Genomic DNA, 144,179 nt, shown 5'->3' on the forward strand with positions numbered 1-144,179 from the left:
ATGACAAAGTGGTGTTCCCTCGGGATCTGTTCCGCGATCTCAACTTTTCATATTTATGAATGACTTGGGTAAAGGAATAGAGAGTTGTATATCTAAGTTTGCAGGTGAGTAAGGAGGGGAAATAAGTCGTGCAGGTTGGAACAGGAAGTTGCAAAGGGACATAGCTAGATTAAGATGGCAAATGGAGTTCAGTGTAGGCAGGTGTGAGGTCATTTACTTTGGACCCAGGAAAGATAAATCAGTATTTTTTTAAATGGTGAGAAACTAAGAACTGTAGAGCAGAAATGTAGGAGTCCAAGAACTCAAATCATTAAAAGCCAGGAGACAGGTACAAAAGGCAATCAAAAAGAATAATGGAAGGTTGGCCTTTATCACAAAGGGGATGAAGTTATGCTACAGTTGTGTAGAGCCTTGGTTAGACCCGAGCTGGGGCACTGTATCTCAGGAAGGATATATTGACCTTGGAGGGGGTGCAGTGCAAATTCACTAGAATAATACCGGGACTTAGAGGGTTATAATATGAGGACAGATTGCATAAACTTGCGTAAGGTTGAGGAGGTAATCTGATCCAGGTGTTTAAAATGTTAAAAGGATTTGGTAGGGTAGATGTGAAGAAATTATTTCTTTTATTGGGGGAATCAAGAACAAGGGGACATCATACAATTAGAGCTAGGCCATTCAGGAGTGAAATCAGGAAGCATTTTCTTATAAAGGGTAATGGGAATCTGGAACTCCTTTCCCAGCCCCCTCCACCTCCCAAAGGTCGTGGATGCTATGACAATTGGAACTTTCAAGACTGAAATTGATAGTTTTTAAGTAAGGGTATCGAGGGATATGGAGCCAAGGCGTGTAAATGGAGTTGAGGTGCAGATGAGCCATGAGCGAATTGAATGGCGGAGCAGGCTTGAGGGGCTGAATGGCGTACTCCTGTTCCTAACACTAAATTTCTATTTGCAGGTGATTAGAACATAAACACGGAAAGAAAGTTAGGATATTACCGATCAAAGAGCCAACCACTAGACAAAGCTTCAGTTTGTGCAAGGTCTAAATCATGACCGGAGCTGGGAAATTCATAAACTCATCAGTGATAGTATTAATTTCATGATTGTCCGAACTAGAAGCTTGATACCAACCAGGACAAGACATTCCACTTGATTGGTACCCCAACCGCTCGCTTAAATATCCACTCCCTCCACCGCCGGCGCACCGTGGCTACAGGATCCATTGCGGCAACTTGTCAAGGCTTCTTTGGCAGCACCTCCCAAACCTGTGATCTCCACCACCCAAAAGGGCAAGGACAGCAGGCGCATGGGAACACCACCACCTCCAAGTCACGCATTATCCTGACTTGGATATATATTGCCCTTTCCTCATCGCTGGGTCCAAATCCTGGAACTCCCAACCTAACAGCTCTGTCGGAGCACCTTCACCACACGGGACTGCAGCAGTTCAAGGCTTACCGCCACCTTCTCAAGGGTGACTAGGGATGGGCAATGAATGCTGGTTTGACCAATGATGCATCCTGAAGAACGGATTTTTAAAAAATCGAGCCCCTATCTACCCTCTCAGGTGGATGTAAAAGATCCCATGGCACTTTTTGAAGGGCGCATGATTTCCTGATGTCATGGTCAATATTTGACCTTCAACCATCACCTGCAAAAGAAACCTTACTTGATCATTTGTCTCATTGATGTTTATGGGACCTTGCTGTGCACACAATGATATTTCCCAATATTACAACAGTAACAACCTTGAAAAGTTCGTCACTAGCTGTAAAGCGTTTTGGGACGTCTTTAATTAATTAATTCCTTTTTTTCTTCTTTCATTCGATCTTTCACAATTACTTTCCATTTCTGTATTGGTCGAATTTGACGGTCATCAGGGTGACAGACGTTAGAATGAGAACGTTTTTAATGCCTGCCAGCGAATGTGTTGGATCAGAAGACTCAGAGGTTAGACATTGGCCCAGTAATTTGGGTCGGTGGCTTGCCGCGCGTGCAAGCCCCTGATATGCACTTACCCGACGCGCTGACATTTCACCTCCAGGGACGCCTGGAATTCGTGTTTGAAAAAGAAGAATCCCGGGCAGCGTCTGACGTCACGCCGCCCAGGAGTGCAGCCAGCGCGAAGCCTGGAGCGCGCTGTGCAAGTGAGACACGCCCCTTGAGGTCTCAGTTTAATAGGACACGCCCCCAATGTTTCTCACAAGCTGCTAAGCATTTTTACATGCAAAGCAGCATTTTAAATAGGTTTTTGGTATTTTTATGAAGCTTTTGGTAACTTTTATAAACTTTTAAAAACGTTTACATTATTTTGAAGAATCTGAAGTCGTTTTAAACAGAATTAAAGCTATTTAAAGACTTTTAAAAGCCCTAAAATAATTTTTTTTATTCCATTTATTTATTTACCAATGTCGTCGTCATACGTGTCTTCACACTGTTCCCTTTGGGGAACTGTATGAAGTGGTGGAAGGATTTATGGCCGTGATTAACACTCATTCCGTGACCGTAACCATCTTTGAACCAGCCATTAGGGTGGTTAGTCCTATGGCGAGAGGGTTTTACGGGCTCCCACAAGCTATACAAGGAGGGGGGGCCACCCACACCCACGGACGCAAATATCCCACTGGATGTCAACCCAGAATTTAGAGCTGGAGCTCCGACTCCACTTGCCGGGACTGTCTGGAGCGGGGTTCGAAACCCTACCCCGTCTGGCCCAATCCGATTAGCAATGTGAAATGGCTGGAATGAGCACAATTCACGGCATTAAAAGAACTCACAATTGAACTGATGATGACCTCAGCAATCTCCTCAACGAGGTGGAGGCGCAGCGCCTGCTCATCATTGGTAATGAGAAGTCAAAGGCGCCGCAAAAAGGACAGATGATAGCTTGGTCTTTCAAGTGGCAGCATAGGGCTCCAGTCACGGGGAGGGAAAAGGCGCAGGAAACGTATGGGTGTCACCTTTTGCGCGGAGTGGGCCTTTTACGTAGCGGTAAGCATCCCCGCCGCTGGGCCAGAAGGAGTAGGGTTTGAAACCCCGCTCCAGACAGTCCCGGCAAGTGGAGTCGGAGCTCCAACTATAAATTCTGGGTGGACATCCAGCGGGATACTTGCGTCCGCGGGTGTGGGTGGCCCCCCCCCTCAGATGGGTTGTGGGAGCCCGTAAAACCCTCACGCCATAGGACTAACCACCCTAATGGCTGGTATGAAGATGGTTATCGTCACGGAAGGAGTGTTAACGTGGCCAGAAATCCTTCCACCACTTCATACAGTTCCCGAAAGGGAACAGTGTGAGGATACATACGACGATGACCTGTTGCGCAATGCACCTCCTTGGACCCTCAGTCGCAGATGCGAGGGGGCAAATCGTGCAATTGTTAAATTTTTCATTTTATTGACATGTAAAATGTTGGCCCAGTAATTCCCTTCCAAACGCGCGAGAACGGTCAGGGTACTTACGCGTCTGTCCGGAGGAAATGCCGGTTTTCAGCATGCACAGCGCATGCGGGGAAAACCGGCATTTCCTGTCCTCTGAACAAAGGGGTTCAGAGGCAGAACGCATGCGACTGTACAGGCAGCGCGTGCGCAGTAAAATTTGCCGCTTTCATTCATGCTTTCAGTGAGGTCAAGTCAATACAACTTACACATGAAAAAAGCATGAGTACAGTTGCTCCAGAGGCTGCGGTTGTTTGGGAAAGGGATTAAAGTTATTTTAAGAAATGCTGAGGTAAGTTTTAAAGTTTATTTTTGTTTTTTAAAACGGGTTTTCAGTACTGTAGGTAGAAGGATCAATTGTGGCTATGTGAATTGAATTTGCTGTGTTTATTAAATGTGAAAATGACTCCAACATTTTTAAGAAAGAAACTTTTCATCAGTAATATATTTTAAGTAATTATGTATGTATGTCTGTATATATTCCTTTGCGTGTATGAATATATTCCTTTACTTATGTGTATGAATGTATGTATTATGATTTTCAGAGAAAGTAACTTATTGGAAAATCATAATTAAAAACATACATTCATACACATAAGTAAAGGAATATAAAACATACATACATATACGTAAAGGAATATATGCGGACATACATACATACATAATTACTTATTACTGATGAAAAGTTTCTTTCTTAAAAGTGTTGGAAATGTTACATTACTCATTTTAGAACACTCATTCTCACATTCAATTCACACAGCCACAATTGCTCCTTCTACCTACCGTACTGAAAACCCGTTTAAAAAAAAAATTTAAACTTTAAAACTAACCTCAGCATTTCTTAAAATAACTTTGCTCCCTTTCCCAAACAAAAATATTGCCTTTCAGAAGCTCCACGATAAAATATATCTTCCTCCGCAGCCTTGGACCAACTTTACACATGCTTTTTGCAAGTGTAACTTGTAAGGACTTCCTCACTGAATCCATGAATGAAATCGACGAAGTTCACTGCGCACGCGCTGTGCCTCTGAACCCCTTCGTTCAGAGGACCGGAAATGCCGGCGTTCTCCGCATGCACGGTGTTTCCTGAACGCCGGCATTTCATCCGGCCAGATGCGTGAGTACCCAGACCGTACTCACGCATTTGGACCCGAATTACTGGGCCATTATAAATGGATGCTAAAGATTAAGGGTTTGCTTAGTTTCTGTGTTATGAGTGCTTTTGGAGCTATCGTTGAATTTTCGGGTTGTGCTTGGGATGAGAGAGGTTCTGATGAGATCCCGGTGGCTGTGGGTTGGTGTGAGCCACACATTAATCAATGGCCCAGCACTATATTGTTTTCTGACAGTATATATTTCCAGTCTCCTGGCTTTATTTTACATTTTAATCAGTCGCAGTTTTTCCTTCCGCGACACATCGCGGAAGACGTTCGCGTGGCCGCTGCCCGCGCCCGTGGAGCAAGCGGCTGCCCGCAAACCCGTGAAGAGAGGAGAGGCGCCTCTCCCGAGGCCTTCCTCAGGATCCTGTGGGCAGTGTAGGCGGGAGAGGGGAGGCCTCTCTCCCGGGGTCCAGCCCAGGCTCGACCCGCTGCCTCTCTCTGGGCCGTGTAGACCGGAGAGGGGAGGCCTTTCTCCCGGGTCGAGCCTCTCTCTGGGCCGTGTAGGCCGGAGAGGGGAGGCCTCTCTCCCGGGGCCCAGGCCCGCCTCAGGGCCCTGTGGGCAGTATAGGAGGGGGAGTGGCCTCCCTGTGGGCAGTGTCCCCACAGGCCAGCTGGAGATGGTCTTTAACACCGACCTCATTGATCAATCTTTTGGTCATCTGGGGGATGGGAGTGGCCTCACCCTCCCAAACCCCGGCCCTCCCGATGGTGTCCGGGAGGGGGCAGGGGGGATCGACTTGGGATCCGAAAGAAAGTGGTAAACGTGAAGTTGCCGGCCTCTGATGTTATCCATGCCTTTGTTACCCTGAGACTTAACTGTTCCAACACACCCCTGGCCGGCCTCTCATCTCCCACCCTCCATAAACTTGAGCTCATCCAAAACTCAGCTGCCTGTGTCCTAACTCCCATTTGCCCATCACCCCTGTGCTCGCTGATCTACATTGGGTCCCGGTTAAGCAGCGCCTCAATATCAAAATTCTCATCCTTGTTTTCAAATCCCTCCATGGCCTTGCCCCTTCTTTTCTCTGTAATCTCCATCAGCCCCACAACCCCCTGAGATCTCTGCGCTCCTCCAATTTCCTTTGCCCCACTATTGGTGGCCGTGCCTTCAGCTGCCGAGGCCCAAAGCTCTGGAATTCCCTCCATAAACCTCTCTACCTCCCTTTCCTCCTTTAACATGCTCTTTAACACCTACCTCTTTGACCAATCTTTTGGTCATCTGTCCTAGTGTTTCCTTCTTTAATTTGCTGCCAATTTTTGTCTGATTATGCTTGCATCTTGGGATGTTTTACTATGTTAAAGGTGCTATATAAATGCAAATTGTTGTTGTCAAAATAGAGTCAGCTGTATTAATGGGAGCAGGTATCAAACCATGCAGCATGCCCCCAAGTTATGGCTGTGCATTGTTGTTGATACTACCATGTCATGAAAATCCAACAAATTAGCATTAATTCTGGTCTGGTGATTTCCAGCACAGCTTATTCCTCGCACACTAACAACTTTTATTCCAAGTTTATATTCGACCAATCGATGATTTGAGAAAGTAACTGTGCCCAGAAACACTGCTGTTAAATGAAGGAAGGTCGCTCTGTTATACACTATATTGTAGGAACGGTAGTTCCTATCTGAATAATTGCAGTTCGACTCAGTAAACCAAAACAACAAAGTTTAATAACAACGAAGTTAACTAGTAAACTACAGGAGAAGATGTATACAGGTCTGTTCAGGCTGCGAGGCACTCGAAGACTGCTGGAAGGTTCGGGAAACCGACGTCATGACGTCATCGCGTTCTTCGCGCCACTGGCGGTCACGTGATCGGCATCATGACGTCATCACGCAGAGTATAGGAAGGTATATACAGTATAGTTAACAAACAGTTTAAAGGTGCAGTACGTGGCTGCACTACAATGCAGTTAAAGAGATTATTCTCAAATGTTCTGAGTCTCTTAGTGGCTCCGCCACAGGCGCCCCCCCAGAATGCTCTTTAACAGACAGTGTCAAACGAACAGGAGGCTTGATAAGCCTGGTCGAGCGACGGCGAAACTCAGGCAGTGGGAATGGAGCGTTGAAGGACGAGTCGGTTCTTGGCTGCGTCTGGAGATTATTCTCAAATGTCTGAGTTTCTTAGTGGCTCCGCCACAATGTAATTATAAAGCGTTTTAGCTTCTCACTGGAGTGTTGCTGCAACATGGAAAACAACAGCAAAAGATATATTTTTGGGAGGGCTTTTTTCCCATGCGTATTTTCTTTTCTCCCTCCCTGCTGTTGATACCTTGATGGCCATTATTGATGCATAAACCTTGACTGTGAATATTTCTTGTTATTTAACTTCCGGGGGGTGAGGAAGCACAGTGACGTCCAGTCGAGTCCTCACCTTACATAGAAACATAGAAGATAGGAGCAGGAGTAGGCCATTTGGCCCCTCAAGCCTGCTCCGCCATTCAATGAGATCATGGCTGATCATCCAAATTCAGTACCCTGTCCCTGCCTTCTCCCCATACCCCTTGATCCCTTTAGCCTTAAGAAATATATCCAACTCCTTCTTGAATATATTTAATGAACTGGCCTCCACTGCCCTCTGTGGCAGATAATTCCACAGGTTCACCACTCTCTGTGTGAAGAAATTCCTCCTCATTTCAGTCCTAAATGGCTTACCCCTTATCCTTAGACTGTGACCCTTGGTTCTGGACTCCCCGGCCATCGGAAACATCCTTCCTGCATCTAGTCTGTCCAGGCCTGACAGAATTTTATAGGTTTCGATGAGATCCCCTCTCAATCTTCTAAACTCCAGTGAGTATAAGCCCAATCGACACAATCTCTCCTCATACATCATTCCTGCCATCCCAGGTATCAGCCTGGTGAATCTTCGCTGCACTCCCTCCATGGGAAGAACATCCTTCCTCAGATAAGGCGACCAAAACTGCACACAATACTCAAGGTGCGGTCTCACCAAGGCCCTGTACAACTGCAGCAAGACATCCTTGTTCCTGTACTCGAACCCTTTTGCTACGAAGGCCAACATACCATTTGCCTTCTTAACCGCCTGCTGCACCTGCATGCTTACCTTCAGCGACTGGTGCACAAGAACACCCAGGTCTCTTTGCACTTCCCCTTCTCCCAATCTATTGCCATTCAAATAATTGTCTGCCTTCCTGTTTTTGCCACCAAAGTGGATAACCTCACATTTATCCACATTATAGTGCATTTGCCATGATTCTGCCCAATCACCCAACCTGTCCAAATCGTACTGGAGTTTCACGACATCCTCCTCACAGCATACCCTCCCACCCAGCTTTGTGTCGTCTGCAAATTTGGAGATACTACATCCAATTCCCTCGTCCAGATCATTAATATATATTGTGAACAGCTGGGGTTCTAGGACCGATCCTTGCGGTACCCCACTCGTCACTGCCTGCCACTCGGAAAATGACCCGTTTATTCCAACTCTTTGCTTTCTATCCGCCAACCAGTTCTCAATCCAAGTCAATACCTTGCCCCCAACCCCATGTGCCTTAATTTTGCACGCTAATCTCTTATGCGGGACCTTATCGAAAGCTTTCTGAAAGTCCAAATATACCACATCCACTGGTTCTCCCTTATCTATTTTACCAGTTACATTCTCAAAAAATTCCAGTAGGTTAGTCAAGCACGATTTACCTTTTGTAAATCCATGTTGACTTTGTCCGATCCCGTCACTGCTTTCCAAGTGCTCTGCTATTACATCTTTTATAATGGACTCTAGCATTTTCCCCACTACCGATGTCAGGCTTACCGGTCTATAATTCCCCGCTTTTTCTCTACCACCTTTTTTGAATAGTGGGGTAACATTAGCTACCCTCCAATCCATGGGTACTGTTCCAGAATCTATCGAGTTCTGGAAGATGACCAGCAATGCATTTACTATTTCTAGGGCCACTTCCTTAAGTACCCTAGGATGTAGATTATCAGGCCCTGGGGATTTATCGGCCTTCAGTCCCATCAATTTTCCTAACACCATTTCCCTACAAGTACTGATTTCTTTCAGTTCCACCCTTTCATCAGACCCTATGTTCCCCGGCATCTCTGGGAGGTTATTTGTGTCCTCCTTTGTGAAGACAGAACCAAAATATGTATTTAGTTGGTCTGCCATTTCTTTGTTCCCCATTATAAATTCCCCTGATTCTGACTGCAAGGGACCTACGCTTGACTTCACCAATCTTTTTCTCTTCACATATCTATAAAAGCTTCTACAGTCAGTTTTTATGTTCCCTGCAAGCTTACTCTCATATTCTATTTTCCCCTTCTTAATTAATCTCTTTGTCCTCCTTTGTTGAATCCTAAACTGCTCCCAATCCTCAGGATTATTGCTTTTTCTGGCCAATTTATATGTACTCTCCTTGGATCTTATGCTATCCGTAATTTCCCTTGTTAGCCACGGTTGAGTCACCTTTTTTGTTTTATTTTTATGCCAAACTGCGATGAACAAATTCTGTAGTTCATCCATTCGGTCTTTGAATGTTTGCCATTGCCTATCCACCGTCAACCCTTTGAGTGACATTCCCCAATCAATCCTACCCAACTCGCTCCTCAGACCATCGTAGTTTCCTTTATTTAAATTCAGGACCCTAGTCTCTGAGTCAACTACTTCATTCTCCATCTTAATGAAGAATTCGATCATGTTATGATTGCTCCGACCCAAGGGGCCTCGTACAACAAGATTGCTTATTAATCCTTTCTCGTTACATAATACCCAGTCTAAGATGGCCAGATCTCTGGTTGGTTCCTCGACATATTGGTCCAGGAAACCATCCCGTAAACTCTCCAGGAATTCTTCCTCCACAGTATTGTTACTAATTTGGTTAGCCCAATCTATATGTAGATTAAAGTCACCCATGATGACTGCTGTGCCCTTATTGCACGCTTCTTTAATTTCCCTTTTAATGCCATCCCCAATCTCCGCCTTACTGTTTGGAGGTCTATATACCACTCCCACTAATGTTTTCTGCCCCTTGGTATTTCTGAATTCTACGCATACAGATTCCACATCATCAGAGCTAATATCCTTCCTTACAATTGTGTTAATCCCTTCTTTAACCAGTAATGCTACCCCACCTCCCTTTCCTTTTTGCCTATCTTTCCTGAATATCGAATACCCCTGGATGTTGAGTTCCCAGCCTTGGCCATCCTTGAGCCACGTTTCCGTAATCCCAACCAAATCATATTTGTTTACCTCTAGTTGCGCAGCCAATTCATCCACCTTATTACGAATGCTCCTCACATTAAGACACAAAGCCTTCACCTAGCTTGTCCGTTATTACTCTCCAGTGACGTCAACGGAGAGTAAAATCGGGTGGGGTGTAAAACCAGTGCTGAACCCAATCTCATCAGTTTCCCAATGGATGGGTTAGGTTAAAGTTACCCCCCCTTATGTCTAGACATGCACGTTTCTTGTAAGAATCTCTGGATAGTGATCAGAAGTGGGAACTCTGAACTGTTTAACCTTCGCTAAATCAACAGTACCCCATCACTGAAATCAGCCAACTCAGCTCAGACCAAGAGTGGAAACTGGGATTTCCCTGGTCTCTGTGTCTTAGCTGTTTACTGAATATTCTCGCTTGGCCATTAGCGAGCCTGGGGGATAGATTCTGATTAAATTGTTGAGTAACTGAATTAATTCGGCAATGTCAGATCAGGAAAACTTCCTCCTGCTCTATGAAGCTGATGCTTTCCTTTCATGGCTCTCCTTCTCCCTCTCCCTCTGTAGATGTCACTATGTCAGCTGCTTATCTAAGTTGTCTGTTGCGGATTGTGCCACAGCTGATCAGTCACCGGGTCCTTTGTTTTCGCACCTCCCAAAGGTGCTGCAGAGACGTGACCTTTGATCAAAGCCTCGGTCCAACCACTGCAACAAAACAAGAAAATGCGAGGAAAAGTTCTGAAAAAAGGCGAAAATCTGGCAAAACAGCAAAGTTTCCCAGCACTAGCATAACTTGGGAAGAAAGGTAAGACTCTTTATGTACTTTTCATTTAAAAACGTAATATTTTCTTCTCCCCTTAGATCTTTCCTCATCCCTCCTCATTGTTGGATCATTGCCCTCTGCCCTCTCCAGTGTTGCTTTGTGGCACGCCACTCACAGGATTGACTAGCCCCCCTTCCTGATGGGAACGTAGAAAGCACCTCTCCTCTTCTTTGCACCTCCTCAAGATGACCCGGGATTGGAAATTCACTTTTGGAGCGTCACCAACATCTGTTGTACTTGTCTGAGTTTGCGCTGCTGATGGGGAGCCCCACCGACCGGCCGTGTTTATCGGGAAATTGGGGTGGTGCTGCCCTTGTGTGCTTAACGGGGTGAATAAAGACTGCTTTAGGAACAATGAAACACTTCCCCAATTTAAACCCAAGAGAAGGCACTGGGTGTTCTATCTGCACAAAAGAAACAAAGCCATAGTCTAGCCTTCATAATCTGCAGTAGAACCCATATTGTATTCAACCTTAAATCCATTCACTCCAATTGTGTAGAATTCCAATGGGCCAAACCCCTTCCCATTCATTACAATTACACAAAATCCCAGTGGATCAAGCCTCTTTCCATTTATTCTTAATTACAGGTAGACTACCCTTTATCCGGACTTCCGAAAACCGAAACCCTCTAAAAACCGAAGGTTTTTTCAGTCAGCGTAAGTCGTGCGCACGACATGACCAGAGTGGCGCACGACTTACAGGCCGAGCCGGATAAGGGATAGTGTAGCATTTTTCCGCACATCTGAAAACCGAAATCGCTCAGCGTAAGTGTACCAGCCTTTATCCGCACATCCGAAACCAGAAAACCTCTGAAAGCCGAAAGTGGAGCAAAGCATGACTTCTGAAAACCGAAATGCGCACAACCACGACCCCTGCCGACCCCCCCCCCCGGCCGAACCCGACCCCTGACCCCCACCGACCCCCCCGCCGTACCCCACCCCCGCCGACCCCCACCTCATTTCGGATAAGAGATAGTGTACCAGCCTTTATCCGCACATCCGAAACCAGAAAACCTCTGAAAGCCGAAAGTGGCGCAAAGCATGACCCGACGCTGCCGATGCTTGACCCACGCAGGTGTTATGCTGCTCTGTGTGATATTTGCTGCTCTCTTAGATATTTGCTGCTATTTGCTGCTCTCTTAGATATTTGCAGCTCTCTTAGATATTTGCAGCTCTCTTAGATATTTGCTGCTCTCTTAGATATTTGCTGGCTTTTAACAATTTGTGAAAATGCTAAAAAGAGCTGCAGATACCCCAATGGGTAACAGTGAGAAGCAGAGAAGGAAGCATCGCTCATTATCGATATCGCAGAAAGTGGAGTTATTGCAGAAGCTTGATCGTGGTGTGTCTGTGCGACATCTTACTGAAGAATATGGTGTGGGAAGTACCACCGTATATGACTTAAAGAAACAGAAAGACAAGTTGTTGAAATTTTACACTGACATTGATGACCATAAACTAATGAAAATGAGGAAAACATTGCATAGGGCAAAAAATGAAGATCTTGACCGTGTGCTGATTGAGTGGATTCGACAACGCAGAGGTGAACGTGTGCCACTGACTGGTTTGATGGTCATGAAGCAAGCTAGAATATACCATGAAGAACTGAACATTGAAGCTGAGTGTGAATATTCAGAAGGTTGGCTGCATAAATTTAAGAAGCGTCATGGTATAAAATATCTGAAAATCTGTGGTGAAAAAGCTTCTGCTGATCATGAAGCAGCTGAAAATTACATAGATGAGTTTGCAAAAATAATATCGGATGAAAACCTCGGTCCTGAACAAATTTACAATGCTGATGAAACAGCTCTGTTCTGGCGCTACGTTCCTAGAAAAACATTAGCAACGGCTGATGAGAGTGCACCAGCAGGTTTTAAGGATGCTAAGGACAGGTTGACTGTTCTTGGGTGTGCCAATGCTGCAGGCACACACAAGTTAAAGTTGGTAGTGATTGGAAAAAGCCAACATCCGAGATGTTTGAAAGGTGTATGCAATTTACCTGTGCATTATTATGCGAGCAGGAAAGCATGGGTAACCAGAGGAATATTTTCTCACTGGTTCAATAACCACTTCGTACCAGCGACACGAGCTCATTGCAGGCAAGTTGGACTGGAAGAAAACTGCAAAATTTTATTGTTCCTGGACAACTGCTCCGCACATCCCCCTCCTGAACTTCTTGTGAAAAGTTATGTTTTCGGCATTAACTTTCCCCCTAATGTGACATCTTTAATACAGCCTTGTGACCAAGGAATTTTACGCTCCATGAAGAGCAAGTATAAAGACGTTTTTTTGAACTCTATGCTTGATGCAATCAACAGAGGCGAAGGAATCCAAAGCTTCCTGAAAGAATTCAATGTTAAGGATGCCATTTATGCAGTTGCTAATGCTTGGAACGATGTTGACAAACCAACATTAACAAATGCTTGGCACAGACTTTGGCCTTCAACGATGTTTCATGAAGATGGACCTGCAGATGATGAGTTTGAAGGATTTCCTGTCAGTCAGGAGAAGATGATGATATCAAACCTCCTCACTTACGCCAAAGGTTTATCATCCGAAAGTGTAAATACTTTAGAGGAAGCTGACATCGAAGAAGTGCTGAACATTGACAATGATGCACCTGTTGTGAATTCATTGAGTGATGGGGAAATTGCTGAAATGGTGTTAAATAAAGACAAGCATGAGGACAGTAGTGATGATGATGATGACATTGTGAACACAGGTGAAAAAATCCCCATAGACGATATGGTGACAATGTGTGATCAGTTAATTGCTGGCCTTGAAAAACGTGCATTTATCAGTGAGCAAGAAATTATGCAAGTTTACTCAATTAAAGAGAGACTGCTTAGACAGAAACCAATGTTAATGAGACAGATGACACTGGAAGAAGTCTTTAAAAAGGCCGTCTGTTGTAGTCATGCTTCATCACTTGAGAATCCTGTTCCTGGCCCATCTTCAGATGTCCAACTCCAACCTGATGACAATGATGCCAACACTGATGTATCCTCTTCTCCAAGATCCTCAAGCCAGATGTAATGCTGCTTCATCACTTGAGAATCCTGTTCCTGGCCCATCTTCAGATGTCCAACTCCAACCTGATGACAATGATGACAACACTGATGTACCATCTTCTCCAAGATCCTCAAGCCAGATGTAATGTACCTTTATTGCATGTTTATGTACAGGTATTTAGCTTAGTTTGTACCTGTACATGTTTGAAGTTTTACTGAATGTTTTCCTTACAAATAAACTGTACTACAGTATTTATCCCTGTAACTACAGTATTTATAGTCGTTATTTATCCCACCCTTTCGGATAAGGGATAGTGTATCCTTTATCCGCACTCCCGAAAACCGAATTACCTCTGAAAACCGAAGTGTTTTCGCGCACCTTCCGAAATTTTCCTAAAACCGAAACACGGCTGGTCCCGAGGTTTTCGGATAAAGGATAGTCTACCTGTACTCAGAATTCTAGTGGACTGGATTTCACATCTACCCAATTCTCCTTATCATATAGAAGTCCTTACCCAAGTGTAACATTGCCTATAAACTCCTGTTATTGGTCATTCATTTGTAATCCTCAGTCATAAATGCAAATATCACGAGATAGATTTATTTCAGAAAATAATATTTTTGGATACAGTTTGAGTAATTTGAGAAATGACGTGGTGAGTGTAGCAGGCTTGGGAGGGTCAGGTGACTTTGGACCTGTGGTTCCCAAAGCTCTCCACCACAGGGGTTTTCTTCGCCTCCTGTCTGGGTCTGTTGTAGACTCATTGATAGAGATTGATGCCATGATTAGTCAACACTCCATTATCGTTGCATCAAGATGGTAGAAGGTGAACTAAATGAATCTTGGTCTAGTTATGTTTAGCAATTACTATGTTCCTATATAGTGGAATCTCTGAGAAATGAAATGGTATCTGTGTGAAAGTGGTTTTATTGAGCAATAAATTCCATAAACGCCATTAGGCAGCAGTGAGTGGTTCACAATGCTGGCACAGGATTGTGTTATTGAGGCAGTTACTGAAATATAATCTTCAGTTGGGTATAGTTCCTCTCTAAACACAATTGTGCCTTCATTTGGGCGCTGCTGGAGGCTATTCTAAAGGTAGATAGTTTCCCAGTGTGACAGGTTCTTGCGCTGTATTTCGTGCAGATCGTTCAGGATTTCTGGCCCAGAAGACATTGGGGGTAATTATAATCAAACTTGCCAGGTGGGAAACCCACTGGATCGGGTGGAACGCCAGTTTTACACACCACCCAATATTATTTTCCAGTCACTTCAACGAAGAGCAAAATCGGACGAGGTGTGAAGCCAGCGTCGCACCCGATCCCGTCAGTTTCCTGATGGGCATGTTAGGTTAAGATTGACTCCATTCTGTAAAATTTTCTTCCTGCACTACCTTTTATTCTTTCCGTCCCAGGCTGGCTGATGCTGTGACCCCACTCTGGAGAATGAGCTATGAGGAACAGTTGCAGGTTGGTGAAGGGGCTGAAATGTCCACATTATCACATTTGTAAGAATGGTAAGGAGACCAAGGTTCAAACAGCAGGCTGGAAATTGCCCAAATCCCACTCCAGAGAGACTGTGGGTTGGAGAATTTGAGCTCCAGTAAGCCCTGTCTCTGACCCGCGCTGCTTGCGAGCACACCCATTCATTGGGACTGTGGGATTGGTGAAATTACCCGTAAGCCATTTCATGGTACGTTGCAGGAATGGGTTGAAAATCACAGCCCGTTTTCTCTGGGCTGTAACGTTTAATACTGTTTTATAGCATTGAATTGTTTCAAAGCATACCGCTATCCCGCGTGTACATGGTCACTGCAGAATCTCATCAACATCTGGCTGAGACCTTCCCTGATATTGCCAATAATTAAATTAGTGTTTGCACTCGTGAAGGACTTTAGCTCGCTGTAGGCCAGCCCATAACTGTATGAAAGACTGAATAGGCTGGGGCTCTTTTTTGCTCTAGAAAAGAGAAGGTGACCTGATAGAGGTCTTTAAAATTATGAAGGGTTTTGATAGGGTGGACGTAAAGATGATGTTTCCACTTGTGAGGAGACCAAAACTAGGGGTCATAACTATAATCACTAATAAATCCAATAGGGAATTCAGGAGAAACTGCTTTACTCAGAGTGGTGAGAATGTGAAATTTGTGGTTGTGGTGAAAAACATAGATGCATTTAAGGGGAAGCTAGATAAATGCATGAGGGAGAAAGGAATAGAAGGATGTAGTAATAGGGTAAGATGAAGTATGGTGGAAGGAGGCTTGTGAGCATAAACACCGGCACAGACCGAATGGCCTGTTTCTGTGCTGTAAATACTATGTTGTTCTGTGTAAGAATGGTAAGTCCACTGGCTGGATCTTGTCTCGCCCCTGCTGCTGCCAGTGCCTTTGGTAGGAAGCCACTTCTCCAGGAGACTTTGACTACCTCTGATGGCAAGACCACCCCCGGCACATTAATGTTTACTGGCTGTCTGGTAAAGGTCCTCACTGAGACAGATATGGTTGGTTTGATAACGTACTGAAATTGGTCCTGCGTTTACCTTGTTCAGGGGGCTGGCTACTGGCTTCGATTATACAGCACTCGTGGGAAGTAAAAACTCCCAATTCAACGCCCGGCCATGTGATTTGGCAGTAAAAGAGAAAAGAAAGACTTGCATTAAGACAGCGTCTTTCATGATCTCAGGATGTCCCATTGCGCTTCACAGCCAATGAAGTATTTTTGAAGTGTGGCCACTGTTGTAGGAGACCCGGCAGCCAATTTACGCACAGCAAGCTCCCACAAACAGTAATGTGATAAAGACAAGATCATCTGTTTTAGTGATGATTGAGGGGTAAATATTGGCCAGGACACCGGGGATAACTCCCCAGCTCTTCTTCGAAATAGTGCCATGGGATCTTTTACATCTATCTGAGAGGGCAGACTGGGCCTCGGTTTAACATCTCATTCAAAAGACGGCACCTCCGACAATGCAGCACTCACTCAGCACTGCACTGGAGTCAGCCTGGCTGCGTATTTCATTGAAGTTCTTTGGGACGTCCTGACGATGTGAAATGTGCTATATCAACACAGGTATTTGCTTTCTCCTTCCTTCTAGGTTAAATATGAAGCTCAGAAGAGGACCCTTCAGCTGTTCACTGCCAGCCTCGCCGATTGCTCTGGGGCCAATGGCCTCTGCTGCCCGCTACATCCAACTCTCCCCTCGGTCAGTATCCAACAGCGTAGACTGAACTGCTCACCCCACAGAGCTGTAGAGCAGGGAGGGGTTTTTCTTTTAAAAAAAAGAATCCACGTGATATATTTGAAATGATTTTATTTTCTCTACCTTTTGTCCGAGCTCCTGGGGCCCACGGACTATTCCCCAGCAGAGTCGTTGCTTTTGTGCAGAGAGAACAAGTGTAGTTCTGGGTGACTTGTTAATTTTCACTGCCCCTTGTGGAGGAGTAGTTAGCCTCTTCTTAGCCCCTCTCCCTGTGCCACAGCTGGATGAGGAATTGTGGGATTGAACTCTGCTCCCAAAGCGCTTTACAGATAATGAAGAACGTTTTGAAGTGAAGTCACTGTAATGTAGGGAAACATGGCCGCCAGCAAACTCCAAACAAACAGCAGTTGGTTGAGGGATAAATATTGGCCAGGACTCCAGGAGAATTACCCTGCTCTTCTTCAAATCGTGGATTGGATCTTTTACATCCACCTGAACAGGTTTAACATCTCATCCAAGAGATAGATAGCGTCCTCTGGAGCCGAGAATGAGAATCCCGAAGGGTAAGGGATATCTCGTGACAGCTTGAGAGGAATTTGGAAAGGGAGGGGGTAAATCCAGCTGTTGTGGTCCATGTCGGAACAAACGACATAGGTAGGAACAGGGAGGAAGTCCTGCTGAAAAAGTTTCAGGAGTTAGGAGCTAAATTAAAAAGCAGGACCTTGAGGGTAATAATCTCTGGATTATTGCCCGAGCCATGTGCAAATTGGCATAGAAGCAGACAGATCAGGAGAATTAGCACGTGGCTAAAGGGCTGGTGTAAGAAAGAGGGGTTCCTTTTCCTGGGACACTGGCACCAGTTCTGGGACAGGAAGGAGCTGTACCGATGGGACGGGCTCCACCTGAACCGGGGATGGGTCCCGTGTCCTAGTGGAAAGGGTAAATAGGAAGGTGGCAAAGGCTTTAAACTAGTAAGACGGGGGAGGGATCTACAAGAAATGAAGCCAGCCTAAATATAAACAAAACAGGAAAGGAGATCTTAGGAAAGAGTAAAGTAAGGGAGGACATTGATGGCCAGGGACTAAATAGAGTAATAGAAGAGGAGAGTAAAAAGATGGTTAAAAATAAAGTGAGAGGAACTGCTATTAAAAATGAGTTAAACTGTCTGTACAGCAATGCACACAGTGTCCGTAATAAAACAGGGGAGTTGGAGGCAATCATGTGTTGCGAGGAACCAGACATAGTAGGGATTACTGAGACATGGCTACGGAAAAATCAGGACTGGGAATTAAACATTGCAGGGTACAACATATTTAGAAAAGATAGAGAGGGGAAAAAGGGGAAGTGGAGTAGCTGTACTTATTAGGGATAACATAATGGCAGTAGAAAAAAGTGACGCAGCTATCAGCAAGACAGAAATAGAATCCATGTGGATAGAGGTAAAAGATAATAAAGGATCAATCACACTAATAGGGGTAGTCTACAGTGGAAGGGAGGTAGAGGAAGAAATATGCAAACAAATTAGGGAAATGAGTAAAAAACATAGAATAATAATCATGGGGATTTCAACTACCCCGATATTAATTGAACAGAAGTGGTAGGTGTTAAGTATGTGTATTGTATTGAACAATTAACACAAAGACTTAAACGTATAACTCAAACAGGTCTTTACTGGTTGGAGGTAGGGACTATACGTAGGTCTTTACTTCATGCCCACAGGCGGGAACTGAGGGGAGATCAGTACCCACAGTACTATTTATACCCCTATGGCCAGGAGTGGTACTGCGTATCACTACGCCCTACAAGTAGTGCAGTCCTGTCCATAGGTTCAAAGTAGCACACATATTACATACACAACATTCCTCCCTTCCTAGCTTTACAGTCATCTCCCCATTTAACATAACGTAATAACATATATACATATATAACTTCAGGTTTACATAACAGAATAACATAGATACATAGATAACTTCATGTCAAAACAGATCACAGATTCAGTCTCTGCGGAAAACAGTTCACAGATTCAATCTCTGTGGTGTAGTCGGTTCACGTTGCTGGAGTGACTCATTCAATAGTCCTTCCATGGATTTAACAGTTTGAACTTCCGAACTGAATTGGCTCCGTTCGGAGGGACCACGTGTGTGATCTGGTAGAGGTAATAATGGTTCAGATGGGTCATCTTCTGTTTCGACTTTTCCTTTTCTGCTTCTTGGAGACTCTCTGGGCTCCACTGTCAGCTGCCAGCTGCATGCGCAGTTCCTCCTTCTCTTCCTCCTTTTTCCGTAGTAGAGCCACCTTCTCCCGATGTTCCGTAGACTTTCGGTGCTCCTCCATGATTTCTGTATGGTGGGAGTCGAAGTTACAAGTTGGGCAGGACAGGACATAGTAATATTCGGTGTCGTCCTGATCTAGGCCAGAGAGAGGGTCTTCTATTTCCTCCATACCCAGCTGGGCGTTAGCCAGCTTTTGTTCCAAGTCCAGACATCTTTCCTGAAGAGACTTCTTCATGCGTACCTCTTCATCCAGCTTTTTCTGGGCTTTCAGCAAGTCGTTTACTAATGACCTCATTTGAGATTTTACTACTTCAACTTCTTTTGGAGATTGATTGATCGGACTATTCAATCCCTCTACCGGAGCAGCTGTTTCAGCGGTCTGTTGTTCTACGTTGACGTGAGTCAGCGTACTTTTGGCATCCAAGGGCTGCTCTGTTGCAGTCATCTCAGTCTGTGTTGCCACCTCAGCTCTTCCAATAACCTTTGAGAGCTCCGAACCCCTTTCGTTTGAATATTGAAGTTCGTGTTCAAGTTTTTCCCATTTCAGAGTCCTGTCCTTCAGCATATGCAGGAGTTGGCTGACCGTTAACTCCTCTGACATCAGACGTTTTGTGTGCTCCTGCTCCATTTTCTCCATCAGCTGCTTCTGTTGTCTTTCCAGATTCTCCAACTCTATATCAAAGAACTCTTTCGTTGCATTCAACTCTTGCTCAAAACGGCGAAGCATTTGTTCTAATTGCTGTTGTAGTTTGAAATGGAGTTGAGTTCGAGCCCGGTGTCCCTCAGAAATGGGCACATCAGTAGACTTGCCAGACTCAGAATCCACAGTTAAACTATGTTGTTGTTGCTCAGTGGAATTCTGTGCTGAAACTTTGTCTTTTGCACCTGAGTTGGGCTTACCATCATCCGTTCCAGAGTCTGGGCCGACTATCTTCACCGAGTTCTCACTCGTTATTGTTTGTAGGAAATGCCAGTCCATATTCATTTTCCTAATCCACTCCCGTCCTAGTAGTGGAGAACCTCCTTCAGATATCACATATAAGTCCATTATTTGACTGTCTTCGCCCTTGTGGACCACTGCAACCTTTATTGTCCCGATGGGGTACACTCTCTCCCCCGTGTAGGTTGTCAATATAATCTCCGTATCCTGTAGGGGAATATGTTGGAATAACCTTCTGTAATCTTTCTTATTCATGACCGACAATGCCGATCCAGTGTCCAATTCCATTTTTACTTGGACTCCTTCTATCTGAAGAGTAACCCAAATTGTCTGGAGGTCTGCACCCTTACCAACGTTGAGTACCCTTAAGCTAGCCAGTTCAATACTGCTTAAGCCAGCCAGTTCATTACTGCTAGCGTCTGAATCGGACTCCTGTTCGGCCACCTTGTGTACTTTTGCGTATTTTCCTTGCGGTGACTTCTTGTTGCTGGTCTTCTTCCCTGACCTGCATACTCTAGCTATATGTCCAAGCCTACCACAAGTTCTACATTCTTGGTTTTTAAACCAACACTGGTTCTGATCATGCGTTGTCTTTCCACAACGATAACATTTGCCAGAACTCACACCCAATTTGTGTGCACTGAGCTCCGGTGACCGTAGCTGCATTACTGCCGTGCCTCTCGCTGCGGCTTCGTGTGCTGCTGCCATAGTGACCGCCTTCTCAAGCGTCAGCTCATTCTCCTCGAGCAGTCGCTTTTGTGTATCCTGTTTAAATAAACCACACACAAATTTGTCTCGTAGTGCATCTGTCGGTCCCGTTCCAAACTGGCAATATTTCGCTAATTTACGCAATTCCAGCAAATATTCAGCATTGCTTTCATGCTGTAGCTGCCTTCTGTCGTAAAATTTAAATCGTTCCGCTAGCATCAGCGGCGTGGGGTTTAGATGATCTTTCAGGACAGTAACAATCTCATCGAACGTCTTATCCGCCGGTTCATCTGGTGATAACAGGTGTTTCAATTGCCCGTATGTCTTCGCACCCATTAAATTTAATAATGTTAGAGCTTTATCTTGGTCACGAATTTTATTGGCCTTACAATAATTTTTTACTCTTTCAACATATATGGCCCAATCTTCGAGGTCACTATCAAAGGTGCTAATATTCCCGTGTTTAGGCATTGTAGATTTGCAATTTCTCAGATTTTATTTTGTTTACTTGTTATCAAAGATGGCGGCTTCCCGCTCTTGCCGTCGTCCTCCGCCCACAAAATGGCGGTTTTCCCGCGCTTGGCGGTCTTCACCCGTCCCCCGACGCCGTCTCCCTTCAGCCCCCGAGTGCGGCCCTTATCTTCGCCGCGATCGATAGCCCGCGCTGTGCACCGCGGCTCACGCACCTTGAGCTTCTGCAGCCGCCGCGCCTTTCAGTCCGAGTGCGGCCCTTATCTTTGGTCCCGATCGCTGGCCCGCGCTGCGCCTCGCACTTGAAGCGGCTCCCGGCCTCTGGCTCACCCGCTCGCGCGGCTCTTGCTCGCTCCCTCCCGGGCTCTGGCTTACCAGCTCGCGCGTTTCATCGCGGCTCTTATCAGGGATTGCGATCGCCCTTATCTTCTCCAACTTCCCCAGCCCTGTCTTTGCAGCCAACGCTGCACGGCTTACCCCACCACCTAGGTTGAACAAGGAAACTGCAGAAAGACTTCTGTCAGTCGCTGGAAGCTGTCAGGATGGCTGCTGCACTCCAGTGCTCAGTCGCTGATGGAGGCTTCAGAGTCCTAAAGCCTGTCACTTCTAGTGGGGTGGTGATGTTTGAAACCTCTCTTCAACTGCCGCAGGGTAAGAACCTGACTCGTCGCCAGTGTTAAGTATGTGTATTGTATTGAACAATTAACACAAAGACTTAAACGTATAACTCAAACAGGTCTTTACTGGTTGGAGGTAGGGACTATACGTAGGTCTTTACTTCATGCCCACAGGCGGGAACTGAGGGGAGATCAGTACCCACAGTACTATTTATACCCCTATGGCCAGGAGTGGTACTGCGTATCACTACGCCCTACAAGTAGTGCAGTCCTGTCCATAGGTTCAAAGTAGCACACATATTACATACACAACAGTAGGTAAAGGGGATAAGGGAATGGAGTTCCTACAATTTGTACAGGACTCTTTTCTAACCCAATATGCGAAAAGCCCAACAAGGGAGGATTTGCTATTGGATCTAGTAATGGGGAATGAACCAGAGCAGATAAGAGAAGTAAAAGTAGGGGAACATCTAGATAATAGTGACCATAATATAATACGCTTTAAGATAATAATTGAGAAGGAGATAAGTATGACGAAGACCACGGTAATAGATTGGAGAAAAGCTGAGAATAGAATTTGGGAAAATAAAATGGACAACAATATTGGCAAACAATGATGTAGAACAGCAATGGGAAACATTTAAAATGGTGTTCAACAGAGTCCAGGAAAAATATATTCCGCTAAAAAACAAGAACAAGCTAAACACTAATAAGACACCATGGATGAATAAAGCCACAAGGGAAAAATTGAGGGTAAAGAAAGAGGCATACATTTGAGTACATGGACAGCAGGGGAGTGCATGATAAGGGAGAATACGAAGAGATTAGGAGAGAAGTAAAAACAACAATTAGCAAGGTGAAGAAGAACTATGAAATTAAATCATCAAGGCACATAAAACAAAATATTAAAATATTTTACAGGCACATAAATAAAAAAAATTAAAATATTTTACAGGCACATAAATAAAAAAAGGAAGATTAGGATGGGACAGGGCCACTAAGGGACGGACAGGATAATATCACAGGCAGCGATAGAGAGATGGAAGAAATATTAAATAATTACTTTGCTTCAGTATTTACCAGGGAGATAGAACAGGTGGACATGACATCGGATGATGAGATTAGTAATGAGATAACTGCATTTAAAATAAAAAGAGGAGATATATTAAATAACTAATCAAACTCAAAAGAGGATAGACAGATTTTTGAGCAACAGTGGAGGCAAGGGTTATGGGAAGTGGATAGGAAAGTGGAGTTGAGGCCAAAATCAGATCAGCCATGATCTCACTAAATGGCGGAGCAGGCTCGAGGGGCCAAATAGCCTGCTCCTGCTCCTATTTCTTATGTTCTTAGGATAAAACCCCTGGTCCGGATGGATTATGTCCGTGCATTTGAAAAGAATCTAGGGAAGAGATAGCAGAGGCATTACAACACATATTTAATAATTTGTTAGAAAAATGTGTAGTGCCAGAGGACTGGCGGATAGCTAACGTAATACCTATATTTAAGAAGGGAGATGGAATATGTCCAGGGAACTATAGACCAGTCATCTTAACATTGGTGGTAGGAAAAATAATGGAATCCCTACTAAAGGAGAAAATAGAAGAATATCTAGAAACCAAAAATATAATAATGAATAGTCAACATGGATTTCAAAAGGGAAAGTCCTGCTTGACCAACCTCATTGAATTTTTTGAAGAGGTAACAGAGAGTAGACAAGGGTAATGCAGTAGATGTTATTTATCTAGATTTTCAAAAGGCCCTCAATTCTGTGGGCTTCTACCTTAGATAACAGTCTTTTATGTGGGACTTTATCAAATGCCTTCTGGAAGTCCATATAAATAACATCCATAGACATTCCCCTGTCCGCTACTTTAGTCACCTCTTCAAAACATTCAATCAGGTTTGTCGGGCATGAACTACCTTTCACAAATCCATGCTGGCTCTCTCTGATCAACTGAAAATTTTCACGGTGTTCAGTCACCCTATCCTTAATTATAGACTCTAGCAATTTCCTGACAACAGGTGTTAGGCTAACTGGTCTATAACTCCCTGGTTTCCCTCTCTTGCCATTCTTAAATAGCAGAGTGACATGCACAATTTTCCAATCTAAAGGGACGGTTCCGGAATCTAGAGAACTTTGGAAGATCATAGTTAGGGCATCTGCAATGTGCTCACCTACTTCCTTTAAAACCTTGGGATGGAAACCATCTGGCCCTGGGGAATTGTCACTCTTTAGTGCCATTATTTTCTTCATTACTGTTATTTTACTTACGTTAATTTTATTGAGTTCCTGTCCCTGATTCAGTATTAGTTTCTTTGGGATTTCCGGCATACTATCCTCTTCTACTGTAAATACTGACGCAAAGTAATTATTCAACATGTCCGCCATTTCCCCATTGTCATTGACAATATCACCGCTTTCAGTTTTTAAGGGGCCAACATTGCTCCTGACCACCCTCTTTTTCCTAATGTAACTGTAAAAATTCTTCGTATTGATTTTGATATCCCTTGCAAGTTTCTTTTCATACTCCCTTTTTGTAGCTCTTACTATCTGTTTTGTGACCCTTTGCTGTTCTTTGTATCTTTGGATCTGTGCTATTTTTTGCATTTTTGTATGCCCTTTCCTTTAGTTTTATAGTTCCTTACCTCTTTAGTTGTCCATGACTTTTTTTTTGACAAGTAGAGCTCTTGCCCCTCGGGTATAAACTGGTTCTGTATCACATTAAATTATTTTTTAAACATCTCCCACTGATCTTCTGTCATTTTACCCATTAACAGATTTGCCCAGTTTACTATGGACAGTCTCTAGCTCATCCTGTTGAAGTTCACCTTACCTAAATCTAGAATCTTAGTAACTGTTTCGCGTTTCTCCCTTTCAAATGCTATGTTGAACTCGATCCTGTTATGATCACTATTGGATAAATGTTCATGCACAGTTAGGCTGTTAACTAAATCTGGCTCATTATTCATTACTAAATCTAATATGGCATGCTCCCTTGTTGCCTCTAGGAGATATTGTTGTAGAAAACTATCCCGGACACACTCAAGAAATTCACTACCTTTCTGACAGGTGCTAGTCTGCTTTTCCTAACCTATATGAAAGTTAAAATCTCCCATTAAAACCACTCTGCCTTTGTTACACGCATGTCTAATCTCTGCATTTATACAATCTAGCACTTCAGAGCTGTTACCAGGGGGCCTATACACAACTCCCACTGCAATCTTAGATCCTTTCCTATTTCTTAATTCAACCCATAAGGTCTCCATTGGCTGCTTACCTCTCTTTAAATCCTCTCTTATCATTGAAGTGATTTCATTCTTAATCACTAAGGCTACTCCTCCCTCTCTGCCATTGTCCCTATCTTTCCTGTAGACCTTATTGTGGTAAACCACTTTTACCGTTTACTATCGTTACACTATAGTTATCACTGTTAGATCGTTTCCCTATAGTTATCACTGTTCACATTGTTGTGTCACTGTACGAGGTCGCCTCTTGTCACGCTGCTATACCTGGGCTGACCACTGCCGACTCCGCCCATGGCTCCACCTACCTGCCCGGGTATAAAGGTGGTCGACTGGCTGGTATTCCTCCTTCTTGGATCCGATCACCCACGAGGGTGGGCTCTGTTATTTAGTCAATAAAAACCTATAGTTACTTTCTTAACTCGTCGCTTTTCATTGGACGAATTGATAGGTATATCAATTTTATTGACTAAATTTTAAAATGTCGTCACTTGAGCAGCCAAACAACCAGTCAACGGAGCAGCCAAACGACCAGCCAGACGCCCAGCTACAACAGCCACAGCAGCCGGCTTGGCTGCGAGCCCTCAAACCACCGTACCTGGATCTAAACCCACAAGCAACAAACGCAGCCCTCGACTTCAAACACTGGCTGTGCTGCTTCGAATCCTACCTGGAAGAATCCGGCGTCCCTCAGAGATCCAAACTAAGAGTTCTGACCGCCCAAGCGAGCCCTAAAGTATACGCACTCATCCAGGACATTACTACTTACGAGGCCGCTATCAACCTACTGAAACAGCAGTACCGGAGCCCGGTAAATTCCATGTATGCCAGACACCGCCTAAGATCCCGCCCGCAACAGCCAGGAGAGTCTGTAGCTGAATTTTTACAGGCGCCACGAACACTCGGCAGGGACTGTGACTTTAAAGCAGTATCGGCTGCAGAAAACACTGAAGATAACATCCGCGATGCCTTCGTGAAAGGCCTTCGGTCCGACTACTCACGGCAGAGACTGCTGGAATCAAAGGACCTCGACCTGAACATAGCTGCAGCCTTGGCCTACTCCCTAGAAGTGACCCAGCGGGACCTCGAGGTGTATTCCAGGTACAGTTCGCGACTCTGGGACTCGGGCCCGACCCCGACCGCAATACCCCTCGTAGCGCCGCCCCCGGGACCTACCTCAGCGTCGGCGTCCCGGACCCGATCGGGACCGCCACCCCCGGTACCGGCTGCGACTTCGGACCCCCGCGACCGGGCCGCCGGCTGCTTCTTCTGTGGGCAGGCGAAACACCCGAGGTCGCGCTGCCCAGCCAAAAACGCGACGTGCTCCAGCTGCCTGAAGAAAGGCCACTTCGCGAAGGCCTACAGAGGGAGAGCAGCAGAGGCCAGCAGTGCCTCATGCGAACTGTGGGGGCGGCCATCTTTTATCAAGGCCACAGATGAGCAATGGGGCGGCCATCTTTGATCCAGGCAACCGACGCCAGCAGTGCCTCATGTGGGTTGTGGGGGCAGCCATCTTCTCCACCATTTTGCCCCACCTCGTGGGCGCCTCCATTTTACCCACCACGCTCGACCGCCACCTTACCTCCAGACCTGACGACCGCTTCACCTACAGACTACAGCGACCCGCTCAGCCACACACTAGCCTCCGTCACACTGGACCAAGCTCGCCCGCATCAGCTGTCCAAGTCAATGATGGACATCAAAGTAGACGGCCACGCCACGACCTGCCTGTTCGACAGCGGAAGCACGGAGAGCTTCATACATCCAGACACGGTGAGCCACTACTCCCTCACTGTCCAGCCAACGCGCAACCGGATCTCGATGGCATCGAGGTCCCACGCCACAGACATCAGCGGCTACTGTGTTGTGACCCTGTCGGTTAAGGGCACGGAGTATAAAAACTTTAAACTCCTCGTCCTGCCCCAGCTATGCGCTGCCGTCCTACTAGGGCTGGATTTTCAATCCCACCTCCAAAGCGTCACTCTAGCATACGGTGGACCCCTCCCCCTGCTCACAGTCGACAACCAGCAGCCTTTAAATCGCCCACCGCGTAACACCTGCGGCCTATCCACCCTCAAGGTCCCGCCACCTTCCCTGTTCGCTAACCTCACCCCCGACTGCAAACCCGTCGCTACCAAGAGCAGGCGGTACAGCACCGGGGACAGAGCTTTCATTAGCTCTGAGGTGCAGCGTCTCCTGAAGGAGGGCATCATCGAGGGGAGCAGCAGCCCCTGGCGTGCCCAGGTTGTAGTCGTTAAGACCGGCAATAAAAACCGCCTGGTCATCGACTACAGCCAAACCATAAACCGGTACACCCAGCTGGACGCATACCCCCTTCCCCGCATATCTGATATGGTCAATCAGATTGCTCAATACCGGGTATTCTCTACCATCGACCTTAAGTCGGCCTACCACCAACTCCCTATCCGCCCCGAGGACCGCCAGTATACTGCCTTCGAGGCGAATGGCCGCCTCTACCACTTCCTTAGGGTCCCCTTCGGCGTCACCAACGGGGTTTCGGTCTTCCAAAGGGAGATGGACCGGATGGTTGACCAGAACGGGCTGCAAGCCACGTTCCCCTATCTAGATAACGTCACCATCTGCGGCCGCGACCGGCAAGACCATGACGCTAATCTGGAAAGATTCCTCCGTACGGCCCAACGGCTGAACCTCACCTACAATAAGGAGAAATGTGTGTTTAACACCTCGCGCCTTGCCATCCTCGGCTGCGTAGTAGAGAACGGAATCATCGGCCCCGATCCCGAAAGAATGCATCCCCTCATGGAGCTACCCCTTCCCCACTGTCCAAAGGCGCTGAAGAGAACCCTGGGGCTCTTCGCCTACTATGCCCAATGGGTGCCGAATTATGCGGACAAAGCCAGACCCCTCATGAAGTCCACCTCCTTCCCCCTTACGGAAGAAGCGCGCGCGGCCTTCTCCCTCATCAGGGGAGACATTGCTAAGGCCACTATGCACGCAGTGGATGAGTCCATCCCCTTCCAAGTGGAGAGCGATGCATCCGACTTCGCCCTAGCCGCTACCCTCAACCAGGAGGGGAGACCGGTGGCCTTCTTCTCAAGGACCCTACAGGGCCCTGAGATCCGACACTCTTCGGTCGAGAAGGAGGCCCAGGCGATTGTGGAGGCAGTACGCCGCTGGAGGCATTACCTCGCAGGCAAGCGATTTACCCTCCTCACCGACCAGCGTTCGGTCGCTTTTATGTTTAATAACAAGCTGAGGGGTAAAATCAAGAACGACAAGATCTTGAGGTGGAGAATCGAGCTATCCACCTACGATTATGATATCTTGTACCGGCCTGGTAAGCTGAACGAACCCCCTGACGCTCTATCGCGAATTACATGCGCCAACGCGCAAATTGATAGACTTCAGACCCTCCACAACGACCTCTGCCACCCCGGGGTCACCAGACTTTACCACTTCATTAAGGCCCGCAACCTGACCTACTCCATCGAGGAGGTCAGGACCATGACCAGGAACTGCCAGACCTGTGCCGAGTGCAAACCGCACTTCTTTAGGCCGGACAGAGCAAGCCTGATCAAGGCCACCCGCCCCTTCGAGCGCTTGAGCATCGATTTTAAGGGGCCCCTCCCGTCCTCTGACCGTAATGTGTACTTCCTCAACATTGTTGATGAGTACTCCCGTTTCCCCTTTGCCTTCCCCTGCCCAGACATGACCAGCACCACGGTCGTTAAATGCCTGAACGACCTCTTTGCCTTGTTCGGGTTCCCAAACTATATACATAGTGACCGGGGCGCCTCCTTCATGAGCGAGGAACTCCGTCAGTTCCTACTAGCGAGAGGCATCGCCACTAGCAGGACCACCAGCTACAACCCCCGAGGGAACGGCCAGGTGGAAAGAGAGAACGCGACGGTATGGAAGGCCGTCCTCTTAGCCTTAAAGTCTAAGGGCCTCCCAACCTCTCGCTGGCAGGAGGTCCTCCCGGCGGCACTGCATTCCACCCAGTCACTACTTTGCACTGCCATTAACGCCACCCCCCATGAACGAATGTTTGTTTTCCCCAGGAAGTCGACTACGGGAACCACGCTACCAACCTGGCTGACCTCTCCGGGGCCTGTCTTGCTGCGAAAGCACGTGAGGGCCCATAAAACGGACCCCCTGGTCGAGAGGGTGAACCTCCTGCACGCCAACCCCCAGTACGCCTACGTGGCATACCCAGACGGGCGGGAGGACACAGTCTCCTTACGAGACCTCGCACCCTCGGGCACTCCGGAGACACCACCGCTACCCCCCCCCACCACCCCCCAATTCCAGCCCAGGTAGACGGTACGCCGGAACCCCAAGAGCCTTCGCCTACCTCGCAGACGCCAGCATTAACACCGGAGAACGCAACACCGCCGCTGCGACGATCAGACAGACTTACGAGGCCTCCGGACAGACTGACATACCAGAACTGGTAGTACACTTCACCCCGCCGGACTCAAATCTAAACAAGGGGTGAATGTGGTAAACCACTTTTACCGTTTACTATCGTTACACTATAGTTATCACTGTTAGATCGTTTCCCTATAGTTATCACTGTTCACATTGTTGTATCACTGTACGAGGTCGCCTCTTGTCACGCTGCTATACCTGGGCTGACCACTGCCGACTCCGCCCATGGCTCCACCTACCTGCCCGGGTATAAAGGTGGTCGACTGGCTGGTATTCCTCCTTCTTGGATCCGATCACCCACGAGGGTGGGCTCTGTTATTTAGTCAATAAAAACCTATAGTTACTTTCTTAACTCGTCGCTTTTCATTGGACGAATTGATAGGTATATCACTTATAACCTGGTATATTTAGTTCCCAGTCCTGACTGTCTTGCAGCCATGTCTCAGTAATGGCTTCCATGCCATACCCTTCAATTTGAATTCGTGCCTGCAGTTCATTCAATTTATTCCTTATACTCCGTGTGTTTGTATAAAGAATGCTTATTTGGGCCACACACCCTAGCCTGCCCTTCAGCTCTGATGTTTTACTCACATGTTTCTTATTTCTCTCTCCTGGTTTAATCGCTTTACATCTTTTAGTTTTCCCTTTACCTGTAGTGCCTAAAACACAATTTCTGACTGTTCCTCTACTCTTTTCCCTTTCGTTTGTTTTTGAACTACTATTTGTACTGCAATTTCCCCCTGAGCTGCCCCCCCCCCATTTGCTAGTTTAAAGTCCTTGTGACCACCCTATTTATCCTTTCTGCTAGGACCCTGGTCCCAGACTGGTTCAGGTGGAGCCCGTCCCAATGGTACAGTTCCTTCCTGTCCCAATGCTGGTGCCAGTGCCCCATGAAATGGAACCCCTCTTTCCCACACCACTCCTTTAGCCACGTGTTTACTTCCCTAATCAGCTTATCTCTACACCAATTTGCACGTGGCTCAGGTAATAATCCAGAGATTATAACCCTTGAGGTTCTTTAATTTAGCTCCGAGTTCCTGGTACTCCCCAAATAGGACCTCTTGCCTACTCTTCCCATAGATCACATGGACCACAAGGACTGGATCCTCCTCCTCCCTCTCCAATATCCTTTCTAGCCGGTTCGATTAGTGTCTTATCCTGGCACCAGGTAGGCAACATACCATATGGGACTCTCGATCTTGCTTACAAAGGATGCTATCTGTCCCCCTAATGATAGAATCCCCATACAACTACCACATTATGCTTCCTCTCCTCCCCCCCCCCCCCCCCCCCCCCTTAGGACAGCCTTTTGCTCCAAAGTGCCATGGTCTGCATTCTGGCTGTCCTTCCGACAGTCTTTATCCTTATCTTCACAGGTAGTAAGTACATTGTACCTGTTGGATAGGATCAGTTTCTGTGGATCCTCGTTCCCTTTCTTACCTGGGTTCCCCTTACTCTGCACACTATCGGTCACATGAACCCCATTCTGATCCTGCACCTGTCTACGAGGTGTGACTGAAGTCTGGAGCAAACTGTCCTGATACTCCTCTCCCTCCCTTATGTGTTGGAGTGTCTCCAACTTGCACTCCAGCTCAATGACTCTGAGCTGGAGAGATTCGAGATGGAGACATCTCCTGCAGACGTGTTCGCTCGGGACAGTCTCGCTGTCCACAAACTGCAGTCCAGACACACAACCTGCCCTGCCATATCTTAGTTTAACCTTATTTTATTTATTTAATTAGTTAAAGTCTTTATTCAACAACTATTTATAGTTATATTAATTAGTTTAACTAGTTATGTTATAAATTTAATAAAGTGCGTTATTGTTTCCCGCTCCTAGTTTAAATCACTGTCCTAGCTTAGAGGGAAAAAACGTTAATACTCACCAACCAATCACCTACCTGCCCTGTGATGTCACTCCTTGTTTTTTGTTGTTGAAATTGTCGGAGATATACCGCCTCCTCCGATGCTGCCGCTGCTTAGGGGTAAAGGGTAGCTATTCACTGTGGCGGAAGGTGGGTAGTGGTGTTCCACAAGGATCAGTGCTAGGACCACTGTTGTTCACAATTTACATTAACGATTTAGACTTTGGAATCAAAACACAATTTCTAAATTTGCGGGCGACACCAAATTGGGGGGATAGTCAATACTGAGGAGGACTGCAAAAAACTACAGGAGGACATTAATAAACTTGCAGAATGGGCACATAATTGGCAAATGAAGTTCAACACAAATAAATGTGAGGCATTGCATTTTGGTAGGAAGAATAGGGAGGTCACTTATTACTTGGAGGGTGGGAGTCTGAGTGGGGTAGAGGAGCAAAGGGATCTCGGAGTACAAATACAGAAATCGCTAAAAGTAGCAACACAGGTTAACAAGGCCATAAAAAAAGCAAACCAAGCACTAGGGTTTATTTCTAGAGGGATAGAATTGAAAAGTAGGGAAGATATGCTTAACTTGTATCGAACCTTGGTTAGACCACACTTGGAATACTGCGTACAACTCTGGTCGCCATATTATAAAAAGGATATAGAGGCACTGGAGAGGGTGCAGAGAAGATTTACTAGGATGATACCAGAAATGCGAGGGTATACATATCCGGAAAGGATGAACAGGCTGGGTCTCTTCTCTCTTGAGAAGAGAAGGCTGAGGGGTGACCTAATAGAGGTCTTTAACATTATGAAAGGTTTTGCTACAGTAGATACAGAGACAATGTTTCCACTTGTGGGGAAGAGCATAACGAGAGGCCATCAATATAAGATAGTCACCAAGAAATCAAATAGGGAATTCAGAAGAAACCTCTTTACTCAGAGAGTGGTGAGAATGTGGAACTCACTACCACAGGGAGTGGTTGAAGCGAATAGTATAGATGCCATTAAGGGGAGGCGGACAACCATATGAGGGAGAAGGGAATAGAGGGTTACGCTGATAGATTTAGATGAGGAAAGACGGGAGGAGGCTCAAATGGAGCATAAACGCCGTCATGGACTGGTTGGGCCGAATGGCCTGTTTCTGTGCCGTATATCCTATGTAAAACATTGCAGCACTCCCTCAGTACTGCAATGAAGTGTCAGCCTTAATGTGCTCAAGCCTGTGGTGGAGCTTGAGGCCACAACCTTCTGATTCAGCAAGAGTGTTGCATAATTAGCCAAGGTGTAATTGGGAGAGATGTTAACACTGACGGTGCAGGGAATTTTCACCACAACTTGTAGTGGAAACAGGCTGTTCCAGTGCTGGGACCTGGAGGGTAGGATTCCAACCTCACATCGCTGCAAATTTCCTGCAAGAAAAATAAGCACTCTTTCTTTCTGTTGAGACAGAGTACTCTCTAGCAGCAACCTCTGAAAATAGCCACAAAGTCTGACAGATGTATGTTTTACAGATTACAAAAATAATGCTTTGTGCCAGTAAGATGTACTGGTGGACTATTGCAGAGGCCATAAATGCATGAGTGAGCAGTAAATTTAAAATGGATATCAGGAAAGATGCCTTTAGGCAAAGGTGAATACTGGATTTGGAATAATTTAGTTAACAAGGTAATTGAGCAGAAACAGTGGGGTTAATCACAGTACAATTAAATGTCATGACAAGAGAGGTAGGTATTGGAGGGATAATCTTCAATGAATAAGGTGACCTTTTCGGATGTTTTACTGTCCTGTTTTCTGGTAGTTGTGAATGTTTGTGCAGTCCCCGGAGTGCATTTGGTGACTGCTGCAGGTGTAAATCTCCGAGACACCTGAAGCCTGCACACTGAGCCAGTTCTTCTCTTTGCAGCCAGTTACTGTTGGATATCGCAACAAGTCAACTTTCTCCGTGAACAGAGGACCTGACGGCAATCCCAAAACGGTTGGGCATTACATCGGGACCGGCAAAGGTGAGCAGAGACCATGCTGTGTTTGGCGATTTTAACCTCTTTGACTGCGATGTGCTCGAGGTTTCCTTCGCCTGCAGAACCTAGTGTATCGTTACCGTGATGGCTCAGTGTCTAAAGCTACTTCCTGTGGGGGTGCAACAGGGGACCACAGTGCCCATGGCCAAGGCAGAGGACGGACAGGCAAATTCAGCCAAGATTCCTTCAATCAATGACTGCCCAGTGACACCTGGTGGAGTGTGTGTTCATGTGTGAAAACTAGGTTAGTGTGTCAAAAACAGGAACTGTTTTTTTGGTAGTTTTGTAACTTTTTGTTAGTTTCGTTTTGTAGTCGTTTTGTATAGTTTCGAGTGGTTAGGGTTTAAAATGGAAACTGCTCTCTCTCTCTAGCAGATACAAAATGGAGGACAGGTGAGTCAAGCTGTGAGATTGGGAAAACCCACCTTGTTGGTCAGGGACCAGCTAAGGCAAAGCTGCTTTGAAGGCAAATCATAAAATAACAATTTGATGTGAGCAAGATAGATTACAGGACTCAGCGGCTAATTTAAAATAACTTCACTGGCTCGTGAGCCATTGGACTTCATGCTAAAAGAAAGAAAGACTTGTAGGAATTAACGAATTCCTACGAATAACGGAGATCGACACAAGAGAACAATCAAACAGGTCTTTACTCAAAGGAGATGCCACGAGGACTGACTGGGCAGTCCCGTGGTTTGCGATGTGACGTCATCGTGTTTGCCCGCGTTTTCCCGCGCTCTTAAAGGGGCCACGCCCTGTACATGCAAACTCTATATACAAAACACAGTAATGCCTAACACCATGGTACAGGTTTAGGCTGGTGTTAGAACATCGTTAAAGAGAATTATATACAGTTAGCCAGAGTCATTCAGTGGTTCTGCCACAGACTTGCATTTATACAGGGCCTTTCAAGACCTCAGGATGTCCCAAAGCGCTTTGCAGCCAGTTACGTGTTTTTTGAAGTGTAGTCACTTTTGTAATGTAGGAAAGGCAGCAGCCAATTTGCGCACAGCAAGCTCCCACAAACAGCAATGAGATGATGACCGGATAATCTGTTTTGGTGATGCTGACTTATTTATTGGTAAACCCCTGCATCCTGTAGTGTGTCGAGTGAGATCGGTGGGGGTTTAAACAAGTATGTGCCGTGAATTACCATTCAGCAAAAGAATGATCAAGTATGGAACAAAGTGCCAGCGCAAATGGAAACATTAAGGGGTTTCAGACAGATTAGAATCATAGAATCATATGGCACAGAAGGGGCTCATTCGGCCCATCGTGCCTGTGCTGGCTCTTTAGTACAGCTATCCAATTAATCCCACTCCCTGTTCTTTCCCCGTAGCCCTGTAAATATTTTCCCTTCAGGTATTTATCAAATTCTCCTTTGAATTTTACTATTGAATTTGCTTCCACCACCCTTTCAGGCAGTGCATTCCAGATCACAACAACTCGCTGTGTAACAAAATGCTTCCTCATGTTGTCTCTGGTTCTTTTGCCAGTCACCTTAAGTCTGTGTCCTCTGGTTACCGACCCTTCTGCCACTGCAAGCGGTTTCTCTTTATTTACTTTATCAAAGCCATTCATGATTGTGAACACCTCTATCAAATCTCCTCTTAACCTACTCTAAGGAAAACACCAGCTTCTCCAGTCTCTCCACATAACTGAAGTATTTCTTCACTGGTACCTTTCTGGTAAATCTCTCCTGCACCCTCTTTAAGGTCTTGACACCTATCCTAAAGTGTGGTGCTCAGAATTGAACACAATACTCCAGCTGAGGCCTTACCATTGTTTTACAAAGGTTTAGCATAACTTCCATACTCTATTCCTCTATTAATATTAATTCCTCTATTATCGTCGCCCCTCTCCCCATTTCCCTTCAAAATGTACGTTCACTTGTAAATAAGGGCCTTGCCATCCATGACCTTATTGTGGATGATCAAACTGACATCATGGCATTGATGGAGATATGGTTGAGGGGTGATGACACCTTTCCCCTTGAAGATTCCCCACCAGGCTATACTTTCCACCATATTCCACGCCCAAACCACTGCGGTGGTGGTGTAGCCCTTGTATCTAAATTATACCATGATCTGTTTCCCTACTCCTCCTTCGAGTATCTCACCTTGTTCCACCCCTCATGTCTATCTTTTAATTCCTTATTCTGTACTGCCCACCCAAATATCACCCCAATTTTCTCAATGAGATATTTTCCCTGCTTTCCTCTCTCAGCCTCTGCACTGAGCAACTTCTCATCCTTGGTGATTTCAACCTCCACCTCAACTCTTCTTGCTCCCTTTCCTCTGGAGGGGGAGGGTGAACAGCCAGATGTCGTGGTGCATATAGGTATCAACGATATAGGTAAAAAATGGGATGAGGTCCTAAAAGCTGAATATAGGGAGTTAGGAGGTAAATTAAAAAATAGGACCTCAAAGGTAGTAATCTCAGGACTGCTACCAGTGCCACGTGCTAGTCAGAGTAGAAATAGAAGGATATTTCAGATGAATACGTGGCTAGTGGAATGGTGCAAGGGGGAGGGATTCAAATTCCTGGGACATTGGAACTGGTTCTGGGGGAGGTGGGACAGTTTGCACCTGGGCAGGACCGGGACCGATGTCCTAGGGGGAGTGTTTGCTAGTGCTGTTGGGGAGGGTTTAAACTAAAATGGCAGGGGGTTGGGAACCTGTGCAGGGAGACAGAGGAAAGGGAAGCAAGGATAGAAGCAAAAGACAGGAAGGAGAAAAGCAAAAGTGGAAGGCAGAGAAATCAAGTGTGTAAATCAAACAGGGCCACAGTAAATGATAATTCTAAAAGGACTAAGAGTGTTAAAAAAACAAGCCTGAAGGCTTTGTGTCTTAATGCGAGCAGCATTCGTAATAAGGTGGATGAATTAGCTGCGCAAATAGATGTAAACGGATATGATATAACTGGGATTACTGAGACATGGCTCCAGGGTGACCAAGGCTGGGAATTCAACATCCAGGGGCATTCAATATTCAGGAAGGACAGGCAAAAAGGAAAAGGAGGTGAGGTAGCATTGCTGGTTAAAGAGGAGATTAACACAATAGTAAGGAAGGATATTAGCTCTGATGATGTGGAATCTGTATGGGTAGAGCTGAGAAATACCAAGGGGCAGAAAACGTTAGTGGGAGTTGTATACAGACCCGCAAACAGTAATGCTGAGGTTGGGGATGGCATTAAACAGGAAATTAGAGATGCGTGCAATAAGGGCACAGCAGTTATCATGGGTGACTTTAATCTACATATAGATTGGGCTAACCAAATTAGTAACAATACTGTGGAGGAGGTATTCCTAGAGTGTATATGGGATGGTTTCCTGGACCAATATGTCGAGGAACCAACTAGAGATCAGGCCATCTTAGACTGGGTATTATGTAATGAGAAAGGATTGATTAGCAATCTTGTTGTGCGAGGCCTCTTGGGGAGGAGCGATCATAATATGATAGAATTCTTCATTAAGATGGAGAGTGAAGTACAGTAGTTGATTCAGAGACTAGGGTCCTGAATTTAAATAAAGGAAACTACGATGGTATGAGGCGCGAGTTGGCTAGGATGGATTGGGGAACTTTACTTAAAGGGTTGACGGTGGATAGGCAATGGCTAACATTTAAAGATCGCATGGATGAACTGCAGAATTTGTTCATCCCTGTCTGGCATAAAAATAAAACAAAAAAGGTGGCGCAACCGTGGCTAACAAGGGAAATAAGGGATAGCATAAGATCCAAGGAGAGGACATACAAATTGGCCAGAAAAAGCAGCAAACCTGAGGATTGGGAGCAGTTTAGGATTCAGCAAATGAGGACAAAAGGATTAATTAAGAGGGGGTAAATAGAGTATGAGAGTAAGCTTGCAGGGAACATAAAAACTGACTAAAAGCTTCTATAGATATGTGAAGAGAAAAAGATTGGTGAAGTCAAGCATAGGTCCCTTGCAATCAGAATCAGGGGAATTTATAAAGGGGAACAAAGAAATGGCTGACCAATTAAATACATACTTTGGTTCGGTCTTCACAAAGGAGGACACAAATAACCCCCCCAGAGATGTCGGGGAACATAGAGTCTGATGAGAGGGAGGAACTGAATGAAATCAGTATTTGCAGGGAAATGGTGTTCAGGAAATTGATGGGATTGAAGGCAGATAAATCCCCAGGGCCTGATAATCTACATCCTAGGGTACTTAAGGAAGTGGCCCTAGAAATAGTAGATGCATTGCTTGCTGGTCATCTTCCAAAATTCTATAGACTCTGGCACAGTTCCCATGGATTGGAGGGTAGCTAATGTTACCCCACTGTTCAAAAAGGGTGGTAGAGAGAAAATGGGAATTAAGCCTGACATCGGTAGTGGGGAAAATGCTAGAGTCCACTTTAAAAGATGTAATAGCAGAGCACTTGGAAAACAGTGACAGGATCGGACAAAGTCAACATGGATTTACAAAAGGTAAATTGTGCTTGACTAATCTACTGGAATTTTTTGAGGATGTAACTGGTAGAATAGATAAGGGAGAACCAGTGGATGTGGTGTATTTGGACTTCCAGAAGGCTTTCGATAAGGTCCCACATAAGAGATTAGCGTGTAAAGTTAAGGCACATGGGATTGGAGGCAAGGTACTGACTTGGATAAAGAACTGGTTGGCAGACAGGAAGCAAAGAGTTGGAATAAACGGCTCTTTTTCCGAGTGGCAGGCAGTGACTAGTGGGGTACTGCAGGGATCGGTCCTAGGACCCCAGCTATTCACAATATAAATGATCTAGACGAGGGAACTAGATGTAATATCTCCAAGTTTGCAGATGACACAAAGCTGGGTGGGCGTGTGTGCTGTGAAGAGGATGCCGAGAAACTCCAGTATGATTTGGACAGGTTGGGTGATTGGGCAGAAGCATGGCAGATGCCGTATAATGTGGATAAATGCGAGGTTATCCACTTTGGTGGCAAAAACGGGAAGGTAGATTATTATCTGAACGGCAATAGATTGGGAGAAGGGGAAGTGCAACGAGACCTGGGTGTCCTTGTGCACCAGTCGCTGAAGGTAAGCATGCAGGTGCAGCAGGCGGTTAAGAAGGCAAATGGTATGTTGGACTTCGTAGCGAGAGGGTTCGAGTACAGGAACAAGGATGTCTTGCTGCAGTTGTACAGGGCCTTGGTGAGACCACACCAAGTATTGTGTGCAGTTTTGGTCGCCTTATTTGAGGAAGGATGTTCTTGCCATGGAGGGAGTGCAGCGAAGATTCACCAGACTGATACCTGGGATGGCAGGAATGATGTATGAGGAGAGATTGGGTCAATTGGGCTTATACTCGCTGGAGTTTAGAAGAATGAGAGGGGATCTCATTGAAACTTCTAAAATTCTAACAGGACTAGACAGACTAGATGCAGAAAGGATGTTCCCGATGGCCGGGGAGTCCAGAACCAGGGGTCACAGTCTAAAGATAAGGGGTAAGCCATTTAGGACAGGGATGAGGAGGAATTTCTTCAGCCAGAGAGTGGTGAACCTGTGGAATTCTCTACCACAGAAGGCAGTAGAGGCCAATTCATTAAATATATTCAAGAAGGAGTTAGATATATTTTTTAAGGCTAAAGGGATCAAAGGATATGGGGAGAAGGCAGGGACCGGGTACTGAATTTGGATGATCAGCCATGATTTCATTGAATGGCGGAGCAGGCTCAAGGGGCCGAATGGCCTACTCCTCCTATCTTTTATGTTTCTATGTTTCTGGACCTGTCTGCAGCCTTTGACACGGTTGACCACAAAATTCTGCTCCAACGCCTCTCTGCTGTCGTCCAGCTGGACGGGACTGTACTCGTCTGGTTTCTTTCCCATCTTTCAAGCTGTAACCATAGAATCACCTGCAATGGCTTCTCTTCCCAATCCCGCATTGTCACCTCCGGTGTCCCCCAATGATCTATCCTTGGCCTCCTCCTATTTCTCATCTACATGCTGTCCCTCGGTGACATCATCCGGCAACACAACGTGCGTTTTCACATGTACACTGATGATACCCAGCTCTACCTCTCCTCCACCTCTCTCAATTTCTCCAACGTCTCTATACTATCAGACTGCTTGTCCAACATGCAGCACTAGATGAGTAGATATGTCATCCAGTTAAATATCAGGAAGACCGAAGTCATTGTCTTTGGTTCACGTCATAAACTCAGTTCCCTTTCCACTGATTCGATCGCTCTCCCTGGCAACTCTCTCTGGCTGACCAAGTCTGTTCACAACCTTGGTGTCATATTTGATCATGAATTGAGCTTCCAACCTCATATCCATTCTATCACTAAGACCGCCCATTTCCACCTTCGTCATATCACTGGTCTCCGCCCTTACCTCAACTTATCTGCTGCTGAAACCTTCATTCATGCCTTTATCACCTCTAGACTTGACTATTCCAACGCACTCCTGGCAGGCCTCCCTAATTCCAAACTTGAGGTCATCCAAAACTCTGCCGCTTGTGTGCTAACTCGCACCAAGCTCCACTCACCCATCTCCCCTGCGCTTGCTGACCCATATTGGCTCCCAATTAAGCAACGCCTCGATTTTAAAATTCTCATCTTTGTTTTCAAATTCCTCCATGTCCTTGCCCCTCCTTATCTCTGCAATCTCCTCCAGAACTATAATCCCCCTAGACCTCTACGCTCCACCTATTCTGGCCTTTTGAACATCCCCGATTTAAAATCCTCCACCATTGGTGACCGTGCCTTCAGCTGCCTCGGTCCTAAGCTCTGGAATTCCCTCTCCACTTCTCTTTCCTTCTTTAAGATGCTCCTTAAAACCGATCTCTTCGACCAAGCTTTTGGTCATCTCCCCAGCATCTCCTTATATGGCTCGGTGTCATTTGTTTTTGGTAACACTCCTGTGGAAGCGCCATGGGGCATTTTATTACGCTATATAAATATAAGTTGTTGCTGTAATAAAGCCAAGGATCTCGCATCCTTTTTTTAACAGCCTTCTCAGCTTGTCCTGCCACCTTCAAAGATTTGTGTACATACACCCCCAGGTCTCTCTGTTCCTGCACTCCCTTTATAATTGTATCATTTAGTTGCCTTTCCTCATTCTTCCTACCAAAATGTAACATTTCACACTTTTCTGCATTAAATTTCACCTGCCATGTGTCTGCCCATTAGACAAGTCTATCTATGTCCTCTTGAAGTCTGTTACTATCTTCCTCATTGTTTACTGAGATGAGGGGGTTGACTTATGAAGAAAGGTTGAGCAGGTTGGGCCTATACTCATTGGAATTTAGAAGAATGAGGGGTGATCTTATTGAAACATATAAGATACTGAGGGGGCTCGACAAGGTAGATGCACAGAGGATGTTTCCCCTCATGGGGGAATCTAGCAGTCGGGGGCATAGTTTCAGAATAAAGGGTCGCCCTTTTAGAACTGAGATGAGGAGGAATTTTTTCTCAGAGGTTTGTAAATCTATGGAATTCTCTGCCCCAGAGAGCTGTGGAGGCTGGGTCATTAAATACATTTAAGGTGGAAATAGACAGATTTTTGCAAGATAAGGGAGTGAAGGGTTATGGGGAGCAGGCAGGGAAGTGGCTTTGAGCCCAAGATCAGCCATGATCTTATTGAATGGCGGAGCAGGCTCGAGGGGCCAAGTGGTCTATTCCTGCTTCTATTTCTTATGTACTACATTTCCGAGTTTCAAATCATCTGCAAACTCTGAAATTACACCCTGTATACCCAAGTCCAGGTCATTAATATATATCAAACAGAGCAGTGGTCCTAATACCGACCCTTGGGGAATACCACTGTATACTTCCCTCCAGTCTGAAAAATAACTGTTCACCACTACTCTCTGCTTTCTGTTCCTTAGCCAGTTTTGTATCCATGCTGCCACTGTCCCTTTATCCCATGGGCTTCAACTTTGCTGGCAAGTCTATTATGTGGTACTTTGTCAAATGCCTTTTGAAAGTCCATATACACAACATCAACTGCACTACCCTATCAACCCTATCCATTACTTCATCAAAGAACTCGATCAAGTTAGTCAAACACCATTTGCCTTTAACAAAGCTGTGTTGATTTTCATTTATTAGCCCATGTCCCTGATTATTGGCTCTAATAGTTTCCCCACCACCGATGTAAAACTGACTGGCCTGTAGTTGCCACGTTTATCCCTCTCCCCTTTTTTAAACAGAGGTGTAACATTTGAAATCCTCCAGTCCTCTGGCACCACCCCCATATCCAAGGATGATTGGAAGATTGTGGTCAAAGCCGCTGCAATTTCCACTCTTACTTCTCTCAGTAACCTAGGATGCATCCCATCTGCACTGGGTGACTTTTCTGCTTTGAGGACTGCCAACCTTTTAAGTCCATCCTCTTTATTTATTTTTATCCTATCCAATTTTACTACTGCCTCCTCCTTTACTGCAACAATGGCAGCGTCCTCTTCTCTAGTGAAGACTAATGCAAAGTACTTATTTGGCCATGTCCTCTGGCACCACAAAAAGATCTCCATTAAAGGCGCTATATAAATAAAAGTTGTTTCTATTCCTTGCAGGGAGAAATATCGTCTGCACCCACTCAGATCACCTGGTGAACATGCCCGAGAAACATAAGCAAGTAGCCAGAGTAAGTCAAGTTCACGTGACAACGCTTGTTCACTTTTCATTGGAGAATGCACCGTTAGTGAGATGGGATTCTGAACTTGTAGTTGGGCATTAATCCAGAGGAATAGTTGAGCCAGAAAGATCAGGAAGATCCCACAATCGATCACTGCTCTGCAGTGAGTAAGCTGACTGCAGCCAGAGTGGCAGTGCAGTTGGCCTTGGCACCCTAGGCTAAGGAAGGGGGTAAAGTGAAAAGGGTTTCTGCTACCAAGTGACTCATGTTAGAAATTGAATGTGCAGGTGTCAAGCGAGAGGACCTGATGCACCCTGCCGTTGAAAGTCTCGGCGAGGCTTACTGTCGATGCTCACACATGAGTGATCACCATTCGGCCTAGGTACCGGAGGCCCCTGTGCCTGTGGAACTGTAACCCAATAAGGAGGCGACTCATTCGGGAAGAGAGGTTGAAAATTGGGCTAAAGAAATCCTGGTTAGAAAAAGTTTGCTGTTTTAATTCATTTGCACTCTTTTACCCACCCTTCTCCCTACCCCCCCCCCCCCCCCCCCCCTGCCGACCAACAGAGTTACGAGCAGTTCATCCGACATTCTCCACTGGGCCCCTGCATCCTGTTTCATGAAGGAGGACACTGGCGGGAAATCACAGTCCGCACCAATAGGAGCGGAGATACGATGGCCATTGTCTACTTCCATCCTCAGGACCTACAGAAGGTACTGCCAGTGCTCACTCATGTTTGTTTTCCGTTAGAGAGTAAGACCAGTTGAGTTGGTTGAATTTGACCATTTATGCATATTACATATTGCAGACTCCCTCATGTATCATCAGAATGTAATCGCCCAGGTGCAGTTTTGCACCACCAAGCTGCATCCAGCAGACACTGATTGCCTTCTAACACCCTTTGCCTACCAGAGCCAACTTGCTATTCCTTACCTAAGGAGAAACTTAAGAAAATAAAGACAGAGCTTGCATTTATATAGCACCTTTTATGACCTCAGGACGTCCTAAAGTTCTTTGCAGCCAATGAAGTGCTTTTGAAGTGTAGTCACTTGTTTTTGTAGGATACATAGCCAATTTTCGCACAGCATGGTCCCACAAACAGCAATTTGATAATGACCAGATAATCTGTTTTAGTGCTGTTGGTTGCAGGATAAATGCTGGCTAGGACACTGGGGATAACTCCCTTGCTTTTCTTTGAATAGTGCCATGGGATTTTTTACGTCAACCTGAGAAGGCAGACGGGGCCTCGGTTTAACGTCTCATCCTTAGTACTGCACTGAAGTGTCGGCCTAGATCTTGTGGTCAAGTCTCTGGAGTGGGGCTCGAACACCTGACATTCTGACTCCACAGGTGAGAGTGCTACCCACTGAACCACGGCTGACTAGTCTCTATCTCTGCCTCAGGTATTTCCCACAGGACAGTAAAAGCATTTTACAGAACTCTTTTCATAGAATCATAGAAAGTTACAGCATGGAAGGAGGCCATTTCGGCCCATCGTGTCCGTGCCGGCCAACAAAGAGCTATCTAGCCTAATCCCACTTTCCAGCTCTTGGTCCGTAGCCCTGCAGGTTAGAGCATCCCAAGTGCACATCCAAGTGCTTTTTAAATGTGGTTCGGGTTCCTGCCTCTACCACCCTTTCAGGCAGTGAGTTCCAGACCCCCACAACCCTCTGGGTGAAGAAATTTCCCCTCAAATCCCCTCTAAACCTTCCACCAATTACTTTAAATCTGTGCCCTCTGGTTTTTGACCCCTCTGCTAAGGGAAATAAGTCCTTTCTATCCACTTTATCTAGGCCCCTCATAATTTTATACACCTCAATAAGGCCTCCCCTCAGCCTCCTCTGTTCCAAGGAAAACAGACCCAGCCTATCCAGTCTTTCCTCATAGCTAAGATTCTCTACTCCCGGCAACATCCTTGTAAATCTCCTCTGTACCCACTCTAGTGCAATCACATCTTTCCTGTAATGTGGTGACCAGAACTGCACGCAGTACTCTAGCTGAGGCCTAACTAGTGTTTTATACAGTTGAAGCATAACACCCCCTGCTCTTGTATTCTATAATAAAGGCAAGCATTCCGTGTGTCTTAACCACCTTATCTACTTGGCCTGCTACCTTCAAGGATCTGTGGACATGCACTCCAAGGTCCCTTTGTTCCTCTACACTACTCAGTGTCCTACCATTTAATGTGTATTCCCTTTCCTCGTTGGCTCTCCCCAAATGCATTACCTCACACTTCTCCGGATTGAATTCCATTTGCCACTGTTCTGCCCACCTGACCAATTTATTGATATCTTCCTGCAGTCTACAGCTTCCTTCTTCAGTATCAAACACACAGCCGATTTTAGTATCATCTGTAAACTTCTTAATCATACCCCCTATATTCAAGTCAAGATCATTGATATATACCAAAAAAAGCAAGGGACCTAGTACTGAGCCCTGCGGAACCCCACTGGAAACACTTCTTGTGTAATTCATGTTGGAGTTAAGTTACGTTGTTTCTGCTATTTAGCCCTGGAGGTAAGTTTAGCTTTGCTTGAAGTTGGCCTCAGCACGGCAGGTGAACTAACCAGTGAACTAATGGTAAATCAGGAAGGGGCAACTATTTCTCCCAACCCATCCTTGATTTATATAAAACTGTCACAGCAGCATTAAGCCAATGGTAAGACATGTCCCTCGGTCTTTTGCTCACTCTGCTGTCTGCGGTATGTTTGATCCAAACCTTCCCTTTGCCCTGATACCATTATCCTTAAAAGCTGTGCCAAACACTCCTTTATACAAGGTACTCCCAACCAAGATATGAATTCTAAAAGAAGTCTTGATTTCCTTTTTTTTTTGTACATTACAATCTGCCTGACTGATGACTGATGACTAAAAGGAGACGATCTGGTTATTCATTGAGCAGGTTTGGCAGAATTTGATAAAAGACCTGCAATGATGTGATGAGCTTATTACCTTAGTTGTGTCATTGGGGAGTGGGGGGGGGGGGGGTGAATCGAGGAAGAAAAAACATGTCGTTATGTTGAGTGTTCCTGTAGAATTTTATTTATGTTTGATTTTGCAGGAGGAAATTAGCAAACATCAGAAATCGCTGGTGGAGTATTTTACCGTTGGACCAGGAGCTGTGTGTGAGCTAACCTCTCTCTACTTTCAAGAGAGGTACTTGTTCTTCTCTCTTAATGTTGCTGATGTTGACGAGCAGCTTGCTGTTGATGTTTTGACACACGATTAGAGTTCCAACCCATCAGTAAACAGCTTTTCTGGGTTTACCAATCCGTTCAGATGTCTGGCTGCCGGAGTGTCACAAGTGAAATCAACCCAGTTTTGGGTGGATGCAAGTCGATAACTAATAAGCCACCTAGTGATTCAGCACAAATGTAGCTCTGGGATGGCAAGTCTTGCTAGAATGGATCACCAGGACAGCTGGTGTGGGAGGTGAAGATGTTGTCCTGACACAGTTGGGGGCACCCAACCATCTTTAGATTTACAGAGTTGTCCTGAAGTAAAGATTAGTTGCTTTTCTTTTTTTTTTGAGGTTGGCTAAATACCTGTTTAAGAATGAAACTAAAGTTTACAAGGACGAGGGCAGATAGAACTGATCATCTACCATAAGGAACTTGATAATCATGTACTGCTGACATGGTGAATGAGTTACCTGTGGATTACACTTGGCCGAACTGTTAAAACGGGTTGTAAAGTTGGGTTAATATTCTGCAGTTTTGCTCAATTGCTACTGGAGAGTGGGGAGAAAACTTCATTGAATTTTATCTTCTGCGAGGTTCATCGATGGTAGCTGCATCCTCAGGAAACTGAGTGGGCAGAGTCCAGGATGGAAGAAACAACTCGCATTTATCTGCTGTATCACCTTTCACATGTTCAGGACGTCCTAAATCACTTCTCAGTCAATGAAGTACTTTTGAAATGTAGTCACTGTTGTAATGTAACAGCACATTGCAGACAACACACACGGCGATGTGAAGGTTTCAGGAGACTTCATGTTACAGTTGCTGAGCTCAGTAGCAGGGTGGCCAACCCTTGATGTTCCTAACTTCGTGTTACATTATTCTGGCTTTTATCCCTCCGCTAAAAGGTCATTACATCATACCTCTTCTGTGACCTTTACCCTCGGTTTCTATTAGTTACCATTCACTCAGCATTCCAAAGACTTGCTGACTTGTGGTACCAGGGGTGAAAGACCCACAGGACATAACATGAGCTGCCTTGTCTCCTTGCATGTACAGAATAACATATAGTTGTCAAACAGATAGATGTATCTATCAGTAGGTCAGAACTACACAAGGAATCAGAAAACTGTCTTGTATGACGAAAGTTGATACCAGCCTTGCAAGGTAACAGCAGCCAATCTGCACACAACAAGGTCCTGCAAACAACAGTGAGATAATCTGCTTTTAGTGATGTTAGTTAAGGAATAAATGTTGGCCAGGATACCACGGAGAATTTCTCGTTCTTCTTCGAATAATACCATGGGATGTTTAGCATCCATCTGAAATGGCAGACAGGGCCTCAGTTTAATGACTCATCCAACTCCCGATAGGCAAGTTGTCCATGATCTGTGGAAGAAATGGGTTTGGTGGATGCCAAAGCCTTTCCTAATCCTTACCTCCTTGTTCTGTAATGTTATGATACTATTTGTAATGATGTGTGTTTTCACTGATAGTACGATGACCCGCTGTCTCCACAAGGAGTCACCCTATCAGCTCCTCTATGGCGTCCCCTATATCTTGGAGGAAGTATTGGGTCTGAAGTTCCGAATCTCTCCAGATGCCTTCTTCCAGGTGAATTCTGAAGGAGCGGAGATCCTTTACCAAACTATTCGTGACCTGATCAGAGTAGATGGTGACTCTATCGTTCTGGATGTCTGCTGTGGTACAGGTATGTGGGATTATGGTGTGAGTCAAGAATATTGGACAATGATGGAAAAGTACTGCAGATATTTTTCCTGCTTGTTTTCTTCTACTTGTCAAGATGGCCTGCCATCTCTGGTTAGGAAAGCTTGGTGGCTCTTCGTGGACAATAATACTCCTTCTTTGACCTACCAAGGACTGTGATTGATCCGTATGGAGATCTCGATCTATTCCTTTCTCCTCTGACTCTTGGACAACCTGGCCAAAACTAATGAATCTGACACTCCAGGGGCCAACGTGTTGTATAGAAACTTAGAAGAAAGGAGCAGGAGTAGGCCATTCGGCCCCTCGAGCCTGCTCCGACATTCAGTGCGATCATGGTTGATCATCCAAATTCAGTACCCGGTCCCTGCTTTCTCCCCATACCCCTTGATCCCTTTAGCCTTAAGAAATATATCCAACTCCTTCTTGAATATATTTAATGTATTGGCCTCTACTGCCTTCTGTGGTAGAGAATTCCACAGGTTCACCACTCTCTGGGTGAAGAAATTCCTCCTAATCTCTGTCCTAAATGGCTTACCCCTTATCCTTAGACTGTGACCCCTGGTTCTGGACTCCCTGACCATCGGGAACATCCTTCCTGCATCTAGTCTGTCCAGTCCTGTCAGAATTTTATAAGTTTCAATGAGACCCCCTCTCATTCTTCTAAACTCCAGCGAGTACAAGCCCAATCGACCCAATCTCTCCTCATATGTCATTCCTGCCATCCCAGGTATCAGCCTGGTGAATCTTCACTGAACTCCTTCCATGGCAAGAACATCCTTCCTCAGATAAGGCGACCAAAACTGTACACAATACTCGAGATGTGATCTCACCAAGGCCCTGTAAAACTGCAGCAAGACATCCTTGTTCCTGTACTCAAACCCTCTCGCTACGAAGGCCAACATACCATTTGCCTTCTTAACCGCCTGCTGCACCTGCATGCTTACCTTCAGCGACTGGTGCACAAGGACACCCAGGTCTCGTTGCACTTCCCCTTCTCCCAATCTATTGCCATTTAGATAATAATCTGCCTTCCTGTTTTTGCCACCAAAGTGGATAACCTCACATTTATCCACGTTATATTGCATCTGCCATGCTTGTATGAGGCCTACTGGCCAAATCCAGCCTCAGCAATTGTTTCATCGCGAGCTGTTTTCCTCTCATTAGTCCCCTTTCTTTCTCTCCATTCTTTAAGGCAGTGTCTTCCTCCTTGGTGGCAGTTCCACAAGAACACATTGAGGTGTATAAAATTATGAGGGGCCTAGATAGAGTGGATAGGAAGGACCTATTTCCCTTAGCAGAGAGGTCAATAACTAGGGGGCATAGATTTAAAGTAATTGGTAGAAGGATTAGAGGGGAGTTGAGGAGAATTTTTTTCATCCAGTGGGTGGTGGAGGTCTGGAACTCACTGCCTGAAAGAGTGGTACAGACAGAAATGCTCATCACATTTAAAAAGTACTTGGATATGCACTTGAAGTACCGTAGCCTGCAGGGCTACGGACCAAGAGCTGGGAAGTGGGATTCAGCTGAATAGCTCTTTTATGGCTGGCATAGTCATGATGGGCCAAATGGCCCCTTTCTGTGCTATAAACTTCTATGATTCTATGAACAAACAGCCATCTGGTACCTCACCCAAGTGGTGACTCCATAATCAAGCCTGGGCAATGAGCATCAGCAAGATCTTTGGTGGGGCCAAACCTGATCCTGTGTTCTCCCAGGATTCATATCCCATACCCCAGCCCACATCTCACACAGTCCAGTACAGGGCACTGGATAGTGACCAGGACCAAGAATCCTGGATGATATTCCTTCCCTGTAGCCCAGGGACACTGAGACCAATTGTACCACCTCTACCTCTGGCCCAGCAACTCTGCCGAGTCCAAGGATTCAAAAGTGGGAGCTTCCAATCAATACGGTTTAGTTCTACATCTCACGGTGCATTTGGCCACTAAGCCTTGAGATGCACGTTTGAATTATTCAGATTGTAACTGATTCCCAAAACATGTTTGTACAGTATGATAAACTGCCATTCTTTATCACTTTTTATTATTAGTTGAGGTTGTCCATCAAAGGTTATAACTTGTAAAAAAAAAATGTGATCATTGTCATCTAACTTGATCCAAAACACATTTGGCTCAAAATACGGACCCGTAGCGCCTCTTTTTGGGGGTTACAAATGGCCTTAGAAGTCCAAAATGGTGTCTGCAGCACGCACGCACACTTGTGGGGTGAATCGCACCGGTCCCCATATTGGTAGGGTGTTGGCACACGCACAGTGAATGCCCACCAGAAGTATGCAGAGCAGACCGATCATGACGTCAAACAGTGTGCAATGCTGATTTGATGCCAGTGCTGCCATTTTGGAGCTCAACGCTCCACCAGTGCCCTCTCTGAAGCTCACACTTATGAACACATGTTCAGCAGCAGTAAGGACCCCCACCCCCACCTCCAATATTTAAAGGTGTTAAGTCTGTGTGTTATATTGAGAATTACTACACAGACCACAAGAGTAAACTTTAACAGGACTTTACTAGTTGAAGGTCAGGGCGGAACTGCCCAATAAATCATTACACAGCACTTATATACCGGTGTGGTCACCACCGGTATTACAGTATACAGCAGCCAAGATAAAGTAGTGCAACCCTTAAAATAGTTCTCTTAAAGGTGGAACGGTTACATACACTACAATCCTCCCTTTTTAGGTTAACAGTATATATTCCCATTAAACATAACATCATAACATATATACACAACTTAATGTAAAAACAGTTCACAGATTCAGTCTCTCTGGAGGCTTCCTGACTCGGTCCGGATAACGCCTTGGTGGTGTAGTAGTTTTCGGTGGTGTAGTAGGTTCTTTTGGCAAGGTCGATTCGGCTTGAATGCCAGTGTCGGGTTCATCTGATTCCAGTATCACCGGATCGGAGGTAGATACTATGGGTATCGCTGCTTCATCATTAGGCGTATAGAGTTGTGGAGTAGGTTGTTCCTTTTCGGATGACTCTATGATCTGGTCAACATGGCGCCTTATTATGCTTTCACCAATGTCCACGGTATACATCAGCGGTCCTAGTCGTTTGCAAATAGTTCCAGGCTGCCATTTCTCGGTACGGTAGTCCCGGGCCAAAACTGGTTGACCTATCTGGAAGGTTCTAGTTGGCCTTTCATTCATGCCTTGAAATTGCCGGTTCTCTACGTCCCTTCTGACGTTTGGCTTGATCAAATCCAGCCGGCATCTTAGTCTTCTATTGAAAAACATCATGGCGGGAGTTTGGTTCGTAACCGCATGTGTTGCATTCCTGTACGCCAACAAGAAGTTATCTACCTTATGTTGTAGATTTATGTCTTCATTACCCATGGCCTTTATGGCCTTCTTGAAGGTCTGGACAAACCTTTCAGCTAATCCATTGGTGGAGGGATGGTATGGGGCGGACGTGTAGTGCTTAACCCCATTGTTTTTTAAGAACTTCCTGAATTCTTCGGACACAAATTGCGGTCCATTATCAGAACAGATCTGTTCCGGCAGCCCATTCCTGGCAAATATGGTCCTTAATACTGTGATGGTTTTTTCCGTGGTGGTGGAGGACATCTTTATTACCTCCGGCCACTTGGAGTGTGCATCCACCGCGATTAAGAACATTGAGTCCATAAACGGACCAGCAAAGTCGATATGTACCCTTTGCCATGGAGATGAGGGCCACTCCCATGGATGCAGAGGAGCTTGTGGTGGGGCGTTTTGGACCTTCTGGCATCCTACACAGCTCTTGGTCATTTCTTTGATGTCTCCATCGATACCTGGCCACCACACGAACGCTCTGGCTAGGTTCTTCATTTTCACTCCACCCAGATGCCCCTCGTGAAGCTCCTTTAGCACTTTTTGCTGGAGTTTGTGTGGAATCACCACTCTGGATCCACACATCAAAGTTCCTCGGCACACTGACAGCTGTTCTCTTTGCGAAAATGCTGGCAACAGTGGTTCGCCATGTGCTGGCCATCCCTTCACCGTTAAATCGTAGACTCGTGAGAGAGTCAGGTCATTTCTTGTTTCTTTTTCGATCGCCGAATTTGTTACTGGTAGACATTCCACTATGGTTGAGTGGAACATCTCCACTGGGTCCCCTGTAGGCGCCTCTTCTACCGTTGGCAACGGTAGGCGTGATAAACCGTCAGCATTCCCATGCTGTTTTGATCCTTTGTATTCTATGTCATATTGGTGTGCCCCTAGGAAAAGGGACCACCTCTGTAGCCTTTGCGCTGTCATACTGGAAACGCCCTTTTTAGGGTTGAATATGGATACCAACGGCTGGTGGTCTGTCAGCAGTGTAAACTTCTGGCCCTGCAGGTAATGATGAAACTTCTTTACTCCCCACACCAGGCTGAGAGCCTCCCTATCTATCTGAGCATAGTTGCGCTCAGCGGAGGTCAATGATCTGGACGCAAATGCGACTGGCCTTTCCGAGCCATTTGGCAACTTGTGTGAGAGTACTGCTCCAATACCATAAGGGGAAGCGTCACAAGCTAAACGAATAGGTAGCGTTGGGTTGAAGTGAGCCAACACTTCCTCTGAGGTGATCAATGTCTTGCTTTTGCGAAAGGCCTTCTTACAGTCCTCGCTCCACTTCCATGGTACTTCTTTCTGCAAAAGAGCATTCAGCGGGTGCAGCACCGTGGATAAATTTGGCAGAAACTTATGGTAATAGTTAATCAACCCTAGGAACAATCTCAACTGGGATACATTTTCCGGAGCGGGAGCCTTCACAACAGCTTCGATCTTGTCAGGTGACTTGTGCAGCCCCTCCTGGTCAATGACATGACCATAGTACGAGATCCGTTCCTGAAAGAACTCACATTTCTGGCGATTAACTCGAAGGCCATATTCCTTCAACCTGGTGAGCACCAGTTTCAAATTTGCAAGGTGTTCCTCATCGTCATCTCCTGTAATCAGGATATCGTCCAAGTAGCATTGAGTGCTTGGAATTCCCTGTAATACCTGTTCCATGGCCCTCTGCCAAATTGCCGGAGCCGAAGCCACTCCAAAAACCAGCCTATTATATCGATACAAGCCTCTGTGCGTGCTGATTGTGAGATACTGGCGCGACTCTTCCTCAACTTCCATCTGTAAGTACGCTTGCGCCAGGTCTATCTTGGTGAAGCGTTTCCCGCCAGACAATGAAGCAAAGATATCCTCAATCCGTGGAAGCGGATATTGTACCATGTGAAGCACTGGATTAACTGTGATCTTGAAGTCTCCACAGATGCGGACCTTCCCCGGTTCCCCTGGCTTGTTACTCGATGAATGCTTCATGACGGGCACAATGGGCGTGGCCCACTCACTCCAGTCCACCTTAGACAGTACTCCTGAACGTTCCAGCCCTTCCAGCTCAGCTTCCACAGCGGGTCGTATCGCATACGGTACCGTTCTGGCTTTGAAAAATTTTGGGTTTGCATGTTCTGCAATCTTGATTTTTGCCTTAATTCCTTTCAGTGTTCCCAGTCCCTGTTGGAACACCTCTTTAGCCTCATCCAATATTTTGGACAATCGTTCAGGTTTGACATCATTCTTTTCGGAATCTATCGTTATTGCATTTAGGGAGTGCCAGTCCATATTTATTTTCCTGATCCACTCCCGTCCCAGAAGTGGTGGACCTCCCTCAGGTAGTACATATAAGTCCATTCCTTGGTGTTCTTTGCCCTTGTGTGTCACCTTGACTTTTATCTTTCCGATGGGGTATACTTTTTGCCCCGTGTATGTCTGCAATACTATCTCCGTATCCCGTAGGGGAATATGTTTGAATAACTTTTTGTAATCTTGCTTGTTCATGACCGTCAACGCCGAACCGGTGTCCAATTCCATCTTCACTTGGACTCCTGCTATCTGTAGTGTGACCCAGATAGTTTGTCGGTCAGCTTCCTTACTCACGTTGTGAATTCTTAGACTACCCAGTTCCTTGCTGTTGGAGTCTGAATCCGAATTCTGTTCATCCGAACTCTTCTCAGCCACCTTATGTACCTTTCTGCACTTTTCCTGTGGTGACATTTTGTTGCTGGTCTTCTTCCCTGACCGGCATACTATGTGACCAAGCTTGCCACATTTTCTACATTCCTGGTTTTTAAACCAGCATTGGTTCTTATCATGTTTTGTCTTCCCACAACGATAACATTTCGTTGTACCCGAAGCCATTTGATCTACGCTGAGTACCGCTGCCTTCAGCTGCATTTTCGCGGTGCCTCTCGCTGCGGCGTCGTGCGATGCTGCAATAGTGACAGCCTTATCAAGTGTAAGATCATTCTCTTCAAGCAACCGCTTTTGTGTTCCTTCTTTCGACAATCCACACACGAATTTGTCTCTCAGTGCCTCTGTCAGGCTTTCCCCAAACTGACAGTAATTCGCTAGCTTGCGCAGTTCAATTAAATACTCCGCGTTGCTTTCCTCTTTCAGTTGCGTTCTCGCATAAAATTTAAATTGTTCTGCTAACATCAGCGGTGTGGGGTTGAAATGATTCTTCAGGACAGCAACAATATTAGCGAAAGTCTGATCCGCCGGTTTAGCTGGTGATAGAAGATGCTTCAATAGCCCGTATGTCTTCGCACCCATTGAGTTTAGTAAGGTTAGTGCTTTATCTTCATCTGATATTTTATTTGCCTTACAATATATCTCTATGCGTTCTACATACGTGGCCCAATCTTCAACATCGGGATCGAAATCGTTGATGTTACCACGCTTAGGCATCCTTGCGATCTTCTTGAGAAACAAAAGAATTTTTTTTTTTTTTTTTTACCAAATGGCGGTTTCCCGCGCTCGTCTTCTTCCCCCGCCTCCGAAAATGGCGGCTTCCCGCGTTTGCCTTTCTCCCCCGCTGGCTGTAATGGCGATTGCCGATTTGCTGCGTTCGCCCTCCCCCAGCGGTTTCAAATCGTGCCTCCCAGCCCCTCTTGCAGTCCGGTCCGTTCCCCCCCCGGCTGCGGCTGAGTTCTCCGCGGGTTTTTTTTTTGTTTTATTTTCTTCCGCGCCTTACGCTGACCCGGACGCTGCGCCTCGCGGCCTCGGTAGCTGCCCGGCCTTTTTCACCGGTCGCGGTCGAGCTCTCTCTCGACGCTGTTGCGTCTCCCAGCCCGCTTGCAGCCCGGTCTTTCACACCGGCTGCGTTTGCATGCACCGCGGCTTCCGTGCCTTACGCTGCCCCAGTCTCAGCGCCTCTGGCCCCGACTTCTGTCCGGCTCCTTTCCCCAGCCATGGTCGAGTTCTCCGCCCTTATATCCTCCGTTATTTTTTTTATTTTCTCCCCTACTCACAGTCAACGTGGCCGACTTGCTGCTCGTCGCTGATCGGCTTACCACCACCTTGATAGAGGGATGATCACTGCCTGTTGCTGATGGAAGGCTTCGTGTCAGAATTCTTCCTTCTTCCTTAGCTCTGCAGACCCGAGTCTTTTCTCAGCAGAATGATGAGGGCGGATGCCTCCTCTCGATGCCCGTTAAACTGCCTTGGATGTATCTCTGCCGCAGGGTAAGATCGAACTCGTCGCCATTGTTAAGTCTGTGTGTTATATTGAGAATTACTACACAGACCACAAGAGTAAACTTTAACAGGACTTTACTAGTTGAAAGTCAGGGCGGAACTGCCCAATAAATCATTACACAGCACTTATATACCGGTGTGGTCACCACCGGTATTACAGTATACAGCAGCCAAGATAAAGTAGTGCAACCCTTAAAATAGTTCTCTTAAAGGTGGAACGGTTACATACACTACAAAAGGGATCATCAACTACTTACAGGTTAGTTGCTGGTTGATTTCTTCTGGCTGTTGGTACACGTCTACAAGTGTTTGGTGCTTTCTATATTTGTTTAAGGATGCTAAAATTTACAGGGAATGGCATGATGGGTGCTGAAGGACTTTTTCTTGACTTCAAGGCTTCTGCACAAACCACTTGCTCCCAGACATGGGTGCACGAGTAGGCATTCCCCTTGGAATACAGCATGACAGAGGATGAGCAGAGCAGGACAAGCTGCTGGAAGAGGGAGGAGGAGGAGGGGGAGAAGGGCTCTCAGCAGGTGGCCAGATCTACCCAGAGTGTTCAGGGAGCAATTCTACCTGAACCTCAGTGAGGAACAATGTTTGAATCATCTGTGCTTTAGTAAGGATGTGCTCACTGAAATCTGCCTCCTGCTGCAACCTCAGAGCAGGGCAAGGACTGCATTGCCAGTGGCTGTGAAGGTGACCATGGCCATGAACTTTTGTGTGTCGGGCTCCTTCCAGGCTGGAGCTGGGGATATTTGCCACATCTTGCAGTTTACCATCCACTGTTGCGTAAGGAAGGTCACTGAGGCTCTCTGTTCAAAGAGAGCTGACTACATTTCATTCTCTCTTGCCAGGAAGCAGCAAGCGGAGCGAGGACGCAGCTTCGCTAGGACTGCAGGCTTCCCCATGGAGCAGGATACCATTCACTGCACACACATCGCTTTGCGGGCGCTGCATGTCAACTCTGCCATGTACTCGAACCAAACAGGATTCCACTCCCTCAAAGTCCAGCTGATGTGCCACCACAGGCAACAAATCATTCAGGTCAATGCCCGGTATCCTGGCAACAGTCATGATGTCTTCATTCTGCGCCAGTCCGCTGTGCCACCTTCATTTGAGCCAGCACAGCAAACCAGAGGGTGGCTACTGGGTGACGCGGGCTATCTGCTGACGACACAGCTCATGACTCCAGTGCGCAACCCACGCACATGTGTGCAGCATGTATACAATGAAAGCCATGCTGCCACACACATTGTGATAGAGCAGACCATTGGCATGCTGAAACAATGCTTCCGCTGCCTGGAACACTCTGGAGGAGCCCTGCAGTACTCGGCAGAGCGGGTGTCAAGATTCATGGTGGTCTGCTGCATGCTGCACAACCTCGCCATCATGAAGACACAACCTTTACCACCAGCTATACGGCAAGCAGCTGAGGATGAAGAGGAAGGGAGGAGGCAACCTCGACAGCCCCTTTCTGGCCTGGCTGTCCATGAAGAACTCATCCGAGTGCGATACCGGTACAATAACCCCAATTCCCCATTCACCAACATTCCCACACCTGACCTTCCCTCTGTCACTGACCATCACAGTGTCCACTTGGCCACAATGCAAAAATAAAAGCCAACACAAAACAAACATTCCAAACCAAATTTATAAATCAAATCATTCCATATTGCATACAAACATCACCCTTGTGCTTTCCCTTAGTGCCTGTCTTCCGTGTGCCTTTGCCTGTCCTAGTGCTCCTACACAGTGGCTGCAGCATGGCTGGTGGAAGGCTGCTGACTTTCAGTGGAGGAGACCTCAGTTGGAGGACAACCTCGAGCAGCTTGGACTTAGAAGGCCTGGTTATGGACTGCACCATCCTGGCATGGGCTGCAGCAGTCTGGGCTGGCTGGCTGACAGGAAAAAGCAAGGGCACTGGCGGAGTGGCAGTGGTGGGAGGACAAATGCTGTCATCCTGAGAGAGGACAGTAAGTTTGTGCTCCATGGAACGGGCGGTGCCTCAGCAATGCTAGTAATCTGTTGGAGGACAGATTGCTGGACTGCTTTGACACCCTGCAAGCCCCTTTGAACACTGGAATCCACAGCCGTGATGGCAGCAGTTTGAGCTTCCACAGCAGCACTCGGACATTGGGTGTCTGCTGCTTGTGCTGCAATAGAAGCTGAGACATTAGCCATCACACGCTGCATCATGGTTGGGTCCACAAGTGTGCTAATGGAGTTGGCCACCACATCCATGATGAAAAGGATAGACTCCAAGCTCTGCACAAAGTCCCATGCCAAGTTGGTGCCAGACTCCTCCATGCTCCTTGACATTGCACACAGGCTTTCTGGCAGGCCTGCCAATGCACCAAGCATTTCACTGTGCATACCCATCAGCCTTCTTCTGTAGGTCACCCCATTGAAGTGCTAATCTGAGTCCTCTGCAGAACTCTTGTGTGACCTCGCCCTCTGGCAAGCTGGTGCCTGCGCTATCCTTGCCCCCACTCTGGCTGCAGGCCACTCGTGCCCAGTGTCTCACCATGTGCAGATCCCGCCTCTGTGCTGTCCTCTAAATGACATGCAGTGCCAGTTTCTGTGCTGGTGGCTGCGAGTGTTAAATTGAGTGATAGTGAAGATGAAGAGACACCGGCCTAGAAATTCAGTACAGCCACTTTTGGGGCGGTAAAGTCGGGCGGGCGCTAAAGTTAGCGCCCGCCGGAAAGTGGAGGCCACTTCGCCGAAATTCAGTAGCTTTGGCCAAGGAGTTTGGGCGAGCGCTGAAACTGGCGTTGCACTCCTATCTTTAGGCGCTAAGCTGGCGGTGCGGACTGATAACGCCGAGGCCGGGCGCAGCGCAGGTGCGGTCATGTTTTGATTGACAGCAGACACCCTGACGCCGGCCAGCTCTTAAAGGGGGAAGGGTCGACTTTGTCTGCAGCCACGCCCTGGATAGTGGAGCCCTGCAGCTAGGCCTGAACACTGCTGGTGGACCCAAATAGCGCCTGAAGCCATGCAGAAGGCCCGTGAACGAGCGCAGCGCTTCTCAGAGCATGCTTTGAGGGTGCTGCTTAGGGGGTTGGAAAAGAACAGGGAGATCTTGTGCCCGGACAGTGGCAAGAAGGCTCCCAGGAGGCAGTACAGGAGAGCCTGGAGGGAAATCGCCCTGAGGGTGTCAGCCAACAGCGATGTCCCCAGGACTGCTGACCAATGCCGCAAGAAGTTCAACGACCTCAGTCGGTTGGTCAGGGTGAGTACCCTTTCCAGTGTCCTCCTCATCCTTGCATGTGCACCTCACATTATGGGCAAAGGGACCTCAAAGGCCTAATGGCCAGCCCTCCTCCCGCAGCTATGGCACTGGCATGATCATCAATAGCACTCTCTGCACTTAACACACTGGCCAAGCTATTCGACCATGGGAGGCAGTGCACACAACAACAGGGCACCACACTGTACTTAGAGGCCGTCCTTTCTCTTGCAGGCCAAGCTGGCACGGAATTTGAAGAGCCAGACTGTCACCGGGGGAGGCCGTCCCCAGTTCCAGCAGCTCAGTCAGCTGGAGGAGAGCGTGGCTCGACTCGTGCGTGGCCGGGTGACTGGCCCCGTTGCTATTGGAGATGCCGACCCTGTGCTGGGACCCAATGGTAAGGACATGACCATTTGGACCTCTCTGGTTCCCCTTGCACTTCAGATCTACATCCTTTGCCACTGTCCCACCAATGCGCATAATGGCACTACTCATGCCTCCCTCGCTGACGCCCTGTCCTCACTCTAAAGCTACTCTTGTGCCTTCCTGCTTTCAGCTGGTGAGGAGGAGGTCCCTGAAGCTGAGAGTGCCAGTCCCTCGGAAGAGGAGGACGACGAGGACCAAGAGGAAGGCGGCACATCGGGGGAACCCTCATCCGCGCCAGGGGATGGCAATGGAGGGGACACGTCTTGCCTGGAGGAGAGCCAGGGGGAAGTGTTGCAGGGGAGGGCAGTTCCTGGGCCCAGTGGCGTCCAGGCACGCGGGAAGGGTCGGGCAGCACGGCTGCCTTCTCCCCAGAGGGGGGAAGTGTTGCAGGGGAGGGCAGTTGCTGGGCCCAGTGGCATCCAGGCACGCGGGAAGGGTCGGGCAGCACGGCTGCCTTCTCCCCAGAGGGGGGAAGTGTTGCAGGGGAGGGCAGTTGCTGGGCCCAGTGGCGTCCAGGCACGCGGGAAGGGTCGGGCAGCTCGGCGGCCTTCTCCCCAGAGGGAGAGTCCGCCCTCCAGTCCGGAGACGGTCCTCGCCCAGGAGGTGCGCCTCCTTGATGAAATGTCCGCGGCCTCGGAGCGGTGCCACAATGAGTTCATGGGGGTTGTGGGACAGTTGCCTCAGGCCATTGAGTCCCTGGCTCATAGTGTGGCCAATTTCGGGGACTCACAGGCCAGGGTTGTCGAGCAACTCGCGGCAGCACAGGCCAGGGGTGTCGAGCAACACACGGCATCACAGGACGCGAGTCGCGAGTTCATGAGTGGTGCCGTCCAGACACTGGCTGATCTGATGCAGGCACAGACCAGGGCAGTTCGCGCACTCACTTCTGCCACACTCGCTGTGTCACGGAAGCATCGCCAGGGCACCCGCCGCCCTGCTGCAGCACAGCGGTCTGGCCTTCACCAGATTGCTGCGCTTGCTGCAGTGCCAGGCCGGCCGAGTGCCAGTGTCTCTGGCGACCAGCGAGCGCCTGGCATCAGCCAGCTTGCCCCCATTGCTGCAGCTGCAGCTGCCACTGCCACTCCCCCAGCCAAGGTGCGACGAGCTGCTGGAGAGACTGATGCTGGCCAGCCACAGCTGCAGCAGTCAGCAGCCGGCCCCTCCAGGGCCGGACCTCGTCTAGGCCGACCCCCAAGGGCACCTGCCGTCACGCATTGTGCCCCTCAGGAGCCTTCCCCCAGCCTTGCAACACCCACAGGGCCCAGGTTGAGGCGGAGCAACAGGTCGGGCAGGGGCCGGAGAAGCCTGCACAAGGACTCGCCCTCTCGGCACACCAAGTAGAGTGTGCTGCCAACTGTTTTTTTTATATGGGGGTGTTTGTGTTCTGGAGGGGGGGGGCTTATTTTGGTAAGGCCGAAGATGAAGGCAAATGTTTTTTTATATGGGGGTGTTTGTGTTCTGGAGGGGGGGGGCTTATTTTGGTAAGGCCGAGGATGAAGGCCAATTGGAAGGCCAATTTTTGTTATTCCTCCCCAGGTTGTGGGAGTGAGATATGTTTTTGACTGTTTTTTGGGGGTCTTGTCTGTTTTTCTGTTTCATGTGGGAAGGGCCCTGAGTTTGTTAAATAAAGCTTTTTATTTATTCAGCTTGTCCAGGTGTCATGTTTCAAGTGGTTGTTGCGTTAACCGGCTGAGGGCTTGCGGAGCGGCTGCATTCAGGTGCGTTCATTGCCACAAGCCATTCCCTGACAGGGGGCCTAGAAGTGTCGTTCAATAAGCCGCCGGCGGACGGCCCTTGGACCTTGTGGCTCCCTCCTGGGCTGGTACTCCTCCTCCTCCTCCTCCTCCTCCTCATGGTCCTCCTGCTCGTCCTCCTGAGGTGGTGGTCCAACGCGAGGTGGCAGTGCCTGAGTCCTGCGGATAGCCAGGTTGTGCAGCATGCAGCAAACGACGACGAACTGGGAGACTCTATCCGGCGAATACTGTAGAGATCCGCCAGAACGATCCAGGCAGCGGAACCGTTGCTTGAGGACGCCAATCGTTTGCTCTATGACGTTCCTTGTGGCTTGATGGCTTTCGTTGTATGCCTCCTCCGCAGGGGTCCTGGGCGCACGGAGCGGGGTCATGAGCCATGTACACAAAGGGTAGCCCTTGCCCCCAATAAGCCATCCCCTTGGTGGAGGCTGTGCCTGGAACATGTCAGCCACAGTAGTCTGGCGCAGGATAAATGCATCGTGGCTGCTTCCTGGAAAGCGGTCATTGACAGCTAGGATGCGCTGCCTGTGGTCACACACCAGCTGTACATTGAGGGAATGGTAGCCCTTCCGGTTGCGGTAATCCTCGGCATTGTCGATAGGTGCCCGCATAGCCACATGCGTGCAGTCAGTGGCGCCCTGCACCATGGGGAAGTCGGCGATCCTGGCAAATCCGACTGCACGTTGCTCCTGCCTCTCTAGGGTCATGGGGAAGGAGATGAATTGGTGTCTCCTTGCGAAAAGGGCATCGGTGACCTGCCGGATGCAGCGATGCACGGCGAACTGGGAGATGTTCGCTATGTCCCCAGCAGCGGCTTGGAAGGAGCCGCTTGCATAAAAGTTCAGAGCCACCGTGACCTTCACTTCCACCGACAGAGACGTCCTGCACATCAGCTGTGGACGCAGATCTCTGTGAAGCAGCTGGCAGATCTCTGCAACCACCTCCCTTCTGAAGCGCAGCCTCTTAACACAATGCGCGGCAGTCATGGTGAGATAGGACACCTGCTGCCAGTATTCCCTGAGTGGGTAAGGCCTACGTTGCCGACGCCTGATGGCCCCTCTGCGTCTAGGCATGGCTGGCCCTCACACAGCGTCTGCGAGCCCTTCGCACATAATGCTGGAACTGAGGGTTGGAACCCCATGCAGCACCCATAATAAACTTGCAAACAGTGAAATCACAATGAGTCTAATTTCCAAGCTCTGGCCAGAAGCCAAAAATACCTCTCCTATGTTGTCCCAAATCAGTAAGGTCTGTTCCTTGGTCTCTGTCCAGAAATCCAAAGCACTAAAGTCATGGCAGCAAAATGGTTGGCCTTTATAGTTCAGCCTAAGTGCCCTTTAATTAGCGCTCCCCGAGGCCCGCAGGGCCTCTGCTGCATTCCAGTTCACAGTTCTTAACAGCGCCACGCCCACATTGGGCGGGCGCCACTGAATTTCCGGTTTGGGGCGCACAAACAGCGTTGCACGACGAAATGACGTCATAAGCTGCGCGCGCAGCTGAGCGGGCGCAAACACTTTGCGCCGGCGCTAAATGTCAACTGAAGTTGGGCGTAGGCGCAGTTCGGACTGCACCCGGGCGCTAAGTGCCTAGCGCTGGAAATCTACCCCTCTTAAGGCGTTAACGGCTGGCGAACGCTACTGAATTTCTAGGCCACCATCTTCCTGCTCTTCCACCACTGCCTAGCCAGGTTGAAGTTCTTGGATATCTGAAAGGAGAAAGGCACAAGGGTAAGGTTGTGGTGAGAGGGGGTGATCAAGCAAGAGGTTCATGCGCACACCATCTGCAGCTTGTAAATCAGAAAAGTTTGTGAGATGAGTGGGAAGTGGGATGTGAGAAGGAGGATTAGGTATGAGGATACCGTCATCTTCGATGGTTTCAGCCCCGCCGCTGGCCACAGCCTCAGCAATGGCCATTCCAATAATGGCCAGCACCATCTCCTCCATGGGGGTTAGGAGATGCAAGTGCATCTGTCCCCTGCCGTTAACTTCTGCTGCCTCTAGTTGTGCACTACCTTGTCCTGCAAGAGAGAGGGAAGTGTGTCATTGAATGTGGTGCACTCTCTTTAGCTGATGTGGCTGTCATGGTTGAATAGCTGGCAAGCTGTGAGATGTGGGTGTGAGGCTTGCAGCAGTGCTAAATGTGTGAGGTTGAGGTGAAGCTATGAGTGTTAGCTATGAGTCCTGATTGATAGAGATTGTTGGTAGGTGAGTGATGGGGGTGTGATGCATTGAGCAGTGTGTGAGACTAGTGGTGCAGTTGGTAGGATATGGCATTTAAAGGTGCATTCACTGACCATGATCACTCGTGTGAGGTCATTGAACTTCTTACGGCACTACCTGCATCCGTCCTTCGGATGAGACGTTAAACCGAGGCCCAGTCTGCCCTCTCAGGTGGACGTAACAGATCCCATGGCATTATTTCGAAGAAGAGCAGGGGAGTTATCCCCGGTGTCCTGGCCAACATTTATCCCTCAATCAACATCACTAAAACAGATTATCTGGTCATTATCACATTGCTGTTTGTGGGAGCTTGCTGTGTGCCTGTTTCTGCAAATTTGCATTGAGGTACTGTCTTTAACCACATAATGGAACATTCAATACAAAATAGAATCAGAACACCTACTTCACATAGCATAGCTTCTCAATACCCTCATCTACCATCAGAGTTACAGTAGGAAACTGGGAGAACCCCTACAGAATTTCAGGGCCATAGTGAATTACTGCAGGTTTTTAAATAAAAAACAAGGGGGCGATTCCACGACGGTAGGTAATTAAGGTGCTAATGAGCCAGCCTTGATGATTTCTTGTCAACTGTAAACAATGAGCAATTTGGTGGTTCCAGCTCCCTGTGCTTACCTTGGATATCGGGCAAGAGCTTCTGACGAAGGGTCATGGATCCAAAGCATTAATTCCACCTTCCTCCCTCCAGGCATGCTGCCTGACCTACTGAGTGTTTCCAGCATTTTCTGTTTTTATCTCAGATTTCCAACATCGCCAGTATTTTGCTTGCTTATAGTGGGGTGGGCTGTGAAGCTGAACCCCAAGAAAGCACCTAGTAGAAACACCCAAACATTTCATGCCTGCTTTACTTAAAGGCCTTGAGGTTTGGAAGGAGCCGTTTCTTGACACTATTACTCTTTTTTTATTCGCTTATGGGATGTGGGCATTGCTGGCAATTCCAGCATTTACTGCCCATCCCTAACTACCCTTGAGAAGGTGGTGGTGAGCTGCCTTGAACCGGTGCAGTCCGTGTGATGAAGGTACGCCCACAGTGCTGTTAGGGAGGGAGTTCCAGGATTTTGACCCAGCGACCATGAAGGATCGGCGATATACTTCTAAGTCAGGATGGTGTGTGACTTGGAGGGGAACTTGGAGGTGGTGGTGTTCCCATGCATCTGCTGCCCTTGTCCTTCTAGGTGGAAGAGTTCGTGGGTTTGGGAGCTGCTGCTGAAGAAGCCTTGGCAAGTTGCTGCAGTGCATCTTGTAGATGGTACACGCTGCAGCCACGGTGCGCCGGTGGTGGAGGGAGTGAATTTTTAAGGTGGTGGATGGGGTGCCACTCAAAACGGGCTGCTTTTATCCTGGATGGTGTTGAGCTTCTTGAGTGTTGTTGGAGCTGCACTCATCCAGGCAAGTGGAGAGTATTCCACCACACTCCTTACTTGTGCCTTGTAGATGGTGGAATAATGCTAAATGATGGAATAATGCTAAATCAGAGCACTAAGATCTGTTGGTATCAGCAGCTTGAGCTCCGTGGAGATACATAGAAACATAGAAGATAGGAGCAGGAGTAGGCCATTCGGCCCCTCGAGCCTGCTCCGCCACTCAGTGAGATCATGGCTGATCATCCAAATTCAGTACACTGTTCCTGCCTTCTCTCCATATCCCTTGATCCCTTTAGCCTTAAGAAATATATCCAACTCCTTCTTGAATATATTTAATGAATTGGCCTCTACTGCCTTCTGTGGTAGAGAATTCCACAGGTTCACCACTCTCTGGGTGAAGAAATTCCTCCTCATCTCTGTCCTAAATGGCTTACCCCTTATCCTTAGACTGTGACCCCTGGTTCTGGACCCCCTGACCATCGGGAACATCCTTCCTGCATCTAGTCTGTCTAGTCCTGTTAGAATTTTATAAGTTTCAATGAGATCCCCTCTCATTCTTCTAAACTCCAGCGAGTATAAGCCCAATTGACCCAATCTCTCCTCATACGTCATTCCTGCCATCCCAGGTATCAGCCTGGTGAATCTTCGCTGCACTCCTTCCATGGCAAGAACATCCTTCCTCAGATATGGCGACCAAAACTGCACACAATACTCAAGATGTGGTCTCACCAAGGCCCTGTACAACTGCAGCAAGACATCCTTGTTCCTGTACTCAAACCCTCTCGCTATGAAGGCCAACATATCATTTGCCTTCTTAACCACCTGCTGCACCTGCAAGCTTACTTTCAGCGACTGGTGCACAAGGACACCCAGGTCTCGTTGCACTTCCCCTTTTCCCAATCTATTGCCATTCAGATAATAATCTGCCTTCCTGTTTTTGCCACCAAAGTGGATAACCTCGCATTTATCCACGTTATATTGCATCTGCCATGCCTTTGCCCAATCACCCAACCTGTCCAAATCATACTGGAGTTTCTCGGCATTCTCCTCACAGCACACACGCCCACCCAGCTTTGTGTCGTCTACAAACTTGGAGATATTACATCTAGTTCCCTCGTCTAGATCATTAATATATATTGTGAATAGCTGGGGTCCAAGGACCGATCCCTGCGGTACCCCACTAGTTACTGCCTGCCACTCGGAAAAAGAGCCGTTTATTCCAACTCTTTGCTTTCTGTCTGCCAACCAGTTCTCTATCCAAGTCAATACCTTGCCCCCAATCCCATGTGCCTTAACTTTACATGCTAATCTCTTATGCCGGATCTTATCGAAAGCCTTTTGAAAGTCCAAATATACCACATCCACTGGTTCTCTCTTATCTATTTTACCAGTTACATCCTCAAAAAATTCCAGTCGGTTAGTCAAGCACAATTTACCTTTTGTAAATCCATGTTGACTTTGTCCGATCCTGTCACTGTTTTCTAAGGGCTCAGCTATTACATCTTTTATAATGGCCTCTAGCATTTTCCCCATTATTAATGTCAGGCTTACCGGCCTGTAATTCCCCATTTTCTCTCTACCACCTTTTTTGAATAGTGGGGTAACATTAGCTACCCGCCAATCCATGGGTACTGTTCCAGAGTCTATCGTATTTTGGAAGATGACCAACAATGCATCTACTATTTCTAGGGCCACTTCCTTAAGTACCCTAGGATATAGATTATCAGGCCCTGGGGATTGATTCTTCTTATCGTGTCCACGGACAGTCTATACATAGCCCAGCCAGAACTGGACACATTTTTGCGCCTTGTTGTTGGATTCGGCAAGATCTGCAACAGTGCAGGGTTCCTCTAACGATGGGCATTGCAGGAGATGTTGCATAGTCTGTGCCTCAGTTCCACATTCACAAGTTGTCGGGCTGGTTGAATATCCCCATTTGCTTAGTGACACCTTTGAGCAACCTACACCAGTCCTAAGTCTGTTAAGGCACTTCCAGGTTGCCCAGTTGCAATTAGCTCCTGGGGGAAGGCTTTCATCGAGTAAAATTTCCATCGCTGGGGGTTGTTCAAGACTGGCGAGCCAGGGATTGATGGGAACAGACAATTAAAATTCGTATGTGGCCCCAAGGCTGCATCGTGTACACAAAGCCAAGGAAAGAATTGGGGCCCTCCTACATCAGGGTACGAATTGCCATACAGAGCAGCAAAAAATAGAATGTTGCCTCACTTATGACTGGCACGCCCTGTACCCTGATTCCTTTGCGCAAACATCCTTCTGACTCCGTTGGAAGTGGGTGTCTAAGGCAAAGATGCCAAAATGTCTTGTTAACCTGGTGTCGAGCACTGCGCAGGAGGAGAAAATCAGATGCAAAATATTGTAGAACGATGGATCGGGAATTATCGAATGCCTGGTTTTATTTTGCAGGAGCCATTGGTTTGGCAGTGTGCCAAGGAGCAGCCAGAGTGTTGGGAATCGAGCTTATTGATCAGGCTGTGGAGGATGCTCGGTGCAATGCCATGCTGAATGGTACGTTACTGGGAGGGCAGGGTCATGATTTATTTCATCCGATTCACGGATATGATAAAGTAGTGGGTATGTTACTGGACCAGTAATCTAGAGACATGGATCATGAATTGTTGAGTATAGTCAAGGCTGAGAGATAGATTTTTGGGCTCTAAGACAATCAAGGGATATGGAGATCAGGCGGGAAAGTGGAGCTGATGTAGAAGTTCAGCCATGATCTTATTGATTGGCAGAGCAGGCTCGAGGGGCCGTATGGCCTACTCCTGCTCCTAATTCTTATGCGAACAAGGCCCTTGCCATCCATGAGCTTATCGTGGATGATTGCATCGCCATCATGGCCCTGACGGAAACTTGGTTGAGTGGTGATGACACCTTACCCTTAAATGAAGCCTCCCTGCCTGGCTACACCTTCCACCACTTGCCCCGCCCAGACCGCCGTGGTGGCAGTGTGGCTCTCATTACCAAATTGCACCTTTTTCTGTCCCCCTACTCCTCTGGCACTTTCTCCTCCTTTCAGCATCTCACCTTGTTCCACCCCTCTCGCCTCTCATTTAAATTTCTCATTCTCTACCGCCCACCCAAGTACCATAAAAATGTTATCACCAAGATATCTTCACTGTTCTCCTCCCTCAGCCTCTGCACCAAGTGACTTCTCATCCTCGATGATTTCAACCTCCATCTCAATTCATCATGCTCTCTCTCCTCTGAGTTCGCTACCCTCCTATCCTCCCTTAATCTCGCTCTCCATGTGAACTCCCCAACCCATATTCACGGCCACCCCCTTGACATTGCCATCTCTCGTGGTCTCGCTATTCCCACCATGTCAATCGCAGATAAGGCCATCTCTGACCACTTCCTTGTATCGCTCTCCACCTACGTCTCCCTTCCTCCACCCAACCCTATTTCCTTCTGTGTGCGTCCCTGGAAAAATCTCTCTCCCAACTCTCTTATAACTGCACTTACAAAATCCCAACTGTCCAGCCTTTGGCCCTCCATTCACCACGACATTTCTGCAGTTCCCGACCTGCTCAGCCACACTCTCACCACCACCTTTGATGTCCTAGTCCCTATAAAAAACCATTACTCTCTCTCCCTGACTATTCCCCTGGTACGGCTCTCATCTTCACTCCCTCAAGTCCAAGGGATGCAGACTTCAACGGATATGGTGGACAACTGGTTTAGCCATTCACCGCCAGATCTGGCTGGACTGCATAATGCATTATCGGGTCCTACTCTTGTCTGCCAAGACTGCTCACTATTCCAGGATCATTCATGCAAAGATAACCCCCCGGCTTCTATTCTCTACTGCTAACCGACTTCTTAAATCCCTCTCCCCTATCTGCTCCACACTCGCCTCCAACAAAAAGTGCGAGGAGCTCATGGACTTTTTTGTCTCTAAGATTGAGACCGTCCAATCAGCTGCCTCTGCCACTTCCCTTCCTTCCCCTAGCCCACCGGGCCAAACTTCCTCTAAGTTTCCCCCCTGCCCTAGCCCTGAACTCACATCTTTCTCCAGCTTCTCGCCGATCTCCCCTCTTGACCTCTCCATACTCATCTTGTCCATGAGACCCGCTTCCTGCTCCCTCGACCCTATTCCCACTAAACTTCCAACGCCTCTCCACCATCGCCCAGCTGGGTGGGACTGCACTCACCTGGTTCCATTCTTACCTATCTAATCATAGCCAGAAAATCACCTGCAATGACTTCCCTTCCCACTCCTGCATCGTTACCTCTGGGGTCCCCCAGGAATCTATCCTTGACCCCCCTCCTATTTCTCATCTATGTGTTGCCCCTTGGCGACATCATCCGAAAACACCATGTCAGTTTCCACATGCACACTGACGACACCCAGCTCTATCTCACCACCACGTCACTCGACCCCTCCAGAGCAAACATTTTCTCCAGTTACATATTGGGAAGACTGAAGCCATTGTCTTCGGTCCCTACCATAAACTCCGTTCCCTAGCCACCAACTCCATCCCTCTCCCTAGCATCTGTCTGAGGCTGATCCAGACTGTTCACAAACTTGGTGCCATGTTTGACCCTGAAATGAGCTTCCGACCACATCCACAGCATAACTAAGACCACCTATTTCCACCTCCGTAACATAGCCCATCTCCGACCTTGCCCCAGCTCATCAGCTGCTGAAACCCTCATCCATGCATTTGTTACTTCTAGCCTTGACTATTCCAATGCACTCCAGGCTGACCTCCCACATTCTACCCTACATAAACTTGAGGTCATCCAAAACTCACCTGTTTTGTCCTAACTTGTACCAACTTCCGTTCACCCATCACCCCTGTGCTCGCTGACCTCCATTGGCTCCTGGATGAGGAACGCCTCGATTTCAAAATTCTCATCCTTGTTTTCAAATCCCTCCATGGCCTCGCCCCTCCCTATCTCTGTAATCTCCTTCAACCCCACAACCCCCCAAGATATCCACGCTCCTCTAATTCTGCCCTCTTGAGCATCCCTGATTATAATCGCTCAACCATTGGTGGCCGTGCCTTCTGTTGCCTTGGCCCGAAACTCTGGACCTCCCTGCCTAAACCTCTCCATCTCTCTACCTCTCTTTCCTCCTTTAAGACGCTCCTTAAAACCTACCTCTTTGACCAAGCTTTTGGTCATCTGCCCTAATTTCTTATGAGGCTCGGTGTCAAATTTTTGTCTTATTACACTCCTGTGAAGCGCCTTGGGACGTTTTACTATGTTAAAGGCGCTATATAAAGACAAGTTGTTGATTGTTTTTATGTTCATGTAGTTCCTGTTTTCTTTTATTGCAAGAATTTGAATGAGAATGGACTGAAGCGTGGGTTCCTCGGGTTGACAGGTCGCCAGTACTTCACTCAAGGGGCCACCCTTGATGTATGAGTGTTGACAGCGGGTGTTGGCCGTCTGTTCAACCGTGGTGGATGTGGAAGCCTTGGCCAATCCCTGCCATCCCCTTACACCTGCACACACCTGCATTGTGATCACTGGATAACCATCAGGAGCAGGGACTCCAATGGGTTTCTGCCTTACCACCACCACCCCCAGCCTAGGAGCACTGAGTCTACATGCTACCTGGTGAGCCACCATCCTACTGGAAGTTTTCATCAGTCCTGCCCCTTTAAGAGCCCATCATGTCAGTGCATCACAAGCCCTCCTCCTTTGTGTCATCACTCCCTGATTTCCTTCTTTAAGATTTGCTTTGCCATTTGTTTTATTGAACTCCATTTAGTTCCTGATCTCATTCGCGCTCCAGCAGAGAAGCAGGGACTAGGTACTTTGCCTCAGGAAGACAGAAATTTGGAGGGAGAGCTGTCCCTGACCTTGATTTGCAAACTTCATGGCAGTCAGCTGCTGGCAGGAGCTTTGGAGCAGATCTCTGTCCATCCTCGGCTGCAGTCAGCAGATGACTGAAGAGGAAATAGATGGGTTTAATAGTTCCTACAAATACAAAGAGTGAGTGGCCGCTCTGGATCTATACAGTGAACATGAGGTTGAAAGGCACAGCCTACCCATCCTGACGCCATTGGCCAACCTGAAATAAGCATCAACACTGGAGTCAGACGGTAGCCCATGAGTGTTACCCGAGGCTGGAGTGAACGTGCCTCTAAGTGTCCTGTGCTTTCCTCATTCCCTCTTGCAGGCATTGATAACTGTGAGTTCCACAGCGGTAAAGCAGAGGTCGTTTTACCACAGTTGCTGTTGTCACTGGAGGACACCAAGTTCCTCGTCGCTGTTGTGAACCCAGCCCGTGCCGGACTGCGTAAGAGACACAACTTTTTAGTTAAAATATCTGTTTCATTTGTCTTGTGTCTGTCTTATTCGTGAAGCAAGATGAGATTCAGGATTGTTATTTGTACACCCATCCCTGCCCTGTGACAACAGTGTGCTGTTAGATCCGGGCCATATTACAGCAACAGTGTGTCTGAGATCTTGTGCCCTGTGCCATGTACCAGCACTGTGTGGCACAGGACACACTGTGTCCGAGATCATGTACCATGCACCATTGCTGCTTAAAGATAAATTGGATTTGTGCAGAGGTAAGCTTATTTTTCTCTGGGCAGGGAGAGAGGGTCTTTTCATTGTACTATTGCCTGCCAACAAAACAAGAGTCCTTGCATTTTGTCCCAGAGTTCACTGGCGCTGCCCATTCTCTGAGCGACAGTGCTGGCACTGGAAGGGGTAAGAGAGGAATTGAAGCATCATTACAGTGTTTTGTACATGGGTTTGTGTCACTGTGCTTCAGTAGTATGGGCAGGGGACTGACAGCAAGCAACCACATTGAGTGAAGAATTGATTTTTAAAATTAATTCTCAGGATATGGACATCACTGGCAAGGCCAGCATTTATTGCCCATCCCTAGTAGCCTGGTGGTGAGCCGCCATTTTGAACCATTGCAGTCCATGTGGTGAAGATACTCCCACAGTGCTGTTAAGTAGGGAGTTAAAGGATTTTGATGAAACAATGGCGATATATGCCCAAGTCAGGACTGGGGGGTGGAGGGGGGGAACTTGGAGCTGATGGTGTTCCCATGCACCTGCTGCCCTTGTCCTTCTAGGTGGTAGAGGTCGTGAGTTTGGGAGTTGCTGTCGAAGAACCCTTGGCGAGTTGCTGCAGTCCATCCTGTAGATGGTACACACTGCAGCCACGGTATGCCAGTGGTGGAGGGAGGGGATGTTTAAGGTGGTGGATGGGCTGCCGATCAAGCGGGCTGCTTTGCCCTGGCTGTTGTCGAGCTTCTTGGGTGTTATGTGCAGGGTATTTTCAAAAATAACAAAAGCAAGCAGGGCAAAATTTAAACCGTTTCATTGATCCTATCTAGTATCAAAGCAAAGAGGGAGTCACCTTTGAACAAGAGACTCTCATTTGAGGGGTGGGGTCTGAAGAGTGACCAGCTTCACTATTAGCGTGACTGTACGGTTACAGCCAGGCTAAGGTGAGCAGGACAGCACAGTAACTCATTTAACTATTGACGATGGGGTTTTTCTCCTTTTTGTTTTTTCAGATTACAGGGTGGTGCGAGCAATTCGTAACTGTGAGCAGATCCAGAGGCTCGTGTATGTCTCCTGCAAGCCAGAGGGTGAAGCAATGAGAAACTTTGTTGAGTAGGTAGCAATTGCGAATGCTTAGAGAGCCATTTCACTGCTGGTCAGATCCGCAGATTCCCATTTAATTTCATACACTTGGAAGTTGGACAGGGGCCTCACCATCTGGATCAAATGAGCAGAAGGGATATTAGCTCCCCAGTTAGGGAGGAGGAGAATTGGTCAGGTTTACCCCCACTCCTAATTAGCAGTGGCGAAGCTCGGTTTGGCTGCAATCGCGATTTGGCCGACTTGGCAGAAAGGAGACTGAACTGAATAACGCTGGCTTATGTAGTCTGAAGGCCGAGCCAGGAATCGCTGGCTGAATCTAGAGGCCGAAGACAGGTAACCGAGGTTCCTGGGAGAGAAATGGAGGAAGGTCCTTAAGCCGCATTGATCCAGCTAAAAATAATTGGGGGAGAGGGGATGGTTGTGAACCCCCATTGGCTCAGCCACTGCTAATTACTGTCCAGCACTTGGAATGGCCATTTGTTTGGACGTTGAGTGAGAACAGGATGGGGATTACTATGATGATCTTCACCATCAGGTAGCCGGCCAACAATCGCTGCCAAGGCTAATTCAGGTGAGGTATTAGATGCCTGCTGGCCCCAGTCAAACTGTTAAGAGTCCACTGTTAGTGTTCTGTACCCCAGTTAGAGTCCACTGTTGTAGAACTGTACCCCAGTTAGAGTCTGCTGTTAGTGTTCTGTACCCCAGTTAGAGTCCACTGTTGGGGAACTGTACCCCAGTTAGAGAACTGTACCTGAGTTAGAGTCCGTTGTTAGAGAACTGTACCCCAGTTAGAGTCCGTAACTTCAGAAGCGAAGGGGAGAAAATGAGAAAAAAAAAACAACCAATTAAAAAGAACAAGCAGTATCATAATATGATAGAATTCTTCATTAAGATGGAGAGTGAAGTAGTTGACTCAGAGACTAGGGTCCTGAATTTAAATAAAGGAAACTACGATGGTATGAGGCGCGAGTTGGGTAGGAGTGCAAAAGGCCCCAGATACCCAGGTAGGCCTCAGTGCGGCGTGAGAGGCGGCGGGAATCGCGGAGCGCTGGCAGTACAAAAGGCTCCAGAGACCCAGGTAGGCCTCAGTGCGGCGCGAGAGGCGGCGGGAATCGCGGAGCGACGGCAGTACAAAAGGCCCCAGAGACCCAGGTAGGCGTACTAATCTCCGAACTCAGAGGGAAGGAGAAAAGTAAAAAGTAATCGTAGTGTGACGTCACCAGAAAGCAGGTAAGTGATTGGTTGGTGAGTATTTCTCTTTTTTATACTTTAACTCTGTGGGTTATAGTTTCTAAAGTCTCTGTGGTGTAGCGGGGACTGTTTGTAAACCAGGGCCCTTAAATATACCATTTAACTGTAGTGTAATTGATGGGATTGATTTAATTTAATTTAATTGCAATTAATTAAAGAGTAAGTCATGGCAGGACAGCCCAGTGCCGTGATATGCTCCTCCTGCGCTATGTGGGAACTCAGGGACACTTCCTGTGTCCCTGACAACCATGTGTGCAGGAAGTATGTCCAGTTGCAGCTACTGGCAGACCGCATTGCGGTGCTGGAGCAGCGATTGGATACACACTGGACCATTCGCGATGCTGAGGACGTCGTGAGTAGCGCATTTAATCAGTTGGTCACACCGCAGGTAAAGGTGGCACAGGCAGAAAGGGAACGGGTGACCAACAGGCAGAGTAGTAGGCGCAGGCAGGTAGTGCAGGGGTCCCCTGTGGCCATCCCCCTCTCAAACAGATATACCGCTTTGGATACTGATGGGGGGGATGGCTTACCAGGGGAAGGCAGCAGCAGCCAACTTCCTGGCACCAGGGATGGCTCTGCTGCACAGGACGGGAGGAAGAAGAGGGGTAGAGCTATAGTAATAGGGGATTCTATTGTAAGGGGAATAGATAGGCGTTTCTGCGGCTGCAAACGAGACTCCAGGATGGTGTGTTGCCTCCCTGGTGCAAGGGTTAAGGATGTCTCAGAGCGGCTGCAGAACATCTTGGAAGGGGAGGGTGAACAGCCAGTTGTCGTGGTGCATATAGGTACCAACGATGTAGGTAAAAAACGGGATGAGGCCCTAAAAGCTGAATATAGGGAGTTAGGAGGTAAATTAAAAAATAGGACCTCAAAGGTAGTAATCTCAGGATTGCTACCAGTGCCACGTGCTAGTCAGAGTAGAAATAGAAGAATATTTCAGATGAATACGAGGCTAGAGGAATGGTGTCAGGGGGAGGGATTCAAATACCTGGGACATTGGAACCGGTTCTGAGGGAGGTGGGACCAGTTCAAACCGGACGGTTTGCACCTGGGCAGGGCCGGGACCGATGTCCTAGGGGGAGTGTTTGCTAGTGCTCTGGGGGAGGGTTTAAACTAAAATGGCAGGGGGTTGGGAACCTGAGCAGGGGGACAGAGGAAAGGGAAACAAGGATAAAAGCAAAAGATAGGAAGGAGAAAAACAAAAGTGGCAGTCAGAGAAATCAATGGTTTAAATCAAACATGGCCACAGTAAATAATAATTCTAATAGGTCTAAGAGCGTTAAAAAAACAAGCCTGAAGGCTTTGTGTCCTAATGCGAGGAGCATTCGTAAAAAGGTAGATGAATTAGCTGCGCAAATAGAGGTAAATGAATATGATTTGATTGCGATTGTGGAAATATGGCTCCAGGGTGGCGAAGGCTGGGAACTCAACATCCAGGGGTATTCAATATTCAGGAAAGATAGGCAAAAAGGAAAGGGAGGTGGGGTAGCATTACTGGTTAAAGTAGGGATTAACACAATTGTAAGGAAGGATATTAGCTCTGATGATGTGGAATCTGTATGGGTAGAACTGAGAAATACCAAGGGGCAGAAAACGTTAGTGGGAGTGGTATATCGACCTCCAAACAGTAATGCGGAGGTTGGGGATGGCATTAAAAGGGAAATTAGAGAAGCGTGCAAAAAGGGCACAGCAGTCATCATGGGTAACTTTAATCTACATATAGATTGGGCTAACCAAATTAGTAACAATACTGTGGAGGAGGAATTCCTGGAGTGTTTACGGGATGGTTTCCTGGACCAATATGTCGAGGAACCAACCAGAGATCAGGCCATCTTACACTGGGTATTATGTAACGAGAGAGGATTAATTAGCAATCTTGTTGTACGAGGCCCCTTGGGTCGGAGCGATCATAATATGATCGAATTCTTCATTAAGATGGAGAATGAAGTAGGTGACTCAGAGACTAGGGTCCTGAATTTAAATAAAGGAAACTACGATGGTCTGAGGAGCGAATTGGGTAGGATTGATTGGGGAATGTCACTCAAAGGGTTAACGGTGGACAGGCAATGGAAAACATTCAAAGACCGCATGGATGAACTACAGAATTTGTTCATCCCAGTTTGGCATAAAAATAAAACAAAAAAGGTGACTCAACCATGGCTAACGAGGGAAATTAGGGATAGCATAAGATCCAATGAGAGGACATATAAATTGGTTAAAAAAAGCAGTAATCCTGAGGATTGGGAGCAGTTTTGGATTCAACAAAGGAGGACAAAGGGATTAATTAAGAAAGGGAAAATAGAGTATGAGAGTAAGCTTTCAGGGAACATAAAAACTGACTGTAAAAGCTTTTATAGATATGCAAAGAGAAAAAGATTGGTGAAGTCAAGCATAGGTCCCTTGCAGTCAGAATCAGGGGAATTTATAATGGGGAACAAAGAAATGGCAGACCAACTAAATACATATTTTGGTTCTGTCTTCACAAAGGAGGACACAAATAACCCCAGAAATGTTGGGGAACATAGGGTCTGATGAAAGGGAGGAACTAAAAGAAATCTGTATTTGTAGGGAAATGGTGTTAGGGAAATTGATGGGATTGAAGGCCGATAAATCCCCAGGCCTGATAATCTACATCCTAGGGTACTTCAGGAAGTGGCCCTAGAAATAGTAGATGCATTGCTGATCATCTTCCAACATTCGATGGAATCTGGAACAGTACCCATGGATTGGAGGGTAGCTAATGTTACCCCACTATTCAAAAAAGGTGGTAGAGAGAAAACGGGGAATTACAGGCCGGTAAGCCTGACATCGGTAGTGGGGAAAATGCTAGAGTCCATTCTAAAAGATGTAATAGCAGAGCACTTGAAAAACAGTGACAGGATCGGACAAAGTCAACATGGATTTACAAAAGGTAAATCGTGCTTGACTAATCTACTGGAATTTTTTGAATATGTAACAATAAAATAGATAAGGGAGAACCAGTGGATGTGGTGCATTTGGACTTTCAGAAGGCTTTCGATAAGGTCCCACATCAGAGATTAGCGTGTAATATTAAGGCACATGGGATTGGGGGCAAGGTATTGACTTGGATAGAGAACTGGTTGGCAGATAGAAAGCAAAGAGTTGGAATAAACGGGTCTTTTTCCTAGTGGCAGGCAGTGACTAGTGGGGTACCGCAGGGATTGGTCCTTGGACCCCAGCTATTCACAATATATATTAATGATCTAGACAAGGGAACTAGATGTAATATCTCCAAATTTGCAGACGACACAAAGCTGGGTGGGCGTGTGTGCTGTGAGGAGGATGCCGAGAAACTACAGGATGATTTGGACAGGTTGGGTGATTGGGCAGAAGCATGGCAGATGCAATATAACCTGGATAAATGTGAGGTTATCCGCTTTGGTGTCAAAAACAGGAAGGCAGATTATTATCTGAATGGCAATAGATTGGGAGAAGGGGAAGTGCAACGAGACCTGGGTGTCGTTGTGCACCAGTCGCTGAAGGTAAGCATGCAGGTGCAGCAGGCGGTTAAGAAGGCAAATGGTATGTTGGCCTTCATAGCGAGAGTGTTTGAGTACAGGAACAAGGATGTGCTGCTGCAGTTGTACAGGGCCTTGGTGAGATCACATCTTGAGTATTGTGTGCAGTTTTGGTCGCCTTATCTGAGGAAGGATATTCTTTCCATGGAAGGAGTTCAGCGAAGATTCACCAGGCTGATACCTGGGATGGCAGGAATGACATATGAGGAGAGATTGGGTCGATTGGGCTTGTACTCGCTGGAGTTTAGAAGAATGAGAGGGGATCTCATTGAAACTTATAAAATTCTGGCAGGACTGGACAGACTAGATGCAGGGAGGATGTTCCTGATGGTCGGGGAATCCAGAACCAGGGGTCACAGTCTAAGGATAAGGGGTAGGCCTTTTAGGACAGAAATGAGGAGGAATTTCTTCACCCAGAGAGTGGTGAACCTGTGAAATTCTCTACCACAGAAGGCAGTAGAGGCCAATTCATTAAATATATTCAAGAAGGAGTTGGATATATTTCTTAAGGCTAAAGGGATCAAGGGGTATGGGGAGAAAGCAGGGACCGGGTACTGAACTTGGATGATCAGCCATGATCGCATTGAATGGCAGAGCAGGCTAGAGGGGCCGAATGGCCTACTCCTGCTCCTATCTTCTATGTTTCTATGATTGATTGGGGAATGTCACTCAAAGGGTTGATGGTAGATAGGCAATGCCAAGCATTCAAAGACCGCATGGATGAACTGCAGAATTTGTTCATCCCAGTTTGGCATAAAAATTAAAAAAAGGTGACTCGACCGTGGCTAACAAGGGAAATTATGGATAGCATAAGATCCAAGGAGAGGACATATAAATTGGCCAGAAAAAGTAGTAAACCTGAGGATTGGGAGCAGTTTAGGATTCAACAAAGGAGGACAAAGGGATTAATTAAGAAGGGGAAAATAGAGTATGAGAGTAAGCTTTCAGGGAACATAAAAACTGACTGTAAAAGCTTTTATAGATATGCAAAGAGAAAAAGATTGGTGAAGTCAAGCATAGGTCCCTTGCAGTCAGAATCAGGGGAATTTATAATGTGGAACAAAGAAATGGCAGACCAATTAAATACATATTTTGGTTCTGTCGTCAGAAAGGAGGACACAAATAACCTCCCAGAGATGTCGGGAAACATAGGTTCTGATGAAAGGGAGGAACTGAAAGAAATCAGTATTTGTAGGGAAAGGGTGTTAGGGAAATTGACAGGATTGAAGGCCAAAAAGTCCCCAGGGCCTGATAACCTACATCCTAGGGTACTTAAGGAAGTGGCCCTAGAAATAGTAGATGCATTGCTGATCATCTTCCAACATTCGATGGAATCTGGAACAGCACCCATGGATTGGAGTGTAGCTAATGTTACCCCACTACTCAAAAAAGGTGGTAGAGAGAAAACGGGGAATTACAGACCGGTAAGCCTGACATCGGTAGTGGGAAAAATGCTAGAGTCCATTATAAAAGATGTAATAGCAGAGCACTAGGAAAACAGTGACAGGATCGGACAAAGTCAACATGGTAAATCGTGCTTGACTAATCTACTGGAATTTTTTGAGGATGTAACTGGTAAAATAGATAAGGGAGAACCAGTGGATGTGGTGTATTTGGACTTTCAAAAGGCTTTCGATAAGGTCCGGCATAAGAGATTAGCGTGTAAAGTTAAGGCACATGGGATTGGGGGCAAGGTATTGACTTGGATAGAGAACTGGTTGGCAGACAGAAAGCAAAGAGTTGGAATAAACGGGTCTTTTTCCGAGTGGCAGGCAGTGACTAGTGGGGCACCGCAGGGATCGGTTCTTGGACCCCAGCTATTCACAATATATATTAATGATATAGACAAGGGAACTAGATGTAATATCTCCAAGTTTGCAGATGACACAAAGCTGGGTGGGCGTGTGTGCTGTGAGGAGGATGCCGAGAAACTACAGGATGATTTGGACAGGTTGGGTGATTGGGCAGAAGCATGGCAGATGCAATATAACATGGATAAATGTGAGGTTATCCACTTTGGTGGCAAAAACAGGAAGGCAGATTATTATCTGAATGGCAATAGATTGGGAGAAGGGGAAGTGCAACGAGACCTGGGTGTCCTTGTGCACCAGTCGCTGAAGGTAAGCATGCAGGTGCAGCAGGCGGTTAAGAAGGCAAATGGTATGTTGGCCTTTGTAGCGAGAGGGTTTGAGTACAGGAACAAGGATGTGTTGCTGCAGTTGTACAGGGCCTTGGTGAGACCACATCTTGAGTATTGTGTGCAGTTTTGGTCGCTTTATCTGAGGAAGGATGTTCTTTCCATGGAGGGAGTTCAACGAAGATTCACCAGGCTGATACCTGGGATGGCAGGAATGATGTATGAGGAGAGATTGGTTCGATTGGGCTTATACTCGCTGGAGTTTAGAGGAATGAGAGGGGATCTCATTGAAACTTATAAAATTCTGACAGGACTGGACAGACTAGATGCAGGGAGGATGTTCCTGATGGTCGGGGAGTCCAGAACCAGGGGTCACAGTCTAAGGATAAGGGGTATGCCATTTAGGACAAAAATGAGGAGGAATTTCTTCACCCAGAGAGTGGTGAACCTGTGGAATTCTCTACCACAGAAGGCAGTTGAGGCCAATTCATTAAATATATTCAAGAAGGAGTTGGATATATTTGTTCAGGCTAAAGGGATTAAGGGATATGGGGAGAAAGCAGGGACAGGGTACTGAATTTGGATGATCAACCATGATCGCATTGAATGACGGAGCAGGCTCAAGGGGCCGAATGGCCTACTCCTGCTCCTATCTTCTATGTTTCTATGTTTACCCTGAGTTAATGATATTAGAATAGTTGAACTGACTAAATCAGCTTCGTCACATTATGCATGAGTAAATAATATTCCCGAACCCATAACCTAGCTTTGCTGATTTTGATTTTCTCAGCCACGGCAGTTACAAGAGCCTCATTGCCCTTGGTTTAAGGAGGGGGCAAATCAGATCGACCGTGCTGGCAGTTCTTAAAGTGGATAAGTCACCCAGTCTGGATGGGAGGCATCCTAGGTTGAGGGAAGTAAGGGTAGAAATTGCGCAGGTCCTGGCCACAATCTTAGAATCCTCTTTAGATACAGGGATGGTGCCAAAGGACTGGAGGATTGCAAATGTTATACCTTTGTTCAAAGAAGGGGAGAAGGATAAACCTGGTAATTACAGGCCAGTCAGTTTAACATTGGTGGTGGGAAAGCTTTTCGAAACAATAATCCTGGAGAAAATTAACAGCCACTTGGACAAGCATGGACTAATAAAGGAGAGCCAGCACGGATTTGTTGAGGACAAATCACGTTTGACTAACTTGATTGCATTTTTTTGATGAGGTAGCAGAGAGGGTGGATGAGGGCAGTGCAGCTGATGTTATGTATATGGACTTTCAAAAGGCATTTGATAAAGTACCACATAATAGGCTTGTCAGCAAAATTGAAGCCCATGGGATAAAAGGGGCAGTTGCAGCATGGATACAAAATTGGCTAAGGGATAGAAAACAGAGAGTTGTGGTGAATGGCTGTTTTCCTGACTGGAGGGAGGTATACAGTGGAGTTCCCCAAGGTTCAGTACAAGGACCACTGCTGTTTTTGGTATACAGTAATGACCTGAACTTGGGGGTACAGGGCACAATTTTGAAATTTGCAGATGACACGAAACTTGGAAGTGTAGTAAACAGTGAGGAGGATAGTGACAGACTTCAAGAGGATATAGACAGGCTGGTGGAATGGGCAGACACATGGCAGATGGAATTCAACGCAGAAAAGTGTGAGCTGATACATTTTGTTAGGAAGAATGAAGAGAGACAATATTTGCTAAATGGTACAATTTTCAAGGGGATGCAAGAAGAAAGAGGCCTGGGGTGTTTGTGCACAAATCTTTGATGGTGGCAGGACAGGTTAACAAAGTAGTTAATAAAGCATAGGAATCCTGGGCTTTATAAATGGAGGCAGAGACTACAAAAGCCAGGAAATTTTGCTAAACCTGTATAAAACACTCTTTCGACCCCAGCTGGAGGATTTAGAGGGTACAGAAGAGATTTACTGGAATGGTCCAGGGATGAGGGATTACAGTTATGTGGATAGACTAGAGCAGCTGGGGTTGTTCTCCTTAGAGCAGAGAAGGCTGAGGAGATTTGATAGAGGTGATTAAAATCATGATGGGTTTAGATAGAGTTAATAAAGAGAAACTGTTTCCAAGGGCTGAAGGGTCGATAATGAGAGGGCACAGATTTAAGGTGATTGGCAAAAGAACCAGAGATGACATGAGGGAAAACTTTTTTGCGCAACGAGTGGTTAGGATTTGGAATGCATTGACTGATAGGGTGGTGGATACAGATTCAATAGTAGCCTTTAAAAAGAAATTGGATAAGTATTTGAAGGAGATAAAATTGCAGGGATATGGGGAAAGAGCAGGGAATGGGACGAATTGGATTGCTTTTCGAAAGAGCTGGCGCAGACTTGATGGCCCGAATGGACTCTTTCTGTGCTGTACTAGTCTATGATGCTATGACGAGGAGTCCATGGCTTCAGGGGAAGAAGAGGAGGTGAGATAAATTATTAAATTTGCCAGTGGGAAACAAATGTGTTCATTATTTGAAATTATAAACTGCCCTTAAACAAAGCTGGTCCATCTGAGTAATTCAATAATTCATGCCAACAGAAGTGGTCAAATGCAAAACAGTCCAAAGATACAATAGTCAAGATTTCTAACACTATTAAACCTGTGGCCTGTTCCAGCCGATAGAACACAGTCCTCTTGAAGGGATAATTACTAGTCCTAGCCCCTTTAGGGCTATCCCAGATCAGGCGTATTCCCCAGACGTTCACTTTCAACTAAAGTTAGAGGTAGCCGAATCCTAAAGACGCTTAATTGGGTCTAAAGGTCCAGACTATCTCTCCCTAAAGGAAAGGAACAACCTGAAGATGTTACCATCCTCCAGATAGCACTTTTAATAAGTTTAACTAGACTCTAACGTTCCGGATATTATGAGGGTCTGGAAAACTCCCCCAGAATTCTGCAACTCCTCACCAAGGAGCATACAGAGATTGAGTTCACGAGTTTGATACAGAAGTACTATGTGAGACAATTCTAAAAATACATAGATTTATTAAAGAACCAATATGTAATTACAGTTGGTGTTTCAATCGCAACATTAACAGTTCCAAATACAGAAATCTTACAATTCTATTATCAGAGATCCTTATTCTCAAATCTTAACTTCGCTAGTTTTACAGTTCTCAGTTTATTCCAGGATATCCACCAAAATCAAATACACTACCTTGATCCCCGAGATACAAAGAGTTGAAGACTTACAGAGCTTGCCTCTGAAGCCGAGAATCGCTTTGGCCCTTCAAGCGAGTCTATCTTCCCATTTGAAAGTTCAATTTTTATACCCTTTTGCATTGGTATTTCCTTTGAAGGTTTCTGCTGATGTAGGCTAATTATTTCTGGTCATTTTTCTGCTGATCCCTGCTATTCTTACAGTCAGTTCAGCTGGTAGCAAGCAGACTCGTGTCTCTCCTTTAGGTGTTCGAATGTAACAGCAGGTTCATTTATTTGATGTCATTCTTACCAAAGTCTTCTATGCAATTCTTAAGTCACCTCAGCTGGTTGCAACACAGAATCGTATCTCCTAGGTGTTCCAAGTTCAACACAAAAACAATGTGATGGCTGGTGCCTCCCCCACTTGATGCCATTCCCACGAAGGCATATGTTTCATAATTTTCTGTGTTTGTTTATGTTGTGTCCGTGTATAATAAGACACAGACTGCAGGAGAACGGTACAACAGGTGTTTACTCAATGTGGCTCACTCTGGAACTGATCTGTACAGATTACTACTCAGTGCTATATACAGGTGTGGTCACTGCCGGTACTGCAGTATACATGAGCTGTAAAAGATAGTTCCCCCCTTAAAGGTATATACACATTAAAATTCCTCCCCTTTTAGATTAACAGTACCATAACACTCATTTAACAATTAAATATCAAACTAATTACAATTAACACTTTTAACATGCAACATTAGCTGAAAATAGTCTATTTATATATTCAGTCTTTGGGGAGGCTTCCTGATCCTTTCTGGATAGCGCCTTTCCCGAGTGTCTTGCTCTTGGTGCGGAGGCGATTCTGGCCCCTTGTCGTCGGTTGGTTAATCAGCTTCCAATGCTACTGTTTCTGGGGTAGATGCGACCTGTACGTCGGGTTCCTCACCAGGTACGTATGGGCGATGCATGGGGTTGACTTGTTCCTGTGACTCTAGGATCTGGTCAGCATGGCGTCTCACGATGCTCTCCCCAACGTCCACTGTGTACATTAGTGGGCCCTGCCGTGTGCATATCGTTCCTGGCTGCCATTTTTCTGTTCGGTAGTCGCGGGCCAAGACTGGTTGCCCTACATTGAAGCTCCTTGTTGGCTTCTCATGGATGTGCTGGAATTGCTTACTCTCAACATCTCTTCGTACGTTTGGTCTGAGCAAATCCAGGCGAGATCTTAACCTTCGGTTAAAGAACATCATGGCTGGGGCCTGGTTGGTGACTGCATGTGTCGCATTCCAGTAGGCGAACAGGAAATTGTCCACCTTGTGCTGCAGCGGAATGTTGTCATTGTACATAGCTTTTATTGCCTTCTTAAAGGTTTGTACGAACCTCTCAGCCAATCCATTTGTGGCTGGATGATACGGGGCGGATGTGTAATGCCTTACCCCATTCTTTTTCAAGAACCTCCGGAACTCTTCGGACACAAACTGTGGTCCGTTGTCGGAGCAAATCTGTTCTGGCAAGCCATTCCTGGCAAAAATGGTCCGTAGGACTGCAATAGTTTTCTGCATGGTGGTGGAGGACATTTTGATGACCTCAGGCCATTTCGAGTGCGCATCCACGGCTATTAAAAACATTGAGTCCATGAATGGATCAGCAAAATCAATATGCACCCGTTGCCATGGAGATGAGGGCCACTCCCATGGGTGTAGAGGGGCCTGTGGTGGTGCATTTTGGACTTTCTGGCATCCTGAGCAGCTCTTGGTCAGGTCCTCGATTTGTTTATCGATTCCCGGCCACCACACATAAGCCCTGGCTAGGCTTTTCATTTTTACCCCTCCCAGATGACCCTCATGAAGCTCATTGAGCACTCTATCCCTTAACTTGGGTGGAATTACCACTCGGGATCCACACATCAAGGTCCCCCGACACACTGACAGCTGTTCTGTCCTTGTCGAGAATGCTGGCAACAGTGAGTCGCCATGTGCTGGCTATCCCTTCACCGTCAAATCATATACCCGAGACAGTGTCGGGTCATTTCGGGTTTCCTTTTCGATACAAGCGTTAGTTACCGGTAGGTATTCAACTATAGTTGAATGGAATATTTCGACAGGATCCACTGCTGGTGCTTCCTCCGCAGTAGGCAGTGGCAGGCGTGATAGCCCATCAGCATTTCCATGCTGTTTCGTGCCCTTATATTCAATCTCATAGTGGTGCGCCCCTAGAAAAAGTGACCATCTTTGTAGTCGTTGCGCAGTCATCACCGGAACGCCCTTCTTCGGATTAAAAATGGAGACAAGAGGCTGGTGATCAGTCAGCAAGGTGAATTTCTGCCCGTGCAGATAGTGATTGAACTTTTTCACTCCCCACACTAGGCTGAGGGCCCCCCTGTCAATCTGGGCATAGTTACGCTCGGCTGAGGTTAGTGATAGTGACGCAAAGGCTATTGGCCTCTCTGAGCCGTCCGAGAATTTGTGATAGAGCACCGCTCCAATGCCATATGGTGACGCATCACATGCCAACCAAATTGGTAATGCTGGGTTGTAATGGGCCAATACCTCTTTCGATGTGATTAGTTTTTTGCTCTTCTGGAAAGCTCGTCTACATTCATCACTCCACTTCCATGGCACCCCAGTTTGCAGTAGGGTGTTCAGTGGGTGTAGTATTGTAGACAAATTTGGCAAGAACTTATGGTAGTAGTTTACCAGCCCGAGGAACGACCTCAGTTGTGACACATTTTCCGGTGCTGGAGCCTTGACTACTGCCTCAATCTTCTCTGGGGACTTATGTAACCCCTCTTTATCGATAACGTGGTCACAATACAAGATCTGTTTTCTAAAAAACTCGCATTTGGGGCGGTTAGCTCGGAGCCCATATTCCTGCAATCTAGTGAGCACCTGCTCCAGGTTGGCAAGGTGATCACTGTCATTTTTGCCCGTGACCAGGATGTCGTCCAAATAACACTGGGTCCCTGGGATCCCTTGCAGGACTTGTTCCATTGCCCTCTGCCAAATAGCCAGAGCTGATGCTACCCCGAATACCAGCCGGTTGTATTGGTAGAGACCTTTATGGGTGTTGATTGTGAGATTTTTTTTTGATGCTTCTTCTACCTCCATTTGCAGATACGCCTGGACCAGATCAATCTTAGTGAAGCGTTTCCCTCCAGATAGCGAGGCGAAAATATCTTCAATCCGCAGAAGTGGATATTGTACGGTGTGAAGGACTGGGTTCACTGTCACCTTAAAGTCCCCACAGATGCGAACCTTCCTTGGTTCCCCAGGCGTGCTGCTCAACGACTTTTTCATCACAGGGACGATGGGTGTAGCCCACTCGCTCCAGTCTACCTTGGACAGTACACCTGAATGCTCCAGACTCTCCAGCTCTGCTTCAACGGCTGTGCGGATCGCATAAGGTACCAGTCTGGCCTTAAAAAATTTTGGGCTTGCGTTTTCTTCAATTTTAATCGTCGCTGTCATGCCTTTTAGTGTTCCGAGTCCTTGCTGGAACACTACTTTCGCGTCAGTTAGGATCTTTGACAGTCACCCAGGTGTGACGTCGTCATCCTTTTTGTCAGCCACAGTCAGTGCCTGTATGGAATGCCAATCCAGTTGTATTTTCCGGATCCATTCACGTCCCAGTAATGGTGGTCCTCCACCTTGCAATACATACAGGTCTAGTTTTGGTGTTTCCTTAACATTATATATAATGGTCACCCTTATTTTTCCTTTGGGGTAGACTTTTTGCCCCGTGTACGTCTTCAAAATAATTTTTGTGTCTCTCAAGGGTATGTGTGAGAATAGCCGCTCGTAGTCCCGTCGGTTTATGACTGCTAGAGCTGATCCTGTGTCCAATTCCATCTTTACCTGGACTCCTGCTATCTTGAGAGTAACCCAAATGGTTCGGTGATCCTCCGTTGTGATCACATTATGTAGTTTCAGACAACTCAGTTCCCTGCTTTCGGAGTCGTTATCACTCTTTTGTTCGTCTGAACTATTCTCCGTTATCTTATGTACCTTCTTGTACTTTGCTTTGGTCAGTTTCTTATTGCTGGTTTTCTTTCCCGACCTGCAGACTCGTGCTATGTGTCCTACTTTTCCACACTGTCTGCACACTTTGTCTTTGAACCAGCAATCATTCTGGTCGTGTGTTGTTCTGCCGCAGCGATAGCACTTCTCTGTTCCATATGACATTTCGTTTGTGCCATATTCTTGCGGTCTCTGTTGTATCTCTGCAGCGCCCCATGCTGCTGCTTCATATGATACCGCAATGCTGAAAGCCTTTTCCAGCGTAAGGTCCTTTTCAGATAAAAGCCGTTTCTGGGTTCCTTCACTTTGAAGCCCACACACAAACTTGTCCCTTAAGGTATCTGCCAGTCCCGCTCCAAACTGGCAGTGTTTCGATAGTTTGCGCAGTTCTGTTAAATAATCAGCATTGCTTTCATCTTTATGCTGGTTCCGTTTGTGAAACTGGAATCTTTCTGCTATCAGCAGCGGTGTGGGGTTTAAATGTCCCTGTAGTATCATTACTATGTCTTCAAAACTCTTTTCCATTGGCTTCGTTGGGGTTACTAGATTTCGTAATAAACCATACGTCTATGCACCCATTAAATTTAACAATACCGACGCTTTCTTGTCATCTGACACCTCATATGCCTCGCAGTACACCTCTATTCGTTCGACATATGTAGTCCAATCTTCGACTTCATTGTCAAATGCGGTGATACTGCCACTCTTCGGCATTTTGGGTGTGGTTTAAAATGGCATCTCCCAATGGCTTAAAATGGCATCTCGCGCGCTTTCCTTCCTCCCCCGCTGCTGCCAACGCCGCTCCCGGCGGTTCTCGTGGCAATGGCGGTGCCCTGTAAGTTTCGCGCGCTTCTCCTGCGCTGCTGCCAACGCCGCTCTCGGCGGTCCTCGTGGCAATGGCGGCGCCTCGCTGGTTTCTGTGCGTCTCTCTCTCCCTCTCTTCAACGCTGCTCGGCCCCTGAACACCAGCTGCGCCCTGTGCGCTCTGCCCTTTCTCCCCCGTCGACGCTGCTCGGCCCTTTGCTGTGCCACTCGGTCGGGCTCTAGCCCGCCGCTGTCCGGGAAGGGTCTGCGCACTACCTGTTGCCAGCCCGTTTTGCTGGACCACCTCGACTGGAAAGCCAAGCCTGGCTCTCGACAGCCTCCCCCGCAATTCTCGAGTCTCTGCTGGATGACTGGGTGGTTGCCCGTGGTCGACGCCCGAGTCTCTGGCCTTGACCTCCAATCCACTGATCTCCAGGAACGAATCGCCGAGAGGTGATGCAGAGTTGCAGGTAGGTTCGAACTTGCCTTGTCGCCAATGTTGTGTCTGTGTATAATAAGACACAGACTGCAGGAGAAACGGTACAACAGGTGTTTACTCAACGTGGCTCACAGTGGAACTGATCTGTACAGATTACTACTCAGTGCTATATACAGGTGTGGTCACTGCCGGTACTGCAGTATACATGAGCTGTAAAAGATAGTTCCCCTTAAAGGTATATACATTACAGTTTACAAAGTGTACTTTAAAACATCTTAACAGGGTATACCATTGTGTTTTTTCCAAGGCTTCAGATTATCACGAACCTCCAACCTCCTGTTTCAACAAGGCTATTGATTCAGTGTCAACAATTTATCTTATCTCAATAGCCTGTATGCTGTTCACAGCTTCTCCATTGTTAGGTTTTTAGATTTCCAGACCTAGTATGTCATGTTTTAATAAAGTCTGAATTCTTTTATAGAATGATGTATTATTCTGAATAGGTATGTTGCTTATTCCTTCACATTCTAATAAGCTATATCAGTAATTCACCGAGTTCCCTCTTCTTTCAGACTGTGCTGCCCACCTGACCAGCAGAAGAAGCTGTTTGGCGATCCCTTCGCTCCCACGTTAGCTGTACCTGTGGACATGTTTCCGCACACCTCTCACTGCGAGCTTGTGCTGCTTTTTGAGAGATAACTCGAAGACCACCTCTTGAGTGCGGTGACTGTCTGCAGTGACTGCACACTTAGAAGTACCAGCCACAGTGCAGCATTGTCGCTGAAGTTACAGCTGCTGATCACACGTCACTGCACATCAAGTTTGCAAAATGGAGCGTGTTTTGGAATGGACCCCTGGGCTCACTGATCATGATAGTTCCTCCATATTGGGTGTGGACTAATAATATTATCAGGGACATTGCATTTCATATCTTAAATGAATGGTAAGTTATTTTGCCAATTTTCTCACCGCCTTTCTTTTGAAGATGTTGATTTAATACATGGGTGCTGGATGTCCAAGCACCCATTGATTGCCTGATATGTAAATACATTATTTGCAATTCAAATTTATTAAATTTAATTCAGTTATATAAAATGAGGAGAAGTAAACCAAGCAAAATGTTTCTTGAAAAATCTTTTGCCTGCCATTTCTATCTTCCCTCAGCCTGGCGAGACTTGGCTAAAAGTAAATTCATTTAATAAAAAATCTCATATTTTACAGTAACAGGATTAAACCTACCTGTGAGGCACAATATTTCCCAGGCTTCGTATGTGGAATCACATAATTATCAAATAATATCAAGTAATTATTTTAATGCAGTCCCTCGCCAGAACTTCCAACTGTGGATAAGACAAATCTAATGTTGTGCTGTCCGCCCAGTTTAAATTGGCACATCAGAGATCATGGGACATGACCTACTGAAGCAGCCCTCTTGAAGATAGGTGAATGGATGCTAGTAAAAAATATTGGACAATTTTATTATTTTTTGCCTCAAGCATGAATCGTTTTTGCTGGCAAGTTTTCTCTTTTTTTTGCAACCAATATTTTCCTTCAAAACATTTGGTTGCCATGGGTACAACGTTGTAGCAGTTATGTTACAGGATTAATCCAGAGAACGCAAATTCAAATCCCACCATGCCAGTTTGAGAATCTGAATTCATTTTTTTTTATATCTGGAAATAGAAATCTGGTCTCAGTAAAAGTGACCATGAAGCTGTCGGATTGTCGTAAAAACCCAACTGATTCACTAATGTCCTTTATGGAAGGAAACCTGCTATCCTTACCCGGTCTGGCCTTTACTCCAATCCAACACTAATGTGGTTGACTTTTAACTGCCCTCTGAAGTGGCCCAGCTCGATTGCCAGGGCAACTAGAGATGGGCAATAAATGCTGGCCTTTCCAGCGATGCCCACATCTCGAGAATGAATGAAAGAAAAATAGCTCTGTACAAAGTGATAAGCATAGACATTCCTTGTCATGTTCCAATGCTGGATGCTTCAGATGAGGATAAATTGTTCGAGGCCCCACCAAATGCAGATGCAACTACACCTTCAGATTCAGATTCGATTTATTTGCCATATGTAACAAGTACAATGGAATGCTTGTTCCCCGTAGGGACGCGTAAGCTATACATACAGCGCCGCGTTCAGAGTCAATACAATGGCTTCCCGTGGCAGTGGGAGCACGATGTTCCTCAGCCGCTCCGTCCTCCTCTTCACCGCGGCCTCCTCCTCACTGTTGCCGGCTCCACGTGTGGTGGCCTGCTTCTCCCGCTCTGGCCACCATGCCCGGCTCCCCCTCCTCCCATCCAGACTGCGAGTTACCCGAAATGGAGCTGCCGGCCGACGTGCTGCAGCATGTCGTGAGTCTGCTGCTGCTGCTCGTTGCGCTGCGCTCCTCTGCCCGACTCACCGAACACATCGTCGGGATGTTAATGCTCCAATGCGGCCTCCTCCTCACCGTCGCCGGCTCCACGCTCCACGGCCCGGGGCCTACTTCTCTCTCTTCACGGGTCGGCCTCTGGCCGCCATGCTCGGCTTTCCTCCTCCCAGTCGGAATTCCTTCCCGCCGAGGAGCTGCCGGCCGATGTGCTCCAGCAGGTCGGCTTGGCTGCTGCTACTGCTCATCGCGCTGCGCTGCCTCTGCCCGACTCCCCGAGCACCTCGCTCGGGTTGCGGGAGCGAGCGGCCCGCCTGAAACAGGGAGAGCGATCTCAGCACCGGTCCGTCACGGCCGCCATCTTGACAGGTCTTCTGCATTTGTTACTACCCTGGGACTTCTATTATAAAACCCTCCACGTGTCTGAACATGTCAGAGGAAACCTCTCTTCACATCTTCCATTTCACAATAGCTGCCACAGAGATGTACCACCTGCTGTGAAGGGACCTGCAGACAACATCTGGAACAGCTCTTCCTGTAGAGGTGAAGGATTTCACAGCTTAAAGTTTTCACTCAACTGGAACCCTCCAAGCCACTCCACCACACCAACCTGTCTGTAGCGCACACCCATATCAAACAGACAAAGACTTGCATTTACACAGCACCTTTCATGACCTCAGGGCATCCCAACGCACTTCACAGCGAATGAAGAACTTCTGCAGTGTAGTCGCTATTATAATGTAGGAAACACAGCAGCCAATTTGCAGACAGCAAGGTCCGAGCAACATCAATGTGATAATGACCAGATAATTTGTTTTTAGTGATGTTGGTTGAGGGATAAATATTGTCCAGGGCACAGGGGAGAACTCCCCTGCTCTTCTTAGAAAATACTGCCATGGGATCTATTACATTCACCTGAGAGAGTAGACGGGGCCTCGGTTTACCGTCTCATTTGAAAGACGGCACCTCCGACAGTGCAGCACTCCCTCAGCACTGGAGTGTCAGTCTAGATGTTGTACTCAAGTCTCACAAGTAGGGCTTGAACCAACACCCTTCTGACTCAGAGGCGAGAGTGCTACCACTGAGCCACGGCTGGAGTGGATACCAAGTAGAGGAACAATGCTACGTTTGCAAAAGGCAACACCTTCTCCACTTTCCCCGTGGAAAGGAGGCAACAGACAGGATGTTGAGCTTTCACAGGGTGATGGGCTTCCCTAAGGCATTGCAGACTGCACCCATCTGGGCATCAAGGCCCCTCATCCTACATTCGCAGAAACAGTTTGAAGTCTTAATGTTCAGTGGTGTCTGGCCACGGTAATATCATTACGCATATGAATGGCTGTTATGCATAAAGCGGCCATGGTGCCATAAATAAGGAACTTAAATGGGAAAGATAGAAGAAAAGAAATGGGAAATGGCTCCTGGGAGGCTAGGGCTGCTGACCCCACTGAGGAACCTGTGGTGTATGTAACCTGTTCCACCTTAAGAGAACTACCTTAAGAGGTGTACTACTTTCTCTTGGCTGCTGTATACTGTAATACCGGTGGTGACCACACCGGTATATAAACGTTGTGTAGGGATTTGCTGGGCAGTTCAGCCCTGACCTCCGAATAGTAAAGACCTGTTAAAAGTTATTCTTGTGGTCTGTGTCCAGTGATTTATAATAAGCATAACTGGGACACACAGATTTAACAGTGGCGACGAGTCCGATCTTACCCTGCGGCAGTTTTACATCCAAGGCAGCTTCGTCCTCAGAATGGGCGTCGAGAAGAGGCATCTGCCCTCATCATCCTGCTGAGCACCATCGCACGGGAGGCATCGCGAACCCGGGTTAAAAAGAAAAATTCTGACCACGAAGCCCTCCATCAGCGACAGGCAGTGATCATCCCTTCTACCACGGTGGTGGGTAAGCCGATCAGCGACACGAGCAGAAAGTCGGCCGCGTTGACCGTGGAGTGGGGGAGGGAAAACGGAGGAAAAAGGGTGGAGAACTCGACCACGGCCGGTGAAAAGGGCCGGGCTGCAATCGAGGCCGAGAGGCGCAGCGACTGGGGCAGCTTAAGGCACGAGAGCCGCGGAGAACTCAAACGCAGCCGGTGTAAAGGACCGGGCTGCATGCGGGGCTGAGAGGCGCAACAGCAGGGGAAGCGTGAATGCCCACGGGAAGCAGCCATTTTGAGAAAAAGAAAAATTTAAAAACTTGCAAGGATGCCTAAACATGGGAACATTAATACCTTTGATAGCGATATCAAAGATTGGACCACGTATGTAGAACGCATGGAAGTTTATTGTAAAGCAAATAAGGTACCAGATGATGAGAAAGCACTAACCTTATTAAGCTCAATGGGTGCGAAGACATACAGGCTATTGAAGCACCTTCTATCACCAGATAAACCGGCGGATCAGACTTTTGCGAATATTGTTACTGTCCTGAAAAATCATTTAAACCCCACGCCGCTGATGATAGCAGAACGATTTAAATTTTACAGAAGAACGCAGCTGAAAGACGAAAGCAACGCTGAATTTTTAATTGAACTGCGTAAGCTATCAAAGTACTGTCAGTTTGGAACAGGACTAGCAGATGCGCTGAGAGATAAATTTGTGTGTGGATTGTTAAAAGAAGGAACACAAAAGCGACTGCTTGAGGAGAATGATCTTACGCTTGATAAAGCTGCCACTATTGCAGCATCGCACGAAGCCGCAGCGAGAGGCACTGCGGAAATGCAGCTACGGTCACCAGAACTCAGCACCAATCAAATGGTCTTGGGTACAGTAAAATGTTATCATTGTGGAAAGACAACACACGATCAGAACCAGTGCTGGTTCAAAAATCAGGAATGCAGAAAATGTGGCAGGCTTGGTCACATAGCTAAAGTATGCCGGTCAGGAAAGAAGACCAGCAACAAAAAGTCACCACAGGAAAAGTACAGAAAGGTACACAAGGTGACAGAGAACAGTTCGAACGAACAGAAGTCAAATTCAGACTCCAGCAGTAATGAACTGGGTAGTCTAAGAGTACACAATGTTGGTAATGAAGCAGACCTCCAAACAATCTGGGTCACACTTCAGATAGCAGGAGTCCAAGTGAAGATGGAATTGGACACTGGATCGGCATTGACGGTCATGAATAAGCAAGATTACAAAAGGTTATTCCCACATATTCCCCTACGGGATACGGAGATTGTATTGAAAACATACACGGGGCAAAGAGTATACCCCATCGGGAAGATAGAGGTAAAGGTGGTCCACAAGGGCAAAGAAAGCCGAGGAATGGACATATGTGCTACCTGAGGGAGGTCCACCACTACTGGGACGGGAGTGGATTAGGAAAATAAATATGGACTGGCATTCCTTAAAAGCACTAACGGTAGATTCCGGTAAAAAAGATGTCAAACCTAAACGATTGTCCAGAATATTGGACGATGCTAAAGAGGTGTTCCAACAGGGACTGGGAACACTGAGAGGAATTACGGCAAACATCAAGGTTGAAGAACATGCAAACCCGAAATTTTTCAAAGCCAGACCGGTACCTTATGCGATACGACCTGCTGTGGAAGCTGAGCTGGAAGGGCTAGAACGTTCAGGAGTACTGTCTAAGGTAGACTGGAGTGAGTGGGCCACGCCCATTGTTCCCGTCATGAAGCGTTCATCGAGCAACAAGCCGGGGGAACCGGGGAAGGTTCGCACCTGTGGAGATTTCAAGATCACTGTTAATCCGGTGCTTCACACGGTGCAGTATCCGCTTCCGCGGATTGAGGATATCTTCGCTTCGTTGTCTGGCGGGAAACACTTCACCAAGATAGACCTGGCGCAGGCGTACTTACAGATGGAAGTTGAGGAAGAGTCACGCCAGTATCTCACGATCAACACGCATAGAGGCTTGTACCGGTATAATAGACTGGTTTTTGGAGTGGCATCAGCTCCAGCAATTTGACAGAGGGCCATGGAGCAGGTATTACAGGGAATTCCAGGCACACAATGTTACCTGGACGATATTCTGATTACAGGAGATGATGACGAGGAACACCTTGCAAATTTGGAACTGGTGCTCACCAGATTGAAAGAATATGGACTTCGAGTTAATCGCCAGAAATGTGAGTTCTTTCAGAAGCGGATCTCGTACTGTGGTCATGTCATTGACCAGGAGGGGCTTCATAAGTCTCCTGACAAGATCGAAGCTGTTGTGAAGGCTCCCGCTCCGGATAATGTATTCCAGTTGAGGTCGTTCCTGGGGTTGATTAACTATTACCATAAGTTTCTGCCAAATTTATCCACGGTGCTGCACCCGCTGAACGCTCTTTTGCAGAAGGGAGTACCATGGAAGTGGAGCGAGGACTGTAAGAGGGCCTTTCACAAAAGCAAGGCATTGATCACCTCAGAGGAAGTGTTGGCTCACTTCAACCCAACGCTGCCTATTCGTTTGGCTTGTGATGCTTCTCCATATGGTATTGGGGCAGTACTCTCACACAAGTTGCCAAATGGCCTGGAGAGGCCAGTTGCGTTCGCATCCAGATCATTGACCTCCGCTGAGCGCAACTATGCTCAGATAGATAGGGAGGCTCTCAGCCTTGTGTGGGGAGTAAAGAAGTTTAATCATTACCTGCAGGGCCAAAAGTTTACGCTTCTGACAGACCACCAGCCGTTGGTATCCATTTTTAACCCTAAGAAGGGTGTTTCGGTGATGACAGCACAGAGACTCCAGAGATGGTCCCTTTTCCTAGGGGCACATCAATATCAGATCGAATTCAAAGGTACAAAGCAGCATGGTAATGCTGATGGGCTGTCACGCCTGCCACTACCTACAGAGGAGGAGGCACCGACGGTTGACCCTGTTGAGTTATTTCACTCGACTATCATCGAATGTTTACCAGTCACCAATGCAAGTATTGAAAGAGAAACCAGGAACGACCCGACACTGTCCCGGGTCTACGAAGTGACAGTGAAGGGATGGCCAGCACATGGTGATCCACTGTTACCGGCATTCTCAGCAAGACGAGAACAGCTGTCCGTCTGTCAAGGAACATTGATGTATGGAACAAGGGTGATTATTCCTCCTAAGTTAAGAGAGAGAGTTCTAAACGAACTGCATGAAGGTCATCTGGGGGGAGTCAAGATGAAAAGCCTTGCTAGGGCTTATGTGTGGTGGCCGGGTATCGACCAACAGATAGAGGATCTGACGAAAAGCTGCTCAGGGTGCCAAAAAGTGCAAAATGCACCTCCGATTGCACCGCTGCATCCATGGGAATGGCCTTCAACCCCATGGCAACGTGTACATATTGACTTTGCTGGTCCATTCATGGACTCCATGTTTTTAATTGCGGTGGACGCACATTCTAAATGGCCAGAAGTGATTAAGATGACTACCACTACCTCGGAAAAGACGATTGCGGTGCTAAGAACGATATTTGCAAGAAATGGATTGCCAGAACAAATATGTTCAGACAACGGACCGCAGTTCGTGTCAGAAGAATTCCAGAAATTCATGAAGAAGAATGGGGTGAAACATTATACCTCTGCCCCATATCATCCGGCTACAAACGGGTTGGCCGAGAGATTTGTACAAACGTTCAAAAAAGCAATAAAGGCCATGAGCGAAGATCAGATTCCACTACAACACAAGGTGGACAAATTCCTACTGGCATATCGAAACGCCACTCATGCAGTGACAAACCAAAGTCCTGCCATGATGTTCTATAACAGGAGGTTGCGGTCCAGGTTGGACTTGTTAAAACCAAATGTGCGGAGGGAAGTTGAAAACAAACAGTTCCAGCATATAAATAACAAGACCACTCGGAGTTTCGCAATAGGACAACCAGTGTTAGCCCGGGACTATAAAAATGAGAAATGGCAATCTGGAACAATTCGGGCCAGACAAGGACCCCTGATGTACACGGTAGATATTGGTGAAAATGTAATACGGCGTCATGCTGGCCAACTGGTAGGATCGAGAACAAGGGTCGAACCCAGGGTTACGGCAGAGACAACCGTGGAAGAAGTTAGTGAACCTGAAGCATCTACCTCAGAAGTGAATGTACCTGAGGATGATGTCCAATCCATAAGAGATCAACTGGATGAGTCACCCCAGCAACGAGAATCAGAGACCCCTGAAAGGTGTTATCCAACTCGAATCAGGAGGCCTCCTCAGAGACTGAATCTTTGAACTGTTTTGCATGAAGTTGTATATATATATATCTATATGTTATTATGTTATGTTAAATGGGGATATAACTGTTAAGCTAAAAAAGGATTGTGGTGTATGTAACCTGTTCCACCTTAAGAGAACTACCTTAAGAGATGTACTACTTTCTCTTGGCTGCTGTATACTGTAATACCGGTGGTGACCACACCGGTATACAAACGTTGTGTAGGGATTTGCTGGGCAGTTCAGCTCTGACCTCCGAATAGTAAAGACCTGTTAAAAGTTATTCTTGTGGTCTGTGTCCAGTGATTTATAATAAGCATAACTGGGACACACAGACTTAACAGAACCCCCTCTAACTACAGAGCTGGAGGAATAAGCATCTGTTTGGCTTGCATGCCTTTGAGTATAAAAGATTGAGGGGTGATCTGATCAAGGTGTTTAAAATGTTAAAACGACTCAAGAGGGTAGATACAGAGAAATTAATTCCTCTGATGGGGGAATTTAGAACAAGGAGGCACATCCATAAAATTAGAGCGGGCCATTTAGGAGGGAAATCAGGAAGCACTTCTTCACACAAAGGGTAGTAAAAAACCTGCAACTCTCTTCCCCCAAAAGGCTGTGAATGCTTGGGGACAATTGGAGCTTTCAAGACTGAGAGCGATAGATTTTTGTTAGATAAGGGTATCAAGAAATATGAAGCAAAGACAGGTAAATGGGGTTGAGGTGCAGATCAACCATGATCTAATTGAATGACGGAACAGGTCCGAGGGGCTAAATGGCCTCCTCATGTTCCTACACTGTTTGATGTCTGTCCTCTCTATCTCCAAGAGAAGTATGTCACCCAGCTGTGGCACAATGAAAGAGTACATACAAGAAGGCATTGTTTGTGTACAATGTTTGAAATGATACCTCACAGTGGATGTGGGAGTTCCTGTCTTCGATTCGTGGCATGCCTGATGGGTGCCCAAGAGAAGAAGCGTGTGCAAAAAGTGAGGAGCACGCATACCTTTGCATTGTTCCTGATACCGGCAAACCTCTTTCTTCCTCATTCACAGCTGGGGGCAAGGGGCCTGGGTTGGCTGCATCGACTCAGACAACAGCCTCCTTATATGCAGCTGACACCTGTGCTTTTACTGGATGCTGTCTTCAGCCCCAACTTGGGCCACCATTCTTTAGTGCATCTCTAACAGCAGGACCCCCCATCCCTTCATCATGAATTAGGGCAGTTTTGCCCACATGTCTCTGCTGTGGCCTAGAGACCTGCAGCTCTTTAAAATCACTGCCTCATTTTTGACCCGGCGCTATCACTGGATTAGCTTTAGAGAGATGCCTGTTCTGATTCCTGGTCATGTAAGCTAAAGCTGTCTGGGTAAATCTTTTCTGTGACTGTAACCCACTCAGTGCAGGGGGAGGGGCTCCTGCTGGAGAATTGGGCCAGGCCTGCCCTCCATGGAGCAGGGCACACGAGGCTTTGGGCCAGGCCTGCCCTCCATGGAGCAGGGCACACGAGCCAGCACAGTGGGCCAGGCCTGCCCTCCATGGAGCAGGGCACACGAGGCTTTGGGCCAGACCTGCCCTCCATGGAGCAGGGCACACGAGCCAGCACAGTGGGCCAGGCCTGCCCTCCATGGAGCAGGGTACATGAGCCAGCACAGTGGGCCAGGCCTGCCCTCCATGGAGCAGGGCACACGAGGCTTTGGGCCAGGCCTACTCTCCATGGAGCAGGGCACACGAGCCAGCACAGTGGGCCAGGCCTGCCCTCCATGGAGCAGGGCACACGAGGCTTTGGGCCAGGCCTGCCCTCCATGGAGCAGGGCACACGAGCCAGCACAGTGGGCCAGGCCTGCCCTCCATGGAGTAGGGCACATGAGCCAGCACAGTGGGCCAGGCCTGCCCTCCATGGAGCAGGGCACACGAGCCAGCACAGTGGGCCAGTCAGTCATATTTTCCTCTATCAGAAAATTGAAGCCATCAGATTTTTTCTTGGTGTTTGACTAGCTCCATTAATGCTTCTTAAGGGAAGGCCTCAGCCTCTCCCAAAAACCTAGGCTTATAATTGGTAATTTGACCCAGCATTATCACTGGGTTAGCTTCAGAGAGATGGCACAGTCTGAGCATGCGCAGAGCAGAACTTCCCATCACGTATCAGTAGGATTTGGTCAGTGTGAATGGTAAACCATCTCACTAATGGATCTGTATGTCCCCTCATGGTGTAAAAGGATCAGCGCGTTTTTCCCCAGTGATTTGATAACGAGCTGCAGAATGCATTTTTGAAGTGAAAGTTTCACATCAGCTATTTCATTTTAAAGTTTAGCGAGAGAGCGTAAGTCAGAGGCAGCTCAGGGTCAAGGGGCGGTAGAGCTGGATGTTGTCGGCACACGTACGGAAGCTTACCCTGTGTCTACCGACAATGTCACCATGTAGACGAGAAAGAGGAAGGGAACAAAGCTGGATTCTCGGAGAAGCCGGCAGACGACGGTGCGAGGCTGGAGGAGGATCCATTCTTGGAGATACAATGGCTGCATCGGGACAGGTAGGAGCAAAACTAGGCAAGGGTGGGAGAGCTGGGAGGCGATGATACATTCGTGGACTTTAGACAGGAAAAGAGGGGGTGCAATAATTTGAAGAGTTCGAGCAAGTCAATCATGGGCTTGAAAAAAGAACAACTGAAAGATAACTTACAGTAAAGAGAAAGAAAGGAAAAGCAGGGAAATGAAGATGAGGTGAAAACGAAGATGCGTGTTTAAGGGGAAAAAAAGACAAAATGAGGAAAAATGAACTGAGTAAGAAAAACAAAAATAAGGGTGGTGAAATTGGCAGTAGCACAAAATGGGCTTCAATAGAGAAGGAAATGGGGCGGGTATAAAACAGGCAGCCAATTCACTACGTCCATATTGCCCAACTGCACAAGACCAATTTCACCCCTGCGTTGCCTCCAAATCACATGGGGAAAGGTTGAACCCAATTGCACAGAGACCTGGAAAACCAGGAGCCGAGATAGTTTGAGGATGCTGTGGTGTGACAGAGTCCAAGGGGTGATGGTAAAGGTGGTTTCACGTTTAACAGAGACGGAGTTGGAGAACCTGTTATTTTTCTTTTTTATTACCTGTGACAGTAACACTTGAACTGCTGGTAACTGAGTGCATTGCAATGTTCAATCTGTTCCTACACAGTGCAGCGCTAAATCTATACATCTCAAAGTAGTAATAAAACTGACTGGAGTTTCTAGAAAGATGAGGCTTACTCAGAGGTGCAAAAATCACGATTCTTTGCTTTATCTTAGTAAATCATGTCCTTCTCAATTTCCTTCAAACCATGAAATTAGTTTGAAACATAACTAATTATGAAATCAAAATGCCTCCAGTTTTCTGTCCTTTCTATCCAATGCAAGTTCTGGACTTTCTCCTCGTACTTTCTCTGTAATTTTATTTTATGCACTACCCTCAGCAACCACTGTGGGTCATGAGAGCCTATGTTCTACTTTATGTGAGGTAGTAAAGACTGTACAACCTAGACGTGCAGACAGTAGATCAGACACACACACAGCAGCATGGAGATGCAAACATGGATATCAGTCTAGACATGCAGACACCAGCTCAGGCAGGGATATCAGTCTAGACATGTAGACACCAGCCCAGACACGCAGATATGGACAGCAGCTTGGAGATACTGACGGGGACAACAATCTAGACATACAGTTTTACATAGCAGTCTAGACATGTTGACAGGGAATAGCAGTGGATGGCAGTGTGGATAGGAGTACCAATATAGACATAGACAGGGGTCACCAAGGGAGCAGCAGAAGACTTGATCGTTGGGTACTGCAGCTGTTCAGTAACTTTTAATCTTTTGTGCAGACATAGTACATTTTGTATCATACAATATTCAAAAAGATACTTGAGAGGGTAACACTAATGTAGAATTATAAAACATACTGAAGAGTTTATACTACTGGTGCAAAAAATCTCTCAGAATTAATAAAGACATCTGATAAAGCTAAAAATAAGTACTTGCTGGATTTCAGGGTTGTAGTAGTAAAGCTACTGACCTGAGGGTCACTAAAGTGTGTGACAGGCCAATAGGCTATCAGCTACCAAAAATAGCTTGAAAAGCAAAGTATATGGCTGGGATTTTCCTTAACTCGGCGGGTCCGGGGTGGATGATGTCAGTGGCGGGTCGTGTCCCCGCTGCTGGCTCCATCCCGTTCTGGAAAATGAAGTTACGTTGATGGGGCTTGTTAAGCCTGCCCAGTGTGTTTCCCAGACCAATTAGAGGAAGCAGGTCTGGTGACGTCATTCATGACACGTCATCAGCCATTTTCCTTAAAGGGACCATGGCCAACTTTATATTGACATTTGTGCTGTCAGTGCTCTACAGCATTGAAATGCTGCAAACACTGACAAGCGGTGCACGGCTGCACCCAGGTTCTCCCATGACTCCCTCCATATGCTTATGGAGGGAGTCACAGCACGCAGGGAGGTTCTCTTCACTTCCCATAGGCGGAAGAGACCTCCCCAGGAGATCAACGCAGCCTGGTTACACATTGCACAGGAGAGCACAAGCAGGGATGTTGTCAGAAGGACCTGGGTGCAGTGGCGCAAACCTTTCAATGATCTTATTAGACCACGAAACATTAGTACAAAGCCACACTCACCTTCAACTTCCTGTGCCTCTCATCACATCCCCATCACTCTGCCTTTCCTACCCTACTCCTGCACATCCTTACACCAACTTACCTTGCACCTCCACCCATCCCTCTCTATCTACATTATCACATCCCCACCTCACTAGCCACCCCTCGCACTCACCGTCATCCTAGTGCAATCATACCATCTAACAGCACACAAGGGTAGCCACTTGGGTGTTTTATCCAATGTTCATGTAAAGTTTCTGTTAATGTGCTGTCAAACATTGAAACCTTTATTTTCAACACTTTCCGTTCTTGGACAGATTTGTGTGCATCTTTGGATTTGGCTTAGTGAGTTGCAGTGAATGGTGAGACATAACGGTACCCCCCGCAATGGTGGTGCGTGTGAAAGGAATGGATGGACATTGTAGGGATGCATTGTAAGGTGCCACACAAAAGGTTATTAAACAAAATTAGGTCTCATGGGATTGGGGGTAATATACTAGCATGGATTGAGGATTGGTTAATGGACAGAAATCAGAGTAGGAATAAACAAGTCATTTTCGGATTGGCAGGCTGTAACTAGTGGGGTACCGCAAGGATCAGTGTTTGGGCCTCAGCTATTCACAATCTATATCAATGAGTTGGATGAGGGGACCAAATGTAATCCATCCAAGTTTGCTGATGATACAAAGGTGGGTAGGAATGTAAGTTGTAAGGAGGATGCAAAGAGGCTTCAGGGCAATATAGACAGGCAAAGTGAGTGGGCAAGAACATGGCAAATGGAATATAATGTGGAGAAATGTGAAGTTATCCACTTTGGTAGGAAAAATAGAAAAGGAGAGTATTTTTTAAATGGTTGAGATTAGGAAATGTTGGTGTTCGGAGGTACCTGGGTGTCCTTGTACACGAATCACTGAAAGTTAACATGCAGGTACAGCAAACAATTAAGAATCAAATGGTATGTTGGCCTTTATTACAATTGGATTTGAGTATAACAGTAAAGACGTCTTACTGCAATTATATAGGGCCCTGGTGAGACCACACCTGGAGTATTGGCCCAGAAATTCCAGAACGGGGCTTGCAGCGCGTGCAAGCCCCGTATTTACACTTACCCCGCGCTACTGCCGATCAGCTCCAGGGACGCCTGGAATTGGTGTTTCCAGAAGAAGAATCCCGGGCAGCGTATGACGTCACGCCGCCCAGGAGTGCAGCCAGCGCGAAGCCAGGAGCGTGCAGTGCAAGTGAGACACGCCCCTTGAGGTCTCAGTTTCACTGGACACGCCCCCAATGTTTCTGTCAAGCTGCTAACCATTTTTACATGCAAAGCAGCAGTTTAAATAGGTTTTTGGAAGTTTTTTGAAGATTTTGGTAACTTTTATAAACTTTTTAAAATGTTTACATTATTTTGAGTAATCTGAAGTAGTTTTAAACAGAATTAAAGCAATTTAAAGACTTTTAAAAGCCCTAAAAGAATTTTTTTAATTCCATTTATTTATTTAGCAATGTCGTCGTCATACGTGTCTTCACACTGTTCCCTTTGGGGAACTGTATGAAGTGGTGGAAGGATTTATGGCCATGATTAACGCTCATTCCGTGACCGTAACCATCTTTGAACCAGGCATTAGGGCGGTTAGTCCTATGGCGGGAGGGTTTTACGGGCTCCCACAAGCTATACAAGGAGGGGGGGCCACCCACACCCACGGACGCAAATATCCCACTGGATGTCAACCCAGAATTTAGAGCCAGAGCTCCGACTCCACTTGCCGGGACTGTCTGGAGCGGGGTTCGAAACCCTACCCTGATCTGGCCCAGCGGCGGGGATCCTACCGCTATGACAAAGGCCCAATCCGATTAGCAACGTGAAATGGCAGCATAGGGCTCCAGTCACGGGGAGGAAAAAGGCGCAGGAAACGTATGGGTGTCACCTTTTGTGCGGAGTGGGCCTTTTGCGTAGCAGTAAGCATCCCCGCCGCTGGGCCAGAAGGAGTAGGGTTTTGAACCCCACTCCAGACTGTCTCAGCAAGTGGAGTCGGAGTTCCAACTTTAAATTCTGGGTGGACATCCAGCGGGATACTTGCGTCCGTGGGTGTTGGTGGCCCACCCCCCCTCAGATGGGTTGAGGGAGCCCGTAAAACCCTCCCGCCATAGGACTAACCACCCTAATGGCTGGTTCAAAGATGGTTACGGTCACGGAATGAGCGTTAATCACGGCCATAAATCCTTCCACCACTTCATACAGTTCCCCAAAGGGAACAGTGTGAGGATACGTACGATGATGACCTCTTGCGCAATGCACCTCCTTGGACCCTCAGTCGCAGATGCGAGGGGGCAAGTCGTGCAATTGTTAAATTTTTCATTTTATTGACATGTAAAATGTTGGCCCAGTAATTCCCTTCCAAATGCGCGAGTACGGCCGGGGTACTTACGCATCTGGCTGGATGAAATGCCGGTTTTCAGCATGCACAGTGCATGTGGGGAAAACCGGCATTTCCTGTCCTCTGAACGAAGGGGTTCAGAGGCAGAACGCGTGCGACTGCACAGGCAGCGCGTGCGCAGTATAATTCGCCGCTTTCATTAATGCTTTCAGTGAGGTCAAGTCATTACAACTTACACATGAAAAAAGCATGGGTACAGTTGCTCCAGAGGCTGCGGAGGAAGATATGTATTATCGTGGAGCTTCTGAAAGTATGTATGTCTGTATATATTCCTTTGCGTGTTATGTATATATTCCTTTACTTATGTGTATGAATGTATTATTTAATAATGACTTTCAGAGAAAGTAACTTATTGGAAAATCATAATTAAAAACATACATTCATACACATTAGTAAAGGAATATAAAACATACATACATATACGTAAAGGAATATATGTGGACATACATACATAACTCATTCTCACATTCCATTCACACAGCCACAATTGCTCCTTCTACCTACCGTTCTGAAAACCCTTTTAAAAAATAAAAAATTTTAACTTTAAAACTTACTTAAAATTTCTTAAAATAACTTCCCTCCCTTTCCCAAACAAAAATATTGCATTTCAGAAGCTCCACGATAAAATGTTTCTTCCTCCGCAGCCAATGAACCACTTTACACTTGCTTTTTTCAAGTGTAAATTCTGAGGACTTACCCTCACGGATTTCATGAATGAAATCTACGAAGTTCACTGCGCAAGCGCTGCCTGTGCAGTCGCACGCGCTCGAGGTCTGGAAATGCCGGCGTTCCCCGCATGCGCTGTTCATGCTGAACGCCGGCATTTCCAACGGCCAGATGCGTGAGTACCCTGAGCGCACTCACGCCTTTGGCCGCGAATTCCTGGCCCATTGTGTACAATTTTGGTCTCCTTACCTAAGGAAGGATATACTTACCATAGAGGGAGTGCAACGAAGGTTCACCAGGCTGATTCCTGGGATGGGGGGATTGTCCTATGAGGAGCGATTGAGTAGACTAGACCTATATTCTCTAGAGTTTAGAAGAATGAGAGGTGATCTCATTGAAACATATAAAATTCCTACTGGGCTTGACAGGGTAGATGCAGGGAAGATGTTTCACCTGGCTGGGGAATCTAGAACCAAGGGTCACAGACTCAGAATAAGGGGTCGGCCATTTAGGACTGAGCTGAGGAGAAATTTCTTCACACAGAAGTTGGTGAATCTTTAGAATTCTCTACCCCAGAGGGCTGTAGAGGCTCAGTCATTGAGTATATTCAAGACAGATCGATAGATTTTTGGATATTAAGGGAATCAAGGGATATGGGGATAGTGCAGGAAAGTGTAGTTGAGGTAGAAGATCAGCCATGATCTTATTGAATGGCGGCGCAGGCTTGAGGGGCTGAATGACCTACTCCTGCTACTTCTTATGTTCTTATAGTGTTGGTGTGAGGTGGTGCCAATCTGGCGCATCATGTGGCAGCCAGGTTGTACAGCATCAGGTGAAGTAAATCTGGCCATGGTGAGGCCATCCTTGGCCTCCCGGGCATCAATGTGCTCGGGTGCTGATGCCCTCTGTCCTGTGCAGCATCACGTGATTGCGGAGAATGTCGGTGGTGTTGTTGTTGGTGCTGCTGTTGTGCCTGGTGCTGCTGGTGTTGGGGCAGATTGTGATCAGATTCTGAGGACCAAGGTGAGACAATATAAAGGGCACCCATGTTGATGGAATAGATGGCAGGTGAAGTAGAGATGTGGTGAGAGAGTTCTTCCAGTGAGGTAAGAGTGGATGGAGAGTGGAAAACCTACAGAACCTGTGCTGGAAATGGACTGAGAAACAGCTTGTGGCTAAGGAAAGTGATCTCTGTCAGGTGGAAGCTTTTACTGTACATTTGAAGCTGTCAAATAATCAGCTGGAGCAATGGCCACTGAACTCCCGCCTCAGGTTCACAGACGTGGTCCCCGAGCAGCATGGACCCTGTGGGCGAGCACTTAAAGTTAAACGGTAAGGTTAAGAGCATTGGTTTAATTGGGTCGTCCGCCTCTGCGGGTCGGGTCGGATCGGAGATCACATATGCGCCTGTGGGAAAGGCGCATTGTGGCGGGTTGACAGTGGGGTCCTGACCTTTTGTCAAAAAAATCAAATTTCCCACCCAACCTGCCACTGATGTCGCCCGCTGACCCCCCGGAAAATTCCGGCATATGTTGCACAAGACGCTGTCTGTGGTTTGTGACACCAGAAGACAGGAGTCACTAAGTTCTCTTGACACCGGTCAGCAGAAGCTTGTTGATCTTCCTTTGTGGGAAAGACTCCTCCAACGCCTCTCTTCCATTGTCCAGCTGAGTGGCACTGACCTTGCTTGACTCTTCTCTCTTACCTATCCAGTCTTAGCCAGAGAATCTCTTTCAATGGCTTCTCTTCTAGGCCCCGCAACGTTTTCTCTGGAGTCCCTGAAGGATCTATCCTCACCACCTGTTCCTCGTCTACATGGTGCCCTTCAGCAACATCATCCAAAGACATGGGGCCGGATTTTGTGACCCCTACGGGTGCGTACGCACCCATGGGGGCCGCGCAAGTGCCGGGTTTAGGCATGCGAAGCGCAAGCGCTGAAACCCGGCACTTGCGATCTGTCAAGAATTCTCTTGACAGATCATCCGCATGCCCAAGAAAAGCACTATTTGCACAACTTCCACCCGCTGAAAGCCTGTCAAATTGTTACGCCTGGTAAAAGCAGGCGTATGGCCTACTTTTACCAGCATAAGAGTTTTAAAAAATAGAAAAATAAAATTTTATCACTCATTTATAAGTTAAAAATATTCTTCAAAAAGGTAAGTTTATTTTTAGCCCCGTAAAAACATTTAATTTTTTTCCCACATTTTATTTCATTTTAAATATGTAATTAAAATTTTTTTAATTTACAGGAAACTTTGTGCTATCCGGCACCCACGGGACCGAGCTGCTGCCGTTGCCTCAAAACTTCCGGATAGACCAGCGTCAATGTTATCAGATAGGAGCTTTTCATCTCCGTATCTGACAACAAAGACTTGCTTAGCAACAGCTTGTCAACACTCGGCCGTGGCTTGGAAGCGTCTCTGAAGCTGTTGCTAAGATATAGAGACACCTTCCAGAGCCTGCCATATCTGACCACAAACACTGTTGCTCAGCAACAGCTTGTAAACACTCGGCCCAGTAGCTTGGAAGCGTCTCTGAAGCTGTTGCTAAGCTACAAAGACGCTTTCCAGAGCCTGCCTGTGAAAAGAATGCTAGGAGAAGAAAAAAAAACTAACCAAAACGGCTGCTGATTTCTGCCGTTAGATCGAAGCTGCCGGACATTCAATCTCCGGATAGCACAAAGTTTCCTGTAATGTGTTGGTGTATTTTTTAAGTGATCCCCATTCATACTTTTGACTGTTCCGTATGTACGGACCTGTCAAAAGTATGAATGGAGATACTCTTTTATTGGTTTGGCCAGCCCACATGATCCCAGAGCGCCTACAAACCGCATGCGCCCCTGGGATACATGGGGCTCTGCCTGCGCGGACCTGGGGCACCATTTTTCTTTCATAGACATTTTGCACGTTGGTGGCGACTCCGACTGCAAATGTTGGCCCATGACGTCAGGTTCCACTTGTACACTGACAGCACCCAGCATTATCTCACCATCATAACTATCTAGGACCCTCTCTGCACCTACCTGCAAATATTGTGAAGTGGGCATTAAAGTCCGCACTCTGTGCGGAGCCATGTCCTGAGATCGGAGAAGAACTTCTTGTATAAAGTGAAATTCTAACAAAAAAAGAAAAATGATAGAACATGATAAGATCGTCAGTGGACCTTGATGATGAAGTGCGTGCATACCTTCAATATAATATGAAGCCTTCACACTGGTTTAATATCAATGGTTTCACACATTTTGTAAATGAAGATACAGCAACAACAATGTGTATTTATTTAGTGCCTATTGTTAGATCCGTGATTCTTTAACTAGGATGTTTCCCCAAGAACTACACGGATGCTGTAACTTAACAATCAACAGGTATTTACTGGAGTAGAGTAGTCTCAAGACTGAAGTACAGAAGCCTGCTCCGGCTTTATATACAGGTGTGGTCACTGCCGGTACTACAGTATACAGGAGCTGTAAAACAGTTCTCTCTTAAAGGTACATACACAACACCTATAACATAGTAAAATGCCCCAAGGCACTTCGTAGGAGTGTTATCAAACAAAAATTGACACTAAGCCAGAAGAAGTAGTAATTAGGACAGGTGACCAAACACTTGGTCAAAGAGGTAGGTTTCAATGGAGGAGAGAGAGGCGGAGAGGTTTGGGGAGGGAATACCAACACTTGGGGCCTGGATAACTGAAGGCACGGCTGCCAATGATGTGGCAAAGGAAGTGGGGGGGAATGCACAAGAGGCCAGAATTGGAGGAACACAGAGTTCTCAGAGGGCTGTAGGGCTGAAGGAGGCTAAAAAGATGGGGAGGGGCAAGACCATGGCGGGATTTAAACATGAGGGTGAGAATTTTTAAATCAAGGTGTCAGTGGACCGGGAGCCAATGTAGGTCAGCGAGCGCAGGAGTGATGGGTGAACAGGACTTGGTGCGAGTTAGGATACGGGCAGCAGAGTACTCTGTATTGTATGCTAAATATACGACAATTTTCTTTCTTCAATTTCACCAGGTGTCCTCAGATGATCAAACAGTGATCAGGGAGAACATGCGCTGTAAGATATTCCAAGAGGGATCATGTGATTGAATAGTCCCCATGCTGGAATGTTCTGGGAGGTGCTGTTTTATTTGTTTCCCTATCCCCCCACATCTAGTGCTGTTTCCCATACCACTATCTCAGTTATGAGACCCTGCTTGTGTGACTCATGATTCTTGCTTTTGAAGATTGGGAACTTTGGATCTTCAAAGGCAACAAGTATCAGGAAGTTTGAAGAGAGAGTCATCTACAAATCTGAGTGAATTCATTATTTATCATGCTGACGCTCAGAGCCTATTTGTTGCAAGATAAGGTATCAGTCATCAAAGAGGTAAAAAAAAAATCCCTCTCTGCCAAATGCTTGACCTAAAATCAGGACATCAAATACAATCAGACAGTGCTGCCAGTCTTCCTGTCAGCCTCTGTGAACCTCGGGCATTTGTCGTCGCTGTGTGACTATGGCACAGTGTTTTAATGTTCTGTGCTCACGGCTTGATGAGTTCTTTCTCCACTTCCAGTGTGAGACTTGAAGAGTCTGAACTGGCAGAAGGAATGTGAAATAGTCATTCTGTCTGTGGCAGCTTGTTGCCAGTTACATTCCCCTCACAGGAGTGGCGTGTATATTGAAGCCATGTTGTAGTTCTGAAAACTGATGTTGTGGCGGATCGCCACCTAAACGGGCGCAATCCACTTTTCCGTCCGTGGACAATAAATCGGGCACCTTGCCTTTAAGAAGCATGCTGCCTTTAAGGCATGACAAAGGAGCGGGCGTCGCCCTCAGTGTGTACTCAAAAGCGCGGGCGTCGCCCTCATGCTGTTTTCGGGTTTAGCAGAGAGAGGAGCTGAGGCAGCCATCTCTCCAGAGAATGTAATAAAAGCCATGTGTTCCTCAGATCGGTTCGGCCTCCATTCGTGTTCCGCGGCAGCCTCAACATTGATGACCCCGACGCTCAGAACGTATTCCGAGCACTGCAATGGCGGACACGAGCGCAGTTTCCGTGAAACTGACGGAGTTTTGGGAAAACCAGCCCGAAGCCTGGTTCCTCCAAGCTGAGTCCCGATTCCGGCTGCGACACATCACCACAGATGGGACGAAGTATGACTACCTCGTCGCATCACTCGGTAGCTCCACAGTCACGAAGGTCTGTATAGCGCTGCAGAACTCACCAGAGGAGGGCAAGTATGCACATCTTAAGGCCGCGCTCCTTAAAAAATTTACGACCTCGACATACCAGCGAAACTGCCGCCTCCTCGACCTTCCAGGCCTCGGTGACACCTCACCGTCAGACCTCCTCTCCCACATGCTCTCACTCACCGACGAGAGCCCACCCGGGTCCCTCTTCCGCACGCTGTTCATCCGCCAGCTACCTCCCAGCATCCGCCCAGCGATCGTGGCGTCTGGCCTCACGGACCTAGAAGCCCTGGCCGACGAGGCCGACAAGCTGCTGTCTGCTCACTCCAGCCGCGACGTCGCTCCGGACCTGGCAGCCACAGCCTGGGCGCGCCCCTCACCGGCCACCACGCGGCCACAAGGCCCAGCCACGGGGCCCACGGGGCCTTCGCGTCCCACAAACCCGGGCTACTGTTACTACCACGCACGGTTCGGCGCCAGGGCACAACGGTGCACACCTCCCTGCTCCTTCAAGTCCACCCCCGTACCAGCCCCCGTGATGGCCGTGGGCCACGCGGGCTCCCTGCTGTACGTCACGGATGACAAAACCGGCTGCCGGTTCCTGTGCGACACTGGAGCTCAGCACAGCATCATCCCGGCCTCCGCCCTCGACATCCAAAAGGGCGAACGAGGACAGGCGCTGGCTGCCGCTAACGGCTCGGACATCCGGACGTACGGCACCCGCACAGTCACCCTCGACCTCGCTGGTCGCTGCTACCGATGGGAGTTCATCACTGCCAAGGTACTCTCCCCTCTCATCGGCGCAGACTTCCTGTGCGCCCACGGCCTACTGGTAGACATCCCTCGACACCGCCTCGTGGACATGAACACCATGTCCCCCATCCTGGGCGCCATGGCCCCCCGTCAACCCGCCGACATGGCGTCACAGTGCCACGCCCGGGCCACGGATGACTACTCGGCACTCCTGGCCGAATTCCCGGACCTCACCAACCCGACCTTCTCCGCGGAGGTCGCCAAACACGGGGTGGAACACTTCATTCCCACCACAGGCCCCCCAGTGTACGCCCACGCCCGCAGGCTGGACCCGGCCAAACTGGAGATCGCGCGGACCGAGTTTGCCACTATGGAACAGCTCGGCATCATCCGCCGCTCCAACAGTCCCTGGGCCTCCCCACTCCACATCGCCCCCAAACCAGGCGGGGGTTGGCGCCCCTGCGGGGATTACCGCCGCCTCAACGATGCCACCGCCCCTGATCGGTACCCCGTGCCGCACATTCAGGACTTCTCGGCTAGACTGGCCGGCCGCTCAGTCTTTTCCAAAGTCGACCTGGTGCGCGGCTACCACCAAGTCCCCGTCCACCCCGCGGACGTCCCCAAGACGGCCGTAATCACCCCCTTCGGGCTTTTCGAGTTTCTGCAGATGCCCTTCGGCCTCAAAAATGCGGCCCAGGCATTCCAACGGCTCATGGACTCGGTCCTTCGGGACCTGAAGTTCCTGTTCGTCTACCTGGACGACATCCTGGTAGCCAGTTCCTCCAAGCAGGAACACCTCGAACACCTTCGCATCCTGTTCGGGCGCCTCAGCGACCACGGGCTCATCCTCAGCCCAGCCAAGTGTCAGTTCGGCCTGGACAAGATCGACTTCCTCGGCCACCACATCACCCATGCTGGGGCCATTCCCCTGCCCACCAAGGTGCAGGCCGTCCAGCAATTTCCCCGCCCCACCACCATCAAAGGACTCCAGGAGTTCCTCGGGATGGTGAATTTCAACAACCGCTTCATCCCCAAAGCGGCGTCCCTCATGAGGCCCCTATATGAAGCCCTCCGGGACAGGAGCGGCAAGATGGCGGTCGAATGGACGGCAGACGTATCAGCCGCCTTCAACTCCACCAAGACCGCGCTCGCCGATGCCACCCTGCTCGTGCACCCACGGCCCAATGCCAGAGTAGCGCTCACCACGGACGCCTCCGACCACGCGGTCGGCGCCGTGTACAAGCAGTGGGTCGACGGCGCCTGGCAACCACTTGCCTTCTTCAGCCGCCAACTACGCCCCCGGAGGTCAAGTACAGCACCTTCGACCGCGAGCTCCTCGCGCTGTACCTGGCGGTCCGCCATTTTCGGTTTTTGCTGGAGGGCCACCCCTTCACTGCGTTTGTCGACCACAAACCCCTGACATTTGCAATGGCAAAGACAACCGACCCCTGGTCCGCCAGGCAGCAGCGCCAGCTCGCAGCAGTGTCCGAGTTCACCACGGACATCCAACATGTCTCCGGCCGAGACAACGTGGTAGCCGACTGCCTCTCCCGCCCCGCCATCCACGCCGCACACCTGGCAGTCGACTATGCTCAACTCGCAGCAGACCAGCTCACGGACCCTGATCTGCTCTCCGCACCTACCAACCTACCAGGGCTACGCCTGGCTGACGTCGCCTGCGGCCCGACTGCAGTCACGGTCAAGTGCGACATATCCCTATCTCAACCTCGGCCCGTCGCCCCAGCGTCCTGGCACCGCCGGGTATTCGAGATTCTCCACAACCTCTCCCACCCCGGCGCCCGCGCATCCATCAAATTGGTAGCCAACCGCTTTGTCTGGCGCAGCCTTCGCAAGGATGTGCGTACTTGGGCCAACTCCTGCCTAGCCTGCCAACGGGCCAAGGTGCAGCAACACACGAAAGCACCCCTCGAGGAGTTCACCGTCCCTTCACGTAGATTCGACCACATCCACGTGGACATCGTCGGGCCCCTGCCGCCGTCGCAAGGCCACACACACTTGCTGACGATCGTCGACCGCACCACGCGCTGGCCCGAGGCAATTCCACTGACCTCTACCACCACCGCCGACATCGCCAGAGCCTTCGTCAGCACCTGGGTCGCACGGTTTGGCGTCCCCTCCGACATGACGTCGGACAGAGGTCCGCAATTTACCTCTGAACTCTGGACCGCCATCGCACGCAATCTCGGGGTGACCATTCACCGCACCACAGCGTACCACCCCCAAGCCAACGGACTGTGTGAGTGGTTCCACAGATCCTTGAAGGCATCTCTTCGAGCCAGCCTCCAGGACGGCGCCTGGACCGACCGACTCCCGTGGGTCCTCCTCGGCCTGCGCTCCGCGGTTAAAGAAGACCTCCACACATCGGCAGCAGAGCTCGTGTACGGCCAGCCACTGCGCGTACCCGGCGAGTTCCTGCCCACCGCCACGACACCCTGGTCAGCCGACCAGCAAAGCCACGACTTCGCCTCACCGGCGCTACAGTTCGCCCCGGTGCCCATTGCCCGGCATAGCGAATCCACCTCACACGTCCCGCTAAGCCTGCACCAGGCACGGTTCATTTTCGTCCGGCACGATGCCCACCGCGGACCCCTTCAACCCCCGTACGACGGGCCCTACAAAATGCTACAGGCTGGGGACAAATTTTTCGACCTACAAGTGGGCGACAGGACTGAAAAAGTGTCGGTTGACCGACTCAAGCCAGCACACTCGGAGCCCGGTGAGCAGGTCCCAGTAGCTCGTCCACCGCCATGCGGCCGACCTGCCCTCAAGCCAGTACACCCGGCTGCTCCACGCCCGGCTGTTCCACGTCCACCGGCGTCCTACAAGAACCGCTCCGGCCGGCCCATCAGACCGCCGCACCGTCTCGTCCACACCTCCTAAGCGGATTCTGGGGGGAGCTGTGTGGCGGCTCGCCACCTAAACGGGCGCAATCCACTTTTCCGTCCGTGGACAATAAATCGGGCACCTTGCCTTTAAGAAGCATGCTGCCTTTAAGGCATGACAAAGGAGTGGGCGTCACCCTCAGTGTGTACTCAAAAGCGTGGGCGTCGCCCTCATGCTGTTTTCGGGTTTAGCAGAGAGAGGAGCTGAGGCAGCCATCTCTCAAGAGAATGTAATAAAAGCCATGTGTTCCTCAGATCGGTTCGGCCTCCATTCGTGTTCCGTGGCAGCCTCAACAATGTATAATTAGGAAAACAGTTAGTTCTGTTGCTTTGGTATAGTAAGTGTGTAGACTGTGCTCATGAGTTGCTGATGGCATTTTCTTTGTAGTTGATGTTTCACAGCTTTGAAAGAAAGACTCGCACCTTTATATAGCACCTTTCACAACTCAAGATGTTCCAAAGCGCTTCACAGCTAATGAAGTACTTTTTGAAGTGTAGTCACTGTAATAATGGAGGAAACATGGCATCCAATTTGCACACAGCAAGCTCCCACAAAGAAACACCGGGAGAACTCCCCTGCTGTTCCTCAAAATAGTGCCATGGGATCTTTTATGTCCACCTGAGAGGGTAGATGGGGCCTCGGTTTAACGTCTCATCTGAAAGACGACACCTCCGACAGTGCCATACTCCCTCAGTACTGCACTGGGAGAGTCAGCCTGGATTTTGTGCTCAAGTCTCTGGAGTGGGACTTTGCTTTTCAGCCACTGTGTCCCAGAGGACGATCATAATCTTGTTGTGCTCGCTTATTACTCGCTACGTTGCTAGAGTATTCGGGGAAACGTTAGTATCTCATAATTCCTTTTGAGATATAAATAGGAGTAACAAGCGTAGATTTTCCGATCAGGACTTCCCGTTTTATTGGCTCAGATCGGAGAATGGGTATCATTTTGTTCTGCCAGAACTCTGCCCACTTGAGCACCTGCCCCATTTTTTGTCATACTTTCTGGAGGCTTGTTTTTGAGCAGGTACTTGCAAATGAGGGGAGTAAAAAGTGGTGAGGTCAGATTTCACTCTTCCCATCATTTCTCCATTTGACCCAACTCATGACTTCGCCCATACAAAATGTGCCTCCAGGTTTGCTTAACACCACGGATATGTGAAAGAGACTTGCTGGATTTGCAGCAACTTTATTTCTGACTTTATGTTGGTGCTTTTTTTCAGACAGTTCCCTAATAAAAGAAAGAACTCCTGTTTATATAATGATTTACTGTCCCAAAGTGCTGTACAATCAATGGATTACTTTTCAAGTGTAGTCAATGTTGTTTGTAGGCAGACATGGCAAACAATTTTGTGTTCCAGAAACCGCAATGAGATAAATGACCAGATCATCTGTTTTAGTGATGTTGGTTGAGACCAGGACACCAGGGAGAACTCCCCTGCTCTTCTTTCAGTGGTGCCTGGGATCTTTTACATCCACCTGCGAGAGCAGAAGTGGGCCTCGGTTTAACGTCTCATCTGAAAGACGGCACCTCCGACAGTGCAGCACTCCCTCAGCATTGCACTGGAGTGTCAGCCTAGATTTTTGTGCTCAAGTCTCTGGAGTGGGCCTGAATAGGAAAATATTCGTAGTTGAACTGTTTTAATGGGCCGAAATTTGCGGTCGGAGGTGTACCTCTGGAGTACGCCTCCGACCCAGTAAAAAATCAGCACCTACCTGCTGGCTCCCGGGCTTCAGAGTCTTCGGGTCCTGGGCCTGCAGGTGTACTCCTGCATAAAGGCCCATGGCTACCAGGGACACAGGTTGTTCGGAAGCATCCCTGGGATCACGTGGGCCAGGTCCTCTTACCAGAAAGGAGGACTTCTCATCACGCTTACGGGGATTCCATTTACGAATGGAATCCCCATAAGCACATGAGGAATCCCCAAATAATTAAATAATTTACACAACTGGAATAAAACTATACATCCCCATTTTCAAATGTAATTAAATGCCCCTTTAATGAATGATTTACAATAAAAATGTAATTTTTGAAAAATAATTTTCAACATTTTAATCTGGGCCAAAATTTTCATAAACAAATTTTAAATGTTTGTGTATGATTTTTTAATTTTTAATTTAACATTTATATTAACTCTTATGCTGGTGAAAGCAGACCCCATTCCTGCTTTTACCAGGCGCAAGGGTTTTGTGGGCATTTGCTGGGCAGTATTGGACAAATAGCCCAACCCTGCACCAGCGAAAGTGATTTTTGAGTCGGTGCGGTAGATCTGTCGAAGCGAACCTTGACAGATCACAAGTTCCAGGTTTTCCCGTATGTGCAGTGCATGCGGAAACCTGGAACTTGCGGAGCTTTTTACAAAGCTTACGATGGCAGTATGCTGTGCCAAAAAATCACTTTCGCTGGTGCAGGGTTGGGCTATTTGCCCAACTACAGCCCAGCACATGCCCGCAAAACCCTTGCGCTTGGTAAAAGCAGGAATGGGGCCTGCTTTCACCAGCGAAAGGGTTAATATAAATGTTAAATTAAAAAATAAATCATACACAGATATTTAAAATTAGTTTATGTAAATTTTTGGCACATTAAAATGTTGAAAATCATTTTTCAAAAAAATTAATTTTTATTGTTAGTCCTTCATTAAAGGAACTTTTAATTAAAATTGAAATGGGAACATTTATTTTTATTCCAGTTGTGTAAATTATGCTGTGCGTACGTTGTCGTGGGAAATGGAGAATCCGGGCCAATATATTTTACCGCCCACAATAGAAAACTAGTGAACAATTAATGATTGACCATTTGATCTGTTGTAACTGGTTTTAGAATCTGACAAAGTGACTACCAAGTAGACTGTCAGTGAAGACCTTCTCTTGGAGATCAGTGTGCACCTTGTCTGCATACTAAGCAGGTTACTCCTGAGGCATCGCTGTCAGTTAAATTGCTTATTGAAAACAAGAGCTGCCCTTGATGCATTCATTGTGAGACTTCACATCGCCAGAGATCGTAAAATAACAGCTGTCATTAAAGAGCTAAGACGCGCTACGTTCACAAAGTGTTAATAAAAACATTTATGCTGTCGAATCAGATGACACAATCAAGACTGTCAGCACTTCGCTGTCAAGGTTGCATCTACAATCAACACTATTTCCACACTCTTACTCCTACTGTTGGCATGTTTGCAGAATCACTTCTGGCACAGGTCTACAGAATTTCCCATTGAATGAAGACTCTTGATTCAGTCAAGGGTACATCAGATGAGAGTGCCATGCCTTAAATCATTAAGGAAACATTCAGATGGTTGCAGTGTATTTTAAACAGTGAGAAATTCTGCTGGGTTCTGTGGAAGAGTCTACATGAATACGGTTGATTGTGCAGCACCAAAATGTGATGATAAACGGAGATTTAGCAATGGCTCAAAGGCATCCTGATAGGAAAACTCGCTTCACCAACTGCTACCATCTATGTTATCTGGTGTGATTGTGTTTCTCATGAAAAAATAAACACTGTGCCATGTTGCTAGTATTTAGCATTTGCTCTTAAGGAACATTTAAAAGTCTTGTCAAGTTGTGCGGCTGCAATCAATATGCTGGTCCCTGGGAGACTTCTACGAGCAAACTTCATTACACATACTCTCCACTTGCCTGGATGAGTGCAGCTCCAACAACACTCAAGAAGCTCGACACCATCAGGACAAAGCAGCCCGCTTGATTGGCACCCCATCCACCACCTTAAACATTCACTCCCTCCACCACCAGTGTACTGTGGCTGCAGTGTGTACCATCTACAAGATGCACTGCAGCAACTTAACAAGCCATCTTCGGCAGTACCTCCCAAACTGCGACCTCTTCCACCTAGAAGGTCAAGGGCAGCAGGCGCATGGGAACACCACCACCTCCAAGTTCCCCTCCAAGTCACACACCATCCTGACTTAGAAGTATATCGCCGATCCTTCATTATTGCTGGGTCAAAATCCTGGAACTTCCTACCTAACAGCACTGTGAGAGCACCTTCACCACACGGACTGCAGCGGTTCAAGAAGGCGGCTCACCACCACCACCTTCTCGAGGGCAGTTAGGGATGGGCAATAAATGCTGGCCTTGCCAGCGACGTCCACATCCCATAAGCGAAAAAAAAACATTGCTGTCAGAAGACTGTCGCCTTCAAATTCAAAACCAGGCTCTTTGCATATGCTATTGGGTTTTACATTGACGTATGTACAGACAGAGAGGTGCTGTTTGTGACCAGTGCTGACATTCATATACTGTTTACTTTTTGATCCGCCCCTTTTACCCAAAGGAAGATACCAGTGTTTAAAACAAATTACCCAAAATGGCACTGCGTAGTTGATCAGCAATGTAAGAAGGATCTGTAAGAATCTTCTACATTTGAATGTTATGCCAGATCCACAGATGAGCGTTTGTATTTTTTAAAATTTGCTTATGGGATCTGGGCGTCGCTGGCAAGGCCAGCATTTATTGCCCATCCCTAGTTGCCCTTGAGAAGGTTGTGGTGAGCCGCCTTCTTGAACCGCTGCAGTCCGTGTGGTGATGGTACTCCCACAGTGCTGTTAGGTAGGGAGTTCCAGGATTTTGACCCAGTGACGATGAAGGATCACGATATACTTCTAAGCCAGGATGGTGTGTGACTTGGAGGGGAATGTGGAAGTGTTAATTTATAATTACTGTAATAAGGTACCCACTAATTAATTGTAATGTCCAAAAAATGGTAATGTTGCTTTAAGAATACTCCTGGAATTGTTGTACCCTACTGGCTCTTCTATCTGTAATCTCTACAGGCCTTGATTAAAAACAGAGGGGTTCAAATTCCACGGGGGTTCCCCCATCCTCTGTCCTTTCTGTGGGGATCCCCGGGGCAGTTGAACCCCATGGTTGGAGAGGACAGGTTAAAACCAGTTGGACTGTGAGTAAAAGAAGGCAGAGAGTAAAAGAAAAAATCTCTGCAGCTTGCAGTCTCTTTATAATAAGTCTCTGTAAATCTCGCTCTCTCACACACACACAGCAACTGCCAGAAAGTATCGAAAGGAAGCTGTGTGTGGGGGCGGGGGCGGGGTCGGGGGAAACGAGCTGTTTTGGAGCCTGTGGACAGATACCGCCAACAGAGGAATCAACAGACACCTTTTCACACTCGAATCAGGATGGGAGAGGTGGATAAAGAAATTTACAATCCTACGGCCAGCCATGGCTGTGGAAGAGAATAGAAAACGTTATTTGCTGCATTCTGCAGGTGAACAAGTTTATGTGTTTTTTTTAATGCCTCGCCAGTCCAGACATGAGACTCATTAAAAGCATTGATCAGTCTTAAGCATTGATCAGTCTAATGCAGTATTTCTCCTCCAAAAGAAATCTTGGCTAATTTCCATGAACTTACAGAATTCAATGTAGGGTTGTGGTGGGGGGTGGGGGTTGGGGGTGGCAGCGTAAGTACATGCTAAAGGAGGCTCAACAGAGAAAAAAAGAACTTGCATTTATATAGCGCCTTCTACGACCTCAGGACGCCCCAAAGTGCTTTAATGCCAATCAAGTACTTTTTGAAGTGTAGGAAATGCAGCAGTCAATTTGTGCACAGCAAGCTCCCTCAAATAGCAATGTGATAATGACCAGATAATCTGTTTTAGTGATGTTGGTTGAAGGATAAATAGTGGTCAAGACATGGGGAGAACTCCCCTGCCTCTTCAAATAGTGCCGTGGGATCTTTTACGTACAGCTGAGAGAGGAGACATGGCCTTGGTTTAACGTCTCATCCGAAAGACGGCACCTCCAACAATGCAGCACTGCCTCAGTACTGCACTGAAGTGTCAGCCGGGATTATGTCCTCAAGTCTCTGGAGTGGGACTTGAACCCATAACCTTGAGACTCAGATTGTGCTACTACTGAGCCAAGGCTGACACATAGCTAGCATCTACGGATAGAAAGATTTGGATTCAGATCCTGCAAAGTTGTGGAGGCAAGTTGTAAGTACAACAGTGACTACACGTCAAATACAGGAAACTTTCTGGTATCCGGCACGGACGGGACCGACGTGTTGCCGGTTCATCAACAATTCCGGATAACTGAACGCTATAGTAAAAGATACGGAGCTCAGAGCTCCGTATAAAGCAACAAATCCTAACAGCCTCAAAACAATCGGCACAAGTTGCAAGCGTCTCTGTAGCTTAGCAACAGCTTCAGCTACACCCTTGCAAAGCAACAAATAGAGTAAAAAAAGTAACTAAAAGTAAAAAAAGTTACCTGAACCGACTCCTGAATTTTGCCGGTGGATAGAGCATTCCAGTTATTTAGGGGCCGGTTAATCGAAAGTTTCCTGTAGTACTTCATTGACTGTAAAACGCTTTGCGACATCCGGAGGTCGTGAAAGGTGCTATTTAAAAGCAAGTCTTTCTTTTCTGATGAAGGTCATCGACCTGAAACGTTAACTTTGTTTCTCTCTCCACAGATGCTGCCTGAACTGCTGAGTATTTCCAGCATTTTCTGTTTTTTTATTTCAGATTTCCAGCATCCGCAGTATTTTGCTTTTGTCTTTTTTTTCTGCCATGGGTGTAATCTAGCAGGCTTGCTGGAGAGACAATCATCATGCCAAAAAGTTTGCCAATCCATAAGCTGTCAGCCAAAGGAATGCACAAGAAATTCAAAGACCCACTCCAGTGCCATGTAAAGTAGATCCAATCTGATGCTGGTACAATACATGTCTTTATTGTAATGCATCCTGCTGTGAGCTGGAGCAGTTTACCTGTAATCTATCTTAAACAGACAATACTACTGCAAGGACAACCACTAGAAGTACTGATTGACGTTGGTAAATCAGTAGCTGTGACAGCCAAAAGTGTTTGAGGTATTACCCACTAAAACATTTCTCAGTCTAAGCTTAAAATATATATCTACTGATCGGTTGGGAAACATAAGAACAGGAGGAGGCCATTCAGTCCCACGATCCTGTTCCACCATTCATTTAGATTGTGGCGGAGACCACATAGGGACAATAACACAATGTATAGCTAATGCTGTTATAGGTACCTAAACACAATTTACTTTGTATAGCAATGTTGTGATATGTACATGCTGGGTTGGGTTATTGGTGCAGGGTCCCTTTAAGAGCGTCGGGAACGTGATGACATCATGACGTCGGTTGCGTGATGACGTCATAGCCCCTGCACGGGGCTGAGCCTTCAGACCTCGTGGACAGTGATTAAAGTAAGACACGTTTTGTTTTTGCTTAATGAAAAGTCTCAGCCTGTTGATTTCTGTCGATCCCAACATTGGTGACCCCGCTGCTCTTTCGGACGATTCCAAAGACTTCATCTGAAATGGCGACGAACGCCGTTTCCGTCAAATTACCCGAGTTTTGGGAACAACAGGCTGCCGCTTGGTTCGCCCAGGCCGAGGCTCGATTTGCACTCCGGGACATCACCGTGGGCGACACGAGGTACTACTACATCGTCTCTGCTCTTGGCAGCTCCACCGCGGCCAGAGTCGTGAACCTGCTCGAAAACCCCCCGGAGCTCAACAAATACGATACGCTGAAAGCGCACCTCTTACAAACTTTCGGACTCACCGAAGCCGAACGCGCACGCCGGCTTCTCTACCCGGGCTGGGCGACTCCAAGCCCTCGGAGCTGATGGACCGCATGCTGGCCCTCCTGGGCACACACACGCCGTGCTTCCTCTTCAAGGAACTGTTCCTTCAACAGCTGCCAGGTCAGGTACGGTCGGCTTTAGCCAACTCTTCCACTCCCGATTTCCACGACCTGGCCAAGGATTCCGACAAATTTTTCTCCGCTGGGCAACAGTACTGCGCGGCCACGTGGAGCCCTGCCCCCACTGATACAGCCCAACTGCGGCAACCCTCAAGCCTCTGCTTCTACCATGTGCAGTTCGGCCCCAAAGCCAGGAAGTGCCGGCCCCCATGCAGTTTTCCCGCGTCGAAAAAAACTAAAGATCACTCGTCGGCTGCTATGGCTGTCGGCTGTTCAGGCAGTTTGTTGTTTATTACAGACACCGACCCTGGCCATCGTTTCCTTTGTGACACAGGCGCCCAGGTGAGCGTCCTGCCTGCGTCAACCATAGACATTCAAGGGGGAAACCACGGCCCCGTCCTCGAAGCCGCCAACGGCAGTTCCATCCGCACCTTCGGGAAATGGAACGTGGTGCTTTGTTTTGGCGGGCAGCGGTTCACCTGGGACTTTGTCACAGCAAAAGCGTCCACCCCCCTTCTCGGCGCTGACTTCCTCTGCGCCAATGGCCTTTTGGTGGACGTCAAGAACCGGCGTCTCATCAACGCAGAAACCTTCAGCTCGCTCCCATGTTCCCTCAGCGGGTCCAGCACGACGCAGTTGTCCAGCGCACTCTCAGCTTCCGACGAGTTTTCCCGCCTCCTCGCCCAGTTCCCGGACCTCACGAAGCCCACGTTCTCATCCGCCGCCACCAAACACAGGGTAGAACACCACATTTCGACCACCGGTCCGCCAGTCTATGCCCGCGCTCGGCGCCTCGACCCCAGGAAGCTCGCCATCGCCAAAGCCGAGTTCGACACCATGGAGCGCCTCAGCATCATCCGCCGGTCGAACAGTCCGTGGGCTTTGCCCCTCCACTTCGCCCCAAAACCAGGTGGCGGGTGGCGCCCGTGCGGAGATTACCAGCGCCTCAATGACGCGACGACCCCCGACCACTATCCGATTCCACACATCCAGGACTTTTCCGCCAGCCTGGCCGGGAAAGTGGTATTCTCAAAAGTGGACTTCGTCCGGGGTTACCACCAGGTCCCTGTCCGGCCGCAGGACGTTCCGAAAACCGCGGTGATCACCCCGTTCGGGCTATTCGAATTTCTCCACATGCCATTCGGCCTCAAAAACGCCGCACAGGCCTTTCAACGCCTGATGGACACTGTGTTACGGGACCTGACATTCCTGTTCGTCTACCTGGATGACATCCTCATCACCAGTGCCTCCAGGACGGAGCATGTGTCCCACCTCCGGACTCTCTTCGAACGACTCAGCCAACACGGCCTAATCGTCAACCCGGCCAAGTGCCAGTTCGGGCTGTCCTCAATCGACTTTCTCGGGCACCGCATCACGAAGGACGGGGCGGTGCCACTGCCATCGAAAGTGGAGGCCATGATGGACTTCCAGCAACCCCTCACCTTGAAGGCCCTGCAGGAGTTTTTGTGTATGGTGAACTTCTACCATCGTTTCGTCCCCCGAACAGCCCAGCTTATGCGGCCCCTTTACGAGGCCCTCAAAGGCAAGCCCGACAAACTCGCCGTCGACTGGTCCGATGAGATGGCCAATTCTTTCACGGACACGAAAAGGGCCCTGGCTAACGCAACCATGCTGGCGCATCCGTTACCTGATGCGCCGATCGCTTTCACCACCGACGCCTCGGATTATGCTGTCGGCGCCGTCCACGAACAGTGGGTCAACGGCTCCTGGCAGCCACTCGCCTTCTTCAGCCGGCAGCTCCGCCCCAACGAGCAGAAGTACAGCACCTTTGATCACGAGCTTCTCGGCCTCTACCTCGCCGTCCGACACTTCCGTTTCCTGCTGGAGGCCCGCCCGTTCACGGTGTTCGTAGACCACAAGCCGTTGACCTTCACCTTGGCTAAACCTCCTAGCCGTGGTCGGCCCATCAGCAATGCCAGTTGGCCTTCATCTTGGAGTTTACAACGGACATCCAACATGTGGCTGGGAAAGACAACCCCGTTGCCGACTGTCTCTCCCAAGCCGTCGCCAGCGCCATGCACCTCGGCATCGACTACACCTGCATGGCGGCCGACCAGGCCTCCGACCCAGACGTCCAGGCCTACAGGACGGTGGTCACGGGCCTTCAACTAGCAGACGTCGCGTTCATCGCTGCTGGCACCACACTCCTGTGCGACGCCTCCGTTGGGCAGCCACGTCCCGTCGTGCCCAAAGGGTGGAGACGGCAAGTATTCGACGCCATCCATAATCTTTCCCACCCGGGCAGGAAGCCGTCACAGAAGCGGGTGGTGGCCAGGTTCGTCTGGCATGGGCTCAGGAAAGACGTTCGCGACTGGGCCAGCACCTGCATGGTATGCTCGAAAGTACATCGCCATACTAAGGCCCCGTTGGCGCTTTTCGCGGTGCCCGAGAGGTACTTCGACCACGTTAACGTGGACCTGGTGGGGCCCCTACCGCCCTCCCGCGGGTTCACCCACCTCACAATGGTCGACAGAACCACCCGATGGCCGGAAGCCGTCCCGCTGTCTTCAACGACGGCCGCCGATGTGGCTCGGGCGTTCATCAGCACTTGGGTCGCCCGGTTCAGCGCCCCATCTGAAATTTCCTCCGACCGGGGGCCCCAGTTCATGTCAGAGCTCTGGAACGCTGTCGCCCGAGGCCTCGGGTTGAAACTCCACTGCACCACAGCTTACCACCCTCAGGCTAATGGGCTGTGTGAACGGTTTCATCGCTCCATGAAGGCCGCGCTCCGAGCCAGCCTCCGGGACGATGGCTGGATCGACAGACTCCCGTGGGTCATGCTGGGACTCAGGACCGCTCCCAAGGAGGACCTCCAATCCTCGTCTGCCGAGCTCGCCTACGGACAACCGCTGCAGGTTCCCGGGGAGTTCGTCCCCAACGCAACGGAACCTTGGTCCGCAGCCCGTCAGCGGTCTGACCTTCTGGACAACGACAAGGTTTTCACTCCAGTGCCCACGTCGCAGCATGGCCTCCCGCAGTCCCACATTCCGCTCGACCTTCGTGCGGCAGAGTACGTTTTCGTCCGCCACGACCCCCACCGTGGACCTCTTCAGCCACCCTACAATGGACCATTCTGCATCCTGGAAACCGGGGACAAGACCTGCGTCATGGATGTCGGAGGTAAGCCGGACTGCATTTCCGTGGACCATCTCAAACCGGCCCACCTGGATCTGGACCGACCCATTGAGTTGGCACAGCTCCCGCGACGGGGCCGACCTCCGGTTTCCACACCCTCAATCCACCACCGAACGCCTGAGGTCCCTCCGACGAACCCCACCCCGGAATTGAGGAGCCGTCCCAACCGTGTGATCCGGCCCCCCCAACGACTGACATTGCCAGTACTAGTGAATTCTGGGGGGACGTATGTGGTGGAGACCACATAGGGACAATAACACAATGTATAGCCAATGCTGTTATATCTACCTAAACACAATTCACTTTGTATAGCAATGTTGTGATATGTACATGCTGGGTTGGGTTATTGGTGCAGGGTCCCTTTAAGAGCGTCAGGAACGTGATGACGTCATGACGTTGGTTGCGTGATGACGTCATAGCCCCTGCACGGGGCTGAGCCTTCAGACCTCGTGGACAGCGATTAAAGTAAGACACGTTTTGTTTTTGCTTAAAGAAAAGTCTCAGCCTGTTGATTTCTGTCGATCCCAACAAGATCATGGCCTAGAAATTCGGTAGGCTTAGCGCCGCATTTGAGGCGCTAGAGGGCCTAGCGCCGGAGTTATGGCCAGTTGAGAAATTCCCTGGGGCCCTAAATCGGCGTTGCACCGGTAGCGCTGCGCCGGCACCGATGACGTCATCGGTGTGCGCAGCGTCCCGGTTGCCGTGGTAACCCGGCCCCAAGCTGAAATTCAGTTGCGCCCGCCTCGCCCGTGGCAGGCGCAACTAAGACTCTGGCAACAGAGTCTTCCCCCAGTGTGCGCCGGCGCATAAAGGTGGAGCGGCGGCCGGCCGCGTTCCCGGCGGCCGCCTGCCCGCACCTCCCTTCCCGGACTCCTGCATTCCCCCCCCGCGGCCCTGATCAGTGTCTCATGCGAGCCCGGCACTTCCCCGAGGTGCCGGGCTCAGATGTCGGGTCAATCCGCCGGACAGTTGTCGGCTGCAGGCAGCTCCTCCTTAACAGGAGGAGGAGGCCTGCAGTTCCCCCACCTGCCGCACCGCATCGGGTGCTGCAGCGGGGGATTAGCGCCGGGAAACCCAAGTTCACGCCCGTTTTGAGGCGCTAAAGGAGGGTTTTAGTGCCCGCCGCCGTCTGGGCCCGGCGCACCCGAATTTTCGTCGGGCGCTGCCGCATTACCGCTGGCGCAAACTTTCTGGCGCTACAGCCCTGGCAAGACCAGAACCCAATTTCTAGGCCCATGTATCTCAACTCCATTTACCTGCCTTTGCTCCATATCTTTTAATATCCTTGCCTAAACAGCTTTTTGGGGGAGAGAGTTCCACATTTCCACTACCCTTTGTGTGAAGAAGTGTTTCCTGACATCACCCCTGAATGGCCTAACTCAAATTTTAAGGTTATGCCCCCTTGTTCTGGACTTCCCCCCCCCCCACACCAGAGGAAATAGTTTCTCTCTCTCTACTCTATCAAATCCTTTAATCACTTTAAACATCTCAATTAGATCACCCTTAATCTTTGATGCTCAAGGGACTGTGGGCTAGATTTTCAGTCGCTTGCGCCAGCAGTTAGCGCCTTAAGAGAAGTGATTTCCGGGCGCTATGCGTGTAGCGCCCGGGCGCAGCGCAGTTTGCGCCCCGCCCCAAATTAAGTTGCCCGTTAGCGCCGGCGCAATGTTTAGCGCTCGCCCGGATGCGCGCGCAGAAAATGACGTCACATCCTTGTGCAACGCCCTTTGGCCGCCCCGATTGCAAACTTCAGTCGGACCGCCCCATTGTGCGGCGGGCGGACGGAGCGTTTGGAAAAAGGAACGCAACACAACCAGCGCGGGCCCCGGGGGGCGCTTATTAAAGGGAACGTCCTCTCCAGTAAAATGGCCAGCCTTTTTTCAGAAAACAGTCTTGTGCAACGCATTTCTGGAGACACAACAAGGAGGATAGCTAACTGGTTTCAAGCAGCAAGAGCCAGGTATTTTTGGACTCAGGCCATAGCGCTGCAAGTGGCCATTTGGAAATTAGACTGTTTGCCAGGATTTGATGGGGGCTGCATGGGGTGCCAACGCGCAGCTGCAGCGCCATGTCCGTAGGGCTCGCAGACGCATTGTGAGAGTGGCAGCCCTGGCTAGAGGCAGAGGGGGCTACAGGCGTCGGCCACGTAGGCCTTACCCAGTCAGGCTATACCGCCAGCAGCGCTCCTACCTAAACATGAGTGCCACGCGATGTGTTAGAATGCTCCGATTCCGAAAGGAGGTGATTGCAGAGATCTGCCACCTGCTTCGCCGAGATCTGCGGCCAAAGCTCAGGTGCAGGACGTCTCTGTCGGTGGAAGTGAAGGTGACGGTGGCATTGAACTTCTATGCCACCGGCTCCTTCCAATACGCTGCTGGGGACATAGCAAACATCTCCCAGTATGGCGCGCATCGCTGCATCCGCCACGTGACCGAAGCACTGTTCAGAAGGAGAAGCCAATTCATCTCCATCCCCATGGCCCTCGAGAGCCAGCATCAGCGCGCATTGGGATTTGCCAGACTCGGGGAATTCCCCTTGGTGCAGGGCGCCATTGACTGTACGCATGTGGCTTTGCGGGCCCCTCTGGAGCATGGCGAGCAGTATCGCAACAGGAAGGGCTACCATTCTCTGAATGTGCAGCTGGTGTGTGACCACAAGCAGCGCATCATGGCAGTCAATGCCAGCTTCCCAGGCAGCAGCCACGATGCCTTTATCCTGCGGCAGAGTACTGTGCATGACATGTTCCAGGCACAGCCTCCCCCAAGAGGATGGCTACTCGGGGACAAAGGCTATCCTTTGTGCACCTGGCTCATGACCCCGCTCCGCGCGCCCAGGACCGCTGCTGAAGAGGCCTACAACGAGAGCCATCAAACCACCCGCAACATCATCGAGCTAACTATTGGGGTCCTCAAGCAGCGCTTCCGCTGCCTTGATCGCTCCGGAGGAGCTCTCCAGTATTCGCCGGACCGGGTCTCCCAATTTGTGGTGGTTTGCTGCATGCGACACAACCTGGCTATCCGCAGGGCTCAGGCACTGCCACCTGACGTTGGACCAGCACCTCAGGAGGAGGAGCAGGAGGAGCATGAGGAGGAGGAGGAGGAGGAGGAGCAGGAGTAGGTTCCCAGGAGGGAGCGACCAGGGCCAAGGGCCGCACGACGCCACCTTATTACACGGTACTTCTAAGCCCCCTGTCAGGGAATGGCCAGGGGCCATGAGGGAAGATGAATGCAGCCGCTCCGCAAGCCCTCAGCCGGCGAAGCCAACAAACACTAAGAAGAACAACCATGGAGACTGCATGAATAAAGATAATTTTTTATTGCACAAAAATGAAAAGCCCTTCCCACATGAATCCCCAAAAACAATAAACGGGCCCCACAAAAAGCCCAACAAACGACTCACTCCCACAAACTGGGGAGGAGCCACTCCACCTTTCTTCAAACCGGGCCTCAACGTCGGCCTAACGCAAAAAATAAGCCCTCCAAAAGCACAACCATGCGCAAAATAAAGATGGCCACCGCCATATTAAAGGAAAGCTGCCCACACCCTCTACTGAGTGGCCCGCGAGGGCGAGACCTTGGCCAGCCTTTTGCCTCCCCTGCCCGGCCTGCTGCTCCTTCGCAAGCTCTGCCCAGTGGCTGCTGCGAGGCTGGGGGAAGGCGCCTGAGGCTCAGATGCCCTTCCGCCAGATGCCGCTGGGGAGCGGCCTACATGGCGTTTGGGCCTCGAGGGGCCGTCTGCTGAGTGGCGCACCTGAGCCTGGCCACCATCAGCTGCAGCCGCTTGCCCTTGACGCCCCAGAGGGGGAATGGCGGCGACGGATGGCGCAATTTGGGCCAGCTGGCATCTGGGATGCGCTGGCTGGTGCTGTGGCGCGGTGGCACTCGGCCGGGCCCGCACAGCAGGATCCGCAGCAATCAGCCGACGGGCGGCTTGCTGGGATGGTCCAGCGCGGCGGCTGCCCTGGCGATGCCTGCCTGAGACAGCGCGTGTGGCGGCAGTGAGTGGCCCTGTGGTCCTGGTGTGCGCGCGCATCACATCCGCCAGGGTCTTGATGGCATCAGTCAGCATGCGGCCACTCGCGGCAGTTGCTGCCCCGAACTCGCGCACACTGGTCGCCAGCGAATCGATGGCCTCAGGCATGCGCCCCACCATGCTCATGAGCTCCGTGTGGCGCCGGTCCGAGTCGTCGGCCATCTTATCCAGCTTCCGCACCTCCTCCGAAGTGAGGGTGTCCGGACTGGAGTCGCGACTCTCCCGCTGGGGAGGAGGGGGCCGAACTAGGGGACCCTTGACGTGTTGGTGACGGCGAGTGTGCCGAGCAGCAGCACTCCCCTCTGATCCTTCCCCCCTTTGGGGGGAAGGCTGCGGGCCACGCGCACGGCTGCTGGGTGGCTGGACGCCACTGGTCCCAGAAGCTGCATTGCCCTGCGACAGTTCCACCAGGCACTCGTCCAGTGAGGAGGTGTCAAGCATTTCCTCCTCTCCTGCGGGACGTGACTGTTCCCCCGAAGGTCCGGCTTGCTCCTCCTCCTCCTCCTGGTCGGAGGTGCTGTCACTGGCAGCTTCAGGGTCCTGGTCATCACCAGCTGAAATCAGGAATGCACAAGAGTAGCTTCAGAGTGAGGAGACGGCATCAGCGAGGGAGTTAGGACTGGTGGGATTCAGCGCATTGGTGGGACAGTGGCAAAGGAGGTAGCTCGGATGGGCCAGTGCGACGCGAGAGGGCCAAAAGGCGAGGTCCTTACCATTGCCGGGCAGTGGAGGGTCGGATACACCACACGCTGTGGGGACAATCACACGGGCTCCCATGAGCACACACACGCGCTCCTCCAGCCGAGTGAGCTTCTGCAGCTTGGCGCGGCCACCCCTGGCACGGGCCTGGTGATTAAACGCTACTTTAGCCTGCAAGAGAAAGGACGGGCTGTAAGTGCGCAGTGAAGCCCTGATGTAGTGTGCACTGCCTCCCATGGTGGAATAGCTTGGACAGAGTGAAGCCCTGATGTAGTGTGCACTGCCTCCCATGGTGGAATAGCTTGGACAGAGTGAAGCCCTGATGTACTGTGCACTGCCTCCCATGGTGGAATAGCTTGGCCAAAGTGTAGAGTGCCGAATGGCCATTTGATGCTCATGACTGTCCCAATGCTGCTGGCTGAGGGCTGGCCAATAGGACTTTCAGCTCCCTTTGCCCATCATGTCAGGTGTACATGCAAGAATGAGGAGGAGACTGGAAAGGCTACTCACCTTCACAATCCTGGTCAGATCGTTGTATTTTTTACGACATTGTTTGTGGGCCCTGGGGGCCTCGCCGGTGAACGTCACCCTCTGGGCGATCTGCTTCCAGGCTTTGGTGTAGTCATGGTGGGTTGGATTCCTCCCACTCTCTGGAAACAAGATCTTGCGCCTCACTTCCAGAGCTGTGACCATTATGTCCAGATCACCCGCTGAGAAGCGCAGGGCACGCTGACGGGCCTTCTCTGGCGTTGCCATGACTCCCTGGGGCTGAGCAGCAGTGTTGAGGCCTCTTTGCAAGGCTGCAGTGTGCAGGGCATGGCAGCAGACCAATTCGTCCCTTCCCCCTTTAACAGCTGGTCGGCACCACGGGGTCTGCTGTCAGTGCAAAAATGACCGCACCCGCGCTGCGCCCCGCCAGGGCGCTATCCCTCTGGACCGCCGGCTTAGCACCTAAAGGTAGGAGTGGAACGCCTCTTTTAGCGCTCCACCACTCTCTTCGGGCGAAGCCACTGAATTTCCGGCAACGGGGCGCTACTTTGGGGCGGGCGCTAACTTCGGGCGGGCGCTAAGGTTAGCGCCCCAAAACTGTCTATACTGAAAATCTAGCCCTTAAAGCCTAGTCTATGCAACCAGTTATAATTTAACCCTTTTAGTCCAAGTATCATTCTGGTGAATCTGCGTTGCACCGTCTCCAAGGTCAATACATCCCTCCTTCAACCTGTGTGTCAAAAACTTGCATCCCAGTTAGAATTCAGAGGTTGACACACAATGTATGTAGTCACACGGGACAGTGGCACTCTGCTTCATTATAAAACTGCAAATAACCATATTTCATCCATTTAGTTTGGATGGTGGCTTTCTGACAGGCCATAGAAGCCCAGGCTTGGAAGTTTAAGAGTCTCCAAACTAAGCTATTAACAAACCCACGCAGGTAGATACGGAATTCACGCTCTGTACCCACAGGGACACACCCCATCTACCCAAGTCCAGAAAGCTTGGGCACAGGTTTCGGGACCAACAAGTGAGCACCAGATTACTGCTGGAGTTTAAACACCTAAAACCATGCAGCCCACCAGCTACAGAGCACTGATAGCCCTCCCAGTGCTTATCCGGTAAGGAACCCCCTAACTTGTCAGGTTATCCGGAGCTGAGTGGGATGCATACCAACTGGCCCGGCCCACCAGTTTCTATTGGTGAGCCAGGTCAATCATCAACAGTGTGCTAGGGTATTGCAGACCTGCCCAATCCAGTAGCAGATTACTAAGTCTGTAACCGAGGTAGTTCCGAACCAACATCACCAAGCATGTCAGCCGGGAGCCACCTCAATCCCAAAGAGACCCTGAGCATCACCATACCATTCCCCACCCCCCACCACCCTGATGGTCTTGGCATCCTTGAAACCCATATCTTCTCAGAAACAAGTGTATAAGCTTTCTCCAAAGAAGGTAGTGAGTGTAAAACATAGTGCTGAACCAAAGACCCCCACATGGAATTAGAAGCCTGTTTGAGCTCTCCAACTACTGAAGATAGTTGTCTTACACTGTAATTACAATTATCCTAGCACAGTCACTCAGAGAACTAACCAGGAAGAAGCACCCATTGGAATGGGCATCTGAACACTAGGAAGCTCCAAAGAAGAAACTGTAGAATGACACTGTAATCCTCAAGAAGGCTGAGCTTGCTACAGATGGCACCGCCTTTTTCCCAGTCTAGAGCCATCTTCAACAAGAGGATGCTAGAGCCCAAATCCTCAATACACCAGTCACTAGCAAGGTGCTTCCACCTGTGGATCAGGGATATTTCCAGATTAAGTGAGAAGCTCTTGCAGTGGTCGGAAGTGGTTTGCGTTTTATTTGTACCTGTGCAGTGTAGGGGGTGGTGTTTGGAGTCAGCTTCACCTCTGACTTGTGAGCGGTTCGAATCGCTCCCACTCCCTTGGTTCCAGACCTTGGATTTATTTGGGGGTTGTGATAAAAGTGCAGCAAACAACTGATCTTGGTGCAAGAACTTTGATTTTTATTTGAGAAAGAAAATACAACACAATAATAACACTCTAATAAAATGGGGAAAACAATTCAACGTACATGAGGGAAAAATTACAGTAGACAAATCTCTCACCCCTCCCAATCCCACCTTACTAGCTAGGTTAGGCTCTGAAGGACCAGGGATAATGCTCGCCAAAACGACTTCTTGACAGTTGAGCTGGTTCGTGATTTCGGGGTTCACTAGATGTGTTGGTTGGGTCCTGCCATACCCCGGACGCGGTAGAGGACTTCACCTGCGTAGCTGGCCAGTCTTCGCGAGTCTGCTGATGCGGTAGGGTGCGTATTGGATCTATCAGGTGAGTACCCAATTTTCTTTGGCTAGAAATAGGGCCTAGAGCCTTTTGGATAAAATGTTACCCAGGGGTAAGTCAGGATAGATTGTAGAGGGAAAAAGACTTGCGGAATCCTCTGTTTCTTCCAAGTTGGTCTTTCATTGGTCGCGGTGGCCCAATATTACCTGGTTGGCTGTGGGTAATATTCGGTTGGTTGTTTTGTGGGGCCCTTGGTGCTGCGAGGTGTCCGTTGGTGTGTTACTTCTTTGAGAGAGAACTGCTTCAAGATGCTTGCTCCTCGACCTCAATGTTGCTTGGCGATGGCTCTCCTTGAACTTGGAACTGTTGCCGTTTCCTGTGTGATGTTCCTGTACTGTCCTGTGAACTCCGCCTTGCTGAACTTGAATGTACCTTGAGATGAATACCCTTTAACTGTTGAACAGGCCCCCAATTATACAAAACGAGGCCTGCTAATCTGCACGCCAAATCTGTTCAGGTCTTTTGTTAGATTTTGGTGGGCTCCTTAATGTTAAGTTGTGTAAATTGTTTAAGCGGTTTCGAGATGGCTTCCTGAGTTGTTGGAGTAGTTTAAAAATGTGAGAAGTAGTTTCGGGATGGTTTTACTGAGCTGTTGAGCTCTTATCTAATTGTAGTGAATTGTCCTCAAGCTTTTGAATTTCCCGTGGGGCCTGAGATTCTTTGTAGGTTGGCTAAACGATTTGTTTTATGCATGTTTTTGGATGGGTCTTGTGAGGCTGTTCTTCTGTGGGTCTATTGTTAGCATGTAAATCTCTTGATAGGGGCTGAGTGATGCTTTCCAGTTCCCCCAGACAGTTTGATTACCTCGAATACTCAAAACTGGCTACTGCATAGGTAGATCCCAAATTCTTTGTTGCAGCCTGTTTCCCAAACATGCCTGAACATGTCCCTTTTAAAATGCCAAGTCTGGTTTTTGACCTTGAATCTCCTTGCTAGGCCCAACATGCCCTTTATCCTCCTGTAGTTTTTAGCAAGTGTCCAAAATCACTTTAGTATGGTTTGTCTTTCGTAATGGGGGATCTGTAAATTTTGAGAATCCTACAGTCCCCCCTGTATTACTCCACTCATTAGAGTATCATGCTGGGTGAGCAAAATTTCTGATCCCTGAGAACCAAACCTTCCCCTGTATTTTACCTATCTAAAACCCAAAAACACATATTCCCCTTTACGTGTAGTGTTTAGATACATAAAAATTCAGTTACATTCACATCCAAGCACGGAGGGGGTCAAACACCACTTGGAAAAACAAAAAATAATACATGGTACATACATAGAAAAGAAAAATACACGGTCACAATCTTTATTTTTTAATCACGATTAAGGCTTGACTCATACTTGGTCATAGACTTTATTTTGATGCTTGTCCCACGCTCTCTCGTGTTGGGATCGGCGCATCCTCTCCCTCCCCTTGCACTTTGTGCACAGTAAGTAGAAAACTATACCAAGCTGGCAGACTACTAAAATGCGGGAAACCAGTCTGATCCAAGAAGGGACCTCTATATTTTCAAAAATATCCCACCAGGGTGGAACTACGATATCCAAGATCTTGGCCCCTATCTCGACTGTCTTCTGTTCTAGTGTGTAGAAATGTTTTTGTGACATAACAACTGCTTTTAGTAGGGCGGTAAGATGTTCGGGTAGAGGGGGAATTTCATAGCCAAAATGTGCGACATAATTTTCCAGGTTGGTAATATTTTCCCTGACAGTGAGGTGAACAGTCGAGGGTTCAGGAATGGGGACAATCCGTTCCTGGGCCACTTGAACTTCTGCCTCGGGTTTAAAGCAGAAACTGCTGTCACTCACCGGACACCAGATGTGCTGTCCATGCTGGTAGTGGGCCGCATTTGTGGTGACACAATATGTCCCACCTGCTATGAATGCTACCTGTTGGGGAACATGTGCCATTACCTCCATGGTACAGTTCACAGGTTGTGCACCAGCAGCTTTAAACCCGCACTGTGGTCTGAAATAGGCATTCAAGTGCTGGGGACACAGAATTATGTGTGCACCCTGGCTCCGGCACCTGGAGAGGTCTGTACCTGTCATAGTGTGCTCCCACTTTATGACATAAGGTGGGACCGCTGCAAAACGGACATGTGCACCCCCTTGAATGATTCCAATGTTCTCCACCCTGTATACCGGTGCGGGTCGGGCTGTCCCACCCATGACTGGCATCCTCACTACTATCCCCATGATAGTGTGATTGGAACGTCCACAATCTACTGGGACAGGGTAGGCTGCAGAGGCTAGACAGAGCTGACACGGGCTCAGCGAATTACGAAACGGGTGGAGGACTGCGAGGTGCTTGTTGCTAATCCAGGAAGTGACTAAACCTTGTTTTAAATCCTCCAGGTTGCTGCGGCCCTCGCCCAGCAACCATGCCCCGTATAGCACACACACCTCATTCTGTGCAGCCTGATCCGAAGCATTCCTGTCCTCCTGTATGAGTGCATTTACTGTTTTAGCGTGTCTCTCCAGCTCAGCAATGATCTCTTTTAAATGGACCATTATAGCTTGGTCCTCGTGTAGCTCTGAGCCTACCACTGTGTTCTCCTCTGTTAGGATTTTCCGTAATTGGGTTTTTAAACCATTTATCTGTGTTTGCAGCTCTATATTGTCCAGGCTATTTATTACCGAGGATCCTGTATTATAAGTGGTGAAAATATCGTTCCAGGTTCCCCTTCTTTGTCTCCCCGCGCCCATAGTATGCTCAGCACGTAAAGCGTACAGCTCTGCTTTGTCTACGTTGGCAAAGTCAAATTCGTAAAACTTCCTAAACATTTCCTTTAACAGGGCCTGGTATAACTGTTCTGTCTCCTTAGGGCACCATGCAGGTAAGTGTACCTCGGTAAGGTTGAGGATCACTGAAGCTACTGCATTGTGTACCCCCTGGTATAGTACCTTATCGGTCGGCATTGATACTAACCCATTCCCTGGTCCCTTGGTGGTGGTAGGACACCTCTGTACTATGGTCCGTGATGTCATGGTCGTGGGCAGGGGCTTTCGGCTGCATGCTACGAGTTCGGTGACGTTGACTGGGATCGGGGAGTGTGGGACCGCGCACGCATGCAGGCTAGAATCCCACCCTATCCCCTTCCCGGCATCTTGCCATTGTCTGGAGAAGATGATGGATATGCCTGTGGGGCAGACTTTCTCTGACCCCCACATACAAACATAGATTCCCTGTTCCGACTCCCACCACTTAACCCAACACACAGTCACTGCCCCTTGGGTCCCTGTGATCATCTGGTGGGTGTCATTCCCTAGTCGTTCCCAGTCGGCTGTACGGTCCCCTATGTCCCTGCTCAGCTTCCTGAGCCGCCACCACCTATCCAGGGGAATCGGTCCTTTACATATGAGGCACACACGTTTCCCCTCAGTGACACTGACCCTTGTAGCAATGACCTGTACCCTGGGGCACGGGATGGAGGCCTCCCCGTAGGTGAAACCGGTCTGGCTGGAGTAGTGTGTCGATTTGGACCCCAGCCACCCTGGCCACCTTACCTCGTGGAAATAAATAGCGAGCTCCTCCACACCGCGTTCACCACCCCCAGTGGTAACGATCGGTGCTCTCTCTCCCGAGCACCCATAGGTGTGGGAGTCCTCCACGTCTCCTCGGTCACTGATGCTCACCCCTACCAGGGCGAGCAGGAGCAGAAACTTTCCCATGCAGATTTCCTTTCTGTAGGGACACATAAAACAAATAGCCATGTCCCGAGAAGGTTCTCTGGATTGACAAGTGATCAAGTCTCGTAAACTTAATCTTATCATAACTAAACTAAACAATTAGTAAACCTAAAACTATCAAACTATAAAACACTTAAAATTCAAACACACTTAAAATTCAACAGAGAAGCTATGTACATCCGCTGACCGTCTCCGGACGGCCAGGTCAATTCCTGTATGGCCTTTGGCTTTTGTGGCCTCTGGGCAGCTTGTACGCCTAGGCGTAAGGTGGCCTGTACCGCAGGACCCGAAGAGTCCTTCTTAAAACAACTGGGAGTTTCCCTGAATCCCAGATGATCGGGGGAATGTGCTCTCCTGTACTGCAGCACACGACCCCCTTCTGTGTGGCTGGCGAGTCCCTGTCCTGTCCTTTGGGTTCCAGGCTGCAGGCTGGGGATCCCTCTTGCTTTCCTTGCCCAATGCTACCTCTCCTGTGAGTCCCTCACCGTTGGAGGCTGCAGGCTGGGGATCCCTGTCCTTAGATGGATCCCTGACCTTGGGCATTCCTTTTCGGGTTGTGACCCCTCTGGGGCTGAACCGTTTAAACTGGTACACTGGTGACCATGGTAGTTTTTGCTGTGGTATGCGAGGAGACCTTCTTAGGGCTCTGGTTACTGGGGATGTGTCCCAAATAATTGGTGAGAGAGCCCCTCCAGTGACATAAGCCACTGCCCCCACCAGTGCGGTCTGTGAGTCTACCACAGCTGCTGGCTGAGGATCTCTATCCTGAACCTTATCCTTTGCTTCCTGACCCTCCTCGTCGCACTCCACCCGGGTTTTCCCTGGTGCCATTGAACAGACCATGCCTCTGGCCTCAGACAAGGCTTGGGTCAATTTTTTAATCCTTTCTTCGCAGGGACTGTGATCAGAGTCTTCATAACCCCTACTTCTAGCTACCTTCTGAGCTATTTTAATGTCCCTTAGCTGACCCTCCAAACCGTCAGCTCTCGTTGTTACTCTTGCGTTCTCCTCCCGAAAGGCCTGCTCATTTAACCTGGCCTCCGTAACCTGGCACCGCAGGTATTCCCCCATATTACGGGAGGTCTCTTCCTGGGCGTGTCTTTCAAGGGTGTTACGTCCGTGTATAAGAAGACACAGACTGCGGAGAATGGTACAATAGGTGTTTACTCAATGTGGCTCAGACTGCAACTGATCTGTACAGATTACTACTCAGGGCTATATACAGGTGTGGTCACTGCCAGTACTACAGTATACATGAGCTGTAAAAGATAGCTCCCCACTTAAAGGTATATACATTACAATTCCTCCCCTTTTAGATTAACAGTACCATAACACTCATTTAACAATGAAATATCAAACTAATTACAATTAACACTTTTAACATGCAACATTAGCTGAAAATAGTCTATTTATATATTCAGTCTTTGGGGAGGCTTCCTGATCCTTTCTGGATAGCGCCTTTCCCGAGTGTCTTGCTCTTGGTGCGGAGGCGATTCTGGCCCCCTGTCGTCGGTTGGTTCATCAGCTTCCGATGCTACTGTTTCTGGGGTAGATGCGACCTGTACGTCGGGTTCATCACCAGGTACGTATGGGCGAGGCATGGGGTTGACTTGTTCCTGTGACTCTAGGATCTGGTCAGCATGGCGTCTCACGATGTTCTCCCCAACGTCCACTGTGTACATTAGTGGGCCCTGCCGTGTGCATATCGTTCCTGACTGCCATTTTTCTGTTCGGTAGTCGCGGGCCAAGACTGGTTGCCCTACATTGAAGCTCCTTGTTGGCTTCTCATGGATGTGCTGGAATTGCTTACTCTCAACATCTCTTCGTACGTTTGGTCTGAGCAAATCCAGGCGAGATCTTAACCTTCGGTTAAAGAACATCATGGCTGGGGCCTGGTTGGTGACTGCATGTGTCGCATTCCGGTAGGCGAACAGGAAATTGCCCACCTTGTGCTGCAGCGGAATGTTTTCATTGTACATAGCCTTTATTGCCTCCTTAAAGGTTTGTACGAACCTGTCAGCCAATCCATTTGTGGCTGGATGATACGGGGCGGATGTGTAATGCCTTACCCCATTCCTTTTCAAGAACCTGCGGAACTCTTCGGACACAAACTGTGGTCCGTTGTCGGAGCAAATCTGTTCTGGCAAGCCATTCCTGGCAAAAATGGTCCGTAGGACTGCAATAGTTTTCTCCGTGGTGGTGGAGGACATTTTGATGACCTCAGGCCATTTCGAGTGCACATCCACGGCTATTAAAAACATTGAGTCCATGAATGGACCAGCAAAATCAATATGCACCCGTTGCCATGGAGATGAGGGCCACTCCCATGGGTGTAGAGGGGCCTGTGGTGGTGCATTTTGGACTCTCTGGCATCGTGAGCAGCTCTTGGTCAGGTCCTCGATTTGTTTATCGATTCCCGGCCACCACACATAAGCCCTAGCTAGGCTTTTCATTTTTACCCCTCCCAGATAACCCTCATGAAGCTCATTGAGCACTCTATCCCTTAACTTGGGTGGAATTACCACTCGAGATCCACACATCAAGGTCCCCCAGCACATTGACAGCTGTTCTCTCCTTGTCGAGAATGCTGGCAACAGTGAGTCGCCATGTGCTGGCCATCCCTTCACCGTCAAATCATATACCCAAGACAGTGTCGGGTCATTTCGGGTTTCCTTTTCGATACAAGCGTTAGTTACCGGTAGGTATTCAACTATAGTCGAATGGAATATTTCGACAGGATCCACTGCTGGTGCTTCCTCCGCAGTAGGCAGTGGCAGGCGTGATAGCCCATCAGCATTTCCATGCTGTTTCGTGCCCTTATATTCAATCTCATAGTGGTGCGCCCCTAGAAAAAGTGACCATCTTTGTAGTCGTTGCGCAGTCATCACCGGAACGCCCTTCTTCGGATTAAAAATGGAGACAAGAGGCTGGTGATCAGTCAGCAAGGTGAATTTCTGCCCGTGCAGATAGTGATTGAACTTTTTCACTCCCCACACTAGGCTGAGGGCCTCCCTGTCAATCTGGGCGTAGTTACGCTCGGCTGAGGTTAGTGATCGTGACGCGAAGGCTATTGGCCTCTCTGAGCCGTCCGAGAGTTTGTGCGACAGCACCGCTCCAATGCCGTAGGGTGACGCATCACATGCCAACCAAATTGGTAATGCTGGGTTGTAATGGGCCAATACCTCTTTCGATGTGATTAGTGTTTTGCTCTTCTGGAAAGCTCGTCTACATTCATCACTCCACTTCCATGGCACCCCAGTTTGCAGCAAGGTGTTCAGTGGGTGTAGTATTGTAGACAAATTTGGCAAGAACTTATGGTAGTAGTTTAGCAGCCCGAGGAACGACCTCAGTTATGACACATTTTTCGGTGCTGGAGCCTTGACTACTGCCTCAATCTTCTCTGGGGACTTATGTAACCCCTCTTTATCGATAACGTGGCCACAATACAAGATCTGTTTTCTAAAAAACTCGCATTTGGGGCGGTTAGCTCGGAGCCCATATTCCTGCAATCTAGTGAGCACCTGCTCCAGGTTGGCAAGGTGATCACTGTCATTTTCGCCCGTGACCAGGATGTCGTCCAAATAACACTGGGTCCCTGGGATCCCTTGCAGGACTTGTTCCATTGCCCTCTGCCAAATAGCCGGAGCTGATGCTACCCCGAATACCAGCCGGTTGTATTGGTAGAGACCTATATGGGTGTTGATTGTGAGGTATTTTTTTGATGCTTCTTCTACCTCCATTTGCAGATACGCCTGGGCCAGATCAATCTTAGTGAAGCGTTTCCCTCCAGATAGCGGGGCGAAAATATCTTCAATCCGCGGAAGTGGATATTGTACGGTGTGAAGGACCGGGTTCACTGTTACCTTAAAGTCCCCACAGATGCGAACCTTCCTTGGTTCCCCAGGCGTGCTGCTCAATGACTTTTTCATCACAGGGACGATGGGTGTAGCCCACTCGCTCCAGTCTACCTTGGACAGTACACCTGAATGTTCCAGGCTCTCCAGCTCTGCTTCGATGGCTGGGCGGATCGCATAATGTACTGGTCTGGCCTTAAAAAATTTTGGGCTTGCGTTTTCTTCAATTTGAATCGTCGCTGTCATGTCTTTTAGTGTTCCGAGTCCTTGCTGGAACACTTCTTTCACATCAGTTAGGATCTTTGACAGTCGCCCAGGTGTGACGTCGTCATCCTTTTTGTCAGCCACAGTCAGTGCCTGTATGGAATGCCAATCCAGTTGTATTTTCCGAATCCATTCACGTCCCAGTAATGGTGGTCCTCCATCTTGCAATACATACAGGTCTAGTTTTGGTGTTTCCTTACCGTTATATATAACGGTCACCCTTATTTTTCCTTTGGGGTAGACTTTTTGCCCCGTGTACGTCTTGAAAATAATTTTTGTGTCTCTCAAGGGTATGTGTGAGAATAGCCGCTCGTAGTCCCATTGGTTTTTGACTGTTAGGGCTGATCCTGTGTCCAATTCCATCTTTACCTGGACTCCTGCTATCTTGAGAGTGACCCAAATGGTTCGGTGATCCTCTGTTGTGATCACATTATGTAGTTTCAGACAACTCAGTTCCCTGCTTTCGGAGTCGTTATCACTCTTTTGTTCGTCTGAACTATTCTCCGTTATCTTATGTACCTTCTTGTGCTTTCCTTTGGTCGGTTTCTTATTGCTGGTTTTCTTTCCAGACCTGCAGACTCATGCTATGTGTCCTACCTCTCCGCACTGTCTGCACACTTTGTCTTTGAACCAGCAATCATTCTGGTCGTGTGTTGTTCTGCCGCAGCGATAGCACTTCTCTGTTCCATATGACATTTCGTTTGTGCCATATTCTTGCGGCCTCTGTTGTATCTCTGCAGCGCCTCGTGCTGCTCCTTCATATGATACCGCAATGCTGAAAGCCTTTTCCAGCGTAAGGTCCTTTTCAGATAAAAGCCGTTTCTGGGTTCCTTCACTTTGAAGCCCACACACAAACTTGTCCCTTAAGGTCTCTGCCAGTCCCGCTCCAAACTGGCAGTGTTTCGATAGTTTGCGCAGTTCTGTTAAATAATCAGCATTACTTTCATCCTTATGTTGGTTCCGTTTGTGAAACTTGAATCTTTCTACTATCAGCAGCGGTGTGGGGTTTAAATGTTCCTTTAGTATCGTTACTATATCTTCAAAACTCTTTTCCATTGGCTTCGTTGGGGTTACTAGATTTCGTAATAAACCATACGTCTTTGCACCCATTAAATTTAACAATACCGACGCTTTCTTGTCATCTGACACCTCATTTGCCTCGCAGTACACTCTATTCGTTCGAGATATGTAGTCCAATCTTCGACTTCATTGTCAAATGCGGTGATACTGCCACTCTTTGGCATTTTGGGTGTGGTTTAAAATGGCATCTCCCAATGGCTTAAAATGGCGTCTCCCGCGCTTTCCTTCCTCCCCCGCTGCTGCCGAAGCCGCTCCCGGCGGTTCTCGTGGCAATGGCGGTGCCCTGTAGGTTTCGCGCGATTCTCCTGCGCTTTTGCCAACGCCGCTCTCGGCGGTCCTCGTGGCAATGGCGGCACCTCGCGGGTTTCTGCGCGTCTCTCTCTCCCTCTCTCCGACGCTGCTTGGCCCCTCAACACCGGCTGCGCCCTGTTTGCTCTGCCCCCTCTCTCTCTCCCCCGTCGACGCTGCTTGGCCCTTTGCTGTGCCGCTCGGTCGGGCTCTAGCCCGCCGCTGTCCGGGAAGGGTCTGCGCACTACCTGTTGCCAGCCCGTTTCGCTGGACCACCTCGACTGGAAAGCCAAGCCTGGCTCTCGACAGCCTCCCCCGCAATTCTCGAGTCTCTGCTGGATGACTGGGCAGTTGCCCGTGGTCGACGCCCGAGTCTCTGGCCTTGACCTCCAATCCACTGATCTCCAGGAACGAATCCCCGGGAGGTGATGCAGAGTTGCAGGTAGGTTCGAACCTGCCTCGTCGCCAATGTTACGTCCGCGTATAAGAAGACACAGACTGTGGAGAACGTTACAATAGGTGTTTACTCAACGTGGCTCAGACTGCAACTGATCTGTACAGATTACTACTCAGGGCTATATACAGGTGTGGTCACTGCCGGTACTACAGTATACATGAGCTGTAAAAGATAGTTCCCCACTTAAAGGTATATACATTACAAAGGGGACAGAGGTAGACAGGCTGCGCTGGTTCTAGTTAGAGGTCTGGGTTGTGTGGGGCAGATGGGGTTAAAACACCAGTGGCGGTGGCAACCTTCCCTGGGCCATTTAATAAAACTCAGAGCGCAGCTACTATTGAATCATGCGTGGGGGGAGAAGTCGGTGTTTCTGTTTTGGGGGCAGGAGCTGGGGAGTTCTTTCCTACGTTATCCTTCCACGGATTCCTACAGTCCCTTCTCCAATGCTCATTCTTCCCTCACCCGAAGCAGTTACGCTTCGTTTCGGAAGGGTTACCCCCTTCCTGGTGCCATTCTTTCTTATTCTGACTGGGTTTCAGTTCACGAACCTTTCCTTTTGGTGCGTGTTCTTCTATCCCTCTACCATTGCGGTTAGCCAGGGTCAGTTGTCTGACCACTGTCTCCTCGGTGATCTGGGGGCCTTTTGGGTCAAACCACAGCTCAGCCTTGGCCCTGATCCATGGCAAGCTGTTTGCCACCAGGCTTCGGAGCCAGTGGACCAGCTCGTCCTGATTCAGGTGAGCCCGGTTGAGATCCCCATTGCAGGCACTCCTGTACACAGACCACAGTCGGTCTGCGAAAGCCTGTGGGGTCTCCCCTGCTAGCTGTGTTGTCTTCTCCACCCGGGAGAAAGGACTACCATCGTTCATACCCATGGCCTCCAGAACTTCCTCCTGGATGGCAGCGTACCCCCCTTGCCCTTTCTTGCTCTCCGCAGAGAGCGACTGGTACAACTTGCCATCCAGAGAGAAAAGGAGCATTTTGGCCATCTCGGAGTCATCGCACTCGTTGATGCCTGCTGCTTGGTCCATCTCCATGAAGTGGACCGAGGGGTCTCCCTTTTGGGTGAGTTTGTTCAGGTGGCTTATCATAGGCCTAAGCTGTTGGGTACCAAGGGGAATCATGAATTGGCTTTCAATGGTTCACTGACCCCCACCACCGCCAGGTGGGCCAAACTTTTGCTGCCGGGCTGGGCACATCGGCCCCGGCCCTGACCTTTCCTGCACTGGTTCACCCACCTCTCCCTGCTGCCAAACCAAGTTAAAAACCGGCACCACAGGCGATGGTGGTGTGCTCTCCCTGCCAGCCTCACAAATCGCCCGTCCCTCCTGCTGCACAACCGGGTTGGTCCCCGGCGCCACAGGTGATGTCTGAACAGTTTCCCCTTCTACTTCCAGGTCCACCCAGGCTGCACCTGGGCTTATTAGACACACCATGCCTTTTGCCCTGGACAGAGCAAGGTTTAAACTATCAATCTGCTTCTGACAGGGGCCGTGATCTCCCGCTTCAATCCCCGTAGTGCTTGCTACCTTATAAGCTGCCTGTACATCTCTCAACCTCTCCTCCCATTCTTTTACTTGCTTGGCAAGGCGGGCGTTCTCTTCTCGTAACAGTAGTTCATTACCTTTTGCCTCGGTGACCTGACACCGAAAGTATTCCTGTCTGTTCCTATGCTTTTCCATTGTCAGCATCTTTTCCTGACTTTGGGCGTTTAATTCCTCTAGTAATCCTTCCCCTGCTAGAGCCCTTGCTTGAGACAGCTGAGCTGATTCCCACAGCTCTTCTGTTAGTGCCTCAATGCGCTTATCTAAAAGCTGGATCTGTCGGAGGGAGCAGACCAACCAGATGGCTTTCTCCACAGACTTTTGATGATCCTTGCTGTCAGTCCATTTGGCTGCAGCGACGCTCAGCGCGCAACATACTGAGCACCAATTTCTTTGTTATATTTACTTTCTCGAACATGTAAGACAAAATCCTCTCTTCCATCTTCGTTCTTTCCTCAAAAACAGTGTCCACTGCATCCCTTTTGCCAAGCTCGTGCCGCGGTCGCCCTTATGTAGGGGGTGGTGTGTGGGTCAGCCTCACCTCTGACTTGTGAGCGGTTCGAATCGCTCCCACTCCCTTGGTTCTAGATCTTGGACTTATTTGGGGGTTATGATAAAATTGCAGCAAACAACTGATCTTGGTGCAAGAACTTTGATTTTTATTTGAGAAAGAAAATACAACACAGTAATAACACTCTAATAAAATGGGGAAAACAATTCAACATACACGAGGGAAAAATTACAGTAGACAAATCTCTCACCCCTCCCAATCCCACCTTACTAGCTAGGTTAGGCTCTGAAGGACCAGGGATAATGCTCGCCAAAACGACTTCTTGACAGTTGAGCTGGTTCACGATTTCGGGGTTCACTAGATGTGTTGGTTGGGTCCTGCCATACCCCGGACGTGGTAGAGGACTTCACCTGCGTAGCTGGCCAGTCTTCGCGAGTCTGCTGATGCGGTAGGGTGCGTATTGGATCTATCAGGTGAGTACCCAATTTTCTTTGGCTAGAAATAGGGCCTAGAGTCTTTTGGATAAAATGTTACCCAGGGGTAAGTCAGGCTAGATTGTAGAGGGAAACAGACTTGCGGAATCTTCTGTTTCTTCCAAGTTGGTCTTTCGTTGGTCGCGGTGGCCCAATATTACCCGGTTGGCTGTGGGTAATATTCGGTTGGTTGTTTCGTGGGGCCCTTGGTGCCGCGAGGTGTCCATTGGTGTGTTACTTCTTCGAGAGAGAACTGCTTCAGCTCCTCGACCTCAGTGTTGCTCAGCGATGGCTCTCCTTGAACTTGGAACTGTTGCCGTTTCCTGTGTGATGTTCCTGTACTGTCCTGTGAACTCCGCTTTGCTGAACTTGAATGTACCTTGAGATGAATACCCTTTAACTGTTGAACAGGCCCCCAATTATACAAAACGTGGCCTGCTAATCTGCTCGCCAAATCTGTTCAGGTCTTTTGTTAGATTTTGGTGGGCTCGTTAATGTTAAGTTGTGTAAATTGCTTAAGCGGTTTCGAGATGGCTTCCTGAGTTGTTGGAATAGTTTAAAAATGTGAGAAGTAGTTTCGGGATGGTTTTACTGAGCTGTTGAGCTCTTATCTAATTGTAGTGAATTGTCCTCAAGCTTTTGAATTTCCTGTGGGGCCTGAGATTCTTTGTAGGTTGGCTAAACGATTTGTTTTATGCATGTTTTTGGATGGGTCTTGTGAGGCTGTTCGTCCGTGGGTCTATTGTTAGCATTTAAATCTCATGATAGGGGCTGAGTGACGCTTTCCAGTTCCCCCAGACAGTTTGATTACCTCGAATACTCAAAACTGGCTACTGCATAGGTAGATCCCAAATTCTTTGTTGCAGCCTGTTTCCCAAACATGCCTGAACATGTCCCTTTTAAAATGCCAAGTCTGGTTTTTGACCTTGAATCTCCTTGCTAGGCCCAACATGCCCTTTATCCTCCTGTAGTTTTAAGGATGTTCCCGATGGCCCGGGAGTCCAGAACCAGGGGTCACAGTCTAAGGATAAGGGGTAAGCCATTCAGGACAGTGATGAGGAGGAATTTCGTCACCTAGAGAGTGGTGAACCTCTGGAATTCTCTACCACGGAAGGCAGTGGAGGCCAATTCATTAAATATATTCACGAAGGAGTTAGATATATTTCTTAAGGCTAAAGGGATCAAGGGATATGGGGAGAAGGCATGGACAGGGTACTGAAATTGGATGATCAACCATGATCTCATTGAATGGTGGAGCAGGCTTGAGGGGCCGAATGGCCTACTCCTGCTCCTATCTTCTATTTTTCTAAGCAAGGGTCCAAAATCACTTTAATATGGTTTTTCTTTCGTAATGGGGGATCTGTAAATTTTGAGAATCCTACAGCAGGCACAGCATTGTTTACTTAACAGCCACCAATGCATTTCAAAGTAAACCGTTCCGTGTGAACCGCGTTGAGAATTTTCTGAGAGACACCATTGGCAATAATGAACTTTAAATTGTTGTCCATCCAAATCCATGTGGAAAATTTGGCTGATACAGATTTTAGTTTCTTTGGTGCAGGAACACCTGGTGGAGGGATTCGGAGACACAAAACTTTGAAGGTGGCAGGACACCTAAGGTTGTTTAAAAACCATACAGGATCCTGGGCTTTATAAATAGAGGCATAGCGTACAAAATGGGTTTTGCTTCTTGGGACACTGGCACCAGTACTGGGACAGGAGAGAGCTGTTCCGTTGGGACGGACTTCACTTGGCCAGTGCTGGGACTAGAATCCTGGCGAATCAAATAACTAGGGCTGTAGAGAGGGCTTTAAACTAATTAGTGGGGGGGAGGTATCAAGAGCGAAAAATAAAAATGTCAGCGGAGAAGGCAATAGAGCAAGGTAGCAGTGGGGGAATTAAAAACCAGAGCGTGTCAGGAAGGGACAGAATATATAAAGATAAAGGTAAAGTAGTAAAGGGGGTAAAAGCAGGAATAAATTGTCACAAAACATATTTAAAAGTTCTTTATCTGAATGCACGCAGCATTCGTAACAAAATAGACGAGTTGACAGTACAAATAGCTACACATGGGTATGATCTGGTGGCCATTACAGAAACATGGCTGCAAGGTGACCATGACTGGGAACTAAACATCCAGGGGTATTTGACTATTAGGAAGGACAGACA

General features: G+C 48.2%; 2 protein-coding genes across 3 annotated transcripts; both read left to right on the plus strand.

Moving 5' to 3' along the window:
- Positions 1–4,253: 4,253 nt before the first annotated feature.
- trmt2b (tRNA methyltransferase 2B) lies at positions 4,254–87,443 on the plus strand. 2 transcript variants are annotated; one of them, XM_085994380.1, is made up of 13 exons: positions 4,254–4,628; positions 10,340–10,577; positions 15,023–15,077; positions 16,701–16,808; positions 33,248–33,347; positions 41,884–41,954; positions 42,513–42,659; positions 45,008–45,102; positions 46,622–46,836; positions 65,810–65,911; positions 69,540–69,659; positions 70,902–71,001; positions 86,902–87,443. In XM_085994380.1, exons 1-13 carry the CDS (start codon positions 4,550–4,552, stop codon positions 87,026–87,028), a joined length of 1,557 nt encoding a protein of 518 aa, XP_085850506.1. In that variant the 5' UTR covers positions 4,254–4,549; the 3' UTR covers positions 87,029–87,443. The 2 variants fall into 2 exon arrangements, with proteins under 2 accessions (XP_085850506.1, XP_085850514.1); XM_085994388.1 differs by having other exon boundaries at positions 4,535–6,447.
- On the plus strand, positions 26,443–29,825 carry LOC147124898 (uncharacterized). Its single transcript, XM_085994399.1, has 2 exons — positions 26,443–26,833; positions 29,104–29,825. The coding sequence occupies exons 1-2, from the start codon at positions 26,504–26,506 to the stop codon at positions 29,185–29,187; spliced, it is 414 nt and encodes a 137-aa protein (XP_085850525.1). The 5' UTR covers positions 26,443–26,503; the 3' UTR covers positions 29,188–29,825.
- Positions 87,444–144,179: the final 56,736 nt, after the last annotated feature.

The sequence above is a fragment of the Somniosus microcephalus genome, chromosome 1 (assembly GCF_052327205.1).
Source record: "Somniosus microcephalus isolate GS21.2 chromosome 1, FLI_Smic_1.0, whole genome shotgun sequence".
NCBI lineage: Eukaryota > Metazoa > Chordata > Chondrichthyes > Squaliformes > Somniosidae > Somniosus > Somniosus microcephalus.

What these genes read in the sequence shown, in the direction of transcription:
- LOC147124898 (XM_085994399.1), top strand. Translation starts at nt 26,504, where the DNA reads ATGGGGCGGCCATCTTTGATCCAGGCAACCGACGCCAGCAGTGCCTCA. An exon ending in GCTTCATACATCCAGACACG is followed by an intron (nt 26,834 to 29,103) that starts GTGAGCCACTAC and finishes TGTTTTCCCCAG; the next exon opens with GAAGTCGACTACGGGAACCA.
- trmt2b (XM_085994380.1), top strand. Translation starts at nt 4,550, where the DNA reads ATGCGTGAGTACCCAGACCGTACTCACGCATTTGGACCCGAATTACTG. An exon ending in ATGGATGCTAAAGATTAAGG is followed by an intron (nt 4,629 to 10,339) that starts GTTTGCTTAGTT and finishes CTCCCTCTGTAG; the next exon opens with ATGTCACTATGTCAGCTGCT. An exon ending in AACATAAGCAAGTAGCCAGA is followed by an intron (nt 41,955 to 42,512) that starts GTAAGTCAAGTT and finishes GCCGACCAACAG; the next exon opens with AGTTACGAGCAGTTCATCCG.